Source organism: Natator depressus, chromosome 24 (genome assembly GCF_965152275.1).
Source record: "Natator depressus isolate rNatDep1 chromosome 24, rNatDep2.hap1, whole genome shotgun sequence".
NCBI classification, from domain to species: domain Eukaryota; kingdom Metazoa; phylum Chordata; order Testudines; family Cheloniidae; genus Natator; species Natator depressus.
Window position 1 is genome coordinate 9,784,316 of NC_134257.1, and position 140,514 is coordinate 9,924,829.

The 140,514-nt window shown below is 52.7% G+C and overlaps 4 protein-coding genes across 12 annotated transcripts; 3 read left to right on the forward strand and 1 right to left on the reverse strand.

Moving 5' to 3' along the window:
- The first annotated feature begins 1,246 nt into the window (after window positions 1-1,246).
- On the forward strand, window positions 1,247-49,683 carry ARHGAP30 (Rho GTPase activating protein 30). The gene is made up of 12 exons (XM_074938281.1): window positions 1,247-1,596; window positions 11,108-11,210; window positions 15,671-15,815; window positions 21,770-21,852; window positions 24,573-24,680; window positions 25,223-25,350; window positions 27,886-28,057; window positions 28,639-28,739; window positions 29,753-29,830; window positions 34,048-34,536; window positions 44,930-45,156; window positions 46,012-49,683. Exons 1-12 carry the CDS (start codon window positions 1,488-1,490, stop codon window positions 48,082-48,084), a joined length of 3,816 nt encoding a protein of 1,271 aa, XP_074794382.1. The 5' UTR covers window positions 1,247-1,487; the 3' UTR covers window positions 48,085-49,683.
- Window positions 49,684-54,485: 4,802 nt separating this feature from the next.
- On the forward strand, window positions 54,486-81,398 carry USF1 (upstream transcription factor 1). Of its 9 annotated transcripts, none has more exons than XM_074938300.1 (11): window positions 54,486-54,549; window positions 69,509-69,598; window positions 70,206-70,255; window positions 70,923-71,041; window positions 72,557-72,658; window positions 73,965-74,163; window positions 74,965-75,052; window positions 75,423-75,481; window positions 77,006-77,100; window positions 79,651-79,779; window positions 80,236-81,395. In XM_074938300.1, the coding sequence occupies exons 2-11, from the start codon at window positions 69,591-69,593 to the stop codon at window positions 80,323-80,325; spliced, it is 939 nt and encodes a 312-aa protein (XP_074794401.1). In that variant the 5' UTR covers window positions 54,486-54,549; window positions 69,509-69,590; the 3' UTR covers window positions 80,326-81,395. The 9 variants fall into 9 exon arrangements, with proteins under 9 accessions (XP_074794401.1, XP_074794400.1, XP_074794405.1 ...); XM_074938299.1 differs by lacking the exon at window positions 54,486-54,549 and adding an exon at window positions 54,556-54,685 and having other exon boundaries at window positions 80,236-81,394; XM_074938304.1 differs by lacking the exon at window positions 54,486-54,549 and adding an exon at window positions 54,665-54,802 and having other exon boundaries at window positions 73,965-74,157; window positions 80,236-81,398.
- Window positions 81,399-83,447: 2,049 nt separating this feature from the next.
- Window positions 83,448-97,411, reverse strand: LOC141977345 (immunoglobulin superfamily member 11-like). The gene is made up of 7 exons (XM_074938783.1): window positions 97,360-97,411; window positions 96,853-97,013; window positions 95,382-95,586; window positions 88,860-89,027; window positions 88,324-88,446; window positions 87,243-87,399; window positions 83,448-83,784 (listed from the first exon to the last, which is right to left on the reverse strand). The coding sequence occupies exons 1-7, from the start codon at window positions 97,409-97,411 to the stop codon at window positions 83,448-83,450; spliced, it is 1,203 nt and encodes a 400-aa protein (XP_074794884.1).
- A 10,427-nt stretch (window positions 97,412-107,838) lies between these two features.
- On the forward strand, window positions 107,839-119,328 carry LOC141976965 (thiosulfate:glutathione sulfurtransferase-like). Its single transcript, XM_074938142.1, has 4 exons — window positions 107,839-107,996; window positions 115,391-115,513; window positions 117,282-117,444; window positions 118,089-119,328. Exons 1-4 carry the CDS (start codon window positions 107,885-107,887, stop codon window positions 118,141-118,143), a joined length of 453 nt encoding a protein of 150 aa, XP_074794243.1. The 5' UTR covers window positions 107,839-107,884; the 3' UTR covers window positions 118,144-119,328.
- Window positions 119,329-140,514: the final 21,186 nt, after the last annotated feature.

Sequence of the window (140,514 nt, forward strand, 5' to 3'; positions counted from 1 at the left end):
TGGGCGTGTGTCGAAACCTGCTGTTCCCACCCTCACTCCAAGGGAGTTTGTGAAATTGGCATGACAGCGAAAGCGATGAGAAAGCTGCAGGCCCTTTACAATGCATTTCTACCTGCCTCTCACTAGCACCGGCCTTGCTGGCCTTTAAACTCCCCTCCCACCGGGCAGGAACCCTGCCTGGGCTGAGGGATGCTCTCCTGCCTGTGGAGAGTGCAAAGGGCCCACCCTTGGGGTCTCCACGCTGACAGCACCCAGCGCCGCGGCCTGGTGACCCACGCGAAGACTGGTTCCTAAGGGCGCCCCTATTGGTACATGCAGGGATTGCGCCATCCCCAATTCTCCCGATGTGGAAGTGAACCGGGGGGTGGGCGGCAGGGGCTCCATCCAAGGAGGTGGCCTGCAGTAGCACCCCTCTCTCCCAGGCTAACGAAGCATTGGCAGGAGTCTAAGACCACAGATTTGGTATCGAGGGAGAAGAAGATGAGAAGACACCACTCACATCCAAACTTGGGTGTGTGAGTCTGTGGGGGTGTGTGCTAGATTTGTATCCCTCTCCAAGGTGTGTGTATGTGACTGTGTGTGTGTTGGATTTGGATCCCTTGTGTTTGTGTTGTGTGTGTGTGTGTTGGATTTGGATCCCTTGTGTTTGTGGTGTGTGTGTGTGTGTTGGATTTGGATCCCTTTCCAAGGTGTGCATGTGTGACTCTCTGTATGTGGCCGTGTGTGTGTCTGCGTGTGTTGGATCTGGATCCCATTCCATGGTGGGTGGGTGGTGTGAATCTGTGTGCGAGTCCATGTTTGTGTGAGTCCGTGTGTGCATGGGAGCCAGTGCATGGGTGAGTGACTCTGTGTGTCTGAGGCTGACGGGCTGTAGGTGTGAATCCATGTGTGCCAGCTTTGGATTCCCGTCCATGGGCGTGTGTGCGACCCCGGGGGGGTGGGTCTGTGTGTGTGCGGTATCTGTTTTGCGCCCTGTGGTTTCTTGAAGATGCTTGGGCAGGAAGTTAGCTTGGAGGCAGCAGAACTGACTTCCTGCCGGGTGCCGATCCCCAGCCCTGACAGCGAACAGGAGTGCAACGGTGCAGCGAGTTTTACGTCAGGCCTGGGCCTCGGCAGCTTCCTCTCTTGGGTGCTGCTTCCGCTGCTGAGCCGCCCGGCTGGGGGCTCCCCACACCCTGGGGCTGGGCTTTTGGGGCTTCGTTCCCAGGCCACAGACTCTCTCTGGACTGATTTCTTGTTTGGATCCAGCCCAAGCGAAGATTTCGGCAGCCAGAGGTTGATGCTGTAGAGGCGACCATGGGGTGGATTTGAGGAAGAGACACCTCCCCAGGGCTGCTCGGTGAATGGCAGCCATCAAAGGGGCCGCGGGCTGAGGATTTCCTCACTGGCCTGCCCCGCCCCATGTGGGCCAGGTGGTCCCAGCAGCGGGAAGGGCTGGGGCTTGTGTGTTAGAGCCTGGAAGCCCCCGGGCTGGTCCAACCATCCCCATGTCTCTCGCCATGAAAGCCCGGCAGAAGGTGAAACGGAAAGGAGCAGCCAAGGACCGGGTCTTTGGGTGTGACCTGCTGGAGCACCTCCAGCACTCTGGCCAGGAAGGTAAGGGCGGTGCGCTCCTCCGGTGGCAGACCCTCCGCCCCTGCTCTCCAGGGGGCTGCGGCAGGGAATGGGCCAGGAGACACCTCTCTGGGTGCTGACCCATTGCTCGGTGGGGACCCTCCCGGAGCCCCCAGTGCTGCTGGGCTGGTGTCTCCAGCACAGAGCCATCCCCGCCGCCGGCAGTGGGGCTGGGCTGGTGCAGCAGCGGCTTTCTGTGAACATCCGCTTGCCTCTGCACGGAGCCTCTCTGGGCGTGTTCCTGAGCCTCCTGCTTTGCTGCCTGAGAGCAGCCTGGGCAGATGGGCCAGCGGTCAGGGCAGGAGCCATCCAGGTGCAGCTTTAAGCCAGTATTGCAGAATCCTGGTTTCACTTATCATTTGAATCAAGGCTGCACCGGGTATGGGGCCGGCCCTGAGCCCTCACAGGGCCCCGTCGTGCCGGGTATGGGGCCGGCCCTGAGCCCTCACAGGGCCCCGTCGTGCCGGGTATGGGGCCGGCCCTGAGCCCTCACAGGGCCCCGTCGTGCCGGGTATGGGGCCGGCCCTGAGCCCTCACAGGGCCCCGTCGTGTCGGGTATGGGGCCGGCCCTGAGCAGTCACAGGGCCCCGTTGTGCCGGGCTTTGGGCTGGCCCTGCCCTGAGCTGTCATAGGGCCCCGTCATGCCGGGTATGGGGCCGGCCCTGAGCAGTCAGTACAAGCCAGCTTGGCATGTAGAATCGCAGCGTTCCCACAATCCCACTCGAAACCTGGATCCCAGAATCAGGCTCCTGCAGTCAGGGAACAGACACATGCCATGGGCCATGTCTCTAAGCAAAGCATCCCAGCCCCGGGGGACCCCTGCCCTCCCTAGGGGCTGTCAGAGCTTGGGGCCCGTTGGCAGGGAGGCTGGCATGCTCTGTGGTGTAACCATGGGGTTCCAGTGCCCAGGGAGCCCCTCGGTCTGGAGTCCAAAGGTAAAACAGACAGAATCTTTGCTGCTGCTTTCAGAGCTGGTGATGTGGCCAGTGCCAGGGCTGGAGGCTGGGCCTGGCATGGGCAACACGGCTCCCCTTCCCCTGTTAGAGCTGGAGGGGTGAGGGGCAGAGTCCTGGGAGAGCTGGCACCCCACAGGGATAGAGCTGTCATTGCAATGCCCCTAGCACCCCACGGGGATAGAGCCCTCACTGCAGTGCCCCTGGCACCCACGGGGATAGAGCCCTCACTGTAGTACCCCTGGCACCCCACGGGGATAGAGCCCTCACTGCAGTGCCCCTGGCACCCACGGGGATAGAGCCCTCACTGCAGTGCCCCTGGCACCCCACGGGGATAGAGCCCTCACTGCAGTGCCCCTTGTACCCCACAGAGAGCCCACACAGCAGTGCCCCTGGCACCCCATGGGGATAGGGCCCTCCCTGCAGTGCCCCTGGCACCCCACGGGGATAGAGCCCTCACTGCAGCGCCCCTGGCACCCCACGGGGATGGAGCCCTCACTGCAGTGCCCCTGGCACCCCATGGGGATAGGGCCCTCCCACAGTGCCCCTGGCACCGCACGGGGATAGAGCCCTCCCCACAGTGCCCCTGGCACCTGACAGGGACAGAGCCCTCCCTGCAGTGCCCCTGGCACCCCACGGGGATGCAGCCCTCACTTCAATGTCCTTGCCCCACCCCTTGGTTCTCGGGATCAGTTCTGGCAGAGGTGGCATCAGGGTGGTGATGGGGAGGAGGCCCGCATGTTACACACAGGAAGTTGGCTCTGTGTAGCGGGTGCCAGGCCCTGCCACTGGGCAGAACAGGCAGCTCAGTGCACAGCAAGAGGGGGGTGGAGGCATGAATCATGCTGATTGTTTTGCATTTGCTGGGCTCTTGCTGACAAGGGCACTTGCATCACTGCAGATTGAGCAACCGCGGGAGCTGCCAAAGGAAATGCAAGCAAGGCCCTAGTGGAAGTGCTTAGTAAACACGCTGAGGGACCTGGGGCTACCACAGGGGGTGCCCCACAGGGCCCTGTCCCACAGCCTGAGAGCAACACCCACAGGTGTTCATGGGAAGTGGAGCAGACCCAATGCTGAGGTGCAGCTGGTCAAGTGGTAGGTATCCCAACATGCATTGCTTTGGCTGGGCTGTTTCAAGCTGGCTAGAGCATTGCATGCTGGGATGTCTTGTCACCAGCAGCCATACCTGTGCTAGAACCATGCTAACTTGTAGTTACATCCCAGTGCCCATCGCCTGAGGAATTCAGACCCATTTAAAAGGGGGTGATTAGGGCTATGTCCATTTTACAGATGGGGAAACTGAGGCACAGGGCGTCTAAGGCTGACATTGGCAAAGCCAGGAGCCCACAGGCAGCTAGGTAAGGGATCCAATTTAGAATCATAGAATACCAGGGTTGGAAGGGAGGTCATCTAGTCCAATCCCCTGCTCAAAGCAGGACTAATCCCCAATTTTTGCCCCCAATCCCTAAGTGGCCCCCTCAAGGATTGAAATCACAACCCTAGGTTTTAGCAGACCAGTGTTCAAACCACTGAGCTATCCCTCCCCCAAGCTGTCATTGTAAGCTGGGAGCTGTGAAAGCTCTTTTAATGGCCATCATCTCAGCGGGACTTGTGCCAGGCCCCTCCAGAGCTGGCAGGTGGGTCTGTGCAGCTGGAAAGGCCAGAGGACTGGGGCCCCCTAGCGGAGCTGGGTGGGAACGAGTTTTCCGTCCCACAAATACTCTGGTGATTTTGAAATGTTTTCCCCTCTCAAACTGGGACGGAAAGTCGAAATCTTGGAAATTCTCATGAGTGAAAAAAGTGAATTTGTTCCTGTCGGGTCAGAGGAGACATTTTTCATTTGGATTTCAACCTTCTTTTCAACCTTTTTTTCTGTTGGTCATGTTAGCTTAAATTTCAAACCAAAAAGTCCCTTTGAGACAGAAAACTGGCCTGGTGCATTTTGAAAATGTCAGACCCTGCTGGCCGTTTGAGGGCAACTTTCCTCAAGGTTTTTTCCCGTTGGGAGACTCGGCGGATCCAACCCTGGCCCATGAGCCAGTTTTGGTTTTGACCAATCTGCATTTTTCGGTGAAAAAAACCATTTGTGGAGAAATTCCCGAGCAGCTCTCCTGAGGCGCTGGGTGCTATTGAAACCCCTGTGCAAAGCCCCTAGGGATCCAACAGGTCTCCTGCCATGCCCTGTGCAGTGGGTTACACCCAGCGCCTCTGGAAGCCAGACTGCTTCACCTATTGCTCCCTCTCCTGATTGGTTGCCTGCAGCATCTCCCCCTGTAGTGGCCCAGATCCTCAAAGATATTTTGATTTCAATTTAGCTCCACAAAGGCAGCGTGGTCTAATGGACGCAGCACCAGACTCGGACACCTCAGGGGGTCTAGTCCCAGCTCTGCCGCTGACCAGCTATGCAATCTTGGGCAAGTCATGGCCTCTCTGTGCCTCAGTTTCCCCTCTCACACTTTGTCTATTCAAACTGAGCTCTTTGGGGCAGGGGGCTGTCTTTCAGTGTGTGGGGGCCCCTGATCGCGGTTGGAGCCTCCAGGTGTTAATTAGTCATAGTGGGCTTCCTAAATCTGGATTTAGGCTCCTCAATTTGCTTATTCTGGCCTCTCGTCATCCCATGGCAAGTGAGCAGCAAGAGGCAGGGGTTAAGAGCCAGGCGCCTGGTCACATACTGGTCGGGTCACAGATGTGATCATCAGGTTGCAGCAAAGGCTCTGACGTTGCAGTAACTCTGGTCTGCTCCTGAGTTGCTGGGCAGCACTGAGGGGGGTGGATGCAGGATCCCGGACTCCGTGACAGACCCAGCAAGGCGTCCCGGGCTGCCGGAGATCCTGAGTGGGAGCAGGTGTGGGAATCAGCGCGTGTCCGCCCTGCAGTGGCTTCCCAGTTCTTTCCCCATCCCCACAAGGGCAGAGCCCGCAGCTGTTAGTCACTTTCCAGGAAGGCCGCCTGAGCTGAAATCACCTGGTCGGGCAGGAAACACATTTTGCAGGAGGCTGGTGCACCAGGAACTTTGCTCAGCGAGCGTTATCCTCTCCTCCCGCCACACGCATGGTCAGCGGCAGCCCGTGCCTAGGGTGGAGGCAGGGGAGCTTCTGCCTCTTAATGTCAGGCTGGTCTTGTTGCTAAACCGCTTCTCGAATGGGCAGGTCGGCTACATCAGGAGTCACTGACCTGTAGTGATATGATCAGGGGTAGCTTAGGAGGGCACCGTCTGCTGTCACTCCAAGGTGCTCATCTGTGCCCAGACTCCCCTGATACTCCACCTATGTCTGTTTCCTGTCCCTGGATGACCTCGGAAATCCCAGGTGCTGAGAAGGGAACTAGGCTGATCAGAGATATAAAGGGCCTGTCTTACAAGAGGAGACTCAACCGGCTCGGCTGGTTTAGGAGAGGGGATGCGATTGCTGTCTATAAATACTCAGCGGGGAAAACACCAGGGAAGGAGAAAAGCTGTTAAAGCCACAGGACAAAGTTGGCACAAGAACAAATGGGGATAAACTTTCCGGGAATTAATTTAGGCTGGAAATGAGAACCGGCGGAGGGGGGAGGTTCTGGACCAGCCTCCCAGTGGAAAGAGCAGGGGGCAAACAACCTAACTAGCTCTGAGATGGAGCCTGAAGGGTTGCTATGAGGTGGCTGCCTCTGATAGCAGGAACTGGGCTCCTTCCAGGCCCAAGTTCCCATGAACTAGCAAGTCCAGACCATTAACGTCGAAGGTCCGGTTGCACAGTGCCAGTCATCCTGTGGATAGTGCTTTCCAGTAGACAAATCAGGTCCTGGACTGTGAATTACAACCCCTCGCTGGGATGCTAATGGCTCCATGCTCCTCAGTGGGAAGCAGCTAAGGAGAGAGACTGTCATGCCCCAAGTGACCTCAAAGACCAGCGTTTACAACAGCAGCCGCCACTGAGATGGGGTGTCCGTTTTGGGCCATCCAACGTGAGACCAGAGAGATGTGATTTTCAGAGGCGCTGAGCACCCACAACTCCACATGGGGGCAGTGGGTTTGCAGCCCCTCTGGAAACCAGACCCTCTGTGTCTCACGCTGGGCTCCCCCAAACTGTGTCAGCGGGCACTTTGGACAATTTGGGCCTAACTCTATACAAGTAGCACTTCACCCAAAGAGGAAATGCAGCCACCTCTGGGGTGGAAGGTTGAACAGCTGCACGGCAATGCTTGCACGGCAGTCTGGAATTAGAAGGTGGTGGTGGGGAATATTGTGCCCAACTGAAAGTGGGGGGAAACGTAGGGGACCAGAATGTTCTTTCCCCAAGTTGAAATGTGGGCAGGACATGAGCATAAAAAGTGACCAGCCCAGGGCCATGGAATGTCAAACCTACAGAAGTGGCCAAGACCTCAGTCAGAGGATGGTTCCCCTAGCACCTTGCCAGGGAGCTGTTCAGTAATGAGAACAAGAAACGGATACGTCTCTAAGTCACAGCCGCCACTTCCGGCAGTACCTTGGGTTTTCCCTTATTTGTGTATTAACCAGGTCAACCCTACGTAGCTGATGAGCCCAGAGAGAGGAGATCGGGGGTGGGGGGGGTGGAGGTTATAAGAGGCCTCGCTCTGCCCTGATTGTCTCTTGTTGCAGAGACGATGGTAGCGGGCGATCGCTTGGTGTTCCTTCAGTGCCACTTCTGAAGTGAAATGTTGCAGGCAAAAAGTCATGTCCTGGCCGCAATTAGATGGCGTCTGTTAATTGTCTAGATCATTGGCATGCGCCTTGTGAAATCAGCTTGCGTTGGTTCTTAGCGCGAAGCCCATCCAGCGATCCGCAGCTCACGCGGCCGCGAATGCCTGAGGTGCTCGGTCATCACAGCGGCTGGTCCGATGTGCCGCAGCGTGGCAATTGCAGCTGTGGGCGATGGAGCGCCCGGGGTGCTGGGCTCTAGCCCCGCCCGCGCTGGAGGGCCTCCGAGCTCACTGACACACTCGGAAGAGTTGGTGATAGGTGGGCATTTGCAGAGGCAGCGGCTGCAAGGTGGCAGGTGTAAAACTCCATCTATGTGGTAACAGCCAGCCACAGGGATGGTCACTCAGAGCTCTGTGGTCTAGGCCCCTGCTGCATGCACCAAAGAGGGATCCCCTTTAGCTGGCTGCAGGCATAGAACAACCAGATCTAGCCTCTCGCCCAGGGCCTGACGAAGGTATGGTCACTGCAGGCCCCGGTTTGGGGCCCCAGCTCCCAAAGGCATGTGATAAGACTAGAGTGCTTGCTTTCGAAAAGGTGACACAAAGGGGACCCTTACGGACACAAAGAAAAGCTTGAACGTGTGACCTGGTGTAAGTGCTACAGCGATGCGGCCTGCGTCTGCAGAGAGCCTAAGCCCATTGCTCTGAGGGGGGGGGGGTGCTGCCCCACGCAGCTCAACAGGTTAATGCTGATACCTGCTGCTTTGGGGCCCCTAATGTCACAACCACAGCAGGGATTCGCTCTGCAGCCATTTGGCTCTGCTGGGGTCACGTCTCCAGCCTGCCCCACCCCAAAGTCCTCTGCGAGTAAAGGCACCGTGTCCTCCCTTCTCAGGGAAGGACCCCACCTGCTTAAGGCAGGGGCTATTGGTCTGTGGAGGCAGGAGGCCCAAGGGTGCCCGGAGAGGAAAGGGGACCGGGCTCCCACAAATCCATCTCTTGTGTAGGTAGCTCCTGATACTGCAAACCAAACAGGATAGGGCAGAAGTGCAGAGGCTGTGGTCACAGGTTGCCTTAATTGGGTGCTGGAGGGAAATATTTGGGGTGGGTTCTGGGGCAGAGGTTTGGGGTGAGCACCTGGTGGAGGAGGAGTTTAGGGTGAGCCCCAGGAGGGTGAGCACCGGGGGGAGGAGATATTTAGGATGAGCGCCAGGGGAGAGATGTTTAGGGTGTCTACTGGGGGGTGGGGTTAGCCCCTTCATGGTTCTGCTACAGGGTGGGAGGTCTTTATGTGTCGTTGTCCCCCACAGATCCCTCAGCTTGGGTGGGTGGGGGCAGAGCCCTCCCTCCTCTGGGACAAACCAAAGCCGTCTAAGGCAGGGAGCATCAGAACTAGTGCTGGGCCCCCAGAAGACATCTCTTGTATGGGTGCCCCTGCAACTGCCACTCTAAACTGGGGGATGGATGGGATCGTGGGGACCCCAAGGGAGGCTGGATCTAGGATCCTGGATTACAGTTCCCTGGCCCTGCTTCCCCCCCCCCCCCCGGCATCTGAAATCGGTAAAAAATCAGCCCCAAATGAATGGAATTAAGATGTTCAGAATCGAGCCGGGAGTCTCCACATGCGGGCTGGGTCTGAGACAGCCAGAAGTGGGGATGACACCTGCTCTAGTTCTTTTGCTTCCAGTCTGAGTGTAGACAAGTGCTGAGCTCCAGGATCACCTACCCCAAGCGTTGAAAAATCAGGAGCCTGGCCACTAAAACAACTTGAGATCAGCTTCAAAATCAGGCAGTGGTTTTAAAAAGAATACATTGTGGGGTCTCTTTCTTTGCCGACTTCAGGGGTCACATTTTCCAGCTTGTCTCTGCAACTGTGAGGCCTAAAGAACCTAGGAATTTTTGCATGAAAGCTGAGATCTTCATGCAATCCCCTGACTCCAGCCGCTGGAGCTTTAAGACACCAAATATCGCGAGACTGGGAATTCGTGCACAGTTGTGTGTGGTTGCTTGTAGATTGATTTAAACCTGACATATTGGGGTACCTTGGGCTGGTAAATGTACGGTCACAACACCGCTGTGAGCAGTTTTAAACTGATACAAGGACATCCACACACGAATTTGCACCAGTTTAACTAGAAAGGGTTTTGAAACTGGTTTAAGCTGAGTCAATGCAGCTTCTGAATAAAGGTAATGGGTGTCTCACCCTTTTTGTGTCGCTAGCCCCTTTGCCAGCACACACACACGCGCGCGCGTGCACGCTGGCTGAGCACAGCGATTTCACACCGCACACTGGGAGTGCATTTCATTTCCTGTGTGTGGTGAAGAAATGAAATCGGCCGGTGACTCCACCCAGTCAAATCTCCCCAACCAGAGACCAAGCCAGCTGACGCAGATTTGTTCCTTTTTCACTTAATGCCCATCCACTGTACTGAAAGGTCCCCATAAGCAGGATCTGGGGGGGGGGAGGGGTAGGGAGGGGTCTGCACCCTAGGTACAGCCATGCATGTGATGCAGAGCGCAAGACAGAATCCATGCATTTCCATGGTAACTGCAATGAGTACATTGTTACAATTTGTTAGTTATTTTATGGTAGAGGCCCCAACTGAATTGCAGCGCTAGGAGCTGCACATACATATAAGTGACAGCTCCCAAAAGAATCTAAATGGACATTACACAGATGGGAAACTGAGGCACAGGGTCAAGTAAGTGACTGGTCACGCTCACGCACACAGAATAGCTAATGTCATCCCTTAGCCTTGTAAGGCCTGGACATGCCATTCTAATCCCAGCCAACAGGGGGCAATGGTCTCACACACACACACACACACACACACACACACACCCCTTCAACCCATGCAGCGCAGGACACAGAAGGCGGGGAGCAGCGGGTTTCCAGTGAGGCCATGAGACCCCCCAGGAGCAGCCCTGGTGTTGGAGCAGGGAGACGCTGTGCGGGAGTGGAGCCGTGCATGGCTGAGAACTGTGAGGCTGCCCCGGGCAGAGGCAGGCAGGTCCCGCTAGGGTGGCTGAGCTCAGGTGTGACAGGTGCTACAGTCCACATGGAACCCTGCTCCCAGGCCTGCTCTCCGAGGACTGCAGGGACTGGGGTGCAGGGGTGAACCGTGAACACTTGCTGCTCTCTCCCTGCTAGCCATCTCCAGACCCCACCCCCGGCCCCCTTCCCTCATCCGGCAGGGTGCCCCCCAGGTCTGCTGGTTCCTGTGAGGCAGGGGCGGTTATTTTCCAAATGCTTCCCAGAATCCTTTGCAAGGAGGGCTCAGGACAGTCAGAACAAAGGATTCTGGGGGGCCACCCACCCTCGCCGCACAGGACTGAATTGGAGCAGAGTCTGCCTTTCGGGGAGCCTGGGGGCAGAAACTCCCCAGCCCCAGCTCAGCACTGGCTCCATGGTGACTGCCCCTGGAGCTCTCCCAGCCAGGGCCTTTTTGCTGTGATGCCCTGGGCAGCTGCCTCTTAGAGCTCCTGCAGCCAGGAATTTGTCTACACAGGAAAATTAATCTGGAGTAAGGTCAGGTGTCAATTTAAAGCAGATTAGCTGTTCCTCATTAACTCCACAGCCCCACATTAGTGGTCTCCTCCTGGTGGTTGCCTGCTGCTACTGCACCCCTCTAGAGAATCCAACCTCCCTTGGGAGATCAGCGTGGGTCTGACAGCTGTGGCTGGGCCCCGAGGCCCGGAGAGGTGGAAACTCCTCCCCAGCTGCCCACTTTACAGCAAGACGTCACGCGTCTCTGCTGGGGAGGAGGAATGAAAGGGGGACATCGCAGCAGACTTGCCCCGCTCCAGAAGAGAAGAGCTTGGGGCTCTGGCCATTTCGTGGCTCCAGTCTTCCCCCCCAGATTTGCTGCCGAGCTCTGGCTGACTCTCCTCTCTCCCCCCAGTCCCCCAGGTGCTGAGGAGCTGCACCGAGTTTGTCGAGCAGCACGGCATTGTGGACGGGATATACAGACTCTCCGGGGTCTCCTCAAACATCCAGAAGCTGAGGTAAGGACAGGGGCTGAAAATGCCTCTGATTGGAGGGGACACTTGCGCATGTGTGGGGGACAAGTGGGGGGGCTTCCCATGTGTCTGACACACTCGTGGCATCTGTGACACAACACGTGGCTCTGAGGGGCCCTTCATTAAAAGCAGTGGGTGAACGTTTCAAAGCTGGGTGCCCAAAGCTCCTACATGCACATCTAGGGACCTGCCTAGAAGGGCCAGTTTGAAACTCCCGAGTGAAGTGGGGGATTCCCCATCTCTTGTTGTCTTCAAATCCAGCCAGGCTGCCTTTCTGGGAGATACACCATAGTCAGACACAACGTATTGGGCCCAATATACAGGTAACTGGGTGAAATGCTCTGGTCTGTGTAATACAGGGGGTCAGACAAGATGCTCTAATGGCCTTAAACTCTATGATCTAGGAATTTTTAAAGGTGCTGAGCTCTTTCTTTCTTTCTTTCTTCCCTGAAATCTCCCATAACACACCTCTAGGCACTGAACAGTATTTCATAAAACAACACACCTCACTTGCAGGTCGTCTCAACCTTGGAAAACTCACATCCAGCAGTAAAATACAGATCAGCCTCAAATTTGCCCCGAAGGACAAAAGACTGGGGGAAAAGCCAAACCTTTACCCTGTGCTCTGAATGTCAAACAGACTCAGACTCCTGCAGAGCTGTGGAGGAAGCAGATTGCAAAGCTAAGACAGCCCCTCTGAGAATGCAAATCTAGGGCCTGTTATTTGAGTCCCAGCTGATCTGAACTGTGGGGACGAAGCACAGTTAGAACTGGGTCCCAGACATTGCAGGGCTTTAGAGATCATCAGAGCTGGCTGGGAACTGGGATTTCTGTTCCACAGGAAATTCTGACATTTCAAAATTGGTTTTTGCTCCGAATTGGAATGAAAAGCTGAAATTTTGAAATTTCCCTCAGATGAAAAGTCTAAAAAAAACCCCCAATCTGGAGCTAGCGAAATGTTTCATGTTGCTACTGTTGAAATGTTGAGTTTCAGTCAGGTAACATTTTTTCTTTTGGTTAACGTCAAAACCCTATAACAGTGGTTTTCAACCTGTGGCCTGTGGATACCTGGGGGTCCGCAGACTGTGTCTAAGATTTCCATAGGGGTCCGCATCTCCATTTGAAATTTTGTAGGGGTCCGCAAATGAAAAAAGTTTGAAAACCTCTGCCCGGTAATATAATATTAGTTATGAAGTATCATATAGATACAAAGTAATATATTGGTATAAAGTAAAAATCAAAGTGAAATGGGAATGTTGAAATGAAACACTTTTTCCCTACTGAAACAAGGAAGCTGACCATGGTTTGTTTTGACTTTTTCCCATCGAAAATGTCCTTGAAATTGACACGTTCCCACACAATGTTTAGATTTTGATGAAACTACAATTTCTGACAGACAACTGCTCCGCTGAAAAATTTTCACCCAGCTCCAGGCTCGGGATGTGACCGGTACTTTGACGGTTCTCGGGGTACCCTGGTCTGTGAGTCACCTTCTTGTGCCCTGCCTCTAGTGATAGCTGGGGGTAAGCTTCTAACCACCACCAGCCATCAGACACTCAAGCGCTGTCCTTCAGGCTATGCAGCTTAATAAGAAGTGCACCCCAATCCCTTAATCCCCTTCAAGCATCGGCAGCTTGATGGGTCCCCCTGTGATGTCCAGCCCTTGACACTGGCTACTCACAGAAATTCCAGATCCTCTACCCCCAAAGAAGCAGTGCACCCAGTTTTACCAGTTTTACCTTAAATCATCGCTCCTGTGTAACACACAGCATTTGTGCCCACTTGTAATAAACCGAAATAAACTCTTATTTAAGAAAGAACAGAAGTTTCACTAGAAAGAAGAGAGAGTGTTGGAAGCAGATGGTTACAATACAAAACATCATAAAACGGGACCTGGATCCCACCCTTATTAATAGTTCCCTTTCCTAGCCAATAAAGTAGGTTTCCCCCTGCAAAATTCAGATGGTTGCAGAACTGGGTGGCTTCCCAGGAACCGGGGTCCAATCCTTCCTGAAACATCCCCACCCAACAAAACGTCTCCTCAGTGAATGGCTGCAGAGTGTCTTAACCAGTCTTTTGCCTTCACTCCCAAATGGAGCGACCTCCTGGCAGTATCACGCTCCTCTTCACCTCCACGTGGCTTTAGTGTGTATAGTTTACCTTTGATGGTTTTCCATTGACTTCTCTGGGTTGTTGGGATGGTGGACAATGGAGCGATACCTTGTGTCATGGCCTAGCCAGGGAGGGGCAACATCTTCCTCTGACTGGAACGGGCCCGCACCAAGACATATGATTCCCTGGTGACTCCATTTCCCTCCAAGGCATGGTTTTCAATATAGTTCCATTATTCCTTAATGATCAGTTGTACGCACATCTCGAAATGATTAGGAGTATCGTTACATTACAAGCTTTCAGTAGAGACCTCACATGCTACCCTTGGTGGATAAATACCATGAGAGTGGTGTCTGAGGTGTAGTGAAAAGAAAAGGAGTACTTGTGGCACCTTAGAGACTAACCAATTTATTTGAGCATGAGCTTTCATGAGCTACAGCTCACTTCATCGGATGCATACTGTGGAAACTGCAGAAGACATTATATACACAGAGACCATGAAACAATACCTCCCCCCACCCCACTCTCCTGCTGGTAATAGCTTATCTAAAGTGATCACTCTCCTTACACTGTGTATGATAATCAAGTTGGGCCATTACCAGCACAGATCCAGGTTTTCTCACCCTCCGCCCGCCCCCACACAAACTCACTCTCCTGCTGGTAATAGCCCATCCAAAGTGACCACTCTCTTTACAATGTGTATGATAATCAAGTTGGGCCATTTCCAGCACAAATCCAGGTTTTCACCTGCTGGAGAGTGAGTTTGTGTGTGTGGTTTTTGGAGGGCGGGGGGGGGGGGAGAAAACCTGGATTTGTGCTGGTAAAGGCCCAACTTGATTATCATACACATTGTAAGGAGAGTGATCACTTTAGATAAGCTATTACCAGCAGGAGAGTGGGGTGGGAGGAGGTATTGTTTCATGGTCTCTGTGTATATAATGTCTTCTGCAGTTTCCACAGTATGTATCCGATGAAGTGAGCTGTAGCTCACGAAAGCTCATGCTCAAATAAATTGGTTAGTCTCTAAGGTGCCACAAGTACTCCTTTTCTTTTTGCAAATACAGACTAACATGGCTGTTACTCTGAAACCTGAGGTGTAGTGAGTTTGTCAGGTCGGAGACAGGAGTTTCTTGCAAAGAACAGGAAATGCTTTGCTCATTGGCACCACCAGGCCTTTGTGTCATATGTAGATAGCCCCAAGCTAGCTTTGACGTAGCTACCTCGGGGCAATTACCCAGAGTTTCAGGTGGGCTTGTGCAGCCCGTGCTGCCGCGGTTTCACTGCTCCTGAGGCCCGAGCTAGCTACATTAAAGCTAGCTCGGGGATGTCGACATGTCTAGACAGACCCCTCGTCATCACCTGGAATTGCCCCCGGAGCAGACAGGGAGCCTGGGCAGTCCTGGGGCAGTTGGTGCTACATGACCCTGGGGACTCACACCACGGGGGGCAGCTGCATTCTGCACTCGCTCACGTGGCTTCCGGTGTCCCGGGAGACGGTCACGCCTTGGCTTGGTGACTAGCGCTACAGGGCAAAGAGGGCCTCTGGATGGGAGCTGGCAGTGTCGTTTCCAGCTCGGGTTGAGCGAGCGCACTGAAACGAGCAGCGGGATGAGTACCTAGGGCTTCAGGTGAGCTGGTAGGTAGGGCAGGGAGCCCATCCCACCACGGCTCCACCGCAAGTTTTAGTGCACTCGCTCCAACAGCATGAGAGCAGGTATGTCTCCCCAAGCTGGATATGACCCCCGCCCGCTGCCAGCTCCAGTGTGATGCGCACAAAGAGAAACGGGGACCAAGGTCTTAGGGCTCAGGGAGAACTTGGCTGGCCCCAGCCAGTGGCGTGCGGGGACTGGGTCTGGGTGTCCTTGCCTGTGTGTGGATTGTGCATGTGGCCCATGGAGCCCTGATGTGAACACATGCTCCTAGGTTTGCCAACCCTCCAGGGCTGTCCTGGAGCAGGAGCACGGGAACAGGGACAGGGGGCCATGACCCTCCTGCTTTTTACCGGTCATAAGGGTGAGCGAGGGTCGGGGGGAGGGGATGGAGAAGAATGAGCAGGGGTCTTGGCGGGGAAGAGGCGGTGTGGGAGCGGGGCCTCGGGGGAAGTAGCAGGGCCACGGTTCGGGCACCAGTCCTCCCCCCAACTCACACACTTTTCTGCCACTCCTGTCCTGGAGTCTCCAGGAATCAAAGACTGATCTTTCATTAAAGATGATGTCATGTGATGAAACCTCCAGAAATACGTCCAACCTCAGCTGGCAACCCTAGCTGCTCCCCAGTCTCATCTCCCCCAGGCTCGCCAGTGCAATCACTCTCCTCCCTCTCTTGGTTCGCAGGCAGGAGTTTGACAGCGACCGCTGCCCCGATCTCAACAAAGATGTGTATCTGCAGGACATCCACTGCGTCAGCTCCCTCTGCAAAGCCTACTTCCGGGAGCTCCCCAACCCCCTGCTCACCTACCAGCTCTACGACAAGTTTGCTGTGAGTCTGGCCCTACAATCTGCCTTCCGGGGATGTCTCCTCCACAGTGCTAACTCCAGTGATCGGCACCCGGGGCTGAGCCCTGGGCTCGGCCTAGTGCCGGAGCGAGCAGCCGCACTGCAGAGCCCGACCCGAGTGCCTGTGTCTGCCCTGTTCTGTACTCCCCTGTGTGTGTCACCCTCGCTGGGGGGCTGCTTGGGGGGGAACCCCATGGGTCTTAGCGTGGCAGTGAGTACTAAGTGCAGTGGTTTGCTCCCGGTGCATTGTGGGAGAACTTGTCTGTCCTTCTGGGCACACAGGGGGAATTGTGGGAAGACGCAGGAGTAGGGTGACCAGATGTCCCCATTTTATAGGGACAGTCCCAATTTTGGAGTCTTTTTCTTTTATAGGCTTCTATTACCTCCCACCCCTGTCCCAATTTTTCACATTTGTTGTCTGGTCATCCTACGCAGGAGGGCTATCAGCACTCAAGAGGTTTAGCCTGCGTCCACACTCCAAAGTGGGCAGGTTACTAACCCCAGTGAAAACCTCACTCAGCCTTTAGTCTGTACCCCAGCTGTGCCAGCTAGCCTAAGTTTAATGTACCACCAAACTGGGGGTGAGAGGGTTTGTGTGTGGATGGGAGCAACAGCCTCTGTAGTGCAGTGAAGACAGAACCCAGCAGTCTTGGCTACCAGCTGTGGCAATTTCACGTCCGCCTTGGTCCTCACAGCGGTGAAGCACTGGGAATTAAATCATCGGCAGCTGGCATCCTGCCCATCCCCGCAGCACTCTGACAGGCAAATTCCTAGCAGGGCATGGGTGAAGCTGCGTGTGCTCTGACTTGCGTGTGCAAATCAGGGTGTTTCTGTGTTTCCCCTGGGGCCCACGTGTGGGCAGGGTGCATGCTCCATTCAGTACCCGTGCTTTAGCAGATGTGAGCCTTAGCAGAGAAAGGGCAGCCCTTGCCGCTGTGGGACAGATGAGATTGTGGTAAGTTTTCTTCCCAGTGAAATGCCCCACAATAGCTGGGGCGTCCTCTTCTTGGACAGAATCAGATTGAGTTAGGTCCTGCTGAAAGGGCCCAGCAATTGCTATGAGGGGAGCCTCAGATCCAGAGCCCCCACTCCGAGCAGTCCGCCCTGAGGAGCATCCCGTTATGGCTTGTGCCTCCATTCCCGAGGTGTCCGTAACTCTGAGGTTCTACTGTAGATAAGTTCATGGAGAATAAGTCCATCAGTGGCTATTAGCCGGGATGGGCAGAGATACAAACCCATGCTCTGAAGTGTCCCTAGCCTCTGTTTGCCAGAAGCTGGGAATAGATGAGGGGATAGATCACTTGGATCACACAGAGGATGTTCTGCTCATTCCCTTTGAAGCACCTGGCACTGGCCACTGTTGGAAGACAGGATACTGAGCTAGATGGACCATTGGTCTGACCCAGTGTGGACGTTCTTATGCAGGGGTTAGGCTTAGAACTGGGAGAAATTTTATGCAGATTCTGCGCCACTGAAAGCTTTCTCGAATTCATGTTGGTTTTGCTGAAATGTTCATGTGGGGGGGAAAGAAAATCCCCAAAAGTTGAGGCACAGCTGTGGCTGTGCTAATCAGATGGCAGGGGCTCCGTGTTGAAATGAGACAAATGCAGACTGGAAATAAGGTGTAAATTTTTAACAGTGTGAGGAATTAACCATTGGATCAATTTCCTAAGGGTTGTGGCGGATTCTCCATCACCGGCAATTTTAAAACCAGGATTAGAGGTTTTTCTAGAAGATCGGCTATAATTAGGGCCCTACCAAATTCATGGCCATGAAAAACGCATCATGGGCCATGAAATCTGGTCTTGTGTGTGATTTTACCCTATACAATACAGATTTCATGGGGGAGACCAGCGTTTCTTAAATTGGGGGTCCAAAAGCGTTTAGCAGGGGGGTCACAAGCTTATTTTAGGGGGATCGCAGTATTGCCACCCTTACTTCTGCACTGCCTTCAGAGCTGGGCAGCTGGAGAGCAGCAGCTGCTGACAGTGGCCGGCCAGCAGCAGCGCAGAAGTAAGGGTAGCAGTAGCACCAGAATCCCCCTCCCCCTACAATAACCTTGCGACCCCCGCCCCCAATTCCTTTTTGGGTCAGGATCCCTACAATTACAACGCCGTGAGATTTCAGATTTAAATAGCTGAAATCATGAAATTTTCAATTTTTAAAATCCTATGACCGTGAAATTGACCATGACTTTGGTAGGGCCCTAGCTATAATTCAAACAGGAATTAGTTCAGGGGAGTCCCATGGCCCGTAGGAGGTCAGAGTAGATGATTATAGTGGTTCCTTCTGACTTTGGAACCTATGAATCTAGAATTTCTGACTCTATTCAAATGTGACCTGCCATGTGGAACAGTTGGACGCTCATTGGGCGAGTGATCTGGAAACTGAAACTGCCTAGACCCCAAAGTGAAACTCAGTGAGCTGAGCTAGAGAAACGCAAAAAGCCACGGCCCGGCATGAACAGTGACAGTCCATGTGATCTTTAACATTCTTTCCATTCTAATAACCACAGGCAGTTAGACCCTGCAGTAATGGAAATTATTTTGCTATGGTTAATGTTATTTCCCTGATACTAATTTTCATTCTCATCATCTTTGGTTCTTATGTGGTGTTTTTCATTTGTAGATCCCAAAACGCTTTACAAAGGAGGGTCAGGATCAGTATCCCCATTTTACACATGGGGAAACCGAGGCACGGAACAGTGCCCAGGGTTACCCAGCAAGCCAGAGGCAGGGAGGGAGGGATAGCTCAGTGGTTTGAGCATTGGCCTGCTAAACCTAGGATTGTAAGTTCAATCCTTGAGGGGGCCATTTAGGAGTCTGGGGCAAAAATTGGGGATTGGCCCAGGGTTGGACTAGATGATCTCCTGAGGTCCGTTCCAACCCTGATAGTCTATGATTCTATGAGTGTTCTCCAGATTTCACACACATCTAACAAAGAGGCAAGCCCGGCTCCCGAAAGCTTACAATCTAAGGGAAATGCAGCCAGTAGACAGAGAGTGCAGCTAGCACAAAGCAAGGGCTGGCCTAGTGGCTAGGAAATCAGTATGAGTCTCGGCAAACCTGGGGTCTAGTCCTGGCCCTGCTAAGGGCTAAACTGTGGTAAGTCAGTTTCCCCTTCTGTTAAAATGGGAGCTAATAATCCTGAGTGCCTCTGTAAAGCAAACTTTTTGGCCCGAGGGCCACATCTGGGAATAGAAATTGTATGGCGGGCCATGAATGCTCACAAAATTGGGGTTGGGGTTGGGGTGGGGGAGGGGATGAAGGCTCTGGTTGGGTATGCGGGCTCCGGGGTGGGGCCAGATATGAGGAGTTCAGAGTGCAGAAGGGGGCTCCGGGCTGGGGTGAGGGAGTGGGGTGGTGAGGACACCGTCTGGGGGTGTGGGCTCTGGGGTGGGGGTGGGGATTGGGGCATGGGGAGAGGCTCAGGGGTGCAGGCTCCGGGAGGTGCTTACCTCAAGATGCTCCCGGAAGCAGCGGCATGTTCCTTCTCTGGCTCCTACGTGGAGACACAGCGAGGGGGCTCTGTGCGCTGCCCCTTCCTCAGGCACCAGCCCTGCAGCTCCCATTGGCCGAGGTTCCTGTCCAATTGGGAGCTATAGGGGCAGCGCTTGGGGCAGGGGCAGCGTGCACAGCGGAGGCCCCTGGCTGCCCCTACACATAGGAGCCGGAGGGGGGCCATGCCGCTGCTTCTGGGAGCTGCGTGGAGCGGCCCCCAACCTTGCTCCCCAGCCGGAGCGGGACAAGCCCCCGACCCTGCTCCCCAGCTGGAGCTCGAGGGCTGGATTAAAATGCTGGTGGGCGGGATTCAGCCCGCGGGCCGTAGTTTGCCCACCCCTACCCTAGGGGCGCTGCTCTCTGCCGTGGAGTGCAGAGGAAATGGACGCTGTGGTGCAAGGAGTCTGCACATTGGCCTGTTCAAACCACCGCAGAGGACCATGTGTTGCTGGTGCCCTGGGTGTGATCATGTCGCCCTCTAATGGCCAGTGCTAGGGACTGTAACCATCTGTTACTGACTCTCTCGGTTTTGGGGCTAACGTTTGTGAGTTCAATCCCTGCCGGTATCTCTGTGCAGGCTGCTCCCAAGGGTGCCATAGAAATGATCGCTAGTCAATAAATGTTGCGGATTGGTCCTGCTTTGAGCAGGGGGTTGGACTAGATGACCTCCTGAGGTCCCTCCCAACCCTGATAGTCTATGATTCTATGAATGATTAATAACAAGGATTTCAGTAGGATGAGACTGACTGGGGCCTCTGGATGCCCCATAATACAAACGAAAATAACGGTGCTCGTGTCCTCTCTAGAGAAGCGGGGCTGGGCCTGCCGGAGCTGGGAGTGGATGGAGCGTCTCCTGCGACCTGGGGCAGGGCATTTGCTGTCACACCGTTGCACAAACAGCAGGGTGCCATTTTCCATGTGAGGCAGAGAGGCCTGGCCAGCTCCGGAGAGCCCTGGCTGCTGGAAGGGGGTTGGAGGTGGTGGAGGCTGCAGTCAAAGCCACAGAACTTGCTGCTCCATTGCCAAACCTGGACCCCCAATTTCCTCCGTTTTCAGCTGCCCCTGACCCTCAAGAATCACCTGGATCCCATCTGGGAGGAACAGACGTCGCCAGAGGCAGCAGTTGGAGGCTGGGTTGTTTAGCCTTGTTCTCAACCCAAGCCGAAATTGGCTCCCCTGTGACTAAGGGTGTGTCTACACTAGAGCTGCTGGTGTCATTTCCAGCCGGGCAGACGTACGCGAGCTAGCTCTGAACAAGCTAGTGTACTAAAAATAGCAGTGTGGCTGCGACAGCACTGACGGCACGAGGGGCTAGCTGTCCAGGTACCTGGCTGGAGTCCCGGGCTGGAGTATATTCTGGCAGTTTTTCAGCCCCAGCTCCAGTGTAGACTTATCCATAGGAGCGACTTGCTGAGCTCAGCTGGGTCCCCCTAGGGCTTGGGCGGGCTGGTGTGAGCCATGGAGGGGAACAGGGGGGCCCGGGTCATGTCTCTGGATCGGAGAGCAGTGGATAGAGATGGATCAGCAGAAAACAGGAAAGATCCCAGAGCTCCAGGGCAGCGGGTGTGAGGCTCTGTATGGCCTTGCTCTAAAGTCATGGCGGCCCTAGGTTCTGTCCTTGGTCCAGGGCTGGGCTGGGCTTGGTGGGACCCTGCAGCCGCCCCAACCCCACCCTGGGACGTGCTGTGAGGACGCTGGTGAGAGATGGCCGAGAAGGGGGAGTGGAGAGAAAAGTCTGGATTCCTCTCTCTATATCATATTGCCTCTATCTAAATCCGTGGTACGCCCACATTTGAATACTGCGTGCAGATGTGGTCGCCCCATCTCAAAAAAGATATATTGGAATTGGAAACGGTTCAGAAAAGGGCAACAAAAATGATTAGGGGTATGGAACGGCTTCTGTATGAGGAGAGATTAATAAGACTGGGACTGTTCAGTTTGGAAAAGAGACGACTAAGGGGGGATATGATAGAGATCTATAAAATCATGACTGGGGTGGAGAAAGTAAATAAGGAAGTGTTATTTACTCCTTCTCATAACACAAGAACTAGGGGTCACCAAATGAAATTAATAGGCAGCGGGTTTAAAACAAGCAAAAGGAAGTATTTCTTCACACAATGCACAGTCAACCTGTGGAACTCCTTGCCAGGGGATGTTGTGAAGGCCAAGACTATAATAGGGTTCAATAAAGAACTAGATAAGTGCCTGGAGGATAGGTCCATTAATGGCTATTAGCCAGGATGGGCAGGGATGGTGTCCCTAGCCTCTGTTTGCCAGAAGCTGGAAATGTGTGACAGGGAATGGATCACTTGATGATTACCTGTTCTGTTCATACCCTCTGGGGCACCTGGCATTGGCCACTGTCGGAAGACACAATATGGGGCTAGCTGGTCCAGACCCAGTCTAGCCATTCTTATGACTCTTGCTTTTCTCTCAGGATGCTGTGGCCATACAGATGGAGGAGGGACGGCTGGTGAAAATCAAAGAGGTGCTGAAGGAGCTTCCATCCCCACACTACAGGTACTGGGGGCGGGGGGGGGTGACCCTCACCCCTCCGCCCACCCCAAGACCCCTCAGAGTGAGCGTGATGTGTGAGCAAAAGCCTCGGGGGTAGCCAGGGCCGGGCTACTTGGGCTCAGCCATACAAAAAACCCTTGAGTTTTGGAGCTGGAAGGGCACAGGCCATGGGGGACCCAGTTCCCCTTCTGCTCCCAGGCTGGCCCCTCCAGGTCAGGGCTGGGGCATTCTGGGATGGAACACGCTTGCCTGGCCTGCCCTTATCCTGCACTCTCCAGGCTGCCGGCCGGGTGCCTTTCACTGGCTGTGGTGTGGGCTCCCCGCTGGCTGTTGGTCCCAGACTAATTTACCCCAACCCCGATATCGGTCACAACAATCAGCAGCAGTCACCTGGGTCAGCCACACACTGCCCCAGCCTCAGCCCCTTGCTCTCTGGCCCTCCCACTGCCCGAGAGCTCTGGCTGATCCCACCGTGTGCTGCAGATCATACGGGGGGGGCACGTCGCCCAGTGGGGAGCTGAGGCTCTCGGCCTGCAGCGCCCCGGCAGCAAAGCCTGCCCTCTCCTGCAGCCCGTGTAGCCCCTTGGCCATCCAGTCAGAGGAGAGCCTGCAGCGGGGTTGCCCAGGAGCTCTCTGGCCAAGCAGGGAGTGGAGAGGCCGGCTTCTCCTCTCTGTGGCCAGCCCCTGCAGCACGGCTGCTGATCGGCAGGCTGGGGGGCTCCCCACACTTTGGCAGCATTGTCCGTTGCGCTCAGCGTCCGCCTCCATCGGGGTGAGCGGGAGTTTGATCCCTGGAGTGGAGCTAGGACAATGTCGAGCACAGCCTCTCTCCAGCCAGGCCTCGCCCCTCCTGCTGGCCCCTGGAAAGGAGCCTGCAGATGTTCCAGGAGCTGAGGCTGGGTCTCCCCCGCCGGGGTCTTGTGTCTGAGACTATGGCCCCCTTCGCCCTCAGCTGGCTCAGGCAGAGACGTCACCGAGGTGGAGCCAGCCCATGGGGCCGAGGCCTGGATTGATAGCCGTTGGCAGGGCAGTGGGAGGGAACCTGGCTCTGTGGCTGCTACTCTCTGTGGGCCAGAGTCTCTCCTGTGTCAGACCTTCGCTCAGCACCAGGCTGCAGAGTGGGTCTGACCCCATGGTCAGCGTGCTGGTCTGCGCCAGCCCTGACGCAAATTAGAGCAGCCTAGGGGCTGCTTTAACTTTTGCCACTGGTATGTGGTCCCTTAAGAGCCACTCCACAACTTCTGCCAGGGGGATTTGCCATTGGCCAGGATCCAGCTGAGGGGCTTGGGTAAAAACCAGGGGCTGTGTGTCCTGTGGATAAACAGGGCATGCCATCTTCAGCGCCGCCAGTCCAGTACTGTGCAGGCCTGGACTCACCGCCATAGACGGGACAGTGCAGAACTAGAGGGGTCAGACAAAGGCGTTGGGATGATCCAGGACCTGGAGACACTCTGCTATGAAAAGTGTTGACGAGGTCAACCCTGTTAGTTTAGAGAGGGGATGAATGAGAGGGGACTGAATAGTCTAGAGAAGGGAGACTGGGGGTTTCCATTCGCCCAGTCTCATAACACAAGAACAAGGGACAGGCAATGACACAGGAAGATGGGAAATCCCAAACTGATAAAAGGAAATACATTTTCATGCATCATGTTATCGGCCTATGGAATTCGCTGCCACAAGATGTCACTGATGCCCAGAACTCAACAAGATTCCCAGGGGGATTGGACAGGATCTGGGCAACAGGACTATCCAGAGCAGCGGTTCTCAAACTTTCGCAACCTGAGGACCCCCATTTTGACTTAACATTTTTCGGAGATCCCCCAAGACCCCCTGCTCAGTCCCAGGCCCTGCCCCTGCCCCACCTCTTCCTGCTCCCTGCTCACTCCATCCCCCATCCCTCCGTCGCTCGCTTTCCCCCACCCTCACTCACTTTCACCAGGCTGGGGCAGGGGGGGTGCAGGGTGCAGGCTCTGGGAGGGAGTTTGGGTGCGGGAGGGGGTGTGGGCTCTGGGAGGGAGTTTGGGTGCGGGAGGGGGTGTGGGCTCTAGCAGTGGCTCCTAGGCAGGGAGCCAGCAGTCTCTGCGCCTTGCTCGCAGGCACCGCCCTTGCAGCTCCCATTGGCCGCAGTTCCTGGCCAATGGGAGCTGCGGAGTCAGCGCTCGGGGCGGGAGCTGTGTGCAGAGACCCCATGCCCCCCCCCACCCCACACAGGGGCTGCAGGGACGTGCCAGCCGTTTCTGGGAGCGGCGCGGAGCCTGCCTTAGCCCCACTGGCCACTGGACTTTTAACGCCTAAAATCTCCTGGTTTGGCTTCAGTAGCCTCTGGGAAATAGAGGGAGGGGGAGGAGTTGAGGGACGGCGGGGGAGGAGTTGATCAGCGGTACCCGCGGACCCACTGGAATACCCTCAGGGACCCCCAGGGGTCCAAGGACCCCAGTTTGAGCAACGCTGATCCAGAGCGATCACCGATCTCTGACTGTTGGAGCCCAGGGTGGGACCATGGGGGCAGATTGTCCCACAGCCGCTGCTGTGTGGTGGTGACAGCTGCCCCGGCTGCACCTGGTGCTGGCCGCTGTCAGAGACAGGACACTGGGCTAGATGGGCCTGATCCCGCCTGGCATCCCTGTGCGCCACCGGTCTCCAGCCCAGAATTTTGAATCCCCCCCCTCCGTGCCGTGCTGTCTTCATGTGAGCGTCTCCTTCTCTTGCCTTGGCTGCCGTAGGACCCTGGAGTTTCTGATGAGACATCTGGTTCACATGGCTTCCTACAGCTCCCAGACCAACATGCATGCCAGGAACCTGGCCATCGTCTGGGCCCCCAACCTGCTCAGGTGAGAGCCAGGGGGCGCCAGGGACGCCTGTTGCTTTGGTCACGCTGTGCACGCTGAGGCAGTGTCAGAGGCAGGGAGGAGGGTTCCTGGGGGAAGGGGACCAGCCTCGGTGCCATAGAGCCTGGAGCTGGGAGGGATGGGGATGGAGTGTGACACCAGCCTGGAGAGACGGTGAGATGGGGAGGAAGTGAGGCCGGGGAGAGCAGATAGGGACAGGAGATGGGTGTGTGGGGGAGCTGGCGAGGGAAGGGGAGAGGAAACCATTTTAACAGGACATCCCCCTCTTGCCACTTTCCCCCGAGACACCAACCCGTGACCTCCAAACGCCCAGGCGAGTTGCACCCGTTTCTTTGCGCTCCTCTCCCCACGCGCACCGGGTCTCCTCTAGCAGAACGCTAGCCCCAACCCAAAGCCAAAGGGTGCCCCCCTGCCTGGAATCTCTGCCCCGTGGCAGGGAACGGGCAGAGTGCAAGGGGAAGAGGCGGGCCGGATTCCAGCAGCGTTCACCTGCTCAGCCACGCCTCCCCGTCCCTCCCCTCCAGGTCTAAGGACATCGAGGCCTCTGGGTTCAACGGCACGGCTGCCTTCATGGAGGTGCGGGTGCAGTCCATCGTCGTGGAGTTCATCCTCACCCATGTGGAGCAGCTCTTCAGAGACGCCCCTCTCTGCGGTAGGTCCTTTGGTGCCCTGCCCTGGCGCTGAGCCCCAATAGCTCTGGGGGCCTCGCGCCACCCAGGTCACCTGCCCCGGGCGGAGGTGACTGGCAGGCCCTGCCGCATCTGGCTCTGCGCCTCAGGACCAGCCCAGCCCTTCTCTCGACACTGGGGCCTGGGAAGACTGGCCACTGGGGCTGGAGTCCTGGCTGCAGTCACGTGCAGAGCGCCCGTCCTGCCACCATTCGGAGAATGCAGGCCCAGCTCCTCTTGGGGATGTCGGTGCCTAACTCCCCTTGAAATGAAGGGGAGTTAGGCATTTCAAGCTGTGGGGATCTGGACCTTAGCTACTCTTTAGCCGAAGGTCTGTCTACACGGCAGCGTAAGCCCTGGGTTAGCAGAACTCGAGTTCACAGAGCCTGGGTTCGTTAACCTAGGGCTTGAGTGGCTACACTCATTTGTAACCCCCAGGTTAGGAACGGGTCGGGGGAACCCTGGGTCCCGACCTGGGGCTCCTGTGTCTACGCTGCATGATGCAGGCCCTAGACCAGTGAGCCGCCCGTATCCCAGACTCCCGAGTGCCCTCCCAAAAGGTGGCCTGTTGTGGGAACACTCGACTGTCCTGAGGAGGAAGAAAGTCGGGCTGTCTCCCAGAGGGGCTGCATCTACACTGCAAAGCCATCGGGCTTGAACCCTCCATGGTCCTGAGCAATTTGTGTGTAGACAGATTGGGGGGGGGGGGCTAGTCTGGAGCTCAAACCCTGGCCTTACATTGTCATATAGACATACCCTAAGGTACTTCTGTGACCCCCTTCCCCTTAGTGTTGAGCCCCTCCCTGTCTTTAATGGAGTTATCCACACACACCCCTAGGAGGCAGGGCTATTATAGCCATCGTACAGCTGGGAAACTGAGGCATGGGGTGTCTGCAGTAGAGTGGGGAATTGAATCTCTGTTTCCTGACGCCCTAGGCCGGTATCCTAAGCACTATGCCAAGCTCCCTCTCCCAGCCAGGGTCAGGCTGGCAGAGGCATTGTGCATTCCTGCCCTGTGCAGTACCTGGCCGCCAAAGCTGGACATGGGTTTAGTGAGGTACTCAGCATGCACACTCCCCCGTGAGCACCCTCCCATGGAGAGATCAGGGTTTGGGACTCTGCCCTCCCCACCCCCGTGCTGCTGGCACAGGCCGCCCGCCTGGGGTCGAGAAGGACATGGACAATTACTTGGGCCCAGGCAGCGTCTCGGGGTATCTGCATACGCAGGGCGTCTCAGAGTGCTGCACTGGCCTGGCCGTGCTCCTGTAGCAGTCAGCGGTGAAACACCCAGCACCTGCAGAGGGAGCCGAGTATGGCCAGGGCAAGCACCCATGGGCGTCACCCCACCTTGGGTGCCAAGAGAGGGTGATTGCTGTTAATGTGCCCAGTGATACCCTGATCGGTCCCCAGCTTTGGCGGTGGGGAAACCCTCCCCTTCCATGCAGACACAGAGGCAGGGACCTGGGCGATTTTACTCAGCCACCAGAGCCTGGCTATATCTTTCCATCTCTCATCTTCTCCCCTCTGCCCTGGTGGGCATGGCAAGTATCTGCCTCCTCATCTGTTCTGGTTCTGGCCCCTCAGCCTCTTGAAGCAAATTGGAGGGATCCCAGAAGAGCCACTGAAGTATGAAACAGTAACATGGTACTAATATTACACTAGCTGCCTAGAGGCCCCCAACGATATCAGGATCCCATCGTGGCAGGCGCTGCATAGACACACAGCGAGACAGTCCCTGCCCCAAAGAGTTTGCTGTCTGAACAGAGAGGTCAAAGTGGGAGGGGAAACTGAGGCACAGGGCAGGGCAGTGACTTGCCCAAGGTCACCCAGTGAGATCAGTGGCAGAGCTGGGAAGCGAAAGCTGGTCTCCCAGAGACTCAGCTGAGTGCTCTTGCCACTGGACCACACTACCTCTGAGCTCATGGTGGTGTTGCCCCTTTGGCCCGAGGGGGTTGCCAATATTCAGGGCCTTATGGGGCTATTTCCGATAGGAGGAGAGATCAGTGCTATGAGGCAGGGATGTTCTTTAGTGGAATCGTGTTTGTTTACAGAGCACATCCACAGACTTCTGCCGCAGGAGAAACAACCAACCGCAGGGAGTTTCCTTGCTCAGAAATCCCCATGTCTGCTCCTCCAGCCGCTCTGTGCCCAGGAATCACTGCCTCTCGCTTCCTCTCAGTATCATACTCACAACTGCCTCTCTTGGCTTTTTTGCCTCCAACACCCACAACCTGCAGCAGTTATCCTCAGCCCCGCTAGCCACCTGCATTAGCTCCGGCCTGGCCATGCGGCTTAGTGTCTTGGCTGGTCGCTCTCTTTGTCTCTAGCTGGTTTTACTCCCTTAAGGGGCTGGGCGGCTCCTTCCCCTGAGCCTGAAGGCAGGCGCTTGGCTCCCACTGGCTTTAACAAGGTCTGTGATTGTCTCTGGATCCGAGACTCCCTGCTGGCAGCTGCTGGCACACACTCCTAGCCCCGCAAGCTCCAGCTGAATCATCCGGGTGTTTGTTTCCCTGTCCTAGGAAGTGACCGCGAGAGCCTCCGGAAATCCCTCCTCCTGTCCGGCTTGGGGTTGCCAGGAGTCCACCCCGACTGCCAGACCATGTCCCTCAACTTGCCCGCCATGCTGAACCAGGGAGACGGCCCGCCACAGATCCGCCCCTACCACACCATCATCGAGCTCAACGACCACAAGTACGGGCCCCGTCCCTCCCCTCTCTTCTCCGTCTGGGCTTTACCAGCTGCCTGGGTTTAATCCCTGGTGCCCCGGATGCAGATCAGCCCCTGAGAGCGGGGGGGGGTTGGAACGAGGAAATGCATCAAGCGCTAGATGCTTTCACACATCCTCTGTGCGCTAATGCATGTGATTCCCCAGGGGGATGGTCCCTGACCATGTATAGACTGGGGCACACGGGAGGAGAAATGGAAATCACAGGTCCGTGCCTGCTGGGCAAAGAGCTGGTCGATTCGCCAGCCCTGCCTGTAGACAAGTAGCACTGACAGGCTCCATTCACTAGAGGGCGACAGTGAATATACCCACGCATGTGCCCATGCACACACCGTGAAAGGGTCAGAGATACACAGAAGCTGGCCTAACACAGCCCACAAGGGAGCGCACGCAGACCACCCGCACAGGCCATGACGGAGAGTTGTGACATGTCCCACTCAACAGGGCCCAGTGGTGCAAACACACCCACACCCCGCAGACATGGGCTCGCTCTGCACTAGAGCCCCCTGCCTGTGGGTGCAGTTCTAAGCTCTGCCATTCTTCACAGAAGAAAAGGCTCCTTGAAGGTAAAGAAATGGAGGTCAATCTTCAACCTGGGCAGATCCAGCACTGACTCCAAACGCAAGCTGGCCAAGGCAGAGGAGAAAGGTACGGGGTGGGGAGGAAGAGAACCGAGGGAGGAAACGGCAGGCTAGAGGAGTGGAGAATGAGGGGTTAATTGGATCTGGCGTTCTGGGGGCTCTTCCCTTCCTTGCTGGTTATGTTCGCTCTCCCCAGGCAACTGCTGGACTTTCCACAAGGGCCTTTCTCCTGATGACTGGCCTCTGCTAACAGGAATAGCCCTGCCTGGAACTCGGAGTGTCCATCCCATGGGAAATCCCCACGTTTCAGAATCTCCTTCTGTCTGAAAGAAAAGCTGAAATTTCAAAATTCCCCGCAAACCAAAATGTCTGGAAAAAAATTGGTTTGGAAATATCCAAGTGGTTCTTTCTGATAAGGTGAATGCACTTGTTTCAGTGTTATAATAATGCAGTGCAATGCAATACAATGCAAAGCAATGCAGTGCAATGCCATACGATGCAATGCAATGCAATGCAATGCAATGCAATATGATGCAATGTAATAGAATGCAATGCAATGCAATATGATGCAATGCAGTGCAATTAAAAGGATAAAGTCTAAAGAAAACATTTTGATAATTTTTCATCCAACAGTTGGAGGAAATCGATACAGTCCCCAGAGTTTATGTGTGTGCATGGGGGAGGGGGGGTCTCCTCTGCACAGTTCTGGGTCTGTGAGGTGCAGTGGGGAGGGGTGCTCCTACCGGCTGGCAGCTCAAGCCACGTCTACACTTACAAACTAGATCGGCCCAGCTCCGTCGTTCAGGGCTATGAAAAATGTTGCACGCTGAGCACCAGAGTTAGGTCGACCTGAGCCCCAGTGTAGCCCTAGCTACCGCCTCCCGGAGAGCTGGGTTAACTACAGCGACGGAAACCCCCTTCCGCTGTAGGAAGCATCCCCGCTATGGCACCATGGTGGCACGGCCGCAGCGCCGTAGCTGTGCCTCTGTAGCGGCTGCAGTGTAGACCTGCCCGGAGAGTCTCTCCGTCCACTGATGGACGGTCACTCCTGTTCAGCTGTGTACTGTATTTCTTTTGCAGACGACAAATCCGTTAAAATGAGCTTGCGGCCGGCCAAAAGCATGGACTCCCTCAGCTCCGTGCCGGATGCGAACGATGGTAGGTGGAGAAATCCTGGGGAGTTGTAAACCTGCGGGGCTGAAAGGAACCTCGGGAGGCCGTCGAGCCCATCCCCCGGTGCTAAGGCGTGACTCAGTTTCCCCCGACCACCTCTTATGGGTAGGGCCCTACCAAATTCACCGTCCATTTTGGTAAATTTCACAGTCATAAGATTTTTAAAATCATAAATTTAATGATTTCAGCTATTTAAATCTGAAATTTCACGGTGTTGTAATTGCAGGGGTCTTGACCCAAAAAGGGGTTGTGGGAGTGGGGGGTTGCAAGGTTATTGCAGGGGGGGTTGCGGTTCTGCTACCCTTACTTCTGCGCTGCTGCTGGCGGCGGCGCTGCCTTCATTGCTGGAGAGCGGCGGCTGCAGGCCGGGAGCCAGGGCCGTCTTTACCCATATGGCTGCGTAGGGCACCAGGAAAATTGGGGCACCAAATTTCCTGGTGCCCTAAGCAGCTGCATGCTGCTCCAGCCCCTGCTCCGCCTCTTCCCCATGGGCCCCAACCCTGCTCCACCCCAGCCCGGCCCCCACTCCATCCCGCCCCCACTCCCCTGAGGACTGCAGCAGGGGTCGGGCGATCTGCACTCACCGGCGGCGGTAAGTGGAGTGACCCGGCCACAGCCTGCTCCATGCTGCTGGCTCCCAGCCGCACCACTAGTGAGTGCTGGGGGGCGGTTTCCCCCTGTCCCCCAAGGCTGGGAGCCAGGGGAGCGGAGCGGAGCGGGCTGGGGCCAGGTTACTCCACTTCCCGCTGCCCCATGAGTGCCTGCCCTGCACTCACCAAGCGGCAGGAAGTGGATCGACCCGGCCCCAACCCTCTCCGCTCTGCCGGTGAGTGCTGGGGGGCGGTTTCCCCCATGCCCCCCAAGCCTGCTCCTGCCCCCCCGTGGAGGCCTGGGATGAGCTCCCCACCCAACGGAAGCCTGGGACCACACACGCACACACACCCCTGCGGGGGGGCTGCATAGGGCACCGAAATGGCTAGGGACGGCCCTGCCGGGAGCCCAGCTCTGAAGGCAGAGTCACCGCCACCAGCAGCACAGAAATAAGGATGGCGGGGCATGGGATTGCCACCCTTACTTCTACGCTGCTGCCTGCAGAGCTGGGCCCTCAGTCAGCAGCCGCCGCTCTCCAGCCACCCAGCTCTGAAGACAGCAACGCAGAAGTCAGGGTGGCAATACCACGACCCCCCTGAAATAACCTTGTGACCCTCCTGCAACCCCCTTTTGGGTCAGAACCCGCAGTTTGAGAAATGCTGGTCTCCCCCCGTGACATCTGTGTAGTAGAGGGTAAAAGCCCACGAAAGACCAGATGTCACAGGGGGAGACCAGATATCACGGTCCATGATGCGTTTTTCATGGCAGTGAATTTGGTAGGGCCCTTACTTATGGGTGTTTGTCTATATTCCCCTCTGGGGTCCAGCAAGGACACCCACTGTCTCACTTCCGGCTCCCTTGGAGTCACCCCTCTTGGGCAGAGAGGCGCATTCCTCTCCCTCCTGGCCAGGGTATTTCCAGTCTGCATGGCTCCCCGCCTACACTGTGAATTCCCCAGCCCAGTCAGACTGCCTAAGCTGGGCTTCTTTACTTTTCTCCTCGGAGACGGTAAACAACGTAATTGCCACAGTTAAGCTCCCACAGAGCAAGTATGTTTATTCGTAAGGGAAAAGCATTACAAAGAAACATATTAAAAACAATCAGAGAACCTACCCGCATGCTAATAGCCAGAGATCCCCCCCCAGCTCCAGCAAGGGCTCTGGCTGGAACAGTTCATCAAACCCAGCCAGGGGTTTTCCCATGGCTACAAGTTCATCACTCCTTTTGCTCAGAACAAGAGTCCCATGAATCTGAGTTCCTCCTTTATGCCATTTGGGCCTTTTGATCCTGGGAATAGGTCCTTTGTAGACAAAATTCCCCTCCCCAGGGCAAAATTTCCAAAGGTCAGGTCCAGAGGTGGGTATTTGCATTCCCTTCCTCCCAAGTATCGCCTAGGAAACCTACTTACCAAACAGCTCGCTTCTCTTGTAGCCCATTGGTTTCAAGAGTCCTTTGAAGCTCATAACAAGAGCCACGGCTCCTAGACAAGTTACGTACAATCCCACTGACACCTAAACATGTGCATATTTAATACAACCAGCTCCTAGGACACCGAAATGTCAGTCGATAAGGTTGAATATCATTCAGTGAAGTTTGTCCAAAATATTGATGGAAATTGCCCTGCCTTCCACAGTCCAACTGGTTCTTGTATGCTTGGGGATCTGCTATAGCGAAGGTTGCCAGTTTTGGTTGGACGTATTCCTGGAGGTTTCATCACGTGACATAACTCCAGGACAATCCTAGAGAGTTGGCAACCCTAGCTATAGCCTTTGCTTCTCTCCCCATTTCGGCTCAGTCCTCTTGAGGGGGTCAAATTCAGACCTGGGGCCTGATCCCTACTAGCATTACGCCCCTTTACACAATTGCCTTCCAGTGAGGGTAAATCAGTCGCACTCCCTTGAAGGCCCCTTCAGCTCTGCTGGAGTGATACGAAGGGGCCGCAGTGTAACTGAGAATTGGGTCCCCACCATAATCTGGTGCAAATCCATTCTATTCCCCCAGTGTTGCAGCTGCTCACACCCAGTCTGAATCTGGCCTTGTGGGAGGACAGCCCGGTGGCTTCCTAGCGCCCCTGAGTTCAGCGATCGCTGCTGGACTTCCCTCTGATCTGCCTTGGCAGGCTCCTCAGGCTCATCCTGGCCTAGCAGGGGCCAGCTGAAGACCATCCCCCCTTTCCTCCCCCGCAGTCTTTCACGTGGAGCTGCTAAGGGAATTACAGTGGCATAGTCGGCAGGATACTGTAACGAGGCTGGTTCTGGCGGGACCCAACTGAGAGTGCCAATTCAGGACAAATTGCTTAAAGCAGGGCAGTTACAGCCGAAGGCTGGGGTTTCTATGCCCACCAAGGCAAACCAAACCAGCCAAACAGAGAAGACTTTGGTTTTACCCCACTGGCCAACCACAAGTCACACAAGCAATTCCCTTAGACACTCCAGTTTCCCAGTATCCCCACCAGTGCCACTCATTGTGGGGACAGATGGTTATGAAAACCAATACCCCAGTAACAGAAAATAGGTTCTCTTGATCCCAAAGGACCAAGCCCCAGACCCAGGTCAATATACAAATTAGATCTTACCCACAAGTCACACTGTTGCCAAACCTTTAGAATCTAAAGGTTTATTCATAAAAGGAAAAAGATACAGATAAGAGCTGGAATCGGTTCAATGGAATCAATTACACACAGTAATGGCAAAGTTCTTGGTTCAGGCTTATAGCAGTGATGGAATAGACTGCATGTTCAAATCAAGTCTCTGGAGAACATCCCTAGCTGGGATGGGTCATTCAGTCCTTGGTTCAAAGCTTCAGTGTAGCAAAGTTCCTCCAGAGGTAAGAAGCAGGATTGAAGACCAGATGGAGGATCTGCAGCAGCTCTTTATACTCTCTTGCCATGTGGTCTGTCTTTGTCCCAAGGACAAGCTGTCCCTCACGTGGCCTGGAAAAACCTCAGAGTTCTGTCCACAGGCAGGTCCCTGCATACCTTGCTGAGTCACGAGGCATGTCTGCCTTCTCTCAGTGGGTCACTTGTATAGCTGATGGTCCTTAATGGGCCATCAAGCAGGCTAGGCAGAGCTGACACCAACTTGGCTGGGGTGTCGCCCAGAAGCATAGCATAAGTTTGGAATACAAACGGTATAGAGCCAATACTTATATCTTTAAATGCAAAAATGATACATGCACAAGATAGTACCATCCTAACCAGCAAACCATAACCTCATCTTAGACACCTATTTGACCCCCTTTATACAAGATTTGGTGCCACTACAGGACCTTGGTTGCAACAATGTTCTATACAGTCCCAGTTCAAGTCAATAACGTCACACAGGCGTGCACGAATGCCCGCTTCTGCCACCCTGCGGGGCGACTTGCATTCCCTGTGCCGGTGGCTCCGGCTGCTGTGCAGCTTCTCCTGCTGCAATGAATCGTGGGGAAATGGCGGTCTTGGGCTCATGTCACGATTCCCACCCAGTCTGGGACACCGCGATTTTCACAGAGGCTTAGCAACGCGGAGCAGGGCAGCTGCAGTCTCTCGCCCTGGTGCCCCTCAGTTTGGGCACCCGCCCTATTCCTGAATGTGGGGTGGGTCTCTGATCTGTCTCCCTCTTTGCATCTAGACAACACCAGGCTGGGCAGGAAGAGATCACAGAAGCAGGCCCCTCAGCGCCGCGAGAGTTTCGACAGCCCCTCCTCCCGGGAGGAGAGCTTCCTGGAGTCGGACGAGTACCCTGATGGGAAATTCAAGAGCGAGGAGGGGCAGCAAACGCTGGAGTCCGAGGGCGAAGCCAGTGCCAAATCAGAGCCCACGACCCCCAAGGCCGGCCGGGCCTCGCTGGTGGGGGGCGCCCCACAGGGCCGCTCGCCCAAGACTGCGCAGAACCGGGCAGAGAAGTGCGCTGGGGTCCATATCTCCGTCCCCTTCTCGGTCACCGTCCCCTTCCACATCACCTCCAACATCTCTCTGTCCCGCCTGACCCGGGGGCTGGAGTGCCCGGCCCTGAACTACAGCCCCTTAGACAAGGAGGCTCTGGAGAGGTCATCCAAGGAGCTAGAAGCAGAGGAGCGGCTGGGGGCTAAGATTGCCGTCGCCAAGGAAGATCACATGGGTAAGCAGCTGGTTTGATTTCGGATCTGTTTTGCAGGCGTGGTCCATGTTGAGGGGAGAGTCCTGTCGTGTCCCATCCCGCCACCATCCCTAGCTCTGCCACTCACCTGTTAGGTGACTTTGGCCCAGTCACTCCCGATCCTCAAAGGTGTTTAGGTACTTAACACCCACTGATGTTTGAAGATCTGGGCCTTGGTGCTGAATTTCCAAAGGTAGACACAGCATGAGATGGGGAGTCAGGAGACCCAGTCTGAAGTCCTGGCCCTGTTGAAATCCCAGCTCCCCTGAGGACCAGCATTTCATCCCTCCTTTCTATACCCAGCTCAGCCATTGGCCCCTTGGGTGGCCCCAATCCGTACTTCAGCCGCCTCCTTGGGGAAATGGGGACAATGATGCTGACCCAGCTTTGTAAAGTGTATAGGTGAAAAAGTGCTAGAGAATTCTAAGGATGAGGGGTAATAAACTGCAGGCACCCAAACACCCCCTGTGGCCTGGGAAGGACTGCCCCAAAATAATCCCTAGAGCCGCTCTTTTAGAGAAACAGGCAGTCGTGATCAAAGTTGTCCGTGACAGAGAATCCACCACCCCTCTCGGGAAATTGTTCCAACTGTGAATTACCCTCGCTGTTAAAAATGCACCCCTGATTTCCAGTCTGAATATGTCTAGCTTCAACTTCCAGACATTGGATTGTGTTCGACCTTTCTCTGCTAGACTGATGAGCCCGTTATCAAATGTTTGTTCCCCGTGTAGGTGATCACAGTCTGTGATCAAGTCACCCCTTAACCTTCTGTTTGTTAAGCTAAATAGATGGAGCTCCTGGAGTCAATCACTGCAAGGCAGGTTTGCTAATCCTTAAATCATTCTCGGGATTGAATGGTCCTTAGAATATTAATAACCTAAAAAGCAAAAAATAACAGAACGAATAGGGACGCTGTCAAATTAAAGATGAAAAATTCCCCACCTCTTATAAATTATTGTTATTACCGTAGTGCATCTTCATGTAGTTTTCAACCTTTTTTTCATTTGTAGACCCCTAAAATATTTTGAATACTGGTGCAGAACCCTTTGGAAATCTTAGACATAGTCTGCAGAGCCCCAGAGGTCTGTGGACCACGGGTTGAAAACCGCTCCCATAGTGCTCCGTAGCATCAGGCGCCGTATAAACCCCCGTTCCTTGTGCAAGGGGCAGAAAGAAATGTAAAGAATTTCTGAAGTCTAAAATATATTTCATCACTGACTCCTTCCTGCGAAATAGACAGACGCGTCAGTTTCACTTTCTGGTGTGGCGCACTGGGGATCTCCAGAGCTGGCATCAGGAGTGGCTGGGGCACAGCTTGAATGAAAGACCTACGGCGGCCTATACGGGCTGGTAACAGAATCGCATCCTCAGGCATAGAGACGGGAAGGCTGGTAATACATGCTGGCCAGTGGGTTATGTGAGCGCAGTGATACTCAGACCTCAGTGGTTCAGGAGCCAAATTAGTGATCAACATTACCCCAAAGAGCCACGGGAGTGTGAATTCTTGGTTTCATTTACTATATATATATATATATTATTCGCACAGCAAAATGACTGACCAAGTATTCTCCAATTGGTAACTAACACAGTAAAAGCATCCTGCTTGGGTAATAACTCAGACGGGTTAATAATTAAATCACCCCGTGTTTTAATATCAGGTGCTGCAAAGAGCTGCAGGAGCCACATGAACAAGCCACTTGCTGCTCCCGAGTGTCAGTCTGAGTGTCACGGAGCTAGCACAGTGCCTCAGTGTCAGGGTCGCACACTCCACAGGGGGGTGAAATCCAAATGAAAAACTGTTTTTAAATTGGAATTTAAACAAAAACGATAATAACCGAAAATTTAATTGAAATGTGACTACTGATTTGGGGTTTTCTTACATCGTGTTTTGTACCAAACTCCTGCATTTTGGAGCCTAAATCGACCTGAGTTTTAAGATCTCCTCAGTCCAAAATGTGCAACAATGTGAAAATTGCAAATAGATTTTATGGGTAAACTGACAAGCTTCTCCCCCTGCCCGGGGCCAAGTTCAGGTTTCCGTTTCTCTTTGCAGCAGCTGATGCACTGGGGTTGTGAGTAGAGCCCTGCAAATCTGCAGCTCTCCGCTTTATAGCTGTGGACCATGTTTGCGCATCACAGATCGGATGCGGATACAAATTTTGTGTCCGTGCAGGGCTCGAGCTGTGAGCGTACTTGTGACATTGTAGAATCCGAGAACTGGAGGGCTGGAAGGGCGTCTCGTCCTTCGCCCTGTGCTGAGGCAGGATCGTGTAAACACTGCTGATCCCTGACAAGGGTGCGTCCAACCTCTTCTTAAAAATCACCTGGCTGGGGATTCCACAGCTTCCCTGGGTCACCTGTTCCAGAGCTTAACTAGACTTAGGGTTAGAAAGCTTTTTCTAATATCTAACCTAAACCTCCCTTGCTGCAGTTTAAGCCTATCCTCCTTCTCCTGAACTCAAGAGAACAATTGATCACCACCCTCTTTGCAACAAATGGTCTAGCACTAATTTCTGGCACCGCCCTGAGGCATCCTAATGCAGAACTGGGAGCCTCTTGGTGCAGTAAGTATTGTGAGGGCATCCGCTTCGACAGGGACCTGAGCTCAAGTTTGGACAGGGAAGCAGCTGTTCATATAGGGTGGCAGCTATAAAAGTAAGAAGCAGCAGCTCTCATCAGCTGTAAAGTGCCCTGCCCGCGGGGTGCTCTCAGCCAGTGAGAATTGGTTCTGATGCTCCCGCCTTGTGTTTCATTGGTTGTTATCGTGCTGTATTTTGCAGGGGAGTCGGATGGGTAATCAGGACTTTCCTGCTCCTGGCGTTGAATTAGACTTTTATCCCCAGCAGTTGTTGTGTTTTTAAGTTTCACCTGGACTTGTGGTTTTAAGTTTCACCTCGCGGTTAGGAGGAGGAACATCTGAGATTGTTAAGAACTAGAGGTCGGCCTGAATGAGAGCCCTGGATCCAGAACCCTAGACTTTGCGAAAGGCACTGGGACCATAGGGGAAGAGAAAAATTAGTGGGTGCTCTGCAGCCAAGTTCCCCTCACCCCCCACCCCACCTCCTCCTCCCCCCTCAGCGCGCCGCGTCCCCGCTCCTCCGCCTGCCTCCCAGCGCTTCCCGCCCAGTCGCCGCCAAACAGCTGTTTCGCAGTGTTAGCACGCTCCGGGAGGCGGGGGAGGAGTGGGAACGTGGCGCGCTCAGGGGAGGAGGAGAGGAAGAGGCAGGGCCAGGGCGGGGATTTGGGGAAGGGGTTGGAATGTTGGCAGGGAGGGGGCAGAGTTGGGGCGGGGACCCTGGGGAAGGGGTTGGAATGGGGGCAGGGAAGAGGCGGGGCAGGGGCGGGGCCTCATGGAAGGGGTGGAGTGGGGGAGGGGGCAGAGGAGGGTCGAGCACCCACAGGAAAGAGGGGAAGTTGGCACCTATGACTGGGACCCAAACTTGGGTCCAGTTCAGTGTCAGATCATCTTTATGTTGACATGCAGGCTGCGTTCTGCTCTGCTGTGGCAGTGTCTAAGGACCTCAAAAAGGGATCAGGGCCCTATAGTTCTAGGTGCTGTACACGCAAATCATGGAGCCAGCCCATGCCCTAGGGAGCTCATAGTCCAGCACACACAGTACACAACAGAATCAACAGCCACCCAGGCGTGGGTGGGAGGAGAGGCAGGTGACGTGCCCTCTGAAGCAGTTCGTTGCATCTCACTTCCCCATTCTGAGTTGAGGCAGGTCAGTGATGAGGCAGCCAGACTTCAGACCCACAGGGCGTATTTAGGGAACTTTCCCTTCCTCTACCCCATGTTGTTTCTGAATGTGCCTCTCTCCCACTCTCCTCCTCTGCCACCGCTGCACGAGTAGGTTAGGAGTTCACCTGGCCTTCCCGCTGCCCCCCCCCCAAGCTTCCAGTCTCCACTGTGACATTTGCCCAGCCCTGGCGAGTTTGCATTTGTCGGCAGCTCCTCCAAGGGCACGGCTGTGCAGAGTGGCAGGCTCGACCAGTGATTAACGTGCCAGCCTGGGACTTCTGAGGCCAACGTTCCTTTCCCTGGCCTGGGTGACTTTGTGCAAGTCACTTTGTGCCTCTCTTTGCAATGGAGACAGTAGCCCTGTCCTACCTCACTGCGGGGTTGTGAGCAGAGAAGAGTAAATGTGCCCAACCCCCCCTCACACACATACTTTGGCAGGCACCGAAACAATCTGCAAATCGGGGTCACAGTCAGCAAAAAGTTTTGGTTGAATAAATGCAAATGAGTCAAACCGAACAATTTCATTCTGAAAGCTAGCTTTAGTTATTTAAAAAAGGTGAAAGACACCCCAGAACAAAAATCAAACCAAGCCGTTTCAGGTCAAACAAAGTGGTTCATTCAGCCCCCAAACTCCTTTGCTCGCTGCTGTTCTGTTTGGAGGAGAAAAACCCAAAGCATTTCAGGTTAGGTTGGAACGGGAATTTATTTCAGATTCAGCCCCCACCCTGACCAATCAATTATCCACTCGGCTCTAGTGGCGAGGATCAATTCCCTACAGATTGCGAGGGGCTTAGACCAGGGGTGCTGGAACAGGGGGACCAGGGAGACATGGCCACCGCACTTTTTACCAGCCGTAAGGGAGAGTAACGGGGGAGGGGGCGGAGAGGAGTGAGCGGGGGGCAGAGTCTTGGGGGGAAGAGGTGGCATGGGGCAGGGCCCCGGGGGGCACGAAGGCAGAGGCTTGAAGAGAAGGGGCGGTGTGGGGGCAGGGCCCAGGGGCGGTGGCTCCGCGTGGGGGGGGCGGGGCCATGGTTCGGGCGCCAGTGGCCCTCCCACATTCGGGCACTTCCATTGCTCCTGCCTCAGCCGCAGTGGTGCCGGGGGCCAGAGCAGTATCACAGCTAGCTACAGTGTCCTGGGGGCGGGGGGGCAGCAGAGAGAGTTTGAGGGTTTATTTGGACCTAGAGACCGTCAAGCATAACAATGCTGTGTCTTTCTGCACCTTCCTGTGCCAGAGGGCTCCAAGCATTTCCCAGACACGCATGAGTGACGCCTGATAACAGCCCTCTGGGCTAAGGGGGTTGGTTTTGCTATCCCCATTTAGGGGCACAGAGGCATGACCTGCCCACCTGGACGCAGTGAGGGCATGGCTACTCTACAGAGCCTTGGCTGCTACAGGCGTGCCGGCAAAGCCCCCTAGATGGCAAAAAGAGTTCTTCACTCAGCCTCACCACCTCCAGAAGCACTCTTCTCTTGGTGTACATGCGGCTACACCAGGGATTTTGTTGGCACCGCTACACCAGTTAGGGCGGGTGATTTTTGGTCAGGCTCCTAGCCAGCATCGCCATGTCGGCAAAATGTGTGGTGCAGCTCAAGCCTTGTTGATTAAGGGGTCAGGGAAAGAGGGCTTCTGGGAACATAGCTGGTGTCGTTAGTGGTGCTGTTACGCCAGCAGAAAAACCCCGTCTGCTGGCGTGGGCGACGTCTGGGCTAGAGGGCTTTGCCGGATGGTCTCCGTAGCGCAGACAGAGCATTAATCTGCGGCCGAGGTGGAGAGAGAATCTAGGTCTTCTGAATCCCAGGAGGGTGTGGCAGGCCCCATTTCAGGACAGCACTCGAGCATACGCTTCGCTTTAAACGTGTGAGTAGGTCCACTGGAGTCAAAACTCAAGCACGCCTTGCAGTCCTTTGTGAATTTGAGCCTTAACCACTAGGCCAGCAGTTCCCAAACGGTGGTCCACAAACCACCTGTGTCCACAGAGCACTTAGCGTCAGGGCTGGGACATAGGCAGCTGGGCTTAATGATTAACATAGGGTGGGGGGCAGGGTCCCCACAGCAGCCAGGGTTCAGAACCAAGAGGCCTGGTCAGGAACGGAGAGTCAGGCCGCAGGAAGAAACCAAGAGCGGGTAACACTAGGTGAGCAATCCAAAGCGGGGCAGAGCCCAAGTGTACAGGCAACTTCTTGTTTTGCCTTCTTGCTTAAGTAGGGGCAGTGGGCCAATCAGAAGCTCTGGTGTTCCACCAATTGGGGCCCAGGAGTAGAGCCTTCTAGCTGAGCTGGGATTCAGGGATTCCCAGTTCTAGGTGAGGCCTCTAACTGGTTGGGTGAAGGCTTGGAGCCTGATGACCTTCCCAGGACTCCTATAGACCTGGGTTTGCGACCTGTGGGTCATGACATTTCGGGGCTGGTGATGGGGTGCTTAGCTGCCTCCTTGTTCCCACCTGCTCAATTGCATTCAAATAACAATGGCCAGACTGGGTCAGACCACTGGTCCAGCTAGCCCAGTATCATATCTCTGAGAGTGGCCCATGCCAGATGCTAGAAGGAATGAACAGAACAGGGCAATTATCGAGTGATCCATCCCTGGTCATCCAATCCTAGCTTTTGGAGGCTTAGGGACACCCAGAGCATTGAGCAGATGATGTTTTCAGGGAACTATCCACAATGACTCCAAGATCTTTCTTGAGTGGTGACAGCTAATTTAGATCCCATCATTTCGTATGTGTAGTTGAGATGATTTTTTTCCAGTGTGCATTATTTTGCATTTATTGACATTGAATTTCATCTGTCATTTTGTTGCCTAGTCACCCAGTTTTGTGCAATCCCTTTGTAACTCTTCAGGCAGCTTTGGACTTAACTATCTTGAGTAATTTTGTATCATATGAAAACTTTGCCATCTCTCTGTTTACCCCTTTTTCCAGATCATTTATGAATATGTTGAAAGTACTGGTCTCAGTACAGACTCCTGGAGTACACCACTATTCACCTCTCTCCACTGTGAAAACTGACCATTTCCTACCCTATCTTTCCTATCTTTTAACCAGTTACTGATCCATCAGAGGATCTTCCCTCTTATCCCATGGCTGCTTACTTTGCTTACGAGCCTTTGGTGATGGACATTGGCACAGGCGTTCTGAAAGTCCAAATACACTATATCCACTGGATCACCCTTGTCCACATGCTTGTTGATATCCTCAGAGAATTCTGATAGATTGAGGCACAATTTCCCTTTACTAAAGCCATGTTGATTCTTCCCCAGTGTATTGTGTTCTTCTGTATGTCTGATAATTCTGTTCTTTACTCTAGTGTCAAATAATTTGCCCGGTACTGAAGTTAGGTTTACTGGACCGGAATTGCCGGGATAGCCTCTGGAGACTTTTTTAAAAATAGATGTTGCATTAGCTACCCTCCATCGTCTGGTACAGAGGGTGATTTAAGTGATAGGTTACAATGTGCAGCAGCCGTCAAAAACACTAACAAAATGTTAGGAACTATTAGGAAAGGGATAGATAATATCATATCTATCCCTCCCTTTGGGGGGAGGGATAGCTCAGTGGTTTGAGCATTGGCCTGCTAAACCCAGGGTTGTGAGTTCAATCCTTGAGGGTGCCATTTAGGGATCTGGGACAAAAATGGGAGATTGGTCCTGCTTTGAGCAGGGGGTTAGACTAGATGACCTCCTGAGATCCCTTCCAACCCTGATATTCTATGATAACACCATTATATAAATCCATGGTACGCCCCAACCTTGAATACTGCATGCAGTTCTGTTGCCCCATCTCAATAAAAGATATTTTGAATTGGAAAAAGTACAGAGAAGAGCAACAAAAATGATTAGGGGTCTGGAGCAGCTTCCGCATGAGGAGAGATTAAGAAGACTGGGACTGTTCAGTCTGGGAAAGAGACGACTAAGGGGGATATGATAGAGGTCTATATAATCATGACTGGTGCGGAGAACGTGAATAAGGATTTACCCCTTCACATAACACAAGACCCGGGGGTCAGCCAATGAAATTAATAGGCAGGAGGTTTAAAACGAAAAAGGAAGTATTTCTTCACACACCGCAGTCAATCTGTGGAAATCGTTGCCAGGGGACATAGTGAAGGCCAAAAATATAATTGGGTGCCAAAAATAATTAGGTAAGTTCCTGGAGGATAGGACCGTCAATGGCTGTTAGCCAAGATGGTCAGGGAAGCAACCCACGTTCTGGGTGTCCCTAAACAATCCCAGCTTCTGGCAGTTGGAGGGTCGACAGGGGATGGATCACTCAGTAGTTGCCCTGTTCTGTTCATTCCTGGTGAAGCATCTGGCATCAGCCTCTGTTGGAAGACAGGATATTGGGCTCGACGGACCATTGGTCTGACCCAGTCTGGCCATTCTTACATTCACCAAGGGGGAGGACAAGAATGAATCGTCTTAGATTGCAGCAAGGGAGATTTCAGTTGGATTCGTAGGAACAATTTTCTAACTGTGCAGATCCAGAATCAGGCACAGGAGAAGCTGAGCAGAATTTCAGGGCAATGGATCTGGACCTAGTCACTTCTCTTGGGTGTCTTCTTCCTTCCTTCCCTCCCTCCCTTGGTCAGCTTCCTTCCAGCACAGAACTCCTGATGCCCTGGGCCCACATTGAACTGGATTTCTCTGGCCAAGGGTGTGCCCCCCAAGAGCCAAGGCTCCCGGTTCTGTTGAAGGTCCCAATGGTCTCCTGCCCCCCGCCCCCAACCAAAGGCAGAACAAGACCCAGTGGCTGGAAGTTAAAACCACGCATGTTCCAGTTAGAAATAAGGCAAATTTCTAACAGTGAGGGTGGGTAACCACCGGAACAAGCACCCAAGGGAAGTGATGGATTCTCCAGCTCGAGATGTCTTCGGATCCAGAGCGGGTGCCTTCTGGGAGACATCCTTTAGCCAAACACAAGTTACTGGGCTCAATACAGGAGGAAGGAGGTGAAACTCTACAGATCAGACTTGATGATCTAATGGTCCATTCGGACCTTAACATCTACAAACTTCCCTTCCCCCTTTGTGTCTCACATGCCTTCCCTTTTCTTCCCTTCCTGCCAGCCCAGTTGCTCAAACCCCCAGCTTCCTCCCGGCAGCTGCGACAAAGCATTTAGGCATTGTGGGTACCAAAATCTGCATTGCGTCCAATGGGTCAGGAACGGCGTAAAATAAATCCCGCTGCATTTCACAGTACGTAACCCAGGAGCGGGCGTGAGTTGCTGCACCATTGGTCGATTTGTCATTTACATATTTCATTAAAAAACCCTCAGATTTTGGATATTTAAATGAAGCTGCTACAGGTGCCAGAGCCAGCTGCACAGGAGCACCTCCCGAAATCCAGGGATCTTGTCGCTGAATTTCAGGCTAGCTTGTTTTCGAGCACGCAGAGACCTGGAGATAACGCAACACTCCCCAAGCGTCCGGAGGGTGCGGCGGAGACAGAGACGAATTATTCTGGGCTGGCCTGTGAACCTGACGAAGTTAAAAAAGGGGGAATTTAGGTTAAATCTGCAGCTGGGCCAAGTTATCTGCTGGTGTAAAGGGGTGCAGCTCCATGGACTGCAGTAGCATTTCTTCACCTAGTTACACGAAGAAAGAATCCCCCCTCCCCCCCGTCACTCCCCACTGAGGGTCTATTGGCCGGTGGAACAGTTTCCGAGGGGAAGTGGTGGGAGCCCCATCCCTCTGGGGCTAAGCCTGGACTGGACAAAGCCCTAGAGAACATGCTGGGGTGATTCTCTGCCTTCATCTGCACCCAGTGAGCTGCTTAGGCAACGGAAAGGGAGTGGAGACCTCCCATGACTCTCCTGCTCTGGCTGAGTCGCCGGCAGGTACAAACAGCTACAGCTGGCTCCTACACCTCCCACCCCAGAGCCATGGGCATAGAGGGGGCATATTGAGGTGAGAGGAAGCGTGTTGCTGTGGGAAGAGCACCAGCAATCCCACCTGGTGTATCATCTCCTGGGCACTAAACCATACCCAGCTAGCACGGGTTAAAGCAGATTCCAAGCTGCTCTGGCTTGTATCACAGGCGAGAATCAGGGAGCTGGGACCGTTTCTCTGATGCCGCCCCAAGTCTGCTGTGTTGTGCAGAAGCTAGGCCCAGCTGAGAGCCTGTCAACAATCCTACTGCAGCCCTTTTGGGGGCAGGGGAGCAGGATTGGACCTGAGAGGGCTTTCCCATCTCTGCCTGTGGTTCCTAGTATCAGGTTTTGTTTTGGAAAGGAAATGCTAGGTAACGTAACTTTGATGTGCCTGCACAGGTTGGTCAGCGTGGGGATCGAATCTGGGACCTCCAAGCTCATCATGAACTAAGAGACTTAGCCAAGCCTGCAGCAGGCTCCTCAATCTTAAACTGGCCTAGTCCCTGCTAGAGGGGGACAGAAAGCCACACCGCATAGGCATAGTTCACAGTAACTTCGGTACCACTCCTGCCATGGTAACTGGCTGTGATGGCTGATTCCCTGGCTGCTGTAGAACAATCTTGGGGCAGGGAGGCCTAGTCTTCTCCTGGGCCTAGGGCTGGAGTCCAGCCCTGTGAGGAACATCCGTCCCGTTCACCCCCTTCAGCTAGAAGGGCTGCGAGGACCCCTTGCTGAATCCATCTTCTTTGTTTAATTGTTGAAGCAGATACAAAGCCGGCGAGTGCTCTGGACTCAGAGGAAAACAGGCTGTCCATGGAGGTGCAGGACTCTTTCTCATTTCTCGACAACCAGGACACCTGGCAGGACTGTAGCACAGAAGGCGACCAGCCAGAGAAGAGCTTGCTGGAAGAGACCACCTCCGATTTTGCTGGGGACATGCTGGATGGCTTCCAAGGAATGGATGACTTCATGGAGAGCAGGTTCATGAACGTAAGTTCCCGGTCGTGCTGAAATCTAGATCCTGGCTTTAGCACCAGCCGTGTATTAGAAACTGCAGCAGTGAGCTAGGATTTGTAGGAAGAGGGGAAGGGATGGCTAGACAGACAGCTAGAGGGGTGTGCAAGGGGGTGGACAGACAGAAAGCTAGAGGGGTGTGTATGAGCATAGACAGACAGACAGACAGAGAGGGGTGGGTGTGAGGATGGGCAGACAGGCAGATGTATGGGGAGGAAGGGAGGAGAGAGGCATGGCTGGATGGATAGCTAGAGGGATGAGGCTGGAGATGGATAAATAGAGGAATGTGTTGGAGAAGAAGGAAGACATGGCTGGATGGACAGCTAAAGGACTGTGTGGGGACGGACAGACAGACAGAGGGGTGAGTAGGAGGATGGATAGATTAGATAGATGGACAGACAGACACTCCAGATGAAGGGGATAGATTGTATTATGCAGCTACTGCTTCCTGTAGGCACGTTAATTACAGGTTACATACCTGGTACAAATTGGCCCATTGTCTCAGCCGCCCCATAGGAACGCTGTCCCCTCATTACTACATGCCATCTCTGTAGCACCGAAAGGGTGCTGCCCTGAAGACCCCCAGCTGCCCCTTCCCACTCTCAGGAAAGCCTGGGAAACCAGAGAGGCAAATTCTGGCTGCAACAGGCCCAGTGGGGAAGTGAATGCAGAGTGGAGGGGCCCCGGCTGAGAACACCGTGCCAGCCGTGCCCACCCAGGGAAACGGGAGGCTGTTAAAACCTCCATCTGCCAAATCAAGGCCACGCTCATGCCAGTGACAGCGCCTGCAGTCATGGTGTGACCAGCCTTCTGCGTGCTTTCAATCCCTAGCTGGAGTTCTCAGTGGAGCCGCCCCTGGAGTACCTCTCCATCGAGGAGTGCATGAACGAGGAGCAGTACTACATGGCCACCAGCTGCTCTGACACCGAGGAGCTCTCCAAGGAGACGGACTCTGAGGACGCGTTCCTGAGCGCCTACGATGACCTGAGCCCCTTAGCTGCCGACCTAGAGAAGCTGCAGCAGCTCGGGGCGCAGCATGGGTGGGACGTGCCTCTCCCAGAGAGTGCGCTGGGTGGCGAAATGGCTCAAGAGATGCTGAGCAACCAGCCCCCAAGACCTGCTGAGGGGCCGTTACCTAGCAACACCAACGGCTCCTCTTCGTCCAAAGAAGGCAGCAGCACCAAGGTGCCTCTGCCAGATGCCCCTCATGCTTCAGAACTAGCCAGGCCACGTCGGAGCAAGGAGGCCGCCGAAGATCCCCACGGTGCCCTTCACCAGCCAGAGGGGCTCGAAGGGGAGGGGGCTGAGGGAACGGCCATGGAGCCCAGCCCAGCCGGCCAGCGAGAAGAAGACAAAAAGGTGACAGAGGACGATGGTCTGGAAGCAGGCCCTGGCCCACCCAGAACTGAGCCCACCACTGATGTAGTGCCAGTTGGGGAGGACCAGGGTACATGGGCTTTGGAGAGCGAAGGCCACGCCGCCCAAGCCAGCCATGCCGGAGATGAGCAGGTGCAGGCCCCGAGGCAACGGGAGGCAGAGCTGGCTCCATGTGCTCAGGGCCAGGAGGCCAATGGACGTGCCCCAGAGGAAGTGAGAGTGCAGGAGGGCCAAGGGGGCTCTGCTCCTCCCATGCCAGAGACCAAACAGCCAGAGAATGGAAAGGCCCCACCTCAGCCTCTTGCAATGAAGATCACCCCTGCCCTCTCACCAGGATCGGGGCCCGAGCCCCCTGCTGTCCCCATATGTGAGAGTGGCCCCATGTCCACTGCCCCCTTTCTAGAGACAGGCCTTGAGACCACTGCTGCCCCCCTGGATCAGAATGGTCCCCAGGCCTCCATCTCCTTGCTAGGGACAAGCCATGAAGCCTCCATCACCCCTGGGTATGAGAGTGGCCCTGAGGCTGCTCCCTTGCTTGAGACTAGCTCGGATCTTGCATCCAGGTCTGACGCTTCCCCATCGCTGGGGAGTGGCCCCACGAGCCTTCCCCTGGAATCTGGGCCCCTGAACCCCACAGACCTTCCCGCTCTCCCTGAGCCTGACATGCCGGCCGGGGTGCGCCCTGACGGGAGCGCCCCCATGAGAGTCACTTCCAGCACTGTCCGAGTCCAGCAGGTGAAGTCCGTCCCCATAGTGCCCCCCAAGCCCCAGTTTGCCAGGATGCCTCCTACCGTGAATATGCACCTAGGTGAAGCGTCCACGTGGCCCAAGCTCTCTGCTTCGGAGAAGAGCTCCGGTGGTGGGGAGACCGGCCTGGGCAAAGGGGGCTCTCTCCAGAGGCAGTCGCACCCTGTCAGCCTGGGTGGGTGCTGCCGAGTCGCAGAGGGCATGGAGTCGAACAAGGAGTCTCCCCCGCCCGGCGCTCTGGAGAAGTGCCCCAGCAGCACAGAGAGCCGTGAGCCCGCCGAGACCTCCCTCCAGAAGCAGAGGCGAACCAGCTGGCGTAATGGTGGCAGCATGTCTTTTGACACGGCGGTGGCCCTGGCCAAGGAGAGGCACTTGGCCCAAGCCCCGGTTCGGAGGATGCAGACCTATTGCGTGGGGGATGGTCGGGAGATGCACGGCACTCCCAAGATGGAGAAGCCCCCGCCGTTCCCCAGGCCTGCCCTAAAGCCTGTGGGCCAGCGCTCCCTGAGGCCGCTGAGCTGCACCAGCGCGCTACTGTCGCCAGATGCCCTGGCTCTGGGCAAGCACCCGCCACTGCCTGACACAGCCTGCGAACCATGCCTGGCGCCTGGCCAGGAGCCACTGCCCTTCGCCCAGGAGCCCGCAGCAAGGAGCAGGCTGAGCATGCCCAGGCTCGGCCAGCGACCGTCGGACACGGAAGAGGCAGCGGGGCCTCTCCCGCAGCAGCGGCGATCGCTGGCTTTTGAAATCAGGGACTGCGGGGGGTCGGAGGAGTTGTGAGGGAGCGGCGGGGACGGTTCCATGCTCATTGACTGGTGGGCTGCCAAATCTCAACCAATGTGGGTTACTGCCTTAACACACCGTCCTGCACCCGCTGCTCCGAGTCCAGCCCTGCTCCGGGTGGCTGGCACCGGACGACCGGGGCTGGGAGGGTTGGGTTGTGCAGCAGGAAGAAACATCATGTGGTTCAGGGGAAAGGATCTGCTTTCCGAGACAGCCCCTCCAAACTGCGATGGGGCCTCAGCCAGAGCTAACGCTGTTCAGTCACAATCATTGAGCCAGCCATTCCCTCTGCGTCTTCTCCAGAATAGTGATGTTCATCTTCAGCGCAGAAGAGAACAATGTCTGCTCCAGTCAGCTAGATCCTCTTCCACCAGGGCTGAACCTGGCCCAGCTTGGCATTGGGTGGGTGGGGAAAGCCACGAGGCTGGTGCTCCTATGAATAATTTGAGGCTCGATTCTCCAAGGTGCTGAGAACTCACAAAACCCACTGGTCACTGGGAGCTACAGAGGGCCAGCACCTTTGAGCAAGGTCACCAGCTCTTATCTCCATCCCCGGGGGAGGGAACACCAGCCCTGGAGACATGGGGGTCATGACTTTTAAAACAAGAGCAGCAGAGGGTCTCTCCAGAGACGGCACTGGGCTGAAACCACAGCAATCTTGCTCCTAGCTCACCCACCCCTTTGCAGACATCTCCTCTTTTGCTTTTAGGAAATAAACAGGTCAAGAAGGTTTCCTCTCTCCTGTTAGTCTGCAACCCTTAGCTGCAGGGACCAGCCTGGTAGGTCACAGAACCTTTCATTGCTAAACTTGCAGCCCGCCCAAGCGGGTTGTAACGTAACGGCAACAGCTGCTGGTTGTTCCTGAAACAATGTAGGACAATCAGCTGTTTATAGCCAGCTCCTTGTAATTTCAGAGAAACCACTGGCCCTGCTCGGCCTTCTTATTTGTGGTCGCCAGGCTCAACAGATAGGCCAAAGAATGAACCAGCCATCGGTGGCTGGACTCCTCTCTGATGCTCCCTCCAGGGCACGGTCAGCACATGTGTAGGGGATCTTGCACCTCTGCAACCCAGCCTGTCCCCCTTCTCTGGGCACATGGCAGGTTTCTGTGCAAGGACACTGCCTAAAGCCCTAGAAAATCTACGGTAGGAAATCATAGAATATCAGGGTTGGAAGGGACCCCAGAAGGTCATCTAGTCCAACCCCCTGCTCGAAGCAGGACCAATTCCCAGTTAAATCATCCCAGCCAGGGCTTTGTCAAGCCTGACCTTAAAAACCTCTAAGGAAGGAGATTCTACCACCTCCCTAGGTAACGCATTCCAGTGTTTCACTGGATGAGCCTGAATTAGCTGGTTGATGGGCTAGGTGGGACGTACAGTCCATGTCCACCTCTAACGTCCGTCCTCCTGCTGGCTGTCATCTATGAAAGGGGCAGCCAAGTCCTTGGGTTTCCACTCACTCTTCTCCCTGCGTTGCTCCATTAGTAATCTTATTTCATTGGTCTCTTTGGGTTCTCCAGACTCTTGTTAATCTGAGACGGCAGCTGGTTTGGGTTTGACAATGATTCGTAGCTACTGTACCCTCATGGGATAATAAAGATACTTTGGAAGAAATCCGCACAGTTGTGGTGGTGGCTTTTAAAACGAGATCCTCTGGCCCTGTGCTGCTGAATCCTCCTGAATGGGCAATCCAGAGACCGCAGGTCTTGGGTTGAATGGGGCCATGTCGTGCCTTGCAGATACAATGAACAAAGGGCTCATTTCCCTTTAAAGTGCGTGCAAACGACATGAGTTCAAAAAGCGAGGCCAGTGGCACGGCCAGCTGGGCCTTCTGCAGGCGAAGAGCTGGGTTCAAATCCTGTCTGATTTGAAAATGTGTGCATGTTGGGGGGGGGGGGGGTTGGACTCCCCATGCCCAACCCAGTAAGGGCTGGGGCCTTCATCCCCATTGGCTCGCCTCACCAAAACCACTCAGGCCCCGATCCTGCAAGGAGCTCCACATGCCCAGCTCCTCGTGCTGAGCCCTGTTTGACTTAATGGAGCTCTGCATGGGCACAGGGGCCTCCCCACCTGGATCCATGGCAGGATCAGAGCCAGTGCTTGGTCTCATTGGGCCAAAGTGCTCATGGGAGAGCCAGACTGGAGTAGCAAGGTGTGGCGCAGGCCGGGCGTTAGGTGGTTCCCCTGAGCTGGTTGGACAGGAGCTAGGCTCCCCAAAGGTTCAGCAGCAGCAGAACTACGTGAAGCCCGGCACGGGAATAGGTGAGGACTGTGGGGCAGGAGTGAGGTATTAAAAACGATGGGCCCGATTCTCATTTCCTTCCACCCAGGCCTGTTCCCCTTCCTCTGGCAGTGCGCAGGAGTCTTAAGGCGAAGGGAAAAAGATTATTAGGTTTAGACAAAAAAAATTCAAAGCAGCCCTGTCCTAGGCTCTAGTCACCCCTGCTATAATTGAGAAAAACAAAAGGAGATCGTCCACCAAGCACCCCGCCGCCCTCGCCTGATGCCTTTCCCACCCACCTCTGCAACAGCTGGTGTAAACAGATGTGTCCTGCAGCAGGCCCTGAAGGTCAACAGACCTGGGCTATTTCAGGCCGGTGGGGAAGGATGGTCTCTCTGGCAGCAAAGTCCCAGCCCCACTGAGGCCTTATCGACCAAACTCAGCAGCTCAGATTCAGTCTGGACACCAATCAGTGCAGATCACGTCGCACCAGTGACTTGCTGCCCCCAAACGGCACTGCTTAGGGGGCTGGCTGCTGCATTCTGCACCTGCTTGACTCTCCAGATTGGCCCCAGGCGTGGCCCCGTGGAGAGCACACTGCATCAACGCAGGCTCGAGCTGGCCAAAATGTGGATTACGCTGCGTGGCCCCCGCACCTGGAAGAAACGGCTGCAATCTCCTGGTCAGGTGCAGAGGGGAAAAACCATTCCTTGGCCTCGCTGCTATCAGCTGGAGATCCACTATGACCCCCAAGATTGTGAACCCTGGGTCCCAGGTGGTGGGCACAGGCCCCTGGTCAGAGCGGGAGATACTAGACTCACATTCCCATCTAGTTGCTTTCACCATCCTACCTGCATCACCTCAGTCTGATCCAGATTGAGCTTCAGCCAGCTCGCTCTCATCTCCCTGAAACCCTGGGCTAGACAGCTAATAGCACTGGCTAGATCAGATACTGAGCATCATGAGCATCCTGAAGGCACTGCAGCCCATCCCTCCTTCCTAGCCCTCCCCACGGCCCCACATTCCTACCGAACAGGAGGGGAGACACAATGTACCCCTGCAGAACCTCCCCTGAAGATGCCGGAAGGGAAGAGCATTCAGCCCAGAAACAGGAACAGAGCCACCAACGAGCAGCTTGTCTACCCCTGCTCCAGTGTAACATACACCCACTTTAAGGCCCTGCCACAATGGAGTGAAAGGACATTAGTATAAATGAGAATCAGACCCTACCTCGGTACTCGGGTCTGGATTTTAGGATGGGGTCCTTATTAGAGCAGGATGGATATGGGGCGGGGGGGGGCAATAGTAAATTTGCTGAAAAATGCATTTTTCAGGGCACCAAACCTATGAATGAATTCAGGTGAACTGAGCAAAGAGGTTTGGCAAAAGGGGGGGGGGGGGGGTCAAAAAAGTGGAAACCGTTCATTTGGAAAGGCACCGTTTCAACTTTTTGTTTCGAGACAGGGTTTCATTTAGCTGATCTGGTTCCTAAAACGAAAACAACAAAAGGGGTGAAAACAACCTGAAATGACCTGAAACACCAAATACCGACAACAATTATTTCGGGTCGAACCAACCAAACCAACAATTTGTTTTGCTTTGGTGAGAAAAAATAAAAATATTCAGTTTTGGTTCAAGCCAAGCAGTTCTTTGGTTTTGTTTTGATTTATTTTTTGGTCCGGGGCCAAACCAAACCAGATCTATTGTGGGGCTAGAGGGGAGAAACATAAGACTGATTGTCCCAGGGCAGTGGGGGTGGTCAGGCACAATGCTACCTGCCTCAATTTCCCTTCACCTGGTGCATAAACAAGTCCACGCAGGGCTTCCACTATTAAAGAGTGTCCTCTTCAGAGGGACTCACTTATTTAATGAAAAAGCACAACACAAAGGCATAACTGAACACTTCATGCAACTACTCCACCGGACCCCCACCGCCCTGGGACAATCAGTCTTATGTTTCACCCCTCTAGCCCCAGAGCACGCTCAGGCTGGATTCCCTGCCTTGAGCTTGGGCCTTTGCTGGGTGTTCGGCCAGATTCCAGCCTCTTCTTGCTGAGCCAGACCCCGGTAGCTCCCCCAGGAGGTGCCACGCCCAGTTGGTTCTCCTCAGCTGCTCTGGTCCCTTGCCTGGAAACCTGTTCTTCTCTTCCTAAACTTCTATTCTCCAGCGAGGTGAGACGCCACTGGGAGTCACTTCCGAACCAGCTCCCCTAAATAGTCTCTGTCCTCCGGACCTTTCTCTGCTCTGGGGCTAAATTCCTCCTGGAGTCCTCATAAGCCCAACAGCTTCTTATCTAATTAACTGCCTGCCCAGCTAGTGAGGCTATTAACTCTCCACAAGTAGATCTGGGTTGGCTCATTCCCCTTAGTGGAGTCTCTCACAGATAGGCTGGGTGCCTCACCCGCTCAGGGGCCAGCTCCTATGCCAAGGTCAGTAACATTATCCCCATTTTACAGATGGGGAAACTGAGGTACAGGAAGACATGGTCACCTGCCCATGGTCACCCAGCATATCAGAGGCAGAACTGAACCCAGATCTCCTGAGTCCCAGTCCAATGCTCTAGCACTAGACAACACTGCCTATATAAAGGGGAAGTAAGCAAATCCTTTTAGTAGAGGATATAAAAAAAAATACCAACAACACTTTACAGGCAGGGGGTAAAACCCTCCAAAGAGTAAATAAAACCCCATATATAAAGGGAGTGAAAAATGCTCTACATCCACAGAGAAATAAACAATTACCCCTGTCAGGGATTCGTAACCCCCCTCCCCTATATGTTACGGGGAGTAAAAAACAAACTTTTACTATGGGCAAGCAGTGTTAAAACTATCAGGCTCCAGCTGGAGGTGTGGGCTCTGGTGTGGGACTGGGGATGAGGGATTTGGGGTGCAGGAAGGGGCTTCAGGCTAGGGCTGAGGGGTTCGGACTGTGGTAGGGGGCTCCAGGCTGGGGCAGGGGGTTGAAGCACAGGGAGGCTCTGGTTGGGAGTGCGGGCTCCGGGGGGCACTGGGGATGAGGGGTTTGGGGTGCAGGAGGATGCTCAGGACTGGGAACGAGGGGTTTGGAGGGCAGGAGAGGCATCAGGACTCAGGCAAGGGCTCCAGGCGGCGCTTATCTCAGGCAGCTCCTGGAAGCATGACCCCCGCTCTGGCTCCTACTTGGAGGTGCGGCCAGGCAGCTCTGGGCGCTGCTGTCCCATCCGCAGGTGCTGCCCCCACAGCCTCCATTGGCTGCGGTTCCCGGCCATTTGTAGCTGTGGAGCTGGCACTTAGAGTGGGGGCAGCGCATGGAGCCCCCTGGCTGCCCCTACGCCTAGGAGCTGGAGGAGGGACATTCTGCTGCTTCTGGGAGCCGCGCAGAGCCACGACAGGCAGGGAGCCTGCTTTAGCCCCGCTGCGCCACCGACCGGACTTTTAACAGCCCGGTCAGCACTGGTGACCGGAGCCGCCAGGGTCCCTTTTCGACCGGGTGTTCTGGTCGGAAACCGGGCACCCAGCAACCCTATTAAGAGGCTGGGTGGGCGCCGCCTGCCGCCTGCCTACGGGCGCGGGAAGGGAAAGCTGATGGCAGGAGGACACGAGGCAGAAAACGACCATGGGTGCATGATGTAGTACCCGGGGGGTCCCTCCCAAAGGGATTGGCAGAGGAGCACAGAACGGGCTGCCGTGGGTGCAAATCTCCAGAAATGGAGAAGCCACGTCAAATGGGGGAGGAGGGTTAAAAAAAACCCCTGGGGGTAAAATCCCTAATACGGGGGAGAAGGTTTAAAAAAACTCACTAGCGGGTGCAGGGGGAACCCTAATAGGGGGGTGAAGGGTGAAACCCCCCAAATCTAAAGAGGAGTAAAACCCTAATGGGGGGAGGGTTAAACCCTCCCAACTCTATATAAGAGGGGGGTAAAACACCCCCAAGCCCGCACCGATCTATGGCATTTATATGGGGGCAGTAACTGAACCCCACTCCCAGGGGCCCACGAGAGCCAAGGGGCAGCCTAGGGGCCAGAATGCCCTTTGCCCCTAGCAAAGATGACCGGAACTGTGTTCTGCCCTCAACCAAAATGGCGCCTGCCAGACGCCTCTTGGCCCAAGGCATTCCCCGCCACCGGAAGTCGGGGGGCATTAAGCGAGCCCCCACCGGAAGTTGGCTTGGAGAGCGCACTGAACTAAGATGGCGCTCGCCGGAAGCAACGGAACACAACGGCACGTACTAAGATGGCGTCCGCTCGGGAGCCCTGACGCAAGGTGCCCGGCACTAAGATGGCGGCGGGGAGGAGGGAGGGGGAAATGAGCTGCGCAGAGCGCCCCTTACTAAGATGGCGGCGAGCGGCGGCTCAGCGAGGGGCGGGACCGGGTTACCGCCCTGTTTCCGCCCCGCACGGTAATGGCGGCAGCCGCGGCGGTGGAGGGGGAGGGGGCGTTGGGCGAGTGCGCATGTGCAAAGCTCCATGGAGAGAAAAGGGGGTGAGAGAGCAAGAGGGATAAAGGGAAAAAACAGGTAATGGGCCCGTGGGGAGCGGGGCTCCGCTGGCGCGGTTCGGCCCCTGTGGCCCGGCTGATGGGGAATGCGCCGGGGGGCGGCTGGCTGGGAGATGCCCAGACTGGGGGTGGCCCGAGGGTGGGGGTACAGGCCGGGCCGGGGGTGGACTTAGGTTGGGGGAGGGGGTGGCCTGGCTTTACTCCCTCCCTCCCATCTTAGGGTCTCGGGGGGTTGCACCCGGGACTGCGGTGGGTTGGGGACCCCTTGGGGCTGAGGGGTGCAGTTCCTCGTTCCTCCTGCAGCCCCCTGTCACCTGGCTGGGGCACGTTGCCCCCTTTGCGCCAAGTGTGATGTAGCCCCCCTGACTGCCCCCTTTTGTGAGAGGCCATAGGGCCCCGTCAGTTCCCTTCAGGTATTATGGGGGTGGTCCCCTGCTCCCCTTCAGTACTAGGTGCTCTGCGAGCCCATTCCCTGCTCTGAAGAGCTCTGGGCATCACAACAACAGATGCCGCGGTGATGAACAGGGTGTAAGGCCCTGGATAGACTAGAACCGAACATCTGAATGCGAGAAGCAGGGGAGGTCCCAGTACAACCAGTGTATCCTCACCAGCCATAGACATAGCTTGTTGTCCTAGTGCTACTGGCCTGGCCTCATCCTCCCTGGTCTCTGTCCCCTGGCTGAATTCCTACGTGTGTTGGAGGGAAGCTTTTATTGGGGAATCTGTCTGGTGCATGTCAGACACCAAACCTCTTCTCTCCTCCCCTGCCAGGTGTGATTGGTCCATCCCCTCCCCTGAGTGCCCCTGTTAACACTAACCTGATGAACCTGAACCCTCCTTCTCTGTAATCCTCAGTCATTCATCAGCCACATCTTATCAGGAGCTGCTTAGCTGCCTGTTTCCTCCATGCACAATAATAAAGGCTTTTGTTGTTATCTCATATCGCTCACCACCACCCCCGCTGGGGGAATAGAACTGTTTGCGTTTCTGTGCTGAGTCTTTGTGGTGAGATGGTGTGCGTGCGTGCAGGGAATACACAGGGTGCTGCTTGCGCTCTCTTGCAGCCATGACATCCAGGTTTGCACAGGGGCGATCTGTTATGATTGTGCTTCATTTATGTTTCCCTTTTATGTGGGCCTCCCATACAGTTTACTTTTCTGTTCTAATGTTTAGATTGCTGAAAACACAAAACAGACAAAGAGCTTACAGCTGCTCTAAACACAAAGTAACACTGGTTTAACTAAAGGTGTGATTTAAATTTGATGCAAAACCCTGTGTAGATGCTCTTAAAGTGATTTAAACCTGGTTTATATTGGTTTAGCTTTTCTTAGGAAACAGCCAGATGCAAGCTAAACCATGCAGCCAGTTTTAAAGTGATAGAAGTGTCCACAAAAGGATTTACACTGGTTTAACTGCAATTGGCTTCTAAACTGATGTGGGTTCTGTGTGCAAACAAGGTCTTATAGTCTTTTGCAGAAGTTGCACTGGTTTAATCAATCTTCACTGCTAAACTGATGTAAATCCTCATGTAATGCTTATAACCAATGTTAAACCAATATATCTGTGTAGTTTGTGCATATAAACTTACTGACACAAGCTAAAGCAACATAAACCAGGTTTAAATCAAATTTAAAATGTCTATGCGGAGTTTTGCTCCTGTTTAACTAAATCAGTTTTTTAAAGAATGTCTTTAGTGCAATTTTGTTAGATCAGGTCTTAGGCCAATATAATGCACAAGTTGACAGTTTCAGGCCATGTTGTGCAGTGTTGTTGTGGTGAAGATACCAGCACTGGAAGGCTTTGCACAGGAATTGGGTTTGAAAGCGGAGAGGTGAGGGGCTTTGCATGTATAACTGGTCTGAGCACAGGGAGTGGTATGGAAAATATGTGAAGCCAGGAGTGGGAGAAGGTGACAAAGGGAGCAGGTGAGAGAAAATGCAGAGGCAGGGGAAGAGCAGAGATATAGCCAGTGTCACACTCCTGTTGAGTGTTAAATGTGAGGATGTGGAACTTGACTCAGGTGAGAGAATCCAGTGAAGTGGGGGTAGGTGTTGACAGCAGCAGATTGCTGGTGATGATTTTAGCAGTAGCTCTAGTCTGGAGAGGGAAGAGGTGAATAATACTTAACCCTTCTAAGCATACTCCTAAACTTGAGAGCTTTACAAACAAATCTCTCTATGGACTTTCCCTGAATCAACAAGAGGCTCATTTAAAATATCCTTGTACTAGCACCAGTGGAAAGTCTTCCAAATATCTAAGGCCCTGATCCTGCAATCTGCCCTGCGTGGGTGGACTCTTACAGTGGGCATTGCGGCTCCTCCTGGGTGTAAGGGGCCTCCTTGCAGTATCAGGGCCTAATTTATTAAACTAATCATGCGCTGCTTGTTGATACATTAAAAATAAATCAGTCGTGTGTGTGTGCGCGCGTGCAAGGTGCACAAAAGTGAGTGCCCGACTGGCTGTGTTGTTTTTATTTAGCAAAAGTATTGACAGACTTCTGCCGAGGAACTTTCTACTGTTAGTGCATAGATATTGTGGTAAGATTAGCTTCTGCATGCATTTAAGTTGTTGCTGTTGAAACAAAACAGCTGCTATGTTAAACTTGGCCCATAACTTTAAAAAAAAAAAAAAAAAAAAAAAGCCTGGGCCCAATAGAAATGCCTTCAAGTGTTTTGAAAAAAGTTCGAGTGCAAACATTTGTTCAAAGGTAAATAGATGTTCCCCTGTCCTGTTTGAACCCCAAGCCTTACACTATCAAGAATGTGAAAGTGAAGCTGTCATCCAGTGTCCAAGTGGGGAGAGATGATTGAAGGAAACAGAAGGTGAGGGGTCAGAAGTTTAAGTTTAAGATTTTGTTTTCGCTTCTGAAATGATTTTGGTGACAAACTCATGTTTCTGTGTGATCCTTGAAGTTGACTCTGTAACTTCAGCTTTGTTTAAAAAAATGTAAATAACAAAATACCCTTGGGAGGTAAAGATTATTTTTTAAATATTGGGTTTTTTTTTTTTTGTGAGGGGGAGAGAGAGATGAGGAAAGGAAGATGGAAAAGTGAATTTAAAAAAGATCACACCCTTTCTCTACCACTCTGCATCTCTGAGCCATGTCCACTGGCTTGGTAGCAATGAGTTTTCACTCCTGTTAGGCTGCAGAGCGAATACGGCTTTGAGAGTTGGATCTTCTGCAGAGTCTTTATTTGAGGGGCTATCAATTGTTTGATAGATTGGTCTCTTCCTTAAATGATAGTGTCTAGTTACCAAACCATTTATTAACGTCTGACTGCAAACTTCCTACTCATAACACCTCGGCGTATTAAAATGTGGTGCTACAATAGTACAAACAATAATTAATAACGATAATCTGTGTCCGGGGCTTGGCAAAGTCTGCTTGCTGGTGGTGAGTTAGCAGCTTTCCCTGGAGAACAGGGTGGTGAGAGAGGCTAAAGGCATCGACCTCTGTAGAATTCTTGAGCTCACGATTTTGTTATGTTTAATTTATTGAATGATTTTGGTCCTGGCTGCAGAGGAAATCCTCAGCAGTCGTGTTGGCCTGGGTTTGCAGCTTGTCCTTGTCGCAGCTTGTAGCCTGCCCAAGCAGTATTGGAACGAAATTAATAGGACTGGTCGCTCTTCACGCAGTTGGCCGAGCCCTGTGGTAGCCGCAGACAAGAGTTGTGTTGTCACATCTGCCGCTTGGAAAAGTTATGAGCAGAAGTAGCACTAGAGCTGGCGTACAGGAAAGGGGAACTCCAAAAAGATGCTGGGTAGGGGTACTATAGCAGAGACCTCCATCCTCTAGAGCTACCTTCTCCTCCTGCTACCCCACATAGTCATGAATCTCGGGGGCAGGAGGAGGGAAGAAGAGAGCACCTTCCTTCTGTTTCCCCTGGAAAGCAGGACTGCAAATATATCACACATTCTGGTCCTAGCTGGAGGTGGCACAAAAAGCTGGGGTAGCAATGCCAGCACACGTAGCATTTGATTTATACCAAGCTTTTCATTCATAAATCCCAAGGGGCTTTACAGCTGTGAGTGCAGTCATCCCCATTTTACAGATGGGGAAACTGAGGCCAGAGGATATTGTGAAGGCCAAGACTATGACAAGGTTAGAAAAAGAACTAGATACGTTTCTGGAGAATAGGTCCATCAGTGGCAATTAGCCAGGTGTTCCTAGCAGCCTCTGTTTGCCAGAAGCTGGGAATGGGTGACGGGATGGATCACTTGATGATTACCTGCTCTGTTCATTCCCTCTGAGGCACCTGGCATTGGTCGCTGTCGGAAGACAGGATACTGGGGTAGGTGGACCTTTGGTCTGACTCAGTCTAGCCGTTCTTATGTAATAACTGTCCCAAGGTCACACAGCCAGTGAATAGCAGAGCTGGCACTGGAACTCTGGGGTCCTGACTTTGTCTGCTGCCCAGTCTGGGACCCTAGGCACATTTCACATGGGGCTCTGACTTTCTCTGTGATGTCAAAGGTTTTGCAGTTAAGATGAATGGGACAGTTCACCCCTCTTGGCTCTTATTCCAGGGAGTCTGCGGACTCAGGCAGGCATCACTTATGCTTTGGTCAGGTTTTCAATCTTTTCCTGTGTCTGAAAGAGCTGGGAACGTTCTCTGAACGAAAGCTGGGCCTCTAATGCCTAGCACGGAGTTCAGCCCCGCCCCCAGGCCTATCTATTGCCTATGGTAGGTAGAAGTGCTGGACCTTTCCACAGGTATCACCTGTGGATCTTGCCAGTGCCATCCCCTCTCTTATGTTGGCCTCTGGGCTAGTAGGTTTTCTCGGACTACTAGATGACTGGTACCTTTTTCAAGCCTTGTCTTTATTATGGGTGTAAGAGCTGGAAGGAATCCATGTTCAGCAGGAATCCATATACAGTATGGATGTCTTGTAGCTAGAGATCCAGGAGGCTCCTTTCATCAGGGATCTTTGAGAGTTAAAACAAAGTGCCACATCAGTCTCTTTTCTGGGTCTATCCCTTAAATTGCCACAATAGCATTAGAAAAAAAAATAAGGCTTAACACTACAGGGGCGTCCTCTTCTTCAGTAAAATGTCTATTTACAAAATATGCTCCAGCTTTTCACTTTAATGGTCATTTATTTTCTGTTCAGTGAGTTGGCTAAAGAAAAAAACTTCTTGTCAGATACTTTAGTTTGCTTGCTCATACTTCCTTTTTCCAGCTGTGGAAGATCATTCCAAACTATCACCAGAGAGAGAACACAGAAACAGGACAAGCCAATGGTTTTGTTAGATCCGTTCCTTAAAGGGAAGCTGCCTTTTGCCTCTATCTGCAAACTTCTCACTGATAACACCTTAGATTGTTAAAGTGGAATTTTTAAAATGCAGTATTGCCTTTCCATTCCCTTTTGCTTGTAGTTAACTTACTGCCTTTCCCACCCAGCTTGGACAATGCACTTGAACTAGTCAGTTTAATTTCTGATTCTAGTTAACTGCATTTTCAAGGTTTGGCTTGCCAGCATCCCAGGGGCATATTGATGTTGTGGGATGAAATGTTTTCAGGGGATTATTATAAATGTTTCCTGGAAACATTTCATGTAATTTAAGGTCATAAGGAAGCACTAGGTCATCTACTCTGACCTCCTAACAGTGTTGCCATCTCTTGATCCCGTCTCCGGATATTGGTGTTTTTTCTTTAAGGCCAGCAAGGTAAGGGTATGTCTACATTTAAAACGCTACGGTGACACAGCTGCAGCACTTCAGTGCTCACTACAATGACAAGAGGCATTCTCTCATCGCTCTAGTTAATCCACCTCTCCAAGATGCGGTAGCTAGATCAACAAAAGAATTCTTCCATCAACCTAGTGGACCGTACACCAGTGGCTAGGTCATCATACTACTGATATGTCTAGACTACAAAATTCTGTCCACCTAATTTACAGCATCGAGCCACCACTGTTTTTAGATCGCTTGTGTGTGTGCACACTTCGCTTCTTGTGTCAGCAGTGTGTGTCCTAACCAAGAGCGCTTGTATTGATTGTACTGTCAGCGTAGGGCATTGTGAAATGGCTCCTGAAATCTAGTACCAGTCGATTGGAAGCAATCCAATGTCTACACTGACACTGTGTTGACACATCGACCATGACTCTACACTGCTTGGGGATGTGGTGTTACTAAATCAGCACAGACAGGCATTTACATTGGCAGGAGCCAAATTGAAGTAAAGGTACTTCCGTAGCTAGGGTGACGCAAGGCAGCTTACGTCGACCTAATCAGGTAGTGTAGACCAGGCCTACATCTTTCAGGGTCTGTGGATTTTTCACACTCCTGAGCGACGTAGCTATGCCGATGTAAGTTCCCAGTGTAGACCAGCCCAAAGTCATGTAAACACCCCAATAACCGGACCAACATACAGTATTCATCAATTATCACAGGGCAGCTCCAAATCCTTCACAGTTTATTTTTACAGTACCTCAGTTTGGGGAAAAAATATGGCCTGTCCCTGTCCCCTGACAGTTGAACAGTGTAAACCTAGAGTGAGCATCTGCATGCTGGGGTGAGCATTCCCATTGTAGTGATCTTATTTGAGAGGTTTAGGGACATTTCTTTGTCTGGTTTCTGTTACAGCCTTGGAACCGGCATTTGCTGCTTGTGGTAGGGGCAGCAGTAACTTAAGGGGCCAAACTGATCCTTGTCTTCAAGACGCTAAACTGGCTCAGGGTGTTGGGATAAACTCTAACCTCACAACGGTAGGGATTAAACACAAAGCGTCGTGGTTTCACTTAGTACTTGGTTTTGAATTGATGTAGTGAACTCGTACAGAACTCTGAGGGGACGCTCTCGATTTGATTGATTTTTAGCTTGCATCAACCCCTTGCCAACTTAAGCTAAATCGATCTTTACCCTCTTAAGTTCTTTCCATCTAATGACTGTGTGACACATCCTCTGTCTAAGGGACATATCTGGCCCCCAATACTCTAGTATCTGGGCATTTCACAATTTATCCTCACAATCCCCCAATGAGGCAGGGCAGTGCTATTATCCTTGTTGTACCAATGGGAAACAGAGCTAAGTGATTTTCCTAAGGTGTCACAGCAACTCTGTGGCAGAGCAGGGACTTAAACCCAGTTCTCCCACGTCCTACGCTGGTGCTCTAGTCACCAGTCAACCCTGCACCTCTGCTGACGGGGATGCTGAGTCTCAGCCTGTTTTTGAGTGGGATTCGTGTCCTCGTCGCAGACGTTGCCCCATTTGATGTTATCAGCCCCCTGTTGGCTATCTCAGCTGAAGGGCCAAGCAATGAATGGTGTCATGGAGATGGCCCCTCTTTAATCAACTACAGCTGCTTCTTCCAGGGACTTGGAGAGGAAGCTGGAACAACTGCCGTCCATGCTGTCACCTTCCTACTGCTAAACCAGAGGGGTTCGGCATCCAGCGAGTCGGTTCATCTCCCTTCCCCAGCACTGTCCAAAAGCTGGTCGTGCCCCCCGCCCCTCAATATTAAAATCCTCTCTCCAAGGCTGGGGCTGGGAACCCAACAGCCCTTACAACAAACCGTGAGACTCCAGAGTCAGCCAGCTGGAGGGTAAAATCAATCATTTCCCTGGTTAGTGGCATGTTAATGAATGATTCATGTGCAGAGTACACTGAGCAAGGGTGATCCCTGTTATGCAACATGGAAGCAAGAAGCCTAAAATAAACAGCGGCCCAGGCAGCTGCCAACTAAAACACTTGAATAGGAGGAGAAGAGAAACAGAACTCTAAAGAGACGCGCCAGGTAGCCGGGTGGATGAGGAGCAGAGGGGACGCTTGAATTACTGCTCCAATTTCTCTGTGGAGACGGGGAGCCTGCAGAATTGAGAGCAGACTGTAAAAGGAGGCAGTATTCTCTGGTGCTCAGAGCAGGGCATTTGGGGCATGTCTTCAATTGGAAATAAGGTGTGTTCCTAACTTGTGGTAGCTTCCTAATGAAGCCAAGGCAGTTTGTAGCTTCTGTGTGTGTTAGCATGGCGAGGTGAAGGCTGTGGGGAGGCGAGGTGTATTTATGTGTATTCCAAGGGCTTTCTCACAGCTAGATGCAGTGAGATCTCCTTATGGTGTTACTTCAGTTCACTTCAAGCTGAGATTTGGCTATCCCAGAATCAGTATACGCTGAAACAAACGGGGGCTTTTATTCGGCTGCCTGATCCCCAGAGGGCCTCTACCCTGAGTGCAGTGGAAGCAGGTTCTGCTGAATAATTATAGTCGCACAAAAAGATAGCGGGGGGGGGCATAGAGGGGACAAAGTTGTGCTGTTAATTTTAGTGGGGACTAAGAGCCATCCAAATCCCTGAGGCAGCTTTGGAAGCCTCTGCTGAGATGGTTTCAGCTGAGATTTGAAACAAGCTGAGGAGTCAGTGAGGTGGAGAGAGACAGGTGCTGCAGAGGGGAAGGCACTCTCGCTCCTGGTGGCAGAGGCGGCCCGAGTCAGATCAGCAGTGGAGTGGCAGCGGAGAGACATGGTCCAGGAAGTGAGATGGAGCAAGTCCACAGAGGGTGTTAAAAACAAGGAGGAGGATCCTGGATTGATTGGGGGGCTGGTGGCGGGTGTGAGAACAGAAGGCAGCTGTAGCAGAGAATGGAACTGCTTCTTTTGTGCGGTGCAGGGAGACTTTTGTCTATAAGGCACTTGAAGATCCTTGGCTGAACAGTGAGTGATGGGGATAAGATAGAAGTAAGGCAGGTGATGGGGTTACTGCTAATGATCTAGGCCCCCAAAGGTGTCTCCTTCGGGTATAACAGGAACCTTATTACTGGATAGCTCTAATTGTCTGTCGTGTTGCTCAGAGCACACAACAGCGTCCTGTCTCTGGCAGGAAGAACACTTTGGGTCTGGGACAATGTGAGCAGGAAGGAGTCATGGCAGAGGGAAAGCTGCCCTAAGCAAAGGGGCAGCACAGAAGGTGTAAAACCAAGAGGAGGAGAAGGAGGCAGAGCAGAAGGAAATGAGTGGAGGTGTGTGGAGGGTGAGAGGGTGCAGGGTCACTGAGTGGAGGTGTGTGGAGGGTGAGAGGGTGCAGGGTCACCGAGTGGAAGAGAAGGCTGACACAGTAAAAGCCATTCAAGGGGATTCGAGGAGGCAGGAGGAGAAGATGGTTTTACCATGGAGCACTGGACACATACATCATTTGGTACTGAGCTCCATACAAGATAAAAGTAGCGCGTGGTAAAGGGGGTGAAAGCTTGTAACTGATAATTCCCCATTAACAAGTACATTTTGAGATCTATCAGATGAGGCTGGTTCATAGAATCATAGAATATCAGGGTTGGAAGGGACCCCAGAAGGTCATCTAGTCCAACCCCCTGCTCGAAGCAGGACCAATTCCCAGTTAAATCATCCCAGCCAGGGCTTTGTCAAGCCTGACCTTAAAAACCTCTAAGGAAGGAGATTCTACCACCTCCCTAGGTAACGCATTCCAGTGTTTCACCACCCTCTTAGTGAAAAAGTTTTTCCTAATATCCAATCTAAACCTCCCCCATTGCAACTTGAGACCATTACTCCTCGTTCTGTCATCTGCTACCATTGAGAACAGTCTAGAGCCATCCTCTTTGGAACCCCCTTTCAGGTAGTTGAAAGCAGCTATCAAATCCCCCCTCATTCTTCTCTTCTGCAGACTAAACAATCCCAGCTCCTTCAGCCTCTCTTCATAAGTCATGTGCTCTAGACCCCTAATCATTTTTGTTGCCCTTCGCTGGACTCTCTCCAATTTATCCACATCCTTCTTGTAGTGTGGGGCCCAAAACTGGACACAGTACTCCAGATGAGGCCTCACCAGTGTCGAATAGAGGGGAACGATCACGTCCCTCGATCTGCTCGCTATGCCCCTACTTATACATCCCAAAATGCCATTGGCCTTCTTGGCAACAAGGGCACACTGTTGACTCATATCCAGCTTCTCGTCCACTGTCACCCCTAGGTCCTTTTCTGCAGAACTGCTGCCTAGCCATTCGGTCCCTAGTCTGTAGCGGTGCATTGGATTCTTCCATCCTAAGTGCAGGACTCTGCACTTATCCTTATTGAACCTCATCAGATTTCTTTTGGCCCAATCCTCCAATTTGTCTAGGTCCTTCTGTATCCTATCCCTCCCCTCCAGCGTATCTACCACTCCTCCCAGTTTAGTATCATCCGCAAATTTGCTGAGAGTGCAATCCACACCATCCTCCAGATCATTTATGAAGATATTGAACAAAACCGGCCCCAGGACCGACCCCTGGGGCACACCACTTGACACCGCCTGCCAACTAGACATGGAGCCATTGATCACTACCCGTTGAGCCCGACAATCTAGCCAGCTTTCTACCCACCTTATAGTGCATTCATCTAGCCCATACTTCCTTAACTTGCTGACAAGAATACTGTGGGAGACCGTGTCAAAAGCTTTGCTAAAGTCAAGAAACAATACATCCACTGCTTTCCCTTCATCCACAGAACCAGTAATCTCATCATAAAAGGCGATTAGATTAGTCAGGCATGACCTTCCCTTGGTGAACCCATGCTGACTGTTCCTGATCACTTTCCTCTCATGTAAGTGCTTCAGGATTGATTCTTTGAGGACCTGCTCCATGATTTTTCCAGGGACTGAGGTGAGGCTGACTGGCCTGTAGTTCCCAGGATCCTCCTTCTTCCCTTTTTTAAAGATTGGCACTACATTAGCCTTTTTCCAGTCATCCGGGACTTCCCCCATTCGCCACGAGTTTTCAAAGATAGTGGCCAAGGGCTCTGCAATCACAGCCGCCAATTCCTTCAGCACTCTCGGATGCAACTCGTCCGGCCCCATGGACTTGTGCACGTCCAGCTTTTCTAAATAGTCCCTAACCACCTCTATCTCCACAGAGGGCTGGTCATCTCTTCCCCATTCTGTGATGCCCAGCGCAGCAGTCTGGGAGCTGACCTTGTTAGTGAAAACAGAGGCAAAAAAAGCATTGAGTACATTAGCTTTTTCCACATCCTCTGTCACTAGGTTGCCTCCCTCATTCAGTAAGGGGCCCACACTTTCCTTGGCTTTCTTCTTGTTGCCAACATACCTGAAGAAACCCTTCTTGTTACTCTTGACATCTCTTGCTAGCTGCAGCTCCAGGTGCGATTTGGCCCTCCTGATATCTTTCCTACATGCCCGAGCAATATTTTTATACTCTTCCCTGGTCATATGTCCAACCTTCCACTTCTTGTAAGCTTCTTTTTTATGTTTAAGATCCGCTAGGATTTCACCATTAAGCCAAGCTGGTCGCTTGCCATATTTACTATTCTTTCGACTCATCGGGATGGTTTGTCCCTGTAACCTCAACAGGGATTCCTTGAAATACAGCCAGCTCTCCTGGACTCCCTTCCCCTTCATGTTAGTCCCCCAGGGGATCCTGGCCATCTGTTCCCTGAGGGAGTCGAAGTCTGCTTTCCTGAAGTCCAGGGTCCGTATCCTGCTGCTTACCTTTCTTCCCTGCGTCAGGATCCTGAACTCAACCAACTCATGGTCACTGCCTCCCAGATTCCCATCCACTTTTGCTTCCCCCACTAATTCTACCCGGTTTGTGAGCAGCAGGTCAAGAAAAGCGCCCCCCCTAGTTGGCTCCCCTAGCACTTGCGCCAGGAAATTGTCCCCTACGCTTTCCAAAAACTTCCTGGATTGTCTATGCACCGCTGTATTGCTCTCCCAGCAGATATCAGGAAAATTAAAGTCACCCATGAGAATCAGGGCATGCGATCTAGTAGCTTCCGTGAGTTGCCGAAAGAAAGCCTCATCCACCTCATCCCCCTGGTCCGGTGGTCTATAGCAGACTCCCACCACTACATCACTCTTGTTGCACACACTTCTAAACTTAATCCAGAGACACTCAGGTTTTTCCACAGTTTCGTACCGGAGCTCTGAGCAGTCATACTGCTCCCTTACATACAGTGCTACTCCCCCACCTTTTCTGCCCTGCCTGTCCTTCCTGAACAGTTTATAACCATCCATGACTGTACTCCAGTCATGTGAGTTATCCCACCAAGTCTCTGTTATTCCAATCACGTCATAGTTCCTTGACATCACCAGGACCTCCAGTTCTCCCTGCTTGTTTCTAAGGCTTTGTGCATTTGTATATAAGCACTTGAGATAACCTGTTGATCGCCCCTCATTCCCAGTATGAGGCAGGAGCCCTCCCCTCACAGACATTCCTGCCTGTGCTTCCTCCCGGTATCCCGCTTTCCCACTTACCTCAGGGCTTTGGTCTCCTTCCCCCGGTGAACCTAGTTTAAAGCCCTCCTCACTAGGTTAGCCAGCCTGCTCGCAAAGATGCTCTTCCCTCTCTTCGTAAGATGGAGCCCGAAGAGAGGGAAGAGCATCTTCCCTCTCTTCGGTTCCTAGTGGCACCCTGCAGGATTGGGTCTTAGCCCAGCACAGCTTCTTATTTTTGTCAACACTCTAGAAGGAAATATAAAATCATCGCTGGTCAAGTTTGCAGATGGCATACACGTTGATGGAGTGGCAATCAATGACATGTCACGTACACAGAGCCATGTGGATTGCTTGGTAAACTGAGTGCAAAGATCATGTATTTTAACACGGCCCAATGGAAGGTCCTACATCTAGGAACAAAGAACTCAGGTCATGCTTACCTACATTTGGGGGATGTATTCTGGAAAGCAGAGGCGCTGAAAAGGGCCTGTGGATCCTGGTGGAAAACAAGGAAAATGAGCTTCCAGCACTAATGTGGCAAAGAGCGCTAATGTGCCTCTTGGTTGTACAAGCAGGGGAATGTTGGGAAGGATTGGGCAGGTGGTGGTAACTTTGTCTGTGGCATTATTGAGACTATTTCAGGAATAGTGGGTTCTTTTTAAAGTGTGGACACCAGACCTGGAGGTTGAAAATTGATGGGGGGTCGGAAATGAGTTACAAGAATAATCCAAGGCCTGGCAAACCTGCTTTACAGTGAAAGTTAAGCAGCTCCATCTATTCAGATTATCAAAGAGAAGGTTGAGTGGCTACTTGATTAGTCTCTTAGGGGTTCCCAAACTATGGGTTGTGACCCAAAGGATACCAAGGGGTGGTGGTGAGACACTGAAAATCTACGGAGGAGTGGGTGTGCCAGACATTCGTGGCGTTGTGTGGTGCCCACATCCGTACACACATCACGCGTGGTGGGTACCATTTTGTCAGCCATGCTTGGGGAGAGGCACCAATGCCCTTGGGGAGGCTCAACGGGTAACTCCTCGAGGTCATTTTGGTGAGATCCCCTGGCAGGGGGAACCCATCCCAGTGTTCCTGCATGGGGCAGGAGTAGAGGGCCGGGCTAGGAGAATCAGCACCATGTGACAGGGACAATGCATAGATCCCCTGTGCCTTCTCCCCCAGCAGCTACTGGTACCTGGCACTGTCTGGGCCAGGCAGGCGCCTCTGGTACTGGGACAGGCTGAGCAGCTGCCTGCGGCATGAGTATGCACCCTCCGTCCACCTCAGCGCTGCCTGCACCTGGTATCAGTGCCTCTCCCCAAGCCTGGCCAATACAGGCAACTACCCCCTTCTCCCTGACCCCAACAAGTCCTTTTCTCTACACTCCCAAACACCCCTAATGCCTCTTTCAGCTCATCTAGCCTCTCCAGCACCCAACCCTCCTTAGGGTCTCCCCCTCTTGGGGTTAAGACTTGGCCTTCTTCCTGCCTCCCCCATCAGCGTATTATGAGAGAAACTTCTGGGGGGCACCCCTGGTAGGCTCGCTGTCAACCCCTGGGCCCAGCCTGGAGATCGCATTGCCAGAGGTGATCCCAAAGAGGGTTGTGGCATGAAAATGTTTGGGAACCACTGGTCTATATGGATCTACGCAGGGAGAAGAGCTCTTGGATCTAGCAGGCAAAGGCAGAACCAGGTGCCAATGGCTGGCAGTTGAAGCTAGACCCATTCAGACTAGAAATAAGGTGCATGTTTGTACCAGTGAGGGGAATTAACCTTTGGAACAACGTCCTGGGGATGTGATGGGTTTTCCATCATCTGAAAGTCAAGACTGGATGTCTTTCTAAGCAAAGCCAAGATACTGGGCTGGGTGCAGGAAGCGCCATGTGATGTTCTCTGGCTGGAGTTCTACAGGATGCCAGACAAGATGATCATAATGACCCTTAAATCTATGAATAGGCTGGCGGAGGAGAGGAGAAGGTTACTTTAAGCCAGGCTGGGAGAGACTGCGGCAGTGTCAAGGGAGAAGTGACTGGGTGCAGTAAGAAGCTGGATATGGGTAGGAGGCTTGTCTACACCACGCAGCTTTTAGCGACAAGGCTGTGTCAACACAGCCTTGTTGCTAAAAGTCAGCATGTGTAAACGCTCTTTGTCAGTACTTTTGCTGACAAAATACTTCCAGCCCAGCGCAGGAGAGGGCTCCTGCCGATAAAGCCGCGTTGACACTGCCACTTGCGTCTTTTGTCTTTCGTGAGGGGGCTTTTTTAAGTACCCCTGAAAGACAAAAGTTTTGTCGACAACTTTGCAGTGTAGACATACCCGGGGAGAAGGAGATAAGAGTCTAAAATGGTGCCAGCTTGTGAGGCTGAGCGGTCGAAGGATTGTTCAATATCTCCACTCAGAGGAGGCAGCGAGAAGGCTAAAAAGGAAAGGCGAGCAGTTCTGTGTGGGGCACCCAAGAGTAGAGATTGCCAGGCAGTTAGAGGCTCTTGACTGGAGGAGGAGTGTGGGGTAGAGAGGGAGTTTTGTCAGTCCTCACTGTGTGGCCCCTGCCTTTGAGAATCTGTGTTCCTCCTTCCCCCAGGGTTTGGAAAACGAGGCTGTGAAGTGAGAGGCACAAGGGAGACTCCAAGACCTGCTCTTCTGATGCATAACAGAGCAAAGAGATGAAGGGGTAAGTACTGGAGAGACAGATGTGTCTTTATCCAGATGTTACTCTGCCACGGACCTGCAATAAGCAATAACAACTACAGAACTGTGAACAGGTGGTCTCCAGATCCCTTCCCCTCTCAATGGCTCAACTTTCACTCTTTTGACTCAGTTGATGAGCTCTCTGTGAAGGTATGTCTGCATTGCAATCGGGACAGCATGTGTAGACATACCTGAGGTTGCTTGGATCCAGCAAACTGGCTACAGACAACAGCGTAGCCACTAGTCACGCAGCTCCAGTGCTAGCGTGGTTAAGCCGACGCATGCTGCAGTCACGCCTCCTGATTGCAGTGTAGACATACCCAAGAAAGTCTTCTGGGCAGACAAGACCTGAATTTTTGATGTAAAAACACAAGCAGTAAAAAAAGTAACTTTCACTGTAGCCGACCCAGATGTGGAACAGAAAAGATGGTCATTGACTTCTTCCCCAAGTCTATTCCCCCTCCGGCTAATCACGTTCCACTTGGGGCTCCGCTTTTCAGAGCACTTGTGTTACTGACCCCATGTCACCAGCTGCCACCGGGGAAGCCTTGTTGTGTTCTGTCCTCACTGGTGGCTTGTTCCCTTTGCAGACAGCAGAAAGCGGCTGAGACTGAAGAGGGCACTGTGCAGATCCAGGAAGGTGAGGGGCGACCTCCATCCCCAGCCTTGGGAGATTTTCCCCATGGCATTCTGCAGCCAAAGCTCTGCCTAGGAAAATGCCACAGTTCGGCACTGTTGTTCTCAGTGTCGAGGCCCAGGGTGGGGTTCCCAGGGAATTGGTGATGCTGTGTCACCGTTTCCAATGCAGCTCAGGTTGGAGGTGCCGGGATCTCCCTGCCATCTGACGGCTGTCTGGCGGGCTGGGTGAAGTGATTTCAGATGGCTGGGGTGGGGAGGTTGCAGATCCTGGTGGAATTGCTATCACAGCTGGAACCCATCGGTCCCCTAGGAGTGCCAGCCTGGTCTGTGACAGAGACCAGTACCAGCTGCTTCAGATGTAAGAACCTGGCTGTAGCAGAGGTGGGATAATCTGCCCCCCCACGTTAGGTCTCTAATAGAGACTGAAGCATGAGGTTTAATATTCTTCCAGAATTGTTGTTAGCATAAATGCTGCTCACTCTTGATCTCCGGAGAAATGGCTGGCCCTGCTTGTATCTTGCTAAGCTGTTGGCCTCAGCAGATCAGGACCTGTCATAGAAGCTGGGAACTGTCTGGCGAGGACAGGGCATTGGGGGTGGGGAACCTTCCGTGGCTGCTGCCTGACGATTTCTTCCCTGGCATGTGCACCTCTGTTTTCTTTCCTGAAGGTGCAGTGGCGACAGGCGAAGACCCCACCAGCGTTGCCATTGCCAGTATCCAGTCGGCGGCCACTTTCTCCGACCCCAACATCAAGTATGTCTTTCGCACAGAGAATGGCGGGACTCAGGTACGCCTGCACGGTCTCCCTGCAGCAGCAGCTGTCTCCAGCCTCCTTCTTGCGAATAGCTTCCCCTCCTTTATCTCCTGGGGGGGAGACACGCTCAGGCTGGGTGGGGGTGACTCTTCCTAGACCTGGAAATGCCCTGCTGGGGCGGGTGCAGGATGAAGAAATGAAACACAGACCCTGGGATCCTCATGTTTACTCCTTGGCCCTATGCTGGTATATGACAGCCAGCATGGAAAGCTTGCAGCTCTGTGAGCAAACCCAAGTGCACAAGAACCTAGTCTCCAGTCTAGCTACGCCAGGCTAGGCCTCTCGTTTGCATCTGCTCTGGGCCAGATTGCTGCACCTCTAGGAGGGACAGTGCACCAAGTGGGGGGAATTGTGCCTCCTGATTCTGGGATGTCCAGGGTGCCTGGGTAACCACCAGTGCAGTTAGGGGGTGGGAGGAGGGGACCAGGCAATAGACGCATGGGCAGGGGAAAGAGAGGAGCAGCGAGGGCTACAATGCAGAGTTCCAGAAAAGCTAAATGTCCCTTGCCTGATGCTCTGTGCTGAGCCTCTGCCGTTCCTCTGGACGTTGTCAGGAGCTGTGAGCGCTCCCCACCTCTGCATGAAAGGCAGATAAAAGAGCATGATACACCCTGCCATGTCGTGCATTGCCCCAGGTGTTAGGGGCAGGGAGGGGCTCTGCATGGCCATGAATGGGAGGGCAGGTATGAGTGAGACCGTCTCCCTGGCCAGACCTGGTTGGCACTGTAAGGAAGTCTGAGGCCCTGCCTGAGGTCACTAGGGAGTCTGGCTGCAGTCTACAGGCATCTACTATGGGCCCAGGGTGACCTGGTTAATGATCTGTGCAAACGAGGTAGCCACTAACTGGTTGTGGCCAGGTGCAGAAACAAACCCTGTCCCAAGATGAGGATGGGGACAGCTGCCCATGCTGGCTTAGTGGCATCTAGAGGCTTCTACCACCATCTGCGACGTTGGGCTGTGAACAGCCTCGCGTGGCACTGGAGTTGCTGGGTCGAACGCCGGGATAGACTGATGGCCGGATTGGCACTGGGCATGGAGTGTATTGGCAGAGACTCGGGCTGGGCAGCAGTGGGATTGAGTAGGGACCATCCCTACGGGCAGGGGGTGTATTCTGGTTAAGTGCTGTAATGCCGCTGCAGGGCTCTGGGGCTTTGGCCGTCGGCCCCAGCCTGCCATCCTTGCTCTCTGTTCCCATTGCCTTACAAAGGGACCTGAGACCCCGGGGCAGGAGGGCTTGTGAGGCCAGCGGACAGGTTCAGCAGTAGGTGGCTGCTTGCGTGTTCATAGCGAAGCCAGGGTGACCGGGGCGCGGGCACGTTCTGGCCAGTGTGCGCGCACATGCGGTAATCAGGGCTTTCCCTTTGCCCTGCTCTCTTGTCCGTGTCGCTGCAGGGCAGAGGGTAGATGGGGGAGGTCCTAGGGCTGCCTTTTCTCCATCCCGGACAATGAGACTTAGGCTGCGAACAGCCTCTTGGCTTTCTCCCCTAGGTGATGTATAGGGTGATACAGGTGGCTGAGGGGCAGCTGGATGGGCAGACGGAGGGCACCGGCGCCATCAGCGGCTATCCTGCAGCACAGTCCATGACCCAGGTGAGTGGCACTGGGAAGGAGCCACCATGGCGACAGGAGGAGGTAGCGTTGCAGGTGCCTGGCAGGCTGGGGAGATGCCAATGCACCGAGGCCTGTACAGCAGCTCACTCGGGGCTCATCACGTCTATCCCAGGCCTTGATAACTCCCCTGTTCAGGCCAGAGACCCTGGTAACAGATGGCTAACCAGTGTTGGGGGCTGGGGTGGTTTGGGGGGCAGGGCATGGGACATGGAGCCTTTCACCCCTCAGCTCCCAGTTCCAGTCTGGCCCAGGTCAGTGTTACCCCAAGTCATTCTCCCAGGGAGTGGTCACAATCCCGTTTGTGGCTCTTGGCCCAGCTCTTTGTGGCACCGATTGGGCCATGTAGCCCAAACTCTCCCTTCCAGCAGGAATCCCTCCAGGGCAGGAGGAGCCCTTGGGGGCCAGGACACCAGCCCTGGCCCTGCCCCAGCCTTATCTGTTCTGCGAGCGTATAGATGACTACGGTCCGCAGGGCTGTCCGCCCACTGAGCTGTGCGAAACGGGTTCTGGAGGAGGGGTCGCTCTACGTTAGAGGTTCCCAATGGTTTGTTTCTGAATTTCCCTTTTTTGGAAATTCATGTCCCATGTGCGCCCCCCTCACAGCCACCCACTCCCTGCAGTGGTCAGGGGGGTCTCAGCTGCCAGGACCCAGCTTCCTGCCCATCTTGCTTCCCCACTACGCAGGGGAAGTGGAGGGGTCGTGCTGAAGGGCTGGGCTCAGGAGGGGAAGTTGAAGGCTGCTCACAGTGGGAACTGCTCCCCTCCAGACCCCAATCCTTCAGTACGACCCTGTTTGCGTCCAGTGGGAGGAGTCGGGGGCGCAGGAAGCCCTGGGACTGGCAGGGGAGAGGATCTGTCAGCAGGGGCAGCGCGTGGGGCTCTGTGCCCTGGGGCCACAGTGAAGGAGGGATGGCGGGGCTCTGTCGGCAGGGGCAGCACGCAGGGCTCTGTACCTAGGGCTGTGCTGAAGGGCTGGGGTCGGGAGGAGGTTGTCTGGCTTGGGGGTCAGTACTCCTGGGGTGCAGACTTCTGGTCCCCACCAGCCTCCCCGGCAGAGGACGGGAACTGCCTGTTGGGGGCTATGGCAGTGAGACAGGTAGGGAGCCTAACTGGACAGCTCAGATTGCCCACACAGAGCCATGCCTGCTTCCCCAACCAGCCAGAGCCCCCTCCTTACGCCAGCCCTGTAGTGTGATAACCCCGTCATGCCCCCTGGGGACCCACTCCCTACAGTTTGGGAACCTCTGCTCTAGATCTCGCTCTCCTTCGCTCCTCTCTGCTGCAGGCTGTTATCCAGGGTGCATTTACCAGCGAAGATGCTGTTGAGACAGAAGCTACAGCCACGGAGACCCACTACACGTACTTCCCCACGACAGCCGTGGCAGACACCAGCACCTCCGCTGGTGCGGGGACCACAGCCACCGCGGTGGTGACCACCCAGAACTCAGAGGCCCTCCTGGGGCAGGCCACACCCACTGGTACAGGTTGGATGACTTCGGGGCTGGGACACCCAGCCTGCGTTCTCGGGGCCTGTCTCCCGTGACATATGCAGCCTGCTCCGGCGTGGGTTAGCTGTGGGGTTCTTGATGCTGGCGGTGCGGACTTTTGCCCTGACCACGCCGATGGGCTTCCTTGGCGTGGCATGAACTTTGACTCCCCAGCTTGCAGGGCTGCTCAGCCTGGAGGCTGCCTTGGAGAGCTGGGACCTCCTCCCCTTAACACCAGCACAGAGAACACCAGAGCGGGGTCACTCTGCCCCAGTAGGGCTTCACTTGTTTTATGCTGGGATGTTGATTCTAAACTGGTCAGTTTGCCTTTTGCTTCCTCTCAGTTTCACTGTCTGCTTCTCCCCAAAGCTGTTCCCAGTAATGGGGCTGTTTAAATTCAGAGAAGACACCTCAATGCTGATTCGATTTGGCTCCGTTCGTCCCCTGTTGTTCCTAGACCTAAATCCTGCCCGTACAAATCTGTAGCCTCAGAGGTACTGAGGATTGCTGGCTCCCACTGACTTCTGGGAGCTGTGGCTGCTTGGTACCTCCCAAAACCAGGCCACAAATTGAACGTCCCCTAAACCCAGAGGTTCAAGCCCTGTTTGTTGCATCCAGAGCAAGTGCTGCAGATGCATTTCCCTCCTGTGTCCAGATATGCTGGCAGCGCATGAAGCCAGTGTGGTCACGCCAGAGATGGGTCAACGGCGCTCCCTCGCCCCATGCATGTGGATTTTTCTCTTATCTTGTGGGAACGTTCCCCTTGTGATCCCATCTCTTGTGTTTCCAATTGTTCAGGGCAGTTCTTTGTTATGATGTCACCCCAGGAAGTTCTGCAGGGCGGAGCTCAGAGATCTATCGCACCCAGGAATCACCCCTACTCTCCGTGAGTGTTTGTCCAGCCCCATGCGTGGCTTCTGACCCCGCTTTCCTCCCCCTTCCCTAGTAGCCTTCTTTCTTATGTCTCCCATTTGTGGGGAGAGTGGGAGTCTCTGTTCTGATCCACAGCTATGGGGAGCAGCTGTGGGCTGTTCCATGGGGCTGGGAGTCGGGATTTCCCAGTTCTGTTCCTGGCTGTCCCGCTGACTTACTGTTTGTGTGTCGTTACACCACTCCCTGGCTCAGTTTCCCACCCTGTAAAACAGGGCTGATGTTGCCTCTGCCCTGAGGAAAGTGCTTTGAGATGTGACATGGGGCTCGTTGTTCAGTGCTGAGCCTCTGCGTTACACTGTCTGGTGGGGTTGCTTGCTTTTCAGGAAGTCCGAAGCTCCTCGGACGACCCGGGATGAGAAACGCCGAGCACAACACAATGAAGGTAGGGGCAGAGGCCCTGGGGGGTGGGAAAGTTTGGGGCGTCCTCCATTGATGGCAGCTTTAGATCCGAGAGGAACCTTGCCTTTAGAAGTAGATGTAAGGGGCGGTTTCCCTTGGTTAACTCTTTATCTGTTCCCACCCAGATGGAAAAGCTCTGTTAAGATGGAAAGCACCTGTCAGTGGGAGCGCTGTAGTTATCAGCCCAGGAAATCTGGAAGTGCACAGGTAGGGCACCCAAACAGGCCTTAACTCTGCCTCCAACCATGCCTTCGGAGTTCCCCTCCGACCTAGGGCTGACCCTGAAAACCCCGTATGTTCTCCACCTCTGCAGGCTCCCTGTAAAATGGTACTTTGGGAGCAAGGGTTTGAAGATGCTCAGGCTACAGCTGTGGGCATCTTAAATGTGGCCACGCGTCTGTCCTCGTCCCATCCCTAGCATCTTTCAGCGTAAGGCCTTTCGGAGGACATCTGGATGAGCTGCTGCCCTTGTGGGTACTACAGCAATAAAGAAGGCTCTCTGCTGTCGCGCCGGCTTCCCTTCCCAAGGTAGTGCCTTCCCGCCCCAAGGTGGGCCGGGGGCTTGTAAGTGTACGTGCCCAGCTCCCAGTGTAACTGGCAGCGCAGGGCGTTCTAGTGAAGAGCAGGGGCTGGGGCCCTTCAGGTCTCATCAGCCTCTCCCTCGGCTCTCCGGACACAGCGTAAGGCTGTATGAAGGGCAGCGCTTGCGATCCCAGGTAAAGGACTCCAATGTCTGCCTTCAGAGACGTGGCGCGGCATGTTCTAGACCAGTGGTTCTCAACCTGCGGCCCATGGGCCGCTTGTGGCCCATCAGCACGCAGCTGCGGCCCACGTGACATCCTCAGGTAGTATTGGGTTCGGCCCACATAACACATGGTAAATAGGTTGAGAACCACTCTTCTAGACAGACATGGTGCCTCAGGTTCCTCCCCCAGCCTAAGGGCATCAGGAGCAGAGTTAAGGTGATTTGGGTGCCTGGCCTGTGCGTTGCGCGTTTGTCAACGGGTTGGGTCCTTAAGCTTAACCTCAGCTCCGGGTTTCCAATGACCGTGTTCTCCCAGCACCACAAAGCAGCTGTGCCTGCTCCCCAGGCAGGGGGCTTTGTTCCCACTGCACCAGACATGGAAACATCCCAGCAAGGGAAAGGGTTCCTGCCCCACTCACTAAGCTCTTTGTCCTAATGAGCCTAATTAGCAGTGTCACCCCAACGAGCCTGGGGTCCCATCTCCAGCCTCCATCCTACCTTCTCCACCCTTCCCCTCTGCAATCCAGCCCCCACCAGACCCTTTTCTCCCCCGTACTCCCATTTCCATTTTCTCTTTCCTCCCAGGATCCCACCTCCAGCCATGGCAAGGGTGGGTGTAGAGATATCTATCAAGGAGGGCTGCGTTCAGCCCTCAAGGCACAGCTCTGTCTAGGGAAACCTGGGCTTAGATTAGGGTAGCTATCTGCAGTCCCAGAGGCCGGGAACCTTCCTGAAATTCCATCCCCTCTTTCCCCACCCCAGTGGAGCGCCGACGCAGGGACAAGATCAACAACTGGATTGTGCAGCTCTCCAAGATCATCCCAGACTGCTCCATGGAGAACACCAAGTCAGGGCAGGTAACGGAGCCCCCCCGGGAGAATTGGTCACAGTCCAGGGGCTGGCATAAGGGGGCCAAACTGCATTGCCTGCATTTCCCTATGCCAGTGTCGAATTCAGCCCCTCTCTTTAGAACCAGGTGTTTCCAGTAGTGCCCCTGACCTGAGCGGGTGGTTGGGGGATGCTGGAAGAGGCCTTTTGCCGGTAGGTCACTGGCTGAAATCTGCCTCAGGCTGACAAGCCCCGGTGCTCTCAGATGCTATGCAGATGCTCATGTACCTCCAGGTTTCTGCGCTGATGGTGCAGAACTGTGCTCTGGAGCCTGGTTCATTGGAAACCAGCTCTGGAATCTCCAGTCCTCAGACTTGCAAAGAAGCTTTTCTCAGAGGGACCTGCTGGTGCCAGGGCCATCACCTGCCCTGTTCATCCCCATGGGGTGTTAACACTGAACCCTAATGATGTCGGCTGTGAAGGTCACAGTCACTGTTTCACTGCTGTCAGCAGAAACCCCTCCAGCTCCCTCCCCCTTTGCCAGGCTGGCCCTTGCTGGGCTGACAGGGCGGGGTCACCCCCCCAACCCCTCCAGCTCCCTCCCCCTTCGCCAGGCTGGCCCTTGCTGGGCTGACAGGGCGGGGTCACCCCCCCCAACCCCTCCAGTTCCCTCCCCCTTCGCCAGGCTGGCCCTTGCTGGGCTGACAGGGTGGGGTCACCCCCCCAACCCCTCCAGCTCCCTCCCCCTTCGCCAGGCTGCCTCTGCTGGGCTGACAGGGCGGGGTCACCCCCCCAACCCCTCCAGCTCCCTCCCCCTTCGCCAGGCTGGCCCTTGCTGGGCTGACAGGGCGGGGTCACCCCCCCAACCCCTCCAGCTCCCTCCCCCATGGCCAGGCTGGCCCTTGCTGGGCTGACAGGGAGGGGTCACCCCCCCAACCCCTCCAGCTCCCTCCCCCTTCGCCAGGCTGCCTCTGCTGGGCCGACAGGGTGGGGATTGCCCCTCCAGCTTCCTCCCCCATGGCCAGGCTGCCTCTGCTGGGCTGACAGGGCGGGGATTGCCCCTCCAGCTCCCTCCCCCATGGCCAGGCTGGCCCTTGCTGGGCTGACAGGGAGGGGTCACCCCCCCAACCCCTCCAGCTCCCTCCCCCTTCGCCAGGCTGGCCCTTGCTGGGCTGACAGGGAGGGGTCACCCCCCCAACCCCTCCAGCTCCCTCCCCCTTCGCCAGGCTGGCTGGGTAAGAAGCAGCAACTGATTCTTGTCCCTGAAGTCGGCAGACATGGCCCTGGGCCAGGAAACGCAATGACTCTGCCTCGCTCTCCCTGCACAAGGGCAGGAAGGTCCATGCCCAGAGGCGTTTGCGGATGGCTGGGCAGCGCTTTGCAGAGGGTGATGTTCATGCCGAGCATCTGGCTGGGCGGAAAGGGCGAGCGGGAGAGAGACACGCAGCTGAAGAGCAAGGAGAATTGCTCTAAGCCCCAGATGGCTCTGGAGTGATGGAGGGAGGAGGATTCTGGGTCCCAGTGTATGGAAGTAACTCCCCTCCCCCACCACAGTGCTGGGCTCAGGGCTACCTAGCAAGACCGTTTCATGCCCCTCCCACAGCATTACCCCACCTCCACCACTCCCCATTCCCAGGTGGTGGTTTGTGTGCTCAAGGTGCTCCTGTGTGCTCCCGAAGTGCGCCAAAGGCTGGTGTGTAGCTCTGCCCTCAGCGCCTCCCGCGTAGGGACAGGCCCTTGCCCCTTGTGTGCAACACTCACTTTGCGCTGTTGTAAATGCAAAAGGGACCAGGTGACAGGGAATCGGGATCAATGAATCCAGCCCGGCCTACGCACCCGCTGTAGCAGATTAACTAAGGGCTGAGAAGCTAATTGACTTCAACAGGTGCAGATCCCTCCCCTGACACTCTGGATTCAGTCCAGCCCGGCTCCTGTCAGTCTAGTGTCACTTGATTCCTAGCAGCGCTAGCTTGCTTGGCGTGCGGGGTAAATCGTATTCATTGCATCCACATGGGGCTGTGTTGCTGTGATGAAACCAATTTACAACCTAACTGTAGCTGGGAGGCAAACGTTTCTGTGCAGCCCCGTCCCCTGCCAGCCCTCAGCCTAGCATGGCCATGGTCCTGCTCGAGTGCAGCCCCCTTCCTGCGTGCTTAGAACTTGTGGAGAAGCCTCCTCCAAAGGGTGAATTGTGCAAAAACCCTCCTGTCTGCTCCCGAGTTTGGGCCGAAGCAAATCCCTGTGTGGGGTGATTGTCACTGAGAGCTGGGCTTCTGGCCAGTGGGGCTGGCAAGGGGCAGATGCAGCGAGGAGGTTTCTGAGGCCGCGCACACAGACTTGCGCCACTTTAGCTGAACCGGTGCATGCTCCAGCGTAAACGCTTATTTCAGTTTAGTTTAAACCCCTTGCTGATTGGATTAAGCAAAGCTGCAAGGGGAGAATGGGAGCATCCACACAGGGCCTTGCACTGGTTAAAGGGGTAAGGAAACCCCAGCTTAGCAGGGGCCGAGGCCAGCCCCGGTGGCGGTGTCCTGCTGCTCTGGCCCACGTCCCTTCCCAGCTGTGTGTCTGTTCTGCAGAGTAAGGGAGGGATCCTCTCCAAAGCCTGTGACTACATCCAGGAGCTGCGGCAGAGCAACCACCGCCTTTCCGAGGAGCTGCAGGGCCTCGACCAGCTGCAGATGGACAATGACGTCCTGCGGCAGCAGGTGAGCACGGGGTGCTGCCGGTCGCTGCCCTGCCGGTGCTGTGGGCAGCCATCCCCTTTCGGCCACAGATCCAATCCAGCCCAGCTGGAGGGGGGCTGGGAGCAGCGGCCACCTGCCTGGTGTGTCGTGGCCAAGGGTCAGGTGACTTTGCCCTGATCCTGTTGAATCTGCTGGTCATTGGCCTCCTTGCCTGGCAGCTCCAAGGACTTGAATGGGCCACAGGGACTGGACTCCACCTGCAGCCCAGACTGCCCAGCGGCAGGGTATGTTCGGCCTGAGGCCCAGGACAGGAGAGGAAGAGGCTGTGCCAGGCTAGCCAGCCCAGCATTGTTCCTGTACCCCGTGCGCCCGGGACAGCTGTAGGGGGTGGTTTGGGGAAGGCACTTCCAGCCCTGTCTGAGGAGGCAGCGCCCACCCCAGGGCAGATCCCCAGCCTGACCTCCTCTCCCCTTCCAGGTGGAAGATCTCAAGAACAAGAACCTGATCCTGCGGGCGCAGCTGCGTCAGCACGGGGTGGAGATCATCATCAAGAACGACACCCACTGACTGGCGAGGGGCGTGGGGGGAGCGGCTGAACCCCAGGCCTCGGGGTCTGCCAAGGCACAAGGCGAGGAGGGACCCCCCCAGTCACGACTGCCTGCAGGAGGCAGCTCTCGCCTGCTGATGCTCCTGACCTGCAGCGCCTCACTCTTGCTGTACAGACCCGAAAGCAGCAGTGTCAGCGTCCTGGGGCTGAAACCAGCGCTCGTGCCTCCCCTCAGAGCTCCCCCTGAGCCTGGCCCAGAGCCTCAGCCTGCCCTGCCTCCCCCTAGAGCTCCCACCCAGCCTGGGCCAGAGACTCGGCCTGCTGCCTCCCTCCCCGGCGGAGCTGGTTTGAATAAAGAAGCTGACGCTGTCTCTTTAAAAGTATTTTCCTTGCTGTAGTGGAACGAACTGGTGTTCTGCTCTCGGCGTGGCCCCCGCTTGTGGGCAGCCAGGCAGGGCTTGCGCCCAGTCACGATGCCACGCATGCTTGTGTTCGCCCCCTGCTACGTCTCCCCTTGGTAGCTCTCCCGCGCATGTGCACACAATCTCAGGCTTGCACAGTAGCACGTCCACCCATCAGCCCCGCGCATCCCCTCTCCCGTGTGCTGTCACGTCCTCGTCACCGCTGGAGCTGGCACTGACATACGCTCTTTGTCCCATTTCACCCCTTTCCTCTCCCCAGCCCCGCTCAGCTCCCCCACCTGCTCCTACAGGGAGAGGGCCACTTCTCCTGGAGCCCCGCCCCCACCCATGTGCTCCTCCCTGGCGCCCTCACCACCCCCAGCCTGGCCTGTCTGAGCATGTGCCATGGAGGGCAGCTACCAGCACTGGGGAAACACTGCTCTTCCCCTGGCGTGCCCTGGCCCTCCTGCCTGGAGCGCGGTAGCCTGTCTCCAGCTGGCCTTCTCTGCGGGCACTGTCAGCCAAGCCACTGACCCTTTCACTGTGGGGGAGGCGGATGGCGCTGTACCGTGGGCAGCACCTGCCCCAGCAGGGCTCTGCCCTGCCCCTCCACCCCCCTTCCATGGCTGGCACTGCCTGGCTCTGCTGGCCTCTGACTTTTTTTAATTCTCTGAATTTAAAAAGCAGAATAAATAAAAATAGTGATTTGTTTTTCCATGTGATGCTGCTTTTATTTCACTGGCAGGGACCCCCCAATCCAGCTCTGGAAGGGGTGGACCGGAGAGGGGGCAGGGAACCCTGCTGCTACCCCCTCAAGCCCCCAGGGCTGGGCTACTGAAACACAGGGCCAGCTCACCTGTGTGTGTGTGTGTGGGGGGGGGGGGGACAGAAGGGTCACTGCGATCACTAATTTGCAGTGCACAGGCCCCAGAACTGCCCCTAGCAGGGTCCCCTGATTCCCTCCTGCCACCTAAAGGCTCACAAGAGGATGTCCCATAACTCCTGAAGAGGGGGTGCTGGATATGAGCTATGCAGTGTGAGGGGAGGGGGAAGAGCCCCTATTTTGAAGGGTGACATTTGGGTTGCGGGGGCTAGAATGAAAAACACCAGGGGGCTGGGCTGGACCGGACCCCCTGAGCATTGGTGGAGTCGCTAATCCCCTGAGCGTCCAAGGGGAAGGGCGCAGAGTGGCCCGTTTACACTGGAGTTCTGGAGGTGTGACTTTCCCACAGCCCTTCTGAGGGGGATGAGTGGGCTCAATGTTGCTTATTGAATCTGCCTTGGGGGCCATGGGCTGTCCTGCAGGCAGCTGGTGGCTCTGGGTATGTGCCCACGGGTTGGCAAGCTTGGGGCCTGCTGCTGCTGTGGTGGGGTTAATGCCCAGTTCTGGTTTACGGTTAGATGGGACCTTACCCGTGCCTGTGACGCCGGGGGGGGGGGCACGGGGGGAGTGATGGCGTCAGTGCACAGTGAGGCGCCTGTCTCTGCCACCCAACCGCCGGGGGGGGGGGGGGTAGTTGCCGTGCAGGCAGGCTCCGTGTGTTGCTGACTTGGGTACCAGAAGTGGGCTGGGCCCTTTAACTATGGGAAAACTCGGGCTCTTAGTGTGGACAGATCTCCTCAGCCCCCGCATGGGAGCCAGGCAGCAGCCAAGCATGCAACAGTAGCCAGTGTCCGGTCCTGGCTCATCCCTGCGGCGGGGGGGGGAATAAAAAACATCCTTCAGACCCTCAACCCCCCTGAATGTTGGGGATCCCCTGCCGCCTCTGTTCTCTCCCTTGCCCCATGAGCAGACACCTCTCTTTTTCTTCCTCTGTGGTTTCATGCTTCCTGCCCCCTGCCTAGGGCCCAGGCATGGGGGCTACACTGGAAGTGGGGGTGCTCAGGATAAGATCTTCAGAAATGACCTGTGATGTAAGGGGCCCAGCTTGAGCCCCTTCAAAGGGGCAGGTTTCCAGGTGGTGCTGACCCTGGCCCTGGGAGAATCTGTCCCCTCTAAGGGGCTTAGTTCAGCCCTGAATCACCTGAGCATCTCCAGCCTTTACCCATGAATAACTGCGAGCCCGAGGCAGGAGATGCTCCGAACCCAAACAGCTTGTCCCCTTCCCTAGCCCGCCAGGCCTTGGGGCATTCAAGCCTGGCCACAGGGCCCCTCAGCAGTAGGGAGTGCTGCTCGGCAGACTGGGGGGCTGAGCTGTGGCCAGGGCACTGACCCAGGGGCCAGGCAAAGATGCCACGGTGCAGGCCAGGCGAGGTCACTGCTCCCATCTGATCTGGCATCGGCAGCAGGCTTTGCGGAGGGGCACTGCCTGGCCAGATTGGGGGGGGGCTCCTGAAGCCGTGCGGGGGCAGCACAGGGAAGCTAATCCTGCCTCTGCCCAGCCTCTATGTGACCTGGGTGCTAGGCAGAGGCCTCCAGGGCTGCCACCTGTCTGGCCCCTGGGCTGCGGGGCTGGCCGGCTGCCTCCCCAGAGTGGGGCTATCCAGCGTGGGGGCTTTGCCCAAGGGAAAGGGCCTGGGGGCTGAGTGCCGAGAGACACGGGGCTGGCTTGGGGGGGGGGGGGGGTTGATGGCAGGGTGGGGCTGTCCAGAGCACCCACTGGAGCCAGGCAGGTGGGAGCAGCTTGGCCCAAGGCTGCTGCATGTGCACAAAGGCATGTGCCTGCCCAGGGAGACCTGGCTGCTGGCATCGCCTCCCCCCGCCCCCCCGGCAATTTCTGTGCCCATTGGACCTGCTGCCCCTAGACCAGGAATCCAGGGTGCTTGGCTGGGGCTGGCTGTCGGTGGCACGAAGGGTGCCAGGCAGGCTCCTCCGACTGGCTGCCTGGCAGGGACTCCTCGGAGGGGCTGCTGCTGCTCCTCCTCCTGCCATGGGGCACTGCCCATGCTGGCTGTCGCAGCCCCCTGGGCGGCGCTGCCTGACTCCCCTCGCCCAGCCCGCGCTGGCAGTTAGCGTAGGTGGTGTTGGGGGTGGAGCTGGTGAAGATCCAGAGGGGCTTTGCAGCCTGGTTGGCCATGGGGATGTCGTTGGAGAGGGTCTTGGCCACGAGCAGATGCCTCGGTGAGAGGCTGTCGACTCTGGGGAGACATTGTGCACAGCAGCATCAGCCTCTGCCCTGGGCATGATGGCAGCATATAACCAGCGGGGCCCAGTGACTGGGAAGGGAAAACAAGGGACTGGAGGGGGGCAGGGGGCAGTAGGGGTGCTGTGCTGTAGGGGGCAGGGTGAGGGGTGCTGTGCTGCAGGGGGCAGGTGGGGCTCAGTAGGGGGCGCTGTGCTGAGGGTGCAGGTGCTGTGCTGTAAGGGGTTCAGTGGGGGCACTGTGCCCGAATTCCCGCTGCTTTTCAGCGGCCTGGACACATCTGCCTCACTTCCTGGCCTAAACAGCTGTGCAGTGCTGTGGCCTGTTAAAAGCCATCCGCCCTAGGACCCCTGCTAATCAAACCTGGACTGACCATCACCCCCGGCCCAGGATAGGCTCTCATCACTGGACGTCCCTCCCCCAGCTCTATCACGTCTTTCAAGGAGCAAGTCAGGGACTTGCTGGGGTAAGCTCCTGGAGGCGCGTGGATGAGAATCGCCCGCCACCGGCCAGCGCCCCGTGCAGCACCTTGCCCCTCCTTTGCTTCAGAGTCATGCTGCCAAGGCTAGACAGCCCCAGCGTGACGCCGTCCGAGTCCTGGCTCACACCAGCCAGAGCACCTCCCACAGCGATCCCTGAATCAGCAGCGTTGGCACCCCCCACACGTGCCAAAATCACATCCCCTCTCCCCCCAAAAAAATCACAGCTGCTTCAAAACGGTGAGATTTCTCAAGCAAGCCCCTTTGTGCTCGCTCCCCTCCTGCCCGCTTCACATGGGGGACGCTCCCTTTAAATACCCACAAAGCACCCTCATCGGTCACCTCCAAAGCCCTCCGCAAAACACTTGTCCCCGGCTGGCCTGCTGCTGGGTAGAGAGGACGGCCTGGCGTGCTGACCGGTGTCATATGCCCCCATCGGTCTGTCGGGCGCCAGCTGTTGGCTCTTGGCTTATACTTTGTACCCCACACTCATTGTACCCCCCCAACCTCGCTCCCCTAGCACAGTACTGGGGTCATCACTGCTTGCAAGGGGAGAGCGCCCCCAATTAACACCCCACCCTGCTCCCTGCAAATTAGAAGCTCCTTGGGGAAGGGGGCCGTATTTTTGTTCTGTGTTTGTTCAGCACCTGACACCAAGGGGGCCTGGTCTAGGACTGGGGATCCCAGGTGCTACCGGAATACACCTAATAAGTAATGATAATAATAGAATTTTTTTTAAACCATCTGCATCAGGTTTTGTTCATAGATTTTGAGCCATTCGGGGTCACATTTTCCAGCTTTTCTCCATGCCAGAAATTTACTTTTTTTGCCCCAATGAAAGCTGAGCAGTGTCCCCTAAAAAATCACAGGACTCCAGCTGCTAGGGCTTTAAGAAAAACACATGTCATGAGCCTCACTTGGCAACACAGGGCAGAGGCTGCAAACAGCAGCAGGGAGGTAACTGAGCCATAGATGTTAAGGCCAGAGAAGGCCCAACTCTGACCATCTCGTCTGACCTCCTGCATGGTACAGGCCGGAGACACGCTCCCCCACCTCCCGGAATCCTGCATCCAGCCTGTATCGTTTGCTTTACCCCTGTTTGTTATTTGCTCTTCCTGTCCCTAGCGCATGTCTCAGCCAGGCCACTTTGCAAACAGTTCAGCACAAAGTCAGGCAACACACTGAAATCCCAGAGCCAGGCTGATCCTGGCCAGCCTTCCACAGAAGGGGGAAGCAAAGACTTTAAACACTGGATTAAAAGCTGCTTTTGCCCCAGAGATTCCACCTGGGGAGCTCTCCCACCGTGAGGTGTAATCACAGTGTGTGTGTGTTTGTGTGTGCGTGTATTCACAAGCATGCACACAGCCCTTCACAGACACACTCCATAGCAGGACAGGCCACTGGGACAGGATTGTCACACCCGTTGTACTGAAGGGGAAACTGAGGCAAAAGGTGGGGAAACTGACTTGCCCAGAGTCACTAGCTCAGCGTTTCTCAAATGCAGCCACCAGTGGAAGTTTTTGCAGCCACGACAGCCTCCAAAGCATGGGTGGAGATTGACGGGGAGCAAAGCCCTCCCCTGCAGCCCCCAGCGGTTGCTCCGGAAGAGCCGTTGCCAAGGGCAGATGGCAGGGACTGGCACCGTGCACCACACAGCTCCTGGGGGCTCCAGGCAGCGCCTCCAGAGACAGGTGGGACCAGCGTGCACGGTGCTGGAGGCAGCCCTTGGCAGCGGAGGCGGCTGCGGCCTTCGGTCGCCAGGGCATTCCCCTGGGAAGCTCCCCCGCTCCCATCTGGCTGGGGCATGGAAAGCCTAGGACTCATCTTCCCCGGGGCCGGCTCTCGATGAAGGGCCGTGGGAGGCAGGGACAGAGAGACGGTTTGTCAGAGCAGCCACCAGCAAGGGTTGGTGGCCACACTCTGAAGCCACCAAAAAGTGTAAGAACCCCTGCACTAGCCGGTGGGAACCCAGGAGTCCTGGCTCCCCAGAGCAGGCTTCTTCCTGGACTCCTGCCTAGCTGCCAGGCTGTTGTTTAAATGAAAATCCAGATGACCGACTTTCCCAGGCACTCCCAGCAGGGATGGGCAGTACAGAGGCTCTGGTGCGATTTCTTTTTCGCTGTCCATGGTAATACACAGACTGAGCATGGAAAGGACTCTCAGCTCTTTGGTGTTTCCCGTGAAGTCCTGTGGTCGGGACACTCTGGGCTTTTGTTTTACAAAAAGGGCTGGTTTCAAGGAAAAGCCGGGAAATGTGCCCTCTAATGGCTCAGGAATCAGGAGGAAAAGAACCACACATTTGTTATAAAAGCGCATGTTTTTTTCAGACAATCTCGGGATTTTTGGAGCCTGACGTGTGAATTTCGATCCCTCCGGGTAGCCGATACGACTCCAGCACCCCGAACCTATTGCCACTGCCTCCTGCACGGCACTAAAGGATGTTACGACCACAGTGGAGCCAGACTTTCAAGAGCTCAGCTCCCCGCGTTTCTGAGCTCTTCTGAGACTGTCCCCCTAGGGGCCCAATTCTCATTTACTCGGGGTAACGGGGGCCTTTTTATGATGCTAGAGTGGGGTGTAGAGGCCCTAGTGTAAATGTGACTTAGGCCCTACATCGAGAATCACTTTACCCAGCACTGAAACGCAGCCACCTCTGGAGCAGTGCACAGCAGCCATTGTAATAGATGAGGTGCAAGGGGAAGTACCCCCAACCCGGCTGGTGCTGAAGAGGAGCCGTAGCGGGGCTCAGTCTAGTCCCTTGTCTCTCGAAGAGCATCCATATTGCCCCCGCCCTTTTCCAAGACCTCTGAACCCCTGGAGATCAAGCAGCTACGTGCCCCTGTTGGAGTGGAGCTCACGCCTCCCCCTCCCCCTCCCCCTCCCCCTCCCCCTCCCCGCTTTGCTCTGCTTTCCTCTTTCCTTCTTTTCACCCCTCCTCTCATCCTCATTCCCCCCACCCATCCTTTGAGCTCACCTGATCTCATTGTACGAATCCTCCACTTCCTCCTCCGGCCACTTCCGCACACTCTGGTGGTGCAACCAGAGCACCAGGGCTAGGAGAGCCAGCAGCACCAGCCCCATGATCAGGGTGATGGTGATGCCTGCCGCGATGCCCAGCGTGCCCTGCGGGGCTGAAATACACCAACAAGAGGTCACCAGCGGCTCGGCGGCCAATTGCTGCCCAGATGGTCAGGTGGCAGGGAAGGCGGATCGTGGTAGCAGGGGGTGCAGAGGAGCTGGACCGGCCAAAGCAGACGGCCCCACTGCTGGATTTGTCAGCAGAGATGGATGGGAATCGGATTTTCCGCAAGTTTGGAAAAAAATTTCCAGTGCAGAACGAAAATGAACAATTTCAACATTTCCCAGGCAATAAAATTCCGGAATAAAGACGCCGTTGGGTTGATCAAAATGTTTCCTAACAATTTTGTTACTTAAAAAGGTTTCCTGTCCCCCCTACTACTGTACAAGGAAAGAAATCCTGAAACGGAATGTGGCTTCGAAATGAAAAGTCGAGACGTTCCCGTCCAGAAAGGGCCAACTTGGAGCGCCTTGGACGTGTCCACATTTGCATCATTTCATTTCCCAGAATGAAATAGAATCAAAATTGACGCATTTTGCTGTCAACAGATCAGCACTTTCCAACAGAGAAACCTTCCCACGCATCCTTTCCCACCAGGCCTGGCCGTTAGCCACAGGGATTTAGAGGCACAGAGATGCTGGCTTTGGGTGCAAGCATCTCCCCTCTTGGAGCTTCAGCCCCAAATGCAAGCTGCTCCGATCTGATCCAGGTTTAGTGAACCAGGGAAGGGCCCTACGCCAGGGACGGGGTGGGGTACTGTGGGCAGCTGTCTCCAGCAGGACATGCTCTGCCTCAAGCCATGGCCGGAGCACTTGGGCTGGCTTCACAGCTGGGACCAGTTTGGTGTCCGGGTAGCCAATCAGAGGGCTCATTTGGATCAAGCTCTCCAACTGGGCACCGGCACTGCTGAGTGTCCAATCAGTGCCCAGCGTTTGATGAGTGGGATCCAGTCCCCTCTCCGCCGGCCTTGACTCACCCAGGCGCACGCGCAGCTGGAGGGCGCAGGAGCTGGAGCCCAGCGCGTTGGAGGCCGTGCAGCGGTACAGGCCCGAGGTGGCGGCCGTCAGGTTCTGCAGGGTCAGCAGGGCCCGGCGTGCCTCTGCCCCGCCAGCCGGAGAGCGAGGGGACAAACGAGAGAGCATCAGCTGGGGAGCCGGGGATAGAACCCAGCTCCTTGCGGGGCCAAGGACATGGGCTAAAGGGGACGGCTGCCCAGCCGGTGGTGGGACAAGACTCTTCTCCTCTCTGTGGGTCCAGCCACTAGACACCCCCCTCCCACTTCCCACTGGCTTCTTCTGCCATAGGATGCCCGTCACATGGCATCTGGCACACTCTGCCTGTCATGTGGCAGGTGCTACACGGTGCACGCCACTTTGCCCTGTGTGCACGACGTAGGCACTTTGGCACGCGACCCATGGCACAGGTACATGTGCGGCTCACACGCTCAGGGGTGGGTCCCTGATAATAAGACCCAGGCCCCACTCCATGCTGCACCCGTCCCCCACACCACACTGTTCCCAGTACCTGTGTAGCTCATCACCAGGGGCTGCTTGTCGGGGGGGATCTTCTCCCAGCTGAAGGTGGGGGCAGGCACGCCTTCCCGCACAGCACAGGACAGGCGGATGTCCCCCCCTTCCTCCCCACTCCCCTCGCTGGAGCACTCGGGGCTGGAGGGGGGCACTGCGGGGACACAGACCAGCACCCTGTCAGGGGGACCTGCTGTGGACAGGACAGTCTCTCCCCCCACCCCCATCCCTCCAGGGCCCACGGGCTGCCCAGTGCCCACAGCAGCTACTGAGAGCCAGGGCCGGCTCTAGGTTTTGCCGCCCCAAACTCAGGTGGGCCTGGGGCTCGCAGGCGGCGCGGGAAGTGGAGGGAGTGACGTCACCTTCTCCCAGCGCCAGCAGGGGCTTTCCTCCCTCCCCCGCCCGGCCTCACAGAGAAGCCCCGATATAAGGGGTGGCACAAGGCAGCACAGCCCCGGCTCCCTGGCAGGACCTGCCCTCTCCTCCCCAGGTAGCGGCGGGGCCCTGGCAGCTCAGCATCCCGGGGCTGGGGCTTCCCCTTCCCGCTGCGGCCAGGGGTGCAGCGCCCTCGCCCCGTCTAAATGGCGCAGCTCCGAGAGCACAACTGCCCCCCCAAAAGGGTGGCCGGAACGCCGCCCCTGGAAACGTGCCATGCTTGCTTTGCTGGTGCCTAGAGCCGGTCCTGCTGAGAGCCCCGGGGTTGTGAGCGCTCAGTGAGAGAGCTGGGGGATGGGCTGGCCCAGCTAGAAACCAAGAGCCACTAGAGACCAAGAGCCACACGGCTCGGTGCACATGCACTCTAACACACACACACTGCACAGGGCACACTCAGTGCACATGCACTCTCTCTTACACACACTGCACAGGGCACACACAGTGCACATGCACTCTCTCTCTTACACACACTGCACAGGGCACACACTCAGTGCACATGCACTCTCTCTCTTACACACACACTGCACAGGGCACACACTCAGTGCACATGCACTCTCTCTCTTACACACACACACTGCACAGGACACACACTCAGTGCACATGCACTCTCTCTCTTACACACACACTGCACAGGACACACACTCAGTGCACATGCACTCTCTCTCTTACACACACACACTGCACAGGACACACACTCAGTGCACATGCACTCTCTCTCTTACACACACTGCACAGGGCACACACTCAGTGCACATGCACTCTCTCTCTTACACACACACTGCACAGGGCACACACTCAGTGCACATGCACTCTCTCTCTTACACACACACACACACACACACACACACACACACTGCACAGGGCACACACATGCATATATACACTCAATACCTAGACAACACCCTCATGGTACAGACACACACACACACCCAGCAATCAGACCAAGGCACCACACACACCACTACGTGCTCACACACACACCTTCCTCCCAGGTGCACACGTCACACTAAATCTCATGCTAACACAGATCGTAACACAGAGGCACACAACAAAGTGTGCACACAACACACACCCAGACAGCTGCTCAGATGTGTGCGCACACGCGGAGGCGCAAACAGAGGCACATGCACCCACTGTTGCCAGAGGTGCACAAACACACACACACTAGCACTCACTCCCAGCCACACTGGGACACACACACATTCCAACCCCCCCACACACACACACTCAGACACACACACCACAAGACTCAGACAGATACACACCCCCAATCTACACAGCAGGGGTGGCCCATCCATATAGGCGAACTAGGCGGTCGCCTAGGATGCCAAGTTAAATGGGGCGCCAAGTTCGAGGAAAAAAGTAAAAAAAAGAAAATAAAATGAAAAAGATGAAAAAAAATACAAATAAAATACCGAAGATGTCATTATTTCTATTCCTGTGCACGTACGGAGGGAATAGGAATGATAATTTATTTCTCTACATTTCTGATAATTTATAAATATGTGTGACGATGTGACGCAGCAGGGAGGGGGGAGTGTTGACCTGGGAATGTGCCCTGGGGACGGGAGACCTGAGAGCCTGTCACCTGAGCCAGGAGGGGGAGGGGGAGGTAACACCTCTGCCCGGGAATGTGGATGGAGGCTGCAGCAGGGAACCTGCTGGGTGGGTTTAGTTTTCAGTTTGGGGCTGGGTGGAGGAAGACAGGGAACCCCAGGCTGGGGTCTAAGCTCCCTGCTCCCCCAGAAGGACTTCACTGAGGGGTCCTGGGTGTCCCCACAAGCTCTGTTTTGGACTGTGTTCCTGTTGTCCAATAAACCTTCGGTTTTACTGGCTGGCTGAGAGTCTCAGTGAATCCCAGGAAGAGGGGTGCAGGGCCTGGACTCCCCCACACTCCGTGACAATATGTCAAATCTTTTATTTACTGCAAAAATAAATAATATTTTAGTGAATTGTTTTTCAAGATGACCCACTCCACAATTTTGCTAAGCAGTAATTCAGCCACAGTGAAACACATCCGCCGGTGGCAAGAGCTGCAATGCTTATGACACCTAACTCGAATATACCTCAAGGTCGCATAGCCAGAAATTCATGTAGAGCGGAGATCTCGCGAGTTGATACATGTCAAACGGTCATTTTAACACACGTCGCAGGTAGACGGTTAAGAATCGAGCCAATACTGTGGAAAATTGTGTTTCTTGGTGCCAAAGAATAAAGAATAAAGTCTTTCAGCATTATAAATCCAAAATGTGAGTATCTTTAAGCGTTATTAAACCTTAGCGTTATTATCAGGCTGGATAATTATGAACTTTTCTTTGTCATAACTGGTTCACACGTAATAAATAAGGGCCATAAAAGAAAAGTAACAGTGTTAAAGCTTAATAGACTACGAAAGTGATACTCCAAGCGGGTAACCGTGAGGAAGGGGATTACTTTCCAAACAACCGGTGTCGGCTCATAACGTTGAAAAAGGTCATTTTGTTTTCGTATAAACGCTGTAACTAACTGGTTTAATAGGTAAGTGAGTGTGTGTTACTAATCAGTGACCCTTTAAGCAGTGAAAAGACGTGTTGGGATGGCTGCAATGTGGTTTAAATCGTCAGCCATGTGGTATGTCAGCCATCCTTAACCCTACAATGCTTGCAGTCAGGAGCACAGTACATAATAATATTCATATGCCCCATGGCAGAAAGAGGAAAAAGAAAACCCTCAGGAGCTGAGTATCAGAAACGAAAAGCTGAGAAGGAAAAGGACCAAGCAAAACAGCAGGGATCCTCCCTGAAATATCTTCTCCGTAATCCAGATAAAGATGGAAGCAGTTCACAGCATCCAGATGAAGGAATTTTACTTGGAGAGGAGGTTAGCTCACATCCGCATGGAAGCAGTTTGGAACATCAAGATGCAGGTATATTACTTGAAGATGAGGGTAGCTCACATCCACAGAAAAGCAGTTTGGAAACTCAAGATGATGGAAACTTACTTATGCTCATGCTCAAATACATTTGTTAGTCTCTAAGGTGCCACAAGTCCTCCTTTTCTTTTTACTTCTAGATGAAGGCAGCTCACAGCATCAGACTGATATGGAAGTGGAGAAAATTCATTCACCTTCAGAGAGACATGCAGAAATTGAAGTAAATGAAGTAGAAGGAAGAAAGGATGAGGAAGTTACAAACAAGTTACAGTATGGGGACCCAGCTTCATGGCCCAGAGGTGATAGCAATGTGCGGCAAATTCTCATGGAACATGGACCCGAACAAGTTCATGAATTTCCCTTCCCTAAGGATGGAAATAAAAGAAAATTCTCTGCTCAGCATTACAAGAGGAAACTCATTAATGGGGAAGAAATTCATCAAAACTGGTTATAATATTCAGTGCTGAAGGACTCTGTGTTTTGCTTTTTCTGCAAGTTGTTTAGAAATCAGGCAGTTGGTACATCACTTACTGAAAATGGTTCGAAGGACTGGAAACCGTATCTTCAATTCTCTCTTCACGTGAAAGAAGTACAGAACATTTGGAATGTTTTCAAAATTGGAAAGAACTTGAATGACGATTGAAAAAAGGAAAAACTATCGATGAAGAAAATTTACATGTGATCAAGGAAAAAGGGGATTATTGGCAACTAATATTAGCGCGTCTGATTGCTTTAGTGAGAGTTCTCGGTGGGCAAAATTTAGCATTCTGTGGCCACGGCAGAAATTAAAAATTATACATTCCAGGTAATGGAAACTTTTAAAATTTGTTTGATCCAGTCATGAAGGAGCGTCTACGTAAAATAACTGATCATGAAACACCGGTTCGTTACTTTGGAAAAAATAAGCAGAATGAACTGATTCAAATCCTAGCAAATGTCATTAAAAAGAAAATTGTAGAAGCTGACCATTCTGCAAAATACTTTTCAATAATACTGGACTGTACACCAGATGCGAGTCATGTTGAACAAATGACGATGATCATTCGTTTTGTGGATATGGAAAAGTCTGCAGATGAAGATAATGTTGAAGTGCTCATAAAGGAACATTTTTTGGGTTTCGTACCACTGAAGGAGACGACCGGAGCATTTATGACTGAAACTATTCTACAAGAGCTTGAAACAATGTCATTATCTGTTGAAAACTTACGTGGCCAAGGCTATGATAATGGGAGTAATGTGAAGGGTAAAGACAAAGGTGTGCAAAGGACAATGATGGAAATGAATCCTAGGGCCTTTTTCGTTCCTTGCAGTGCGCACTCTCTGAATTTGGTTGTCAATGATGCTGCTAGATGCTGTTTGGAGGCAACGTGTTTATGTGTTTTTCTCAGGCTCAACATGCCGTTGGGAGATTCTGACTTGCCATGTGAATTCTCTAACTGTGAAACCACTTAGTCAGACAAGATGGGAGAGTCACGTTGATGCTTTGAAGCCTCTTTGCTATGAACTTGGAAACATTTATGATGCCCCAATTGAAATTTCTGATGATACTACCTTTACCGGATCATCTGGCAATACGGCACGTTCAGATGCAGAAGCTCTTGCAAATGGCCTTTTCAAGTTCAAATTTGTGACTTCACTCATTTTGTGGTATAATATCCTTTTCGAGATTAACCTCACTAGTAAGCAGCTTCAGGAAAAGAACTTGAACATACATTCTGCTATTCAAAAACTGCACCAAACTAAAAATATTCTGGAGGAATTCAGAAGTGATGAAGGGTTCAAAAGAACACTGGTAGATTCTCTCGAGCTTGCTGAAAAAATAGACATTCCGACAGAATTTGAACCAGAGCCAGTTTGCATTCGGCAAAAGAAACAGCAGCTTTGGTATGACAGACGAGACACACCCATTCAGAACCCGAAACAAAGATTCAAAGTGAGTTTCTACTTCGCAGTCCTTGATACTGCTATTCACTCAGATGACGAAAGATTTCAACAGATGCAGCAGCTTGAGTTACTATTTGGCTTTCTATAAGATATCCACAGCTTGCAAAAGAAAACAGCAAAACAGATAAGAGAATTTTGTATAAAACTGGTGTCGGCATTGACTCAGGAAAATTCAAAAGACATTGATGCTACAGATTTGTGTAGTGAGCTTCAGGCTTTCTCAAGACAACTTAAGAAACATTCCACTCCTAAAGAAGTACTGAAGTTTGTTTATGAAAATAAACTCACAGATAGTTTTCCAAACATTTTTATAGCTCTACGCATTCTTTTAACTTTGCCAGTTTCCATGGCTAGTGGGGAACGTAGCTTTTCAAAGCTAAAATTGATAAAAACATCTCTGCGTTCAACGATGGTGCAAGAGAGACTTGTTGGACTTGCCACCATGTCAATAGAGCATGAAATAGCGGGAAAACTGGATCTAAAAGAACGAGTGACTGAATTTTCAAAACTTAAAGCAAGAAAAGTCATGTTTTAAGAGCACAGAGTGTTTTTATTGTAAATATTTTCTTATTTCTTTCTATATTGGATGTGGTGGTAATGGCAGTTAAAGCAGGATAGCGTAATGGATGATTTTGGATTTGTAATAATAAATTAACATTTTTAATGCATTTTTATTTGAAATCAGACTTAAATATCATCTAGCTGCTGTATACAAATCTATTCTGAAAATTTCGTGTCTCTATTTTATCTGATCTCAGAAACATTAGTCAGACAGACGGACAGACGGACAAACCGAATAATTAAGCCTCTGTTTAAAAAAAAAAATGCTTAAAAAACATTAAAAGGAAAAAAGGAGCAAAATGTTTCCCAGTTTACCAAAAACCTCAGCCTGGATCTCCCCTTGGGGTTTGGGGGCGCCAGTTGCTGGCAGCTAGTCTAGGGCCACCCCTGCTGCACAGACATACAGATAGACACATACCAAGATCTGCACACACTCAGGCAGACCCACTCACACAACCACACCCCCAAGACTCATACACATACACACTCAGACACACACACCAAGAGCTACACACAGAGACAGACGGATACACCCCAAGACCTGCATGCACTTGGACACACACACACGGACATATTCAGACAAGCACCCAATAGACAGTGTAAAGGCAGGCATGCTGGGGGGGGGCGGGGCTTCTTCCCCATGAGGGCGGGACGTACCAAGCACGGTGAGCTGGATGACCCCGATGTTGGGCGTGTCCCTGTCGGGTGGGTTCATGACGCTGCACTGGTACGTCCCGCTGTCCGAGCTGCGCGTCTCATTGAGGAAGATGGTGGCACTCTGAGCGGGCGGGAAGGCGAAGCCCACGCGGCCCGTGTACTGGGACAGACTCTCCACCACCTCTCCCTGCTCATAGGCCAGGACCTGGGGTGGAGGGGAAGGGAGGGAAGAACCCAGTCATGAGCCAGAGACATCTCCCCTTGCTTCCCTCATTGAGCACAGGGCACTTCCATTGCACTCGCAGAGGCAGTGTGGGCCAGTGGACAAAGCATTAGGCTGGGAGCTAGGAGTGCCTACGTCAAATCCCACTGCTGCCACCAACTAGCTGGGCTAGGTCAATCGATGGCTATTAGCCAAGATGGTCAGGGACACAACCCCATGCTCTGGGGCTCACTCGATAAGTGCCCTGTTCTGTTCATTCCCTCTGAAGCACCTGGCAGTAGCCACTGTCAGAACACAGGATACCGGGCTAGCCGGACCATTGGTCTGACCCAGAGTGGCCGTTTGTATGTTCTTATACCCGGAGGGGCTAGTGTCAAGCCCAGTGTCAGCAGGAGCAGGGCTGGGCCTACTGCAGAGGAACAGGCACGGCCCTTGGGGGGGAAGCCCAACTGGGGTCTGTTCAAGGACGCATCCTAGGGTGGTGCTGCCAGGCAGCACCTTTGCCCCAGCACTGCCTTCCCCCTCATGACGGGGAGAGGGGGCTGCTTTTAAAGTTACTCTTTAGGTTAGTGGCCTGAAAGGCGAGGCCAGGCTGTGATCTACAGTATGAGAGAGGGGCAGGTGGCTCATTGCCCTCTCCATATAATGCTCCTAAGCAGCTATGCAGCAGTACCCCATGGGGGCAGGGCAGAGCAGGGGAGGGGAGCAGAACTCCCCCATGACTCCTTAGCGAGCTCCACCCTGAAATCTGCCTCGTTGTTCTATCCAGACAGTGTGCCTGCAGCTGCTGCTATTATTCCTGTGTGTCAACACCTTGCGAAACTGTTAGCCTCACTAGTATCCTGCAGCAAGGAGTTCCACAGGTTAATGGTGCCCCAGTTTTGAGAAATTGCACAGCGCACTCACAACAGCTCCTCTCTCCTGCGATGCCTGCAAAACTCTGCCATTTGACAGCAGCTGGTGAACTGGGATTGCTGTTTACTGGGCATCTCAAGTTCATTTGACCTTGTATATTGATCTCCCCTGCTTCCGCCCCCCCCCCCCCGGCCCATGGCTTTCATGCCCCCTCTCTTCCATTGCTTTCTCCCACCAGTTTTGTCTGGCCACCATCCTAGGCTGTGAGCTTTCTGGGCAGGGACAGTGTGCAACATCCTAGGGCCCCGATCCCTGACTGGGGCCTTGATCCCTGACTATACCAAAGCTAACCGCCCTCCCGCAATGGAATGAAAAGGGCCACGCTCCACGAACCTGCTGGGGGCGGTCTGGCTCCACCCGCGGGGTGACCGTCCAGATGATGTTGAGGCGACTCAGAGAGGCCGTGGTGTGGAAGTTGCAAGGCAGAAGTGTGTTCCCACCCCTCGCCACCTGGATGCTGGCAGCGCCCACCGACACCTTCACTGCGCCCACCACTGGAAAAGGCACAACGGGTGGAATGAGCAGGGAGGATCCTGGCAGTGAAAGCTGGGAGCCTGGCCAAGATTCAGAGCCAGAGGAGTGAAAACCAGACAAGCTCCCCCAGCCAGGATGGCTGCCAGCTAATGATGGCTGCCAGGGCTAATGACCTGTGTGGCTGAAACAGCCAGGTCCCACAGAAAGGGGCTGGAACAGCCTCCACCCTCCGGTGTGAGGGCACCCGACACCCCCGAGCAGTGGGTGAGGCTGGCACAGCCTAGAACTGGACACAGGAACGGTTCCTGGCCATGCTGGGCCAGAACAATTCTAGCATCTGGCCTGCGCCAGCCCAGTGCTTGTTACCGTGAGGACTGTCAAAGCGATCCCACAACAAAGGGTCCATGTAAAGCTCCATTCCCCATTTGCCTGCATTAGCCACCCAGCTACCCAGAGACGCAGCTCTCACCCACGCAGGGTCCCCCCGGGCAGAGCTGGGCGTTACATGGGGCCTAGCGGTACGTGGGGCCCATCCCCAGTTGCCGAGGGGAATTTCACCCTGGCTGAATCTTTGCTCCAACCTTGGGAACTCGGGAGCAGCTGAAGAAACCGTGAGGAAGAGAAAGTCAGGGCTGAGGCTGGGCCAATTGCAGGGAAACCAAAATACCCTGAGGCTGGCTGGGGGATTCCCAAGCCAGAGGGACCAGGCTGTCCCAAAGCCACACGCAAGGGGCAGCCAGAGCACAAGAGAGTTGGGGCACGATTTCGGGACTGAGGAGTTGGAATACGTCTAGAGCAGCAGTCCATGTGTCTGTCTGGCTTGCGCCAGGCAACTATGTTTTGCCAATTCATTTTTGCCAATGAACCATCAATAGTAATTAGTCCCACTCGGTAATTAACATGGATTTATCTCCTGTCCTGCCTCCCTCCCAGCTTGGCTGGGTTAACCCCTTCGGGGCCAGAGGCGCGATTAGGAGCCCAGTCACACATCAGCTCCAGCCCGCTTAACCCGCTCCAGGCTGGGAATCTCAGCTGGATGCAGGAGATGGGGGGCTGAACAATGGGGCACTGTCCTGCAGTGGGGGGGGGGGGGGAGGGAATTGTTGTGGTCACTTGCTCCAGGGAACTGCACAAAGTGGGAACCATCTGCCTGCCCTATTCCCATGCCAGATAATTAAGGGAGGCATGGGGGGAAGGGGGGGGAATGACAACTCCTCAGGGTAATTGGCACTAATTAGGAAGCGCTGTGTGAGGGGCCATGGGACAGGCAGCCGCAGTGATGCCATGTCTGAGGGGCCTTGGCCTGTTCACTAAGGTGCCCACTGGCTAAGACAGCCCCTCCCCAGCACACTGCAGCAAACACCAGCACTGGGCCCATAAAGGCAGCCTGGAAAGATCGCCCCCCCCCACCCCCCTACCATGAGAGGTTCCTGTCCATTCCAGGTGGGAGCAATAGAGGCCTCCATGTGAAAGACCATGCTGCCTCAGAGCCCTTAGCCCCAAGGATCTCCAAGCGCTTCCCAGACAGCTGCACACAGGGGAAGGCTTGCCGGCCCATGTGACAGACGGGGACGCTCAGGGAAGGGAAAGTGACTCGCCCACAAGCCGAGACTAGAACCCAGGCACCCTGAGTGACCCGGCTGTGCCTTAACCGCTAGTCCACACTTCCCTCCCCACCAGTGTCCATAAAGGCCGCTCTGCTGGGCTTCCAGTCAGCTGGGCTCCTGCCCCTCCCCAGCCCATTGGTCGTCTCCAGCCCCCTGGTGCTCCTTGGCGTGTTGCTGGGAGATGGGTTTGTGGTTGGCCACACACCCGTGGGGGTGTCATCAACACCCCCTCTCCCTCCCCATGCCAGCAGCCCTGAACAAAGAAACCTCTCAGCCTAGAAAAGGCCACTGCACAGCGGTAGCTCTAAGGCGCCAGGCAAGCGTGATGGACGGACCGTGATTTAGCCTGGTAACACAAGGCAATGATGGCAGATCTGCCACTTGGAGGGCTCAAAGGGTAACTGATATGTGGGAAACTGAGGCACATGGTGATTACATGAATTGCCCACGCTAACACAAGGGGGTAAGAAAGAGGTGAGAATACAACCCAGGAGTCCAGATATGTAGTCTGCCCTGCTCTCAGAGTCCACTCCCCTCCTAGGGCTGGAAATAGAACCCAGGAGTCCAGGTGCTCAGCCCACCCCTCCCCCTCCCGCTCTAACCACTAGGTAACTCCCCTCCCAGAGCTGGGAATAGAACCCAGGAATCCTGACTCCCAGCCCCTCCCCCGCTGCTGCTCTAACCAATAGTCACGCTGCCCCCTCTGAGGGCCCTGGGTGACCGTTGCAGTGCAAATGACACCATGCCGCGCTGCCCAGACTATGAGAATGAGGCAGGAAAATTGAGGATGATCGAGATCTTTGCTCCCCCAGAGAACGATTCCCCAGAAAATCAGACACTGGGAGTTCGTCTACGCGGCAAAGAAAATCCCATGGTGCCAAGCCTCTGAGGCTGGGTCAATGGACGTGGGCTTGCCGGGTGAAATTCAGCAGCACAGACAATCCCCCTCGGGCTGGAGCCTGGGCTCTGGAACCCAGCTAGGGGGAGAGTCTGGAAGCCTCGGCTCCAGGCTGAGTGGGAACGTCCGTCCACGCTGCTGTTTTCAGCCCCACAGCCGGAGCCCTGCAGGCCCGAGTCCATTGACCCTGCCTCTGAGACGCAGCGACAGGGGGTTTCTTAGTAGCGTAGACGCACCCAGCAGCGCTTTTATCTGTGGACCTTATCTGTCCCCTGTCACCGCAATGTCTGAGCACCGCACCTTCTGCAACGTATTTATCTTCCCACGCCCCCGTGTGGCAGGGCCACTATCCCCACTGCACACAGGGGAAACTGAGGCACAGGAAGCTAAGCAACTTACCCCAGGTCACACAAAAAGTCTGTGGCAAAGCAGGGACTAGCACCCAGCTCTCCTAGGTTCTAGCCTGGTGCCCTAATCTCTGGGCCAGCTGGGCACAACCAGCCCCTCACAGTGTATTATTCCCACTTGGCACTGGCATCCAGGATACCACTGCGCGTCGGACAGCAGTTCCCAGAGGTCTCACCTCTCTGACCCCACCGGGGCACCCTGTGCTACCCACTGCTCACCTGCGACACCTTTGCTCATGCCTCTTGAAAGCGTTAACCCAGAGCTCCCTCGCATCAGGGGGCCGAGGGGAAGAGACAGAGCTCTTTGCATGGTGCTGCAGGGATCCCTGGCTGTGGGCATGGGGGAGGGGGTTTGAAAGATCTGGGATTGGCACCTAGCTCTAGGACTTCCATTCCATGTCTCTTCCCGGCGCCCAGCCCCCGAGGCTGACCCCCCCACCCCAACCGCTGGGCGAAACCTCTTCTGTCCAGCCCCTGGCTGCCCTGCTCACCCCGCTGAGCGCAGTCTGCAGGGGCTTTGACCCGAGTAGTGATCGGGCCCAGAAGGGGCAGGAGGTGAATGTGTGGAGTCACCATCCCGGCCAGGGGAGGAATTGTCCCCTCTCCCTTGTCCCATCTGGTTTCCCTTTTGTTCTTTTCCATGTTCTCTCACTCCCTCTTGGTGACTCCCCTTGTGCCCCCAGCCTTGTCCCCCCCCAGGGTACCTGACAGGTAGCAGTGGAGAAGCCACAGGCTGGCGGGGGCGATGGGGTGGCTGCGGGGTCTGGTCCTCTCCCTCGGGGCCATGGCTGTGGTATTTAGCTCAGCGAGTCCATCCCATGCTGCGCTCGGTTCCCTGCCGGCTGCCTCGCTCTGTCCGTTCCCTTCTGAACTCGCCTTTAGTCCCCTCCCTCTCCCCGAATCCAAGGCATAGCTCAATGGACATGAGCACAGGCGGCGGTGCCCCCTCCTCCCCCCCCCCCGCTTCTCAGGCAAGCTGCCAAGGCCCAGTTCCCTCCCCCCCCATTTTAATGGGGAGTCACTAACACCTTGCAGAAAGAGAACAGGGACAGTTACTGCCAGAGTGGAGCACAGCAGGGGCCCATCTAGCCCGGTATCCTGCCTCCAGGCCAGCGCCAGCATGGAAGAGACCCCAGGATAACCTGCTGCAAGGGAAGTTTCCTCTGACCCGCCCCTGTAACAGCCATCTCATGAGTCCCTCCATATAGGACCCAGGGCCCTGTCAATGTGGATTTAAGGTGCCAGCACCAGCGTTTTTCAGGCCATCCCACCATCCCCCTAGACCGCAGGGAACCCCCCTAGGGATGACTTTCCTTCGATCAGGCCATTCCTGACCTCCCCGCTGAGGATGCCAGTGTGGGGGACACTCAGTGCCAGCTGCAAGGGTGGTTTTTGTCAGGGGAGCTCCTCAGACATGGAGGTGAAATGCTCGGCATCCCATTCCCAATTCTCCAGGCCGCACCCTGGCGTATGTGTTCGATAACTCACCAGGGGTCATAGAATCGTAGAATATCAGGGTTGGAAGAGACCTCAGGAGGTCATCTAGTCCAACCCCCTGCTCAAAGCAGGACCACTCCCCAACTAAAGCATCCCAGCCAGGACTTTGTCAAGCCTGACCTTAAAAACTTCTAAGGAAGGAGATTCCACCACCTCCCTAGGTTATGCATTCCAGTGTTTCACCACCCTCCTAGTGAAAAAGTCTTTCCTAATATCCAACCTAAACCTCCCCCACTGCAACTTGAGACCATTACTCCTCGTTCTGTCATCTGCTACCACTGAGAACAGTCTAGATCCATCCTCTCTGGAACCCCCTTTCAGGTAGTTGAAAGCAGCTATCAAATCCCCCCTCATTCTTCTCTTCCGCAGACTAAACAATCCCAGTTCCCTCAGCCTCTCCTCATAAGTCATGTGTTCCAGTCCCGTAATCTTTTTGTTGCCATCCGCTGGACGCTTTCCAATTTTTCCACATCCTTCTTGTAGTGTGGGGCCCAAAACTGGACACAGTACTCCAGATGAGGCCTCACCAATGTCGAATAGAGGGGAACGATCACATCCCATGATCTGCCGGCAATGCCCCTACTTATACAACCCAAGATGCCGTTAGCCTTCTTGGCAACAAGGGCACACTGTTGACTCATATCCAGCTTCTCGTCCACTGTAACCCCTAGGTCCTTTTCTGCAGAACTGCTGCCGAGCCACTAGGTCCCTAGTTTGTAGCAGTGCATGGGATTCTTTCTTCCTAATGCAGGACTCTGCACTTGTCCTTGTTGAACCTCATCAGATTTCTTTTGGCCCAATTCTCTAATTTGTCTAGGGCCCTCCTTATCCTATCCCTACCCTCCAGCGTATCTACCTCTTCTCCCAGTTTAGTGTCATCTGCAAACTTGCCGAGGAAGAGGAAGGGTCAGCAGCAGCGTTTGAACCCCTGCACCCTTCAGCCTCTCCCACTTGAGTTTTTTACTGGCAGCGGTAGTAAGCTGTTATCCTGCATATGGAACAGCCACTAGAGGGGGACATGACACATGCTTCATAGGTGTGCGTTCCACCACCCACAGCAGAGAAGCACTTTAAGTACCCTGCTACCATAGGTACCAACTTTCCAATGTTCTGGGAAGTACTCGACCCCTGGCTCTGCCCCAGGCCCTGCCCCCACTCAATGCCTTCCCCCCAGACCCCTCCCGCCTCTTCCCACCCCTGCCCTGCCCCTATCTCTTCCCGCCCTGTTTCGTCCCTCCCCTGAGCACACCGTGTCCTCACTCTTCCCCATCCCCCCTCAGAGCCTCCTGCACACCGCAAAACAGCTGATTGTGGCGGGTGGGAGGCTCGGTGAAGTGCTGATTGGCAGGGCCCACTGGCGGGAAGGGGGAGGTTTTGATAGGGCGGCTGCCCCATTTTTTCCCCATGAGTGCTCCAGCCCCGGAGCACCCATGGAGTCGGTGCCTATGCCTGCTGCAGTTAAAGCAGTTCAATGTTTGGGTACAGACAAGGCCTAACTGTGACTTGACCCAACATTTATCAGTGTCTGGATTAGCATTTAGCGAACACTGGAGTAAAAATTCTAGTGTATACTTAACTTTAGTGTTACCTGTCAGCTCTGTGCTCTTCGGGAACCAGGGTGCAGTATCCAGCCTGTCTGACTCATGAAGGACACCCCCACCCACAGCCTCTGCTTGAACCAAAACCAATCAGAAAAAAAAACTGAAAAGGCCATGGGAGACTCACCTAAACCCCTGGGACAAGGGTGACAGGATTAAGGCTACTCCCTTAGCCTCATTTGCATTAAAAATGGGACAGGGAGGCATCTCTATTAGCATACAGAATGGAGAACAGAAATTCCAAGGCAAGAACCGCACTGCACTCTGGGACCAGAAAAGCAAGGAAGCACTGCATGATGGGGGATCTCTGCTCCAGGTGTTAATGAACCCACGCCCGCACACACCCAGCTCAGCAGTTATCAGACCAATTCTAGTAATAAATCCTTTATTGGTATCCAAAATACTGAAGCTGCCTAATTGCATTGTGAGCTCCCTGGAAGGAACACTGCCCATAGCCAGGAATGAGCAGTTCCTATTGTCTACCCTGAACAAAACAACTTTGGCATACTCTCTTGAGCCATCAGTTTACCCATAAACAAATCTAGTGTTCTCCCTTGAACCATTGTTCTTTCCCTACAAAAATCCCGACCCACGCTGAAGTAAGTGTTCTGATGCCTGGATCCAAAATCTGCATCAGTTCCACTGGGACTTCATCTTCTCCTGACTGATCGTGCTGGGGGCTCTGCCTGTCTCCAGCACTCCGGACCCTCAGCTACCACCACCACCTGGGACCCCCGATCGATTCAAGCTTCACGGAGTGGTCAGAACCCAGCTCTCTCTCGCTCTCTCTCTAGGTGTAGCCTTCTGACCCTGACGTGTGTGATCAGTTATAGATTTCTAAACCTGACTTGTATAATCAACTGTAAGTTAGATTTAATATTATAACTGTTTCGTTTGGAAAAAGAAAAGGAGGACTTGTGGCACCTTAGAGACTATCAAATTTATTTGACCATAAGCTTTCGTGAGCTACAGCAAACACAGACTAACGGCTGCTGCTCTGAAACCTGTTTTGTTTGGCTCACCTTGTATGGATATTACCTGGCAATAAATAACTTTCATTATTAAGCTGGTTGCTTCTCTCTCTCCTCCTCGTGGGTGTTTTTTGGTTTCCTCATTCACTCTGCAGCAACGCTCCTCGTACCTAAGAGAAAAGATCCCTGCAGCGACCAAACATCCTGTGGGGTTTGCTCATCAAGTGGGTTACGCCCAGAACAATTGTAACGTGAAAGTGGGGATCGGGACGTGCTGAACCTGGGACATATGAGGGTAACAGCTGGGAAATGCTGCTTGACCCAGCCTGCTGCATCCAGGGACATAAGGGATCAGCTTGGGAGTGCTGATTAACCCGGTCCTCTCAGAGGTGGTGGTGGTGGGTGTGGGTGTGGGTGTGAGAGAGACAGATTGAGATTCTGGGAACCTAGGTCCTGCAGGCTCCATTGGGAGGGACTTGCAATAGGGAGAAGTAGAGCTCCATATGAGAACACAAGTGACACAAGCAGTACACGGACAGAATTACAGAAACCCCTCAACTCCCCCCCCAGAAGAGTAACCCTAATAAATGAGCGTACCCCAAAGTAACGGGCAAAGCTGGTAACATTGGAGCCTGAGTCTCATTTACGCTGCTCTGTTGTGCATGGTAGGTAATTACACAGTAATTGTAATGAAAGACCAATTATTAGAAAACCTCAGCCCTTATGAATGCTTTACATAGGAAGGTAAATAGACTGATTGACTGATTGATTGATAAGTGCCTCTCAACCTTTCCAGACTACTGTACCCCTTTCAGAAGTCTGATTTGTCTCGCATACCCCCAAGTTTCACCTCACTTAAAAACTACTTGCTTACAAAATCAGACATAGAAATACAAAAAGAACGAGGAGTCCTTGTGGCACGTTAGAAACTAACAAATTTATTTATTATTATTATTTAGTCTCTAAGGTGCCACAAGGACTCCTCGTTCTTTTTGCTGATACAGACTAACACGGTTACCATTCAGAAATACAAAAGTGTCACAGCCACTATGCATCCGATGGAGTGAGCTGTAGCTCATGAAAGCTTATGCTCAAATAAATTGGTTAGTCTCTAAGGTGCCACTAGTCCTCCTTTTCTTATTGCTGACTTTCTCATTGTTACCATATAATTATAAATCAATTGGAATATAAATATTATACTTACATTTTAGTGTATATCGAGCAGTATAAACAAGTCATTGTCTATGAAATCGTAGTTTTTACTGACTTCACTGGTGCTCTTTATGTAGTCTGTTGTAAAACTAGGCAAATATCTCGATGAGTTGATATACCTCCTGTAAGATCTCTGCATACCCCAAGGCTACGTGTACCCCTGGTTGAGAACCACTGAGAGAGAGAGAGAGAGAGAGAGATGGGGGTAAGGGGATAGATAGATAGATAGATAGATAGATGGGGGGGTATGGGATCAGATAGATATACGGAGTGTATGGGGATAGATGGATAGATAGATAGACAGGGTGTACGGAGATAGATAGATAAATGTGTATCTGGAACCCATTAGCCGTCCAGTCCTCTGTTCTACCACTTGCCAACCTTCTTGTTGCCTGTTTAAAGGGCCAGCCCTTCCCTAACATGCCTGGCTTTGATGCGAAGGCTGATGTGTTCATTTTTTTACCTGGCTCTCTCAGTTTCTACAAGGGAGGTTAGGGCACAGCTGGGGTTCTCAGATTTCCCTGCACTGACCATAACTAAAGCACAGGGAAGCAGGACACCTGAGCTCTATTCCCAACCCTGCCACTGCCTGCCTGGGTGACTTTCCCTGAGTCGCTGTGCTGCTCTGTGCCTCAGTTTCCCCATCTGTGAAATGGGGATAAGGACACTTACAGCCTTTGTAAAGCACTTTGAGATCTACTGATAAGAGCCAGGGATTATTATTTGTATAACATGAGCAGGTCTGGGCTCCAGCAGAGAGGGGGACCCCTGGTACTTGGCGCTGCACAGAGACAGTCCCTGCCCCCAAAGAAGTCAATCGAAGTAGATGAAGGGTGAGACGGTAAACTGAGGCACAAAGAGGGGAATGGCTTTATCCCGGTTACGCAGCAAAGCTGGGACTAGAACCCAGGAGTGCCGAGGACCAGCCCACGCTCCTTATCTAGCTATTGCTGGCAGCGGCTCAGTTAAAACGATGCAGGAAGCGGTTAGCAGGAACTGGCTCGTATCCCGGGCCAGGCTCTTCTGTGCAAAGACTCTGCTTTAGACAGAGCAGCCCGCGGGCCGCCAGAGCCAGGGGCCGACCAGCCCCGGTGACGCCGACCCGATGGCCCGGCTGCGCACGGGAGGAACCTGCTCCTCGGCATTCTCCCGCCTCGCGCAGGAGAGAATGGGAGGCCCAGGGGGAGGATCCCTCAGGGACAGGGGTAAAATTCCAAACCCGTTCTGCAAACGTAGACGGCGAAGGCGACTTTGGACGATACAGCACCCGCGGGGAGGGATTGACACCGCTTCCCCCTCCCCTGCAGGGCTGGGGGGCTGGTAGGGCCGAGCGCTCACCTGGCCCGGGTCACTCACTTTACACCCCCGGTAACGGTGCCGAGGGGTGGGTCTAAACTGGGATTTTCTAAAGTCTAATTGTTCAGCATTCATTAATATTACTCCAGCAGAGCCTAGGGGAGATCTGACCCCAACCGAGAACCGGACCCCGTAGTGCCAGACACCATGCAGACCCCAACCGAGAACCGGGCCCCCATAGTGCCGGACGCCACGCAGACCCCGACCAAGATCTGGGCCCCCATAGTGCCGGACACCACGCAGACCCCGACTGAGAACCAGGCCCCGTAGTGCCGGACGCCACGCAGACCCCGACCATGATCTGGGCCCCCATAGTGCCGGACACCACGCAGACCCCGACTGAGAACCAGGACCCCATAGTGCTGGTCGCCACACAGACCCCAACCGAGATCCAGGCCCCCGTAGTACCGCACGCCACGCAGACCCCGATCGAGAACCGGGCCCCCGCGGTGCCAGTCGCCACGCAGACCCCGACCGAGAACCGGACCCCGTAGTGCCAGACATCATGCAGACCCCAACCGAGAACCGGGCCCCCGCGGTGCCGGTCGCCACGCAGACCCCGATCGAGAACCGGGCCCCCATAGTACCGCACACCACGCAGACCCCGACTGAGAACAGGGCCCCCGTAGTACCGGGCACCACGCAGACCCCGACCGAGAACCGGGCCCCCGTAGTGCCGTGCGCCACGCAGACCCCGACCGAGAACCGGGCCCCCGTAGTGCCAATCACCATCTTACCAGAGGGCAGCAGACAATCCCTGCACCAAAAAGTTTACAATCTAAATAACGAACCATCCCCTGGGCAGTAAACAGCCTCGATTCAAAGGGGCTTAAGTGCCTAACTCCCTTTGGCTCGGTTTAAAATTCCCGTCAGGATTTCCACCTTGACTCAGGGCCAGAGTCCCCATTCCCTGGCTCAGCACATCGGAAGCAGGACTGCAGCAGGTTACACTGGGTTTATGCTCGTGTAAATGATGGTGCCCATCACTCCACCTTGCACGGCTGGGGGAGAACCCGGGGGGGGCAGCGTGTGTGTGTGTGTGCGGGGGGGCGGGATCGGTCCCTGTTGTCTCATTATTAGGCTCTGCCCCATGGCGCTCTGGTCTCTTCCTGGCCCACAGCACCCGAGAGCCTCCCAGAGGGGCCCAGCCCGGCTGCCAGCCAAACCAACAGGAAAATGACCACGGTCTCCCGTCCCGTGGGGGGAACAGGATCGGGTCCCCTCTGGGGGGTGGTTTGTCCCTGGCGGGGCACCGAACCTGGCCAGCCACCAACGCTGCCGGGGTGGCAGAGGAGTTTGTGGACGGTGCCTGCCGCTCCGCCCCGCCCGCCCGGTGAATGGAGCAATGCCGCTGAGCCGGCCCGCGTGTCGGCTGCAGACGCTCCTAGGACAGGCGGGCAGGTCCCTGCGGCTGGCACGAGTCAGCAGCACCCCGGCGCCGGGCGGCATGGACAGAGGTAACGGAGCCCCCCCATTGGCCGCCAGAGGGGGCCTCCCGGAGCTGGGCCTGGAGGGGGGCAGAGCCCTGGAGGCAGCTGCCCCCTAGCAGCGTGGGCAGGGAATCGCGTGTGCACGATCCTGGCTGGGTGGGGGGCTGGGACCCCCGCCCCTTGGTTCACCCCCCTCCCCCACCCCCCGGATGGGCTGGACAGGACCGTCTGTAACGACCTTGCAGACTCCTGCTCAGCCGCTCACCCGGGGTCGGTTGTGTTATTTGCAGGGGGCCAGCACGAGGCTTTGTGGGCGAGGAGAATCTGTAAATTTCCATCTGTTGCATCCCCCTGAGCTCAGGGCCTTTTTCATTCCCTATGGCTGTGGGGTTAGATTCACCCACGTACTTAGGCACCAAACTGCCATTTCAGGAGCCTAAATCTCAGTCAGGCCAGGCTGGGTCACAAAGCCCCTACTCAGAGGTCTCTGCCTAGACTTCCTTAGCACAGAAATTTGTGCAGTAAATGTTCCCTAGGTGCCTAAATTTCTGCCTTTAGGCACGTGTGCTGCAGCCCCACGCTAGGTGTCTGGACGCCTCCGCCCCCCAGTGATGCACAAGGGGGTTCTTCCACCTAACTCACCTGCAGGGCCCAATCCCATAAGTGTGCTGAGACCTTGTGTGCCGGATCGGGCCCCTCTAGGTGAGCTCCTGGAGAAGGAGGGGAACGACCTCCCTCATGATTTTTGACCTGGCGGTTAGAGTACCCACCTGGGATGTGGGAGACCCGCGGTTCAAGTCCCCCCTCCACCTGAGGGGGAGAAGGGATTTAAACTTCTCAGGTGGGTGCCTGAACCCTGGGGCTCTCTGATGTGGGGCTCTCTCAGAAGCTAGCCCTTTGTTCGTATTCTCTGCTCTCTCCAAACACACTCTTTCCTCCCCACTTTCATAGACAAACTTTTTTTTTAAACTCTTCTGTAAAAATGAAGCTTTGTAAACCATTTAATTACATTTTGAGTGTAAATTTCCTGCTCTTTTTTTAATGCAACACTGGTGTTGTCTAGACTAGAGTCGACAGGCATGGTATTCACTAACACATTTAAAACGTCTTTTCTAGATAGAGCAGTGTGTGTGTGAAACTGGCCGAGTTAGGCCTTGTCTTCGCTAGGAAAGAAAGTGTGTTAGTTAAGATATATTGGCCAGCTAACGCATGTTAGTGTAGACAATACAAACTGTAGTTTCAACACGTGTTAGCTGGTTGAGGTTAACCCTAGCCTCCCTCCTAAACTTTAATGCAATCAGCCTAACACGTGTTAAAGCCAGCACACTGCCTGGTCTAGACTTCTAGAACTTGATAGTTAATGTGCTAACATCACCCCTTCAGATCCTAGCCCCGGTAAGGGCATAGCTTCAAAGCTCAGCTGACCTGAACCTATCTTGAGTCATTTTCAGACTCCACCTAACCTGAACCTGATGCTTCTCCCCAAACCTCTGCCAGCACCATGACCACCTCGTCCTTGCAGGTTGGTCTGGTGGGGCGTTCCTGCTTCCCATGCCTGTGATCTGTCTCCAATCTCCGGCCTGTGGCTTTAGCACAGATGTGGCTGTGTCCCCTGCTGCTGCCGGCCGTCAGTGCCTTGCTGCCCTGTGGGTGTGGCGGAGTGAGACGCTGTGACTTGTCGGCACACACGCAGCACAGCCAAGTGGCAGAGGCTGGCAGGAGTGGGGCTGGCAGCACCACCGTGCCCACCCCACAGGTGGGAGGAGATGATCAGAGACTGCCTGATCTGAGCCCCAGGGGGTCAGATTGTTTTCAGACCCAGCCCTGACACTGGTAGTCAGGTTCCGTCAGGTTTGGGTCCAGTTGCAAGGCTCTGCTGGTGAGTGCATTCATGGCAGGCACATGGCTGGAGCGGGCTCATTAACTTGGGACCCAAACACACACACACACAAGTGTGCTGTATGTTCCAGCTGGGAGATCCCGCCAGTAAGTAATGACCGTGGAGAATCAGAGGCACTGAGCGGTTGCCTGCATCACCCATGGCTAGGAATTGCTGTTTTCTGCTGTAACTAGTAATTAGCTCTGAGTTATTTGGCTTTTTAAATGAAACAATAACATTCCTTGGGTGTCAGAGTAACAGCCGTGTTAGTCTGTATTCGCAAAAAGAAAAGGAGGACTTGTGGCACCTTAGAGACTAACCAATTTATTTGAGCATGAGCTTTCGTGAGCTACAGCTCAGTGTGTTGCCATGGCCATTGGGGGGTGGGAGGGGTGGCACGAGTGTAGACGGTCACCTCATCTAATCCTGTGCAAAGCCAGGCTTCATAACCCAGTTGTAAAATACCTGTGAGGGTACACCTGTCCAGACGAGGGGAAAAGGCACTTTTATAAATGGGGCTGGCTGCCTTGGGTAACAAGCTCAATTTGAAACACCGTCTAACACCAGTGTAGATGGAGTTTTCCCCTAATGTCCCTATGATCCCAGGATGCAATCCAGACCAGTCAGGGATTGTGTCACCCACCTACTGTGCAACCTGGGGTTGCCTCACAATGCTTTGCTGTGGTGGCTCCCAGCCTGGGCTGCTCCCAACCAGCCTACAAGTCACACCTTGAGTGTGTTTATAGTTGCAGCCCTGATCCAACAGCCTGCCAGCAACGCACCCGTCACACTCTGGCTTCCATCAGCCTTGGTTTAGTACGCCAGCAGACTCCTAGTCCTGAATTTTCCCCAAAAGCCTGTCTTCTGCACTGCAAAGACCTCTCCTGGACAGCTCAGATATTAATGCTGCGTTGTTCCTGTACAGTCAATATTCAACAGTTTGCTACTTTCACTGGACTTGCCGAGCAGTTCAGTTTAAATTAAACCAACTGGGTTGGTTGAGATTAAAAAATAAAACCAGTTTGGTCACAAAAGAAGATGAGATTTTAAGTGAATTCAAGGACAAGCGATAAAGCTGGAGGTGGCTACAAGCAAATAAAAGTGAAAACTTCATCTTCCATTGGTGTATGCAGTGGTGTCGGAGCCGGGTCGGTCCCTGGATAGTAGAAAGACAAGGTGGGGGAGGTAACAGCTTTCATTGGACCAACTTCTGTTGGTGAGAGAGACAAGCTTCCGAGCTTACGCAGGGCTCTTCTTCAGGTCTTGTTGGTCCAATAACACACCCACCTTGTCCCTCTAAAGCTTACTAGATTAAGTTTTGGTTCAAGGCTTTGTTAAGATGGCCTTTCTCACCCCAGTCTTCCAGCCAGATGGTGACCGATCCTTTCCTTGGTCAGGATCTCTCCCCCAGGCCAGAAGGTGCTGGTGCCTTTGTCTTAGTGGAAAGAGAGAGAGAGAACTTGGGGTTCTCTGTCCCTTTCTTTTATAGTCCCATCTATCTTCTGACGATTACTCCTCCAAGCAAAGTTTATTCAAACAGTAAAGGTGGCGACCGACCGGGAGTTTGGGGGCGAAGGAGACTCTGTGCCCTTTCTACTCGTTTGCTGAGGTTTAAATTTGCTTTGTCTCCTGCCCGTTCCCCCACGACTGTCTCAAGGACCCTGTTTATTACTTCTATGTAAACACTCATTCCCCTGAGGACAGATCTGTTCAACAACTGTTGCCTAGGCAGGGGTGGATAGTTTTGAAGGTGTGCTAATAATCTCCTTGCGGGGATTTCATGACAATGTTGCCACACACATTTCACCATGTCATTAACCAGCAAGTTATCAGTTTTCAAATGAGACCTTGCACGGCATTTTGTACAAAGCTTATCACCACCGTGCGTAGGGTGTGACTGCAGGGCTGCTTTCGGTGGCATATCCTCCTATGGCCGTGTCCAGATCAGGATTTAAAGGTGGGATGTTGGATCGAGTTACCTGGCTCAGTCGAACTAACTCGTCTAACAGTCTAATCAGGCCAAAGCAATTGACCTGTAGCACATGCTGAACTGGTTGGGTTAAAGCTGAGTGTGACGGTCCCCTCTGGTGTTATCTGGACCGGTGATCTGCTCGGTCACTCCAATCCTTGACTCTGGGAGCCAGCCTTACCCTGCTCTGCTGTGAGAACCCCCACTCCTGGGCTGTTCACGCACAGCCTCTGGCATGCAAGCTGCTCCTTGGATTGTGCAGCTGAATGACACTAGCCAATATCTGTGGTCCCAGACACAACCCCAGAAACCTCCGTTTTGCAGTGTCCAGTTATGCCCACTGATGCTGCAAGCAATGTCTTCTGAGGTATTGTTTCATGGTCTCTGTGTCTATAATGTCTTCTGCAGTTTCCACAGTATGCATCCGATGAAGTGAGCTGTAGCTCACGAAAGCTCATGCTCAAATAAATTGGTTAGTCTCTAAGGTGCCACAAGTACTCCTTTTCTTTTTGCGAATACAGACTAACACGGCTGTTACTCTGAAGCTTATATGAGTTTGTCAATTTAATAAAGAAATTGATATGTACTAGGCTTGTTATCCCAAGGGGAGTCTCTGACATGCTGCAAACCAAACGCACTGCTTCAGATAAAATAAACAAACAGATTTATTAACTACAAAGATAAATTTTAAGTGATTATAAATCAAAGAATAACAACTCAGATTTGGTCAGATGAAATAAAAGCAAAACGCATTCTAAGATGATCTTAACACTTTCAGGGCCCTTACAAACTTAGATGCTTCTCACCACAGGCTGGCTGGTTGCTCTTCAGCCAGGCTCTCCCCTTTGATCAGTGCTTCAGTTGCTTGGTGTGATGTCTGTAGGTGGAAGAGAGAGAGCATTGCAAACGTGTCTCCCTTTTATCACGTTCTTTCTTCCCTCTTGGCTTTGCTTCCCCCAGTGCCAGAGTCAGGTGAGCATTACCTCATTGCAGTCCCAAACTGACCAAAGGAAGGAGGGGTGACTCACTGGAGAGTCTAATAGATCCTTTTGTTGTTGCTTAGGCCAACATCCTTTGTTCCTGTGAGGCTGGGCTGGGTTTGTCCCATACATGCCCTGATGAGGTGTGAACTGCCTTTCTGTTCTTGGAGACTTTTTGCCTGGGCTTGCTTTAAGCCATGAGGATAAATTTTCAGCCTCATAACTATATACATGAAATTATAACCTCACTATAACATTACTGTAACAATGACTATAACATCACTATAACAACCATGCTCAGTGCATCATAAGTCTTCTGCAAACAAACTTTGCATTGGATACCACACAATCGTTTTATAAAGATGAACATGGGGGTATAGGGTGTCCCCTGAGATACAGAGCGTTACGCGGAGGCTGTAACTTGACCTATTCAAACTGAGCTGAAGGCTTTAGACTGTGTCTACATTGGTGCTAAATGGGGTTTTCTGTTGAGCTAAACTCAATAGGGAAAACAGTGTTTTTTTCCTATCTATGCAGTGTACGTCCTGGTATAACTGCTGTGAGGTGGTGCGGGAGTGGGGGTGTGATTTTTATTTTTACAGATAGTCATACTGGCACAATTGCAGTTGCGGGTGCAGTTATTCTGGTGTGAGGGTGCCTCATACTGGGGTGACTTATTCCCTTTCCTGGACTGACATCATTAAACTGGGAGAACTCGTGTGTGTAGACAGAGCCCCGTGGCTAGACAAGGTCTACACTACAGCACGACCTGCTGATGTGACTGTGGAGGTGGTAAGCTGCATCCACACTGGGTGGGGTTTCAAATGGGTTGAGTTACCACCTTGCTTTTTTTAAACCTTTCCCCCCTTGTCGAGACAAAGCCGCAGGTGCTGGAGCAATGCTGGGAGATCCCCCCGTAATAACCCTCAGTGCTGGACGAGGCCATGTCTACAGGCCCAGGGCCAGCTGTGGGGAAAATTCACCTCCATGCTCTGTATCTAGGCCCATCTCTAGCACCTCTCTCTCTCTGCCCTTGGACACAGCCCGCAGCAGTCAGAGGGGTTGCACCCAGCTTTACAGTGTGTGAACAAGAGCAGAATTTGGTACATCCCCCCCCCCCACCCCGTGTCTTGCACAGCCTGAACCCTGCTCCATCATGTCAGGAGCAAATGAATCCTGTGTCTAGAAAATCAATGGTTAAAGGAACAACCCGACTCTGCCATTGCCTTGCAGGGGCCGGACTTTGCCCACAAGTGACTCCTACTAAAGACAAGGGGCCTGAATCTTGTCACGGTTCAGGGCACCTGCACCTCACTGGCTCAGCAAGGGCGCCTGCTCTGACTTCCAGCTCCCCCGGTTGTTATCTTGTTATCTCTCTTCGGTGGAGACACAGGTCTCCCTCCTTGCTGGCTGGGGTCTCTCCAGGCTGCTGTAGCTCCCTGCCTTCCCTGTGTTGTTAGTCTGTCCAAGCAGGCCTGCTGGCTTTTCCCTCAGAGACTAATAACAATGTATTTGCTTCAAGTGTAAGTTACCGCCTGGTTCTTTAGTGCTTAATTTGTAATGAAAGAGATGCCGGGGCTGAAGCAATTAGATGCTGGAGCTCGAGCAATTTTTTTTACTTTAGTAACTAATGCAGCAACCCCGGAGGTGCCGGGGCCCTGAATTGCCAAGCCCGGAGGTGCCGGGGCTCAGCGCTGCCATGAATTAGGCACTGCAGTTCTTCCTACACGAGCCTATTAATTAAGGTAAAAGCATTGCAGAGAAAACATATGAAAAAACAACTAAAAAAACCTACAGACCTGCTAATAAACTTATCAGAGATTACCCCCTCCAACGTAGGCTCTGATAGGAGCAGCCCTTCCTAGCCCCACCCAGGGGTTTCCCTACTGTGTCAAGTTCATCTTGCTCTTTGTTCAGAAGAGAACATTGAGAGTCACTCCTTTATCCGGTTGAGTTACTTGAAATGACCTGGAAGAGGTAATGCACCAGACAACAGATCTCTGCTCAAAGTCCAGCTTCAAAAGGATAGATGGAGGTGGATCATTTACATTTCCCTAAGCCTCCAAGTATTTCCTGCGAAATCCACTTCCCATGTATTGTCCCAAAGGTCCCCTAAGTTTCTAATATCTTCCAGAAATTGCATTAGTCAAGGCTATCCTCCCAGAGAAGTGCCGTACAATCCCACAATAGTACACAAACAATGGCATTGTCAATACCCTGGACTCCCCAAATACTTAAGCTTAAATCGGTCGGGTTTAACGTAATTCCAGCTTTGCCGAAGAGATTGTCATATCTGTCACAATTCTGATTTACACAAAGGCCCTTTTATACAGCAGTGGCCCTGGTGGTGTAAAGGAGTATAAAGGGCAGTTTCTCACAGCGAGCATTGTACAGGGCCTTGGTGTAGCTAGGAATCACTCACACGGGGAGAAGACTAGATCATGTGAGGGGCTGGTCTGCTGCAGCCTGTGGATGACCCGCTGACTCTTCTTCCCTGTGATGGGGGAAGCAGAGGGGTTTGCCCTGGTTGCTGGGGGAGGAGCCTTGCGAGGGGAGCGGAGGAAGTGACTGCTGGTTTCTGCTTTCCACAAAGGAAACGTCATTTCCCACAAGGACATGAAAGCACTGGTCACCGGCGGGAAGGCTCGGATTATCGACGTGCGGTTGCCGGGGGAGGTGGCGAACGGCCATATCGCCAACTCAGTCAATATTCCAGGTGAGTGGTTGCTGTGGGTGCCAGCAGCCAGGGCTTCGATTGCATGTAGAGGGAGTGCTCCCCACTGCAGAGGGCAAAACGTAGTTTCACAGACCGGAGCGTGAGCGGTCAGGCCTAGCGGTCAGAGCCAGAGTCAGGAACCAGGAGTCAGAGCCCAGGGTCAAAGCTGGAGTCAGGAACCGAGCAGGACTGGAAACAAGGTGGGCACAGAAGTGATCGCAGCTGTGGGCAGAAGCATGGAGGAGTCAGTGACCTGCCGCTGAGTTTAAATGCAGATCCGTAGTCTCCTTGCAGCCAATGGAAGAGCCAGCCAATCAGGTGATTCTGCCACAGCTCAGCTGGGCTCATTAGCCTGCCTGAGGGCTGAGCCAGCCAGCCCCAGGTCAGCTGCAAGGACTCAGGCCCATCATTTCTGATCCATAGCACTAGAGTGCTGGAGAAAGTGGAATTAGTAACTCAGCAGGGGGCGCTCTTTCCTCCCTGCTCTCCAGCGTGCCGGGGTGCTGTGCTGGGGAAGTGACATGAGGCCAAAGCTGGATCATTAAAGATCCTATGTGTGCACAAGGAGATGGGTGTGTTAGAGGGCTTTCCCTTCACCCCCTCCCCTGGTTCTTGTCACGCAGACAGAAAGCAGCAGACCAGAAGTGCAGGCCATGCAATGTTTATTGGGGTTATTTTTAAGCCAGCATGTCAATAACTTTGACACTGCAGAGCCTTGTTTCCCAGTGTCCCGTTCTCTCCCCACTTTAGCAGACAGAATTATACCTGAACTGCACGCTTTGGGTCCCACCCCTTACAGTTTATGGTCATGTTCTGTTTTGGGGGCCATGAGTCTGGGGTTTTTGTCCCACCTCTTTTGTATCCCATGGGAGGGATAAGGAGTGAGGTTGTGCTACGGTCAGGGACAGGCATTTTATTTTTTTGGTCTTTTAGTGTTTTATACCTTTTTCCCCCAATCCCCTCTTGCCCCTCCCGACTGGTTGTTTGACCTTGCCTTAAGATAGAAGTTGAGACAGTCTTACGTGTGTGCTCGTATATTATACTTTCATTATACCCAGTAACACTTTAACTGTTCTTATCTGTTCCCATTATACTAACAAACCTAACTAGCTAGGCAGAAGCAACATGCATAGTGTCTTTGTCCTTTGTTTACACATATTAATAAGAATATAAATGTATCAAAAATTAAGTGGGCAAACAAGACCTAAAATTCTATCTCAGGTAAAAATACAGGCCTGAATTCTACATTATTACTAGCACTCCTAACAGGATGTAACCTGTGCCAAATTCCACCTCGGGGAGTTCTCGCCTTCCTTAAACTACCTTGATGGTTTTAAACGGATGCAGGCTTCTACTTCACTTCCTGTCCTAAATGGACGTGCAGTGTTTCCGTGTCTTGGTCAGTTGCTGTGTTCCACCACAGAGGGTGCTGCATTTCAGAAGTGCGAAAAGTGATAGCTTGTATCCCTTTGTAAAGCATGTGGGACTTGCATAAGAGCATCATCGCCTATATTTATGGAGCAGTGTAGCAATCACCCACAATCATCATCAGCAGGGGTTAACTCCGCAACTTCAGCATCAAGATACAGACCTCTACCACTTGAGCTAAAGGAGTAACTCCATCAGCTAGTAGCAGCAGTAGGCTTTTATCCTCTAGCAGACCAGCTAGTGTCACATCCCCATCTAGTGGGGATGTGACACACCCTTTCCCAGGGTGATACACCAGCACTGCTGATCGCAATCATCTCTCTCTCTTTTCCCCACCCAGTGGCAGAAGTCGAGGAAGCCCTGAAGATGGACCCTGAGACGTTTAAGATGAAGTATGGTGTGGACAAGCCACGGATGGATGACGAGAACTTGATCTTCCACTGCCAGATGGGCAGGAGAGGGGCTCAGGCCACAGAGATCGCCATGACCCTCGGCTACGCCAAGTGAGCCTGCCCCTCCCCCTGGGCTCTTCTATCATGGGTCACCAGACCCTCAGGGAGATTGTGAGCGTACCACGGGCTCTGTGGGTTTGGAGGCAAGGGCTGTAGGGTGCTTAAAATGCCCTGGGTCCTATGGACTCCAGCCCTTCTGAGTGCCCCCCTAAACTCTCACGTATAGTGTTATTAATGGAGAAATCATTGGGTCTGGTGGAGAAGGAGAGGGCTCAGATATCCCTCAGCACCGATCTTGCTTATACTGGTGTATTCCAGAGTAAACGCCCTGGAGGGGATGGTGATACTCCAGATTCTCACCAGGGCCAGAGAGACAAAGTTTTGGTTAGCTACCGAGAGAGAGGACAGAATAATTCCTAGCTAACCCCATAGGGGATGTTCCCACAGCTACCTTGGTTCCTCAGGGACCCTTCAGATTCATCCATATGACCCTGTGCTGGGGGCAGGTTATTTCTCAAAGTTCTGGGCACAGCTCCTGCTCTGATGTTCTGGTCCCACTTGGGTTTCTGGCCCCTGGGCAGTCACAGCTGGGCTGGGTCTGACTCTTCCACTCCAGAGGCAGTGGGTCCGTCTAGCTGTGGATAGTCCCTCCCATCTCCTATTCTGAAGCCACATGTCACCTCCTGTCTCTGCAGGGCCCGTAACTATGCAGGTGGCTACAAGGAATGGTCTGAGAAGGAAGGGAAGTGAAGTGGGAACGACTCCCCGAGGGCTGGTGTCTGTCCCTCCACGCCTACCAGCTGCTTTGCCCTGAGGACTCTTCCTTCACTTCCTTGCTGCAACGTCGACCCATTGCTGCTGACACCTGATGCTGGGATGGGAACGCTCTGGGTCCTGGTGGGCTCTTGGCTAAGGCACCTGTCTGAGAAGCTGCCACTCTGCTTTCCGTCTCACTTTCCAGACCACTTGTTATGTTGGAGCATATTAAAGTTCTATATTAAAATCACAAATGAGTTTGATTCCCCATAGTTTAAATTCCAGGGTATTACTAGTTAAGAGGTCTCTTGGGTTTTGGTCTTTTATTTTTACTGTTTCTCTCCCTCTCTGTGTGAAACTTGCAAGCTGCTAATTGTGTTAGTACATCCTAAGTCAGAGTCTGTTCTCAAAGCAATTCTTTGTAACAACAACTGCACAGAGAGACTCAAAGCGATAATTTGTAACAACTAACAACAGAAACAGCACCCAGAGACTCCCCGCCCTTTTGTTGTATTCATTTCACTTTTTTAACAATTGTGATTAAAATAGAGATAGAGGATGTATGTGGATGGATGCTTGGTGTGGATAATAAATGAATGATCAGGGAGGTGTCAGCCTAAGAATCCAGTGTCGATGGGCCGAAGAAGGTGTGAAGTGGAAATAAGCAGAGGACCCCCAGAGGGCAGACTGGAATCCACCCAACAGCCTCAAGGATGGGAGAACTCAAGAACAAGATAACATCTGGCAGCACGGAGCTGTCAGGAATGTGCCATCTGCTGATTGACAAAGGCTTGACAAAGCCCTGGCTGGGATGATTTAATTGGGGATCGGTCCTGCTTTGAGCAGGGGGTTGGACTAGATGACCTCCTGAGGTCCCTTCCAACCCTGATATTCTATGATGAAGCAATTCCCATAGGAATGAATAGGAATAAATAAATTCTTATAAAAATGGACTCTAGAAACTGAGAACTTTGGGGTCTGATTCTGCAAACCAACTTCCAGGAGCATCAGATGAGCATCTGACAAGGCCCTGCTCCCTCCTTGTGTCCAGGCCACCTGGCCAGTGGCTTGGCACGAGCAACTCTAAGGCTGGTAACTATGATAACAACCTTGCAGAACCTGTGTGTGTGTGTACGAATGAATGTGTGAATAAATACGAAATTGAATGGAATGTTATAGCTATAACTAACTGCTTACTATGATTCTTTCTGTATTCACAATAAATGTGGCATTTTGCCTTATTCCCTTTAATAAGATCCTGCTTGTTTTTATTTCATTGGTATAACAGTGTCTCACCTGCTCCAAATGTAGTCACTCCCCTGCCCTTGATAGCAGCTGGGGGGTTCAGGCACTTTACTGGAGGTGGGGAGATATCTGAACCCCCCTATTCACTCCATCTCCCCCACCTCTCCTGGGAATCTGGGACCCCATCCATATGCTTCTCATGGGTAAGTCCTCAGCTCTCAAGGATGTGATGGTCATTTTGCTACCCCACTTCATTCTCCACCTGCATCTACCGCTTCCATCTGTAGCCTGCTATTTCTATAGCATGCTGGGTGCCCCTCAGCCACCTCTGCACGGGGGATTTTCTCTGCAGCCACGCCTGGAAAAGAGAGCTCCCTGGCTTTTCCTCCGCTGTAGTACCTGGCTCTGATAAGGGGTGGGGACATATGTGATGGCAGCAAGACAACAAAGGAAATTGTTCAGGTCTGATATTATATTAAACATGTTTAAAGTCTTTGCACGGATCTGTGTTTCTCAGCCTCTTCACATTAAAAAAAATTGCACAACCTCCCCAATAACAATAAAAAATGTCTCATTTCTGACCATGCTTAGGGCTGGCCTGCATGCAGAACATGCATTGGCAAAACTAGGTCTCTTTGGCAGGGTGGGAGGGTTTCTCTCCACGCTAGAGATAATCCATACCCCTGAGAGATGTAGCTATGCCAGCCTAACCCCCAGTGCAGACAGAGCTAGATGGATGGAAGAATTCTTCTGTTGACCGAGCTACCGCCTCTCGGGGAGGTGGATTATCCAGCGTGGAGAGAACCCCTCCCAGTGCTGTAGTGAGTATTTACACTGAAGTGCTGCTGCTGCAGGGTTTTAAGCATAGACCTACCCTTAGCATATAGAACTGATGTGTGGGAGGGTGGAGAATACTTGATCTTGAAGGACCAGGATGTGTGGGGATCAGGGGAGCGAGACTTTTCTTTGGTTTAGACTGTAGTAACATTTTCAATGCCTCATGACCCCACTGCTGGCCTTTCCTGACCTCCCAGGACAGTCGTGACCCACCCATTGAAAAACCCTCGTCTAGAGCATGACAAGCATCCCCTGGAGTTGTTCTGAATAATCCACGTGTGTTGTCACATCCTGGCAATCATGGGAAGTGGAATGCAACCAACGGGTGGCACCTGGCAGCTGATCACAGCAACTCGGAGGCTCTGCTCCAGAGGGCCGTGGGGAACAGTCAACTCCAGAGCACAGAGAAGTTCGTTCTTTTTAAGCTACGGTTTAAGGTCTTGTCTACACAAGAAAACTTAAGGCTTTGTCTGAAACTGATTGAGTTAAATCGCTGCAGACCTCTCTGTGGACGCTTTTATTTCAGTTTAAGAGCAACTTATTTTGATTTAGCTTAAGTCAGGTTTAAGTTAAGTGCAAAAAGGCACAGTCCTCCAGCAGCTGTCTCACAATGTCCAACAGTGGCTGCTCTGGTCACAATTGTGAATTCCATAGCCCAGCCCACAGAAACTGGAAGCAACTCCCCCTGTGCCCCGTCCCTTTAAAACACCCCACATATTTTTGAAATGCCTTTTCCTGATTGCCCAGCTGGGCGAGCATACCTAGCAGCTCACCCTTTTTGTGTGCAATTGCCCATCTGAGCATGCTGGCTACATTCTCCAAACACACTCTGGTCTAGAGCAGACTGGAGCTATTGGATCTCCTGGGCCTGTGGGGTGCAAGCAGAGCTATGGAACTGTGGATATCTGTGAGCAGATTGCATCGGGGAGGCAGACAGAGGAGTACAACGGGGACCTGTAGCAGTGCTGGATGAAAGCAAAGGAACTGCAGAGGGCAGACCCTGTGCCCAGGGCGGCCAACAATCGACCTGGTGGTGAATCATAGAATATCAGGGTTGGAAGGGACCCCAGAAGGTCATCTAGTCCAACCCCCTGCTCGAAGCAGGACCAATTCCCAGTTAAATCATCCCAGCCAGGGCTTTGTCAAGCCTGACCTTAAAAACCTCTAAGGAAGGAGATTCTACCACCTCCCTAGGTAACGCATTCCAGTGTTTCACCACCCTCTTAGTGAAAAAGTTTTTCCTAATATCCAACCGAAATCTCCCCCACTGCAACTTGAGACCATTACTCCTCGTTCTGTCATCTGCTACCATTGAGAACAGTTTAGAGCCATCGTCTTTGGAACCCCCTTTCAGGTAGTTGAAAGCAGCTATCAAATCCCCCCTCATTCTTCTCTTCTGCAGACTAAACAATCCCAGCTCCCTCAGCCTCTCCTCATAAGTCATGTGCTCTAGACCCCTAATCATTTTTGTTGCCCTTCGCTGGACTCTCTCCAATTTATCCACATCCTTCTTGTAGTGTGGGGCCCAAAACTGGACACAGTACTCCAGATGAGGCCTCACCAGTGTCGAATAGAGGGGAACGATCACGTCCCTCGATCTGCTCACTATGCCCCTACTTATACATCCCAAAATGCCATTGGCCTTCTTGGCAACAAGGGCACACTGCTGACTCATATCCAGCTTCTCGTCCACTGTCACCCCTAGGTCTTTTTCCGCAGAACTGCTGCCTAGCCATTCGGTCCCTAGTCTGTAGCGGTGCATTGGATTCTTCTGTCCTAAGTGTAGGACCCTGCACTTATCCTTATTGAACCTCATCAGATTTCTGAGGTCACAGATTTCTGTGAGCCACAGACCTGCAGCTTTTACAATGAGCTGCGTGCTCTATTTGCAACCCGCAGGCCACCATAAATACCTTGGAGGAGCCTGAGACAGAGACACCCGCTGTGGGAGGAAGAGGGGGAGACCCAGTGGGAAGGCAGCTTTGCTGTGAGCCAGCACCACTGTGAGACGCTGCCACAGTCTAGCACAGGGGTTCTCAAACTGGGGGTCGGGACCCCTCAGGGGGTCACGAGGTTATTACATGGGGGGTCGTTAGCTGTCAGCCTCCAGACCAAACCCTGCTTTGCCTCCAGCATTTATAACTGTGTTAAATAGATTTAAAAGTGTTTTTAATTTATAAGGTGTGGGGGGGGTCACACTCAGAGGCTTGCTATGTGAAAGGGGTCACCAGTACAAAAGTTTGAGAACCACTGGTCTAGTCAGTCCCATCAGGCAAGCATGAATGAGCTTGCTGAAGGGGAAGAAACCTTGTGTAAGTGTGTGCATGCATTTTCCCTGGCAATGTTTCAATGTAAAGATGGTGCCCAGCCCAGCTCCAAGTCACCAAGATGCAGGTATCAACTTTTCATCGTTTTACTTGTATGAGAAGAGGAAAAGGTACAACAAAAGAGAGTTGGCGTCAGCTTTTCCTTCTGCTGGGTTAGGGGAGGCAGGGGAGGGGTTGTTTATGTACACAGGGATGTCCCATGCAGCCTCCTGACAGATCTTGATGAAACTTTCACTGAAGTAATCTGTGATCCTCTCCCACAGGTTTCTAGGGTAGCAGCCTTATTTCTTCCTCTGCAGTAGGACACTTTCCCATGCCACTCGGCCATGAATTCAGCTGGCACCATTGCAGTGAACAGGCTAGTGACACAAACCCAGGCAGTTTGGGGACACCAGCAGCAGCTGTGCGCTGCGCCTTTGTTACCTCAGGAGCGAGCTATCAGCTAAAATCACCACTGCCTGTGGAAAACCGTGCCAAGTTTCAGTGCAGAAATAGGGACCAAAATGTTATTGTTTCATACAACCAAAAATCATACTGCCCTCTTCCTTTTCCCTGCAGCCTGGCCCCTGGAAGGCTGTACTCACCCTGGCAGGGACTGGAGAGAGGCGCTCCAAAGCTGATCATCACAATCAGCATCATGTCTGAGTACAACATTTTATGGGAATAAGGGAGGGGAGTTTTGAAACTTGCACTTTCTGCTGTGATTGTAACTTAACGTAGTAGAAAGAGAGCCTGAAGCATGGGCCTGGTACAAGACCTGAGGCCTGAACCAAAATCAGCAAAAGTCAGGCCCTGACAAAAGCAGACGCTTGGCTGCAAATCAGCGTCCGGTTCATGAAGTCGGCACTGGTATTGCTAGCATTGCCGAACCACACCGAGTAGGTAACCAGCTTCCAGCAAGCCAGCACGAGAATACCCCCGCCTGGCACATGATAAGCTGGTTTAACAGAAGGGACGAAGAGGGATATTTTGTCTGAAACCTCAGGAGTAAAGTACAAAGACAGGGGGTGAGTAGGGACGTGTTGTCTGAAACTGGAGAAAGGTAAAAAGGGAGGTTACAAACGCGTCATGAAACACGTAAGGTGGTACGTAAATTGTTTATCCCAGATTGCTGGTCTCAGTCTATAAATGTTGACATGCCTCGCCTTAACCGTTTATCTGGCCTAGGGGGCAGTGGGAAGTCCTGCCACTGACTAATCCGGTCCTTTGTCATGGGCATACATGTATTAGTGTCCCTGTAGAAGCTCTGGGGTGCTAGTACTGTCCTTTCTCATCAATATAACTGGCCGAGTGCCTTCACCACTAAACTGAGTCTGTGGTCTTTCTGGGCAGTTTGATTGAGTTCGGCTAGGTCGGCTACCTGGCCAGAGCCGCAACAGCACAGAGAGAGGACACACGTGCAGCCAACAACCGACAATAACTACAATGGTACCTGGGTCTGTTTTATCTGTAGCTGCTGCTGTTGCAGCCTTGAGGGGTGTCCCCTCCACACCTGCAGCATGCCAGAGCCTGATGCGGAGGAGAAAAAAAGAGGACTAAGGAGAACACGCTGAGCGGGATCCCACCAGCTCGTGCTGCATCCGACCATGAACAAAGGGCCTGGTGGGAGCGGGACAGAAAGGACAGGAGAAAATGGAGAAAGAGGCATGAATCCCAGCAGGAGAGGCAGATGCCTTGATTTAATCCTAAACGGAGCACAGGATCTGGTCCAAGAGGTGAATATAGCTGGACCGCTTGGTAATAGTGACCATAATATAATTAAATTTAATATCCCTGTGGCAGGAAAAACACCATAGCAGCCCAACACTGTAGCATTTAATTTCAGAAAGGGGAACTACACAAAAATGAAGAGGTTAGTTAAACAGAAATTAAAGGGTACAGTGCCAAAAGTGAAATCCCTGCAAGCTGCGTGGAAACTTTTTAAAGTCACCATAATAGAGGCTCAACTTAAATGTATACACCAAATTAAAAAACATAGTAAGAGAACCAAAAAAGAGCCACCGTGGCTAAACAACAAAGTAAAAGAAGCAGTGAGAGGCAAAAAGGCATCCTTTAAAAAGTGGAAATTAAATCCTAGTGAGGAAAATAGAAAGGAGCATAAACACTGGCAAATGAAGTGTAAAAATACAATTAGGAAGGCCAAAAAAAAATTTGTGGAACAGCTAGCCAAAGACTGAAAAAGCAATAGCAAAAAAATTTTTAAGTACATCAGAAGCAGGAAGCCTGCTAAACAACCAGTGGGGCCACTGGACGATCGAGGTGCTAAAGGAGTACTCGAGGACAATAAGGCCATTGCGGAGAAACTGAATGAATTCTTTGCATCAGTTTTCACAGCTGAGGATATGAGGGAGATTCCCAAACCTGAGCCATTCTTTTTAGGTGACAGATCTGAGGAACTGTCCCAGATTGAGGTATCATTAGAGGAGGTTTTGGAACAAATTGATAAATTAAACAGCAATAAGTCACCAGGACTGGATGGTATTCACCCAAGAGTTCTGGAGGAACTCAAACATGAAATTGCAGAACTACTAACTGTAGTCTGTAACCTATCATTTAAATCAGCTTCTGTACCAGATGACTGGAGGATAGCTAATGTGATGTCAATTTTTAAAAAGGGCTCCAGAGGTGATCCCAGCAATTACAGGCCTGTAAGCCTGACTTCAGTACTGGGCAAACTGGTTGAAAGTATAATAAAGAACATAGATGAACATAATTTGTTGAGGAAGAGTCAACATGGTTTTAGTAAAAGGAAATCATGCCCCACCAATCTACTACAATTCTTTGAGGGGGGTAAATGAGCATGTGGACCAAGCGGATCCAGTGGATATAGCGTACTTAGATTTTCAGAAAGCCTTTGACAAGGTCCCTTACCAAAAGCTCTTATGCAAAGTAAGCTGCCACAGGATAAGAGGGAATGTGCTCTCATGGATTGGTAATTGGTTAAAAGATAGGAAACAAAAGGGTAGGTATGAATGGTCAGTTTTCAGAGTGGAGAGAGGTAAATAGTGGTGTCCCCCAGGGGTCTGTTCTGGGACCAGTACTATTCAACATATTCATAAATGATCTGGAAAAAGGAGTAAACAGTGAAGTGGCAAAATTTTCAGATGATACAAAATTACTAAAGATAGTTAAGACCCAGGCAGACTGTGAAGAGCTACAAAAGGATCTCTCAGAATTGGGTGACTGGGCAACAAAATTGCAGATGAAATTTAATGTTGATAAATGCAAAGTCATGCACATTGGAAAGCATAATCCCAACTACAGATATAAAATGACGGGGTCTAAATGAGCTGTTACTACTCAAGAAAGAGATCTTGGAGTCCTTGTGGATAGTTCTCTGAAAACATCCACTCAATATGCAGGAGCAGTCCAAAAAGCTAACAGAATGCTGGGAATAATTAAGAAAGGGATAGATAATAGGACAGAAAATATCATCTTGTCTCTATATAAATCCATGGTACGCCCACATCTTGAATACTATGTGTAGATGTGGTCACCCCATCTCAAAAAATATATATTGGAATTGGAAAAGGTTCAGAAGAGGGCAACAAAAATGATGAGGGGTATGGAACGGCTTCCGTATGAGGAGAGATTAATAAGACTGGGACTTTTCAGCTTGGAAAAGAGACGGCTAAGGGGAGATATGATTGAGGTCTATAAAATCATGACTGGTATAAAGTAGATAAGGAAGTGTTGTTTACTACTTCTCATATCACAAGAACTAGGGGTCACCAAATGAAATTAATAGGCAGCAGGTTTAAAACAAAAGGAAGTATTTCTTCACACAATGCGCAGTCAACCTGTGGAACTCCTTGCCGGAGGATATTCTGAAGGCCAAGACCATAACAAGGTTCAAAAAAGAACTAGATAAATTCATGGAGAATAGGTCCATCAATGGCTATTAGATCCATCAATGGCGCACAGGAAGGACAACCACAGCTTCACATATGCCAACCATGCCTCTCATAGTTCATGTATGTGTAGCCAAAATGGACTGCAGTTGTGCCCTGAAAGGGACAGAATTGTTTGCTGCTTTTCTAAATTTCAAGTTCCATTTGGTTAATTTATGTTAGGAGTTTGTATTGTACAGTAGAACCTCAGAGTTACAAACACCTCGAGAAGGGAGGTTGTTCGTAACTCTGAAATATTCGTATCTGAACAAAACATTATGGCGTTATAACCTGCATTATGACGTGATCCCCCAGTCAGTGCTTGTTTCTCAAGCCCAAAAGCGGTGTTCCACCATTGCAGCTGCGCCATAAATGCCACCAACAACCTTGAAATGTTTTTCGCGATGTCCCTCAACAAACTGTCTTTGAAGAAACTGTTCGGTTCTTCCTGCAGCTCTGATAGTACCAGAGGATTGTATGTTCTGTATTTGCAACGTTCATGAGAATAGTACATAGCTGTACAGGCTCCACACTTCCCCCCAGAGATGGTGGACACAAAACAGTGCTGGCTGGGTTTGTGGGATTTAAAAAAAAAAAGCACAACAATTATGGCATAAGGATGGCATTATGGGATGGATGAAGGTGTATGCTGGGAACTTGAACCCTAGCTCCCAGAGATCCCTGGGTGAGTTATTTCTATCCTACAACATATAGTGAAATCTTCCCAGAAGACCTTGCGCCAGATGGTGGCGCGTGGCATACTGGGATACCCACCGGTGGTGCACCACACTGTGCACTGACACAAGCACTACTGGTGACTACGCTGAGCACCGATGCAAGCAGGCAAGTATGCATATGCTATACAACAATGTAACTTGCATTGACCAAGGTTTGTAATGTAGACATGACCCTACAGAAAAAGCCCAGTGTAGGCTGTGTCTACGCTAGCAGACAATGCCGGCATAACTATGCTGGTATAGCCTCCATAGCCTAGACTTTCTCTAAGGCCTTGTCTACACTACACAGTTTTGTCAACAAGAGTCCGCTTTTGTCAACAAAACAGTGGAAATGTAGATACTGAAATGCTCCTCCTGCCGATGTAACTCCCTTGCTATGCCGACATAATAAACCCACCTCAACGAGAGACATAGAGCTTATATCGGTATAGTCAGGGTGATGCCTAAGGCCTGATCTACACTTAAAAATTAAAATTGACCTAGCTATGTTGCTCAGGGCTTTGAAAAATGTCACCCTCTGACCACCGTAGTTAGATGTGTAGATGTGGCTAGGTCGATGAAACAATACTTGCCTCTTGAAGAGATGGATTAACTACGTTGACGGAAAACCCCTTCTGTTGACGGGGGAAGTGTCCTCACTACCGAAGCACAGCTGTGGCGCTGTAGTGTGGACACAGCCTGCTACAGATTCTATGCCAGCATAGCCCCTGAGTGTAGACACAGCATATGTGGACAGAAGGAGGAGTTCTGCCACTGTAAGAACACCCCCTCCCCAAACGACATTGGCTGGGCTGACAGAAGCACTACTCTTCTGTCACATAGCTGTGGTTACCCTGCGGGTTTTGTGGACAGAGCTAGGTTGCTAAAGGGTATGGTTTTCATAGCCCTGACCAACATAGCTATGCTAGTATAAGTTTGAAGTGTAGACTAAACCAAAGCTTTGCACACCAGATCGTGGCTTTAACATCTTTCATTTGTGGGGCAGAATGGAGGCTCTGGCTTTGTCTACACTAGAAAATTACGTTGGTTAGGGGTGTGAAAAATCCACCCCCCTGAGCGGCATTGTTAAGCCGACCTAAGTCCCTTTGTAGACAGCACTAGGTTGACAGAAGAATTCTTCCCTGCCTCTCGGGGAGGTGGATTACCTATGCAGGGGCGGCCCTAGACTAGCTGCCAGCAACTGGTGCCCTACGCAAATCATGCAATCGGCTACACCAAATCCCAAGGGCAGATCTAGGCTGAGGTTTTGGGTAAACTGGGAAACATTTTGCCCCTTTTTTCCTTTTAATGTTTTTTAAGCTTTTTTTTTAAACAGAGGCTTAATTATTCGGTTTGTCCGTCCATGGGGCATTTGAATATTGTTACGTACTGTGCTCCCGACTGCAAGCATTATAGCATTAAGGATGGCTGACATACCACATGGTTGGCGATTTAAGCCACATTGCAGCCATCCCAACATGTCTTTTCACTGCTTAAAGGGTCACCGATTAGTAACACACACTCACTTACCTATTAAACCAGTTAGTTACAGCATTTACAAGGAAACAAAATGACTTTTTTCGACGTTATAATGTGACACCGGTTGTTTGGAAAGTAATCCCCTTCCTCATGGTTACCCGCTTAGAGTGTGATGTCATCACTTTCTTAGCCTATTAAGCATTAACACTGTTACTTTCTTTTATGGACCTTATTTATTACATGTGAACCAGTTATGACAAAGGAAAGTTCATAATTATACAGCCTGATAATAACGCTAAGGTTTAATAATGCTTAAAGATCCTCACATTTTGGATTTATAATGCTGAAAGACGTTATTCTTTATTCTTTGGCACCAAGAAACACAATTTTCTACAGTATTCGCTCGATTCTTAATCATCTACCTGCGACGTGTGTTAAAATGACCATTTGACACGTATCAACTCGCGAGATCTCCGCTCTACATGAATTTTCAGCTGAGTTATTGCTTATCAAAATTGCGGAGTGAGTCATCTTGACCCTACGTCACAAACTGAAAAAAAAAATTCGCTAAAATATTATTTATTTTTGCATTAAATACAAGATTTGACATATTAATAAATTCTCAGAAATGTAGAGAAATGAATTATCATCCCTATTCCCTCCATACGCGCACTGGGATTGAAATGACATCATTATTTTATTTGTATTTTTTTTCCTTTTTCTTTTTTTTAAATTTGATTTTTTCCCTTGAATTTGGCGCCCCATTTAACTTGGCACCTTAGGCGACCGCCTAGTTCGCCTATGTGGACAGGCTGCCTCTGTACCTACGCTGACGGGAGAACCCCTCATGGCCCTGATCTTGACTGGAAACTTCAGGTGCTAATGATATGTGTGGTTTTGCCACATACTTTGAGTGATCTTGGATAAATTAACTAATCTGTCTGTGCCGCCTATAAAATGGGGGTGATAGTAGTAATTATCTACCCTGCAGGAGAGTTGTGAAGATCAGAGATCCATGGATACAAGACTCTACCGAAGGGGAAAGTATTCAGAATTTTTTTAACTTGTCTGTCTAGCAGTGACCATCAGAGGTCAGCGTGCCCTCAAGGATCAATTTGCTGTTCATCCATAAGCCCCTTCATTTTCAGTTTAAACCGATTTTTACTGAAAATTTCCCAGGTTTTACAAAAAGTATTATTCATTTTTTTTCTGATTTTCACCCTACTTTTGTATCATTCAAATATATATATAAAAAACTTGTTTTATTAGGAAAATACAATACATTGCATGAGATACACGCATGATAATAGTATATTGGTCTGTATGTATACGCAAAGCTGCCTGTTGAAGTAAGGCTATGTATTAGTCTGGAAGAGGGGTTCTTAAAGTGGGGGTTGGGACCCCTCAGGGGGTCACAAGGTTATTACATTGGAGGTCATGAGCTGTCAGCCTCCACCCCAAATCTTGCTTTGCCTCCAGCATTTATAATGGTGTTAAATATATAAGAAAGTATTTTTAATTTATATGGGGGGTCGCACTCAGAGGCTTGCTATGTGAAAGGGGTCACCAGTACAAAAGTTTGAGAACCACTCGTCTCAAAGATAGACACAATAAACGAACAGGCACTCAAGCAAGCTCTGAAGTGCATGAACATCTGAATGTACTGATGAATCTCATGACCACCATGTATACATTTCAAGCTGTTAGTAGATAATGGTTTAAAGATTTGACACACTAAAATGGGAAGAAAATGAAAATCTGTATCAGAATACATTTCAGAACACAAGGAAGTATTCAAAAGTTTTAACAAAACGAAAACAGGAGAAAAGGATGAAGTTGAGCGTATGCACTGCAAATTGTGTGGCCCAATTCTTAAATGTACAATAAAAACTGTGTTATCCGGCCCTGTACCAACCGGAAAGCTCTATAAACCAGCATTTCTAATTTTCATAGAAAGTCTGGTTTATACTCTGGTTGGTGCAGGGCTGGCAGGCTCCCTATCTGGCTCTGCATGGCTCCCCGGAAGCGGGCGCCTGTCCCTGCTGCTCCTAGGCGGAGGCATGGCTAGGTGGCTCTGCGCACTGCCTCTGCCTACAGGAGCCGCCCCTGCAACTCCCACTGGCTGGGAATCGCGGCCAATGGGAGCTGTGGAGCCAGTGCTCAAGGTGGGGCAGGGGCAGTGGGCAGACCCGCTTGCTGCACATCTGCCTCAGAGCAGCAGGGACAGGTCGCTGCATGCAGGGAGCCACCCAAGCTGATTGCCCCAGATCTGGCACCCCAAAACCCCTCCCGCGCCCCTAACCCCCTACCGCACCCAAACTCCCTCCCAGAGCCCGCATCCCTCACTCCCTCCTGCACCCCAACCTCCTGCCCCGCACCCCCTCCCGCACCCAAACTCCCTCCCTGTTAGTTAACTGGAATTTTTCACTTACCAGCTGTGACGGGTTGGATAACAGAAACCCCCTTGGGAACTGCCAATTGATGTGCTGAGACTACCTCTAAGCCCATTTTCCCTGGCAGCTTGGGACTTCAGAACCCTGCCTGGTTGTGCCAGACACGCCAGCCTGCTGCAAACCCAGACCCAGGTCTGAACCACGTCGCCCAAACGCTGCAGGCTTAACTGAAAACAGCTTAAGAAGTGTTCCTGTCTCCAACACTCAGATATCCAACTCCCAATGGGGTCCAAACCCTAAATAAATCTGTTTTACCCTGTATAAAGCTTACAGGGTAAACTCATAAATTGTTCGCCCTCTATAACACAGAAGGATATGCACAGCTGTTTGCCCCTCCCCCCAGGTATTAATACATACTGTGTATTAATTAATAAGTAAGAAGTAATTTTATTAAGTACAAAAAGTAGGATTTAAGTGGTTCCAAGTCCTAACAGACAGAACAAAGTGAATTACCAAGCAAAATAAAATAAAACATGCAAGTCTAAGCCTAAAAAGTAAGAAAACTGAATACAGATAAAATCTCACCCTCAGAGATGTTTCAATAAGCTTCTATCACAGACTGGACGCCTTCCTAGTCTGGGCACAATTCTTTCCACTGGTACAGCCTTTGTTCCAGCTCAGGTGGTAGCTAGGGGAATTCTCATGACTGCAGCCCCCCTTTGTTCTGTTCCACCCCCTTATATATCTTTTGCACAAGGTGGGAATATTTTGTCCCTCTCTGGGTTCCCACCCCTCCTTCTAAATGGAAAAGCACCAGGTTAAAGATGGATTCCAGTTCAGGTGACATGATCACATGTCCCTGTAAGACTTCATTACCCACTTGCCAGCACACAGGTATACAGGAAGACTTACAAGTAAACAGAGCCATCTACAGTCAATTGTCCTGGTTAATGGGAGCCATCAAGATTCCAAACCACCACTAATGGCCCACACTTTGCATAATTACAATAGGACCTCAGAGTTATATTTCATATTTCTAGTTTCAGATACAAGAGTGATACATACATATAAATAGGATGACCACACTCAGTGGATTATAAGCTTTGTAAGGATACCTTACAAGTCACCTTTTGCATGAAGCATATTCCAGTTACATTATATTCACACTCTAGCATATTTTTATAAAATCATATAGAGTGCAACATCACACCGGCACCCCCCATTCCCCCAACATGCCGGATAAAAAAGCTTTTACTGTAAATATTTATAGGCTAATAGTTCTAAGTCTACAACAGTAAACTGTTTATTCAAATGAAAAGTTTTATTTGGGGATTAGAGATATATTCTCTAATAAACTCAGAGGTGGCAATGTGTTTTCGTTCTGCAGCAAACCACACTGATGAATGGAATTCAAAGCATTAATCTACTGAATACTTTCTCCCCTGTCTTTCAGACCACCAAAATAAACCCTGATATTTACCCAGAAAAATGATTAGAAGTTTTTTGCACTGAGTTTCACCTTTGTTTTTGTGGTTGTGGTAATAAACACTGATCAATTCCCATGAAAAAATAAATAAAATAAAAACTGAAAATGAAGGATTCTATACATCCACCAGTGATAACAATGTCCACAGTACCCGGGAGGTGAGCCCCACTGTCCCCCTCACCACAAGTAATATTGTAGCAATCAACACATCTTGTAGGGGGACACAGAGTACCAGAGAAGAAAAACAGTGTCTGAATTTTTGCAACCCCTGACTCCCTCCACCTTTCTCTGAATCAGGCTGACGGGCGCTGGCTAATGGAAACCAGTGGGATAACACAAGGCATATGTAACATGGGTAGTACCTGGGGCAGGCGAGAGGTGCAATATTGTGTCATTGGGTGGGAAGCCAGATCAGCACAGCTACATCACTCTGGGGTGTGGGTTCTTCTGCAAAGTTGAGGAAAACCCCTTTTTGAATTAGTTTGGGAGGGAGGGGAGGCCAGGAAAGGGCTTTTCCATTGTAAATAAAAAGTATGGACCTATTTTTATGGTGCTGCTTAATCAGAACCAGCTGAATTATAATGCCACAGCCTTTGGTAGCGAAGCTAAAAGGCGGTGGACAGAAGGAACACAGGGAAAGAAAGACAGGAATATGGAAAACGGAAGGTGGGGATAGAGAGAGAAAGAGGGGAAGAGACATGCCAAATTGCACTGTTTTAACAAAAGGTGTAATGAAAAATATGTTTTGTTAACCCAGTGCATGAGGGTGGGTGGACACCCTTAAACCCATATAAATATTCCTCAGATCCTGCAGTCAATTAGACCTGGGGGTAACATCTGCAAAAGCACTTAAATGATTTAGGAGCCTAAGGCTGGGTCTACACTAAACAGTTTTGCCGGCATAGCTATGAGTATGAAAAAAATTCACATCCCAATTGACGTAGCCGTGCTGGCAACCCATCCCATGTATATGACTCTTTTGCTGGTATAGCTTCATGTCGCTGGGGGCTTAGCGATAGCAAAAGGACTCCTTTTGCTGGTATACACTGCAGATCCACTAGGGGACTTAGGCCATGTCTACACTACGAAATTAGGTTGAATTTATAGAAGTCGGTTTTGTAGAAAGCGTTTTTATACAGTTGATTATGTGTGTCCCCACACAAATGCTCTAAGTGCATTTAGTCGGCGGAGTGCGTCCACACTACTGAGGCAACTGTTGACTTCCAGAGCGTTGCACTGTGGGTAGCTATCCCACAGTTCCCACAGTCTCCGCCGCCCATTTGAATTCTGGGTAGAAATCCCAATGCCTGATGGGGCAAAAACATTGTCTAGGTACATATTGGTAGGCCCCCACTTCCCTCCCTCTCTCCGTGAAAGCAACGGCAGGCAATCATTTCGCACCTTTTTTCCAGGGTTACCCGTGCAGACGCCATATCACGGCAAGCATGGAGCCCACTCAGCTCACTGTCACCGTATGTCTCCTGGGTGCTGGCAGACGCAGTACTGCATTGCTACACAGCAGCAGCTCATTGCCTTTTGGCAGCAGCCAGTGCAGTATGACTGGTAGCCATCATCGCCGTACTCCAGGGTGCTCTTTTAGCCGACCTCGGTGAAGTTGGTCAGGGGCGCCTGGGCAAACAGGGGAGTGACTCAGCCAGGTCATTTCCCTTTTAAGTTTTGTCTCATGGCAATTCAGTCCGGCCGGCAGCCCTACTGCACCGTCTTCTAATGAGCAGCCAGGAGAAGACGATGGCCAGCAGTCGTACTGCACCATCTGCTGCCAGCAAGATGTATAAAGATAGATGAAGTTGATCAAAACAAGAAATAGACCAGATTTGTTTTGTATTCATTTTCTCCTCCCTCCCTCCCTCCGTGAAATCAACGTCCTGCTAAACCCAGGGTTTTGAGTTCTATCCTTGAGGGGGCCATTCTGTTTCTCCTTGATGCAAAGCCACCCCCTTTGTTGATTTTAATTCCCTGTAAGCCAACCCTGTAAGCCATGTTGTCAGTTGCCCCTCCCTCTGTCAGAGCAAAGGCAGACAATCGTTTCGCGCCTTTTTTCAGCACAGACACCATAACACTGGGAACATGGAGCCCGCTCAGATCACCGCGGCAATTATGAGCACTATAAACACCGCACACGTTATCCAGCAGGATACGCAGAACCATAACGTGCAAGAAAAGCGAAACCAGGCAAGGAGGAGGCGACTGCAGCGTGGTAACGAGAGTGATGAGGACATGGACATAGACTTCTCACAAAGTACAGGCCCCTGCAATGTGCACATCATGGTGTCAATTGGGCAGGTTCATGGTGTGGAACGCCGATTCTGGGCTCAGGAAACAAGCACAGAGTGGTGGAATCACATAGTGTTGCAGCTCTGGGACGATTCCCAGTGGCTGCGAAACTTTCGCATGTGTAAGGACACTTTCATGGAACTTTGTGACTTGCTTTTCCCTGCCCTGAAGTGCAAGAATACCAAGATGACAGCAGCCCTCACAGTTGAGAAGCGAGTGGCGATAGCCCTGTGGAAGCTTGCAACGCCAGACAGCTACCGGTCAGTCGGGAATCAATTTGGAGTGGGCAAATCTACTGTGGGGGCTGCTGTGATGCAAGTATCACTGAGCTGCTGATATCAAGGATAGTGACTCTGGGAAATGTGCAGGTCACAGTGGATGGCTTTGCTGCAATGGGATTCCCTAACTGTGGTGGGGCCATAGACGGAACCCATATCCCTATCTTGGCACCGGAGCACCAAGCCGGTGAGCACATAAACCGCAAGGGGTACTTTTCAATAGTGCTGCAAGCTCTGGTGGATCACAAGGGACATTTCACCAACATCAACGTGGGATGGCCGGGAAAGGTACATGACGCTCGCATCTTCAGAAACTCTGGTCTGTTTCAACAGCTGCAGCAAGGGACTTACTTTCCAGACCAGAAAATAACCGTTGGGGATGTTGAAATGCCTATAGTTATCCTTGGAGACCCAGCCTATCCCTTAATGCCATGGCTCATGAAGCCATACACAGGCAGCCTGGACAGTAGTCTGGAGCTGTTCAACTATAGGCTGAGCAAGTGCAGAATGGTGGTAGAATGTGCATTTGGGCATTTAAAAGCGCGCTGGTGCAGTTTACTGACTTGGCGAAACCAATATTCCCACTGTTATTACTGCTTGCTGTGCGCCCCACGATATCTGTGAGAGTAAGGGGGAGATGTTTATGGCAGGGTGGGAGGTTGAGGCAAATTGCCTGGCCGCTGATTACGCACAGCCAGACACCAGGGCAGTTAGAAGAGTACAGGAGGGTGTGGTGCGCATCAGAGAAGCTTTGAAAACCAGTTTTAGGAATGGCCAGGCTACGGTGTGAAAGTTCTGTTTGTTTCTCCTTGATGGAACCCCACCCCCGGGTTCACTCTACTTTCCTGTAAGCTAAGCACCCTCCCCTCCCCGCTTCAATCACCGCTTGCAGAGGCAATAAAGTCATTGTTGCTTCACATTCATACATTCTTTATTTATTCATCACACAAATAGGGGGATAACTGCCAAGGTAGCCCAGGCGGGGTGGTGGAGGAGGGAAGCACCGGGAGGGGTGGTGGAGGAGGGAAGGACAAGGCCACACAGCACTTTAAAACTTTAAAACTTATTAGATGCCAGCCTTCTGTTGCTTGGGCAATCCTCTGGGGTGGAATGGCTGGGTGGCTGGAGGCCCCCCCACCACGTTCTTGGGTGTCTGGGTGAGGAGGCTATGGAACTTGGGGAGGAGGGTAGTTGATTACACAGGGGCTGTAGCAGTGGTCTGTGCTCCTGTTGCCTTTCCTGCAGCTCAACCGTATAATGGAGCATATGAGTTTGATCCTCCAGCAGCTTGAGCATTGACTCCTGCCTTCTTTCAGCAAGCTGACGCCACCTACCATCTTCAGGCCTCCACCTCTCCTTGCGATCATACTGTGTTTTCCTGCACTCTGAGATTGTCTGCCGCCACGTATTTTGCTGTGCTCTGTCAGTGTGGAAGGACAGCATGAGGTCAGAGAACATTTCATCACGAGTGCGTTTTTTTTGCCTTCTAATCTTCACTAGCCTCTGGGAAGGAGAAACATATGCAGCTGGTGGAGGGAAAAAAAAGGGAGAGTGGTAGTTAAAAGGACACATTTTATAGAACAATGGGTACACTCTTTCACAATAAATCTTGCTGTTAACATTACATAGCACATGTGCTTTCATTACAAGGTTGCATTTTGCCTCTTATTGAGGGTCTACCGGTTTGGTGTGAGAGATCACTCACGCAGGGCCGGGCGGCAGAATTCGGCTTGCAGGCAGCCATGGTAAGCCACAGTCTTTTGGCTTTTTTAACCTTCATAGCATGTGGGAATGGCTTCAAACAGCAGCGCCCTCGTTTCCCATACGAAGTAGCCGTTGCGTTGGCCATTAAAAATGGGTTGGCAATTTAAAAGGAAGGGCTGCGGTTTCCAGGTTCATGTGCAGCAGAAACCCAACTAATCCCCCCCCTCAATTCTCTGGGATGATGGCTTCACCCATCCCCCCACCGTGTGGCTAACAGCGGGGAAGATTTCTGTTCAGCCACAGGCAAACAGCACAGCAGGAACGGGCACCTCTGAACGTCCGCTTACTAAAACTACCCTATTTCAACGAGGTGACCATGAATGATATCATTCTCCTGAGGGTAACACGGAGAGATAAGGAACGGATGTTGTTTGAATGCCAGCAAACATACACTGCAATGCTTTGTTCTACAATGATTCCCGACTACGTGCTACTGGCCTGGCATGGTAAAGTGTCCTACCATGGAGGACAGAATAAGGCTGCCCTCCCCAGAAACCTTTTGCAAAGGCTTTGGGAGTACATCCAGGAGAGCTTTATGGAGATGTCCCTGGAGGATTTCTGCTCCATCCCCAGACACGTTAACAGACTTTTCCAGTAGCTGTACTGGCCGCAAATGCCAGGGCAAATTAATCATTAAACACACTTGCTTTTAAATCATGTATAATATTTACAAAGGTACACTCACCAGAGGTCCCTTCTCCGCCTTCAGGGTCCGGGATCCCGCCTTAGATGGGTTTGGGGGGTACTGGGTCCAGGTCCAGGGTGATAAACAGATCCTGGCTGTTGGGGAAACTGGTTTCTCCGCTTCCTTGCTGTGAGCTATCTACAACCTCCTCCTCCTCCTCATTTTCCTCACCCCCGAAACCTGCTTCCGTGTTGCCTCCCACTCCTTGGACGGAGTCAAAGCACAGGGTTGGGGTAGCGGTGGCTGCACCCCCTAGAATGGCATGCAGCTCATCATAGAAGCGGCATGTCTAGGGCTCTGAACTGGAGTGGCCATATGCCTCTCTGTTTTTTTTGGTAGGCTTGCCTGAGCTCCTTAATTTTCATGTTTCAGAGTAACAGCCTTGTTAGTCTGTATTCGCAAAAAGAAAAGGAGTACTTGTGGCACCTTAGAGACTAACCAATTTATTTGAGCATAAGCTTTCGTGAGCTACAGCTCACTTCATCGGATGCATACTGTGGAAAGTGTAGAAGATCTTTTTATATACACACAAAGCATGAAAAAATACCTCCCCCCACCCCACTCTCCTGCTGGTAATAGCTTATCTAAAGTGATCACTCTCCTTACAATGTGTATGATAATCAAGGTGGGCCATTTCCAGCACAAATCCAGGGTTTAACAAGAACGTCTGGGGGGGGGGTAGGAAAAAACAAGGGGAAATAGGTTACCTTGCATAATGACTTAGCCACTCCCAGTCTCTATTCAAGCCTAAGTTAATTGTATCCAATTTGCAAATGAATTCCAATTCAACAGTCTCTCACTGGAGTCTGGATTTGAAGTTTTTTTGTTGTAATATCGCAACTTTCATGTCTGTAATCGCGTGACCAGAGAGATTGAAGTGTTCTCTGACTGGTTTATGAATGTTATTACCAACAGGAGAGTGGGGTGGAGGGAGGTATTTTTTCATGCTTTGTGTGTATATAAAAAGATCTACACTTTCCACAGCATGTATCCGATGAAGTGAGCTGTAGCTCCCGAAAGCTTATGCTCAAATAAATTGGTTAGTCTCTAAGGTGCCACAAGTACTCCTTAATTTTCATGCGGCACTGCTGCACTAGCCTCTGTCCTTCATGCCACTGGAGATTTTTTCAAATATTTTGGCATTTCATCTTTTTGAATGGAGTTCCTCCAGCATGGATTCATCTCCCCATACAGCGATCAGATCCCGTAGCTCCCGTTTGATCTATGCTGGAGCTCTTCGGCGATTCTGGGACTGCATGGTCTCCTGTGATGGTGACCTGTGCAGGTGAGCTCACCACGCTGGCCAAACAGGAAATGAGATTCAAAAATTCGCGGGCCTTTTCCTGTCTACCTGGCCAGTGCATCTGAGTTGAGAGCGCTGTCCAGAGCAGTCACAACTGAGCACTCTGGGATAGCCCCCGGAGGCCAATACTGTCGAATTGCGTCCACAGTACCCCAAATTTGACCTGGCAAGGCCGATTTCAGTGCTAATCCCCTCATCGGGAGTGGAGAAAAGAAATCGAATTTAAGAGCCCTTTAAGTCGAAAAAAAGGGCTTCGTCATGTGGACGGGTGTAGGGTTAAATCGAGATAACGCTGCTAAATTCGACCTAAACTCGTAGTGTAGACCAGGCCTTAGACTGCACAGCTCTGCTGGTACAGCTCTACCGTCCAGCAGAGCTTTTGTAGTGTAGCCTCCAGATTGCCTGGTGTATGCACCGCTCACCTAAGTGGAGAAGCTATACCGGTATAAGCACCTGTACACTGGTATAACTGCATCTATTCTAGGGGGCATTTGCCACTTTAACTATGCTGACCTAGATAAAGTCGCAAAGCTTTTAAGTGTAGACAAGGCTGGTGGCACTTAGGAGCCTATATCTCACTGAAAGCTAATTTTGAAAATGGGACTTAGGACTTCTCCATCCAGGGAGGTATTCCAGAATAGCTATTCCTCTTTAAATTTACACTCTACCTCAGTCCAGAATAACTTGAATGTGCAGACAAGCCCTAAGTCACTTAGGAGGTTTTAAAAATGTTAGTCCCGGCTACATACCATGTTGTACCAGTTTAGCTAAACCTTATTATTAATGATGTTTATTGTGGTGGTGGCTAAGGACAACCAAGAATGGGGCCCTACTGTGGTAGGTGCTGCGCAACCAGAGAGAAGTAGACAATCCCCACCCCCAAAGAGCTTACAATCTAACTCAGTGGTTCTCAAACTTTTGTACTGGTGACCCCTTTCACATAGCCTGCCTCTGAGTTTGACCCTCCTCATAAATTAAAAATACTTTTTTATATATTTAACACCATTATAAATGCTGGAGGCAAAGCAAGGTTTGCAGTGAAGGCTGACAGCTCACAACCCCCCATGTAATAATCTCGTGACACCCTGAGGGGTCCTGACCCCCAGTTTGAGAACCCCTGATCTAACTAGACCAGACACAGAATAGGGGAAGGGGTAGAACACATCAGCAGTGTGTTTGCACAGCACCTAGCACCATGTGAAGTGATAAGATTCCCCTGTATGATGTTATTAGAACATGCTCCAAACCCACATCTCTGCCCAGGCAGAAGTCGGCAAATAGGTTTGTCCTAAACAAAGGTGTGTTTGCCTTAATTTGCATTTAAGCTGTAAAGAGTTATCAAGCAGAAAGGGGCAAGAGAGGAAACAAAAGGAAACCTGCATGTCAAACACAGGTGACAAAACCCAGCAGGGAATATCCTTCGACACAGACTCTTTGTTTCCAGTTTCTTAGCTGGAAATGTTTTTCAAGAGGGGGACTGAAACTATTAAAAGGAGAGACAAACACCCCAAGGGACCCCCGTCTCTCCCATCCATCTCACTCTTTGTGCCTAACAAAACAAAAGAAGCAGCTGTTAGACTTCAGGGGAGGGGTCCCGACTTGAAGAGTTTGGTCAGTAATGCTGTTGGAAGCATGTCGTGAGAAACTTTGCTTTAGATCTATTATAG

Excerpts from the sequence above, each read along its gene's own strand:
- LOC141977345 (XM_074938783.1), bottom strand. The coding sequence starts at position 97,411 with ATGGAGCTTTACATGGACCCTTTGTTGTGGGATCGCTTTGACAGTCCT. Across the intron at positions 97,014-97,359 it reads TCGCTTTGACAGTCCTCACG|TGGTGGGCGCAGTGAAGGTG; the intron begins GTAACAAGCACT and ends TGCCTTTTCCAG. Across the intron at positions 87,400-88,323 it reads CCAGCTGCGCGTGCGCCTGG|CCCCGCAGGGCACGCTGGGC; the intron begins GTGAGTCAAGGC and ends GGTGTATTTCAG.
- USF1 (XM_074938300.1), top strand. Across the intron at positions 71,042-72,556 it reads CAGAGAATGGCGGGACTCAG|GTGATGTATAGGGTGATACA; the intron begins GTACGCCTGCAC and ends TTTCTCCCCTAG. Across the intron at positions 77,101-79,650 it reads AGAACACCAAGTCAGGGCAG|AGTAAGGGAGGGATCCTCTC; the intron begins GTAACGGAGCCC and ends TCTGTTCTGCAG.
- ARHGAP30 (XM_074938281.1), top strand. The coding sequence starts at position 1,488 with ATGTCTCTCGCCATGAAAGCCCGGCAGAAGGTGAAACGGAAAGGAGCA. Across the intron at positions 11,211-15,670 it reads TCAAACATCCAGAAGCTGAG|GCAGGAGTTTGACAGCGACC; the intron begins GTAAGGACAGGG and ends CTTGGTTCGCAG. Across the intron at positions 45,157-46,011 it reads TGGAGAGCAGGTTCATGAAC|CTGGAGTTCTCAGTGGAGCC; the intron begins GTAAGTTCCCGG and ends TTCAATCCCTAG.
- LOC141976965 (XM_074938142.1), top strand. The coding sequence starts at position 107,885 with ATGCCGCTGAGCCGGCCCGCGTGTCGGCTGCAGACGCTCCTAGGACAG. Across the intron at positions 115,514-117,281 it reads CAACTCAGTCAATATTCCAG|TGGCAGAAGTCGAGGAAGCC; the intron begins GTGAGTGGTTGC and ends TTCCCCACCCAG. Across the intron at positions 117,445-118,088 it reads ATGACCCTCGGCTACGCCAA|GGCCCGTAACTATGCAGGTG; the intron begins GTGAGCCTGCCC and ends CTGTCTCTGCAG.